Source organism: Cavia porcellus, unplaced genomic scaffold, assembly GCF_034190915.1.
Source record: "Cavia porcellus strain 051 isolate PalLab524CR breed Dunkin Hartley unplaced genomic scaffold, mCavPor4.1 scaffold_5, whole genome shotgun sequence".
NCBI classification, from domain to species: Eukaryota; Metazoa; Chordata; class Mammalia; order Rodentia; family Caviidae; genus Cavia; species Cavia porcellus.
The window spans coordinates 30,052,387-30,173,685 of record NW_026947488.1 but is presented as its reverse complement, the minus strand read 5'-3'; the positions used below and the strand labels follow the sequence as shown (position 1 = coordinate 30,173,685).

At 47.7% G+C, this 121,299-nt stretch overlaps 5 protein-coding genes, 1 long non-coding RNA gene and 1 pseudogene across 20 annotated transcripts; 2 read left to right on the top strand and 5 right to left on the bottom strand.

Moving 5' to 3' along the window:
- Positions 1–4,837: 4,837 nt before the first annotated feature.
- On the top strand, positions 4,838–30,370 carry Tbc1d20 (TBC1 domain family member 20). 3 transcript variants are annotated; one of them, XM_003476755.5, is made up of 8 exons: positions 4,840–5,070; positions 13,140–13,325; positions 20,434–20,514; positions 25,162–25,348; positions 25,488–25,589; positions 26,612–26,753; positions 27,898–28,085; positions 28,314–30,370. In XM_003476755.5, exons 1-8 carry the CDS (start codon positions 5,001–5,003, stop codon positions 28,567–28,569), a joined length of 1,212 nt encoding a protein of 403 aa, XP_003476803.1. In that variant the 5' UTR covers positions 4,840–5,000; the 3' UTR covers positions 28,570–30,370. The 3 variants fall into 3 exon arrangements, with proteins under 3 accessions (XP_005006620.1, XP_005006621.1, XP_003476803.1); XM_005006563.4 differs by lacking the exon at positions 20,434–20,514 and having other exon boundaries at positions 4,838–5,070; XM_005006564.4 differs by lacking the exon at positions 13,140–13,325 and having other exon boundaries at positions 4,839–5,070.
- Positions 22,007–24,745, bottom strand: LOC111753422 (activator of basal transcription 1-like; annotated as a pseudogene).
- A 2,067-nt stretch (positions 30,371–32,437) lies between the features above and the next one.
- Positions 32,438–49,958, bottom strand: Rbck1 (RANBP2-type and C3HC4-type zinc finger containing 1). 2 transcript variants are annotated; one of them, XM_003476752.5, is made up of 12 exons: positions 49,385–49,958; positions 48,331–48,475; positions 41,326–41,419; positions 41,032–41,230; positions 39,564–39,685; positions 39,314–39,487; positions 38,358–38,518; positions 37,413–37,524; positions 35,310–35,489; positions 34,377–34,475; positions 33,986–34,129; positions 32,438–33,026 (listed from the first exon to the last, which is right to left on the bottom strand). In XM_003476752.5, exons 1-12 carry the CDS (start codon positions 49,404–49,406, stop codon positions 32,946–32,948), a joined length of 1,533 nt encoding a protein of 510 aa, XP_003476800.1. In that variant the 5' UTR covers positions 49,407–49,958; the 3' UTR covers positions 32,438–32,945. The 2 variants fall into 2 exon arrangements, with proteins under 2 accessions (XP_003476800.1, XP_063104641.1); XM_063248571.1 differs by lacking the exon at positions 49,385–49,958 and adding an exon at positions 44,721–44,826 and having other exon boundaries at positions 48,331–48,476.
- A 209-nt stretch (positions 49,959–50,167) lies between these two features.
- On the top strand, positions 50,168–54,921 carry LOC134476024 (uncharacterized). The gene is made up of 2 exons (XR_010047436.1): positions 50,168–50,738; positions 51,738–54,921. It is a non-coding gene; the product is annotated as an uncharacterized LOC134476024 (long non-coding RNA).
- A 2,197-nt stretch (positions 54,922–57,118) lies between these two features.
- Trib3 (tribbles pseudokinase 3) lies at positions 57,119–64,830 on the bottom strand. 2 transcript variants are annotated; one of them, XM_003476342.5, is made up of 4 exons: positions 64,599–64,830; positions 62,483–62,776; positions 61,533–61,825; positions 57,119–58,530 (listed from the first exon to the last, which is right to left on the bottom strand). In XM_003476342.5, the coding sequence occupies exons 2-4, from the start codon at positions 62,774–62,776 to the stop codon at positions 58,038–58,040; spliced, it is 1,080 nt and encodes a 359-aa protein (XP_003476390.2). In that variant the 5' UTR covers positions 64,599–64,830; the 3' UTR covers positions 57,119–58,037. The 2 variants fall into 2 exon arrangements, with proteins under 2 accessions (XP_003476390.2, XP_063104643.1); XM_063248573.1 differs by lacking the exon at positions 64,599–64,830 and adding an exon at positions 64,226–64,517.
- Positions 64,831–86,616: 21,786 nt separating this feature from the next.
- Positions 86,617–93,257, bottom strand: Nrsn2 (neurensin 2). Of its 11 annotated transcripts, none has more exons than XM_063248563.1 (5): positions 92,959–92,977; positions 92,422–92,590; positions 91,400–91,490; positions 89,888–90,109; positions 86,617–88,070 (listed from the first exon to the last, which is right to left on the bottom strand). In XM_063248563.1, exons 3-5 carry the CDS (start codon positions 91,487–91,489, stop codon positions 87,645–87,647), a joined length of 738 nt encoding a protein of 245 aa, XP_063104633.1. In that variant the 5' UTR covers position 91,490; positions 92,422–92,590; positions 92,959–92,977; the 3' UTR covers positions 86,617–87,644. The 11 variants fall into 11 exon arrangements, with proteins under 11 accessions (XP_063104633.1, XP_063104635.1, XP_063104634.1 ...); XM_063248565.1 differs by having other exon boundaries at positions 89,888–90,088; XM_063248564.1 differs by lacking the exon at positions 92,959–92,977 and having other exon boundaries at positions 92,551–92,596.
- A 7,612-nt stretch (positions 93,258–100,869) lies between these two features.
- Positions 100,870–104,630, bottom strand: Sox12 (SRY-box transcription factor 12). Its single transcript, XM_005006555.3, has one exon. It carries the CDS (start codon positions 103,668–103,670, stop codon positions 102,738–102,740), a length of 933 nt encoding a protein of 310 aa, XP_005006612.1. The 5' UTR covers positions 103,671–104,630; the 3' UTR covers positions 100,870–102,737.
- Positions 104,631–121,299: the final 16,669 nt, after the last annotated feature.

Below are 121,299 nucleotides of genomic sequence, written 5' to 3'. Positions count from 1 at the left end.
AGCTCAGTGTAAAGGCCTTGGGTTCAATTTCCAGTAATGAGAAAGTAAATAAAAACCTCTACTGATCTACACAAGACATCCAGCTTTTACCAACACTTAGAAATCAAGAAACAGGAGAGGGAAAACAGTGTTTTGAATAGTCAGGACACATGTTGCAGCTATCTGATAAGGAATTTTAAATTGCTGTAACAAATATGGTATGGGGCCTAACAAAAAGTAAACTACAGTTGGCCATGATAGTTGAAGTACAAAGGGAGACCCTATCTCTCAAACCATATACAAAACCAAAACTGTTGTCAAGGCTGGGTGAGAGGTAACTTGAGTCCAAAATTCGGTCCCAGCAGCAAGGGATGAACTAATGGCATCAGAGATGGGAACTGAAAATTAACAAAAGTGCTGAAAGTGAGACTAGCAGATATGGAACATCACTTCAGTGAGCTCGTCGGTAGACTTCACAGAACCAGGAAAGGAGTGAACATGAAGATAGGTCAGTGGAAACAACCCAAACTGAAACACAAGAAGAGGTTTAAAAGGGAGGGAAACAGCATCCAAGAATTCCACAATAGGGAAGGTTCTACATGTGTAGTTATTTCCCAGAAAAAGAATGGGCAAAGAAAGTTGAAATAAAAGGTTGGGAATTTCCTCAAAGTCAGTAAAATTCATATCCAAGCAGGACAAATTTATGCATAGACAACAAGGTATATCATTCAAAATGGTAAGAAAAATCAGCCAGAGAGGGGAAAGATGTTATGAAATAAGCTAAGAATTACTACTGAGAACTGTGGAAGCTAGAACACAACAGTATGATTGTGTTGTGTTTTCTGAGGCAATGGCACTATGTAGTCTAAACTTAATATGTAGCCCAGGCTGGCCTCAAAGTCCTGGCAATCCGCCTGCCTCAACCTTCTGAGTGCTGGGATTATAGGCTTGTATTGCCATGCTCATCAACAACAGAGTAACTTTAGTGCTGAAAGGGAAAACTTGTCAACCCAGTCTTGGAATCCTATAATCAATAAAAGTACCTTTCAAAGTAAGAGAGAAAAAGCGTTTCTCAAAGAAAAGCTGAGAATTCGTTACTGGAAGACCTATGCTACAAAAAATACTAAAGGAAATTCATTAGATAACTGAGTACACAGAAACTTACAGCTACAAAACTTCTATCTTGGGACAGGTGTTAGTTTGTAGCCCAGGTTGACCTCAAACTTGAGATCCTGCTTCCTGAGTGCTGAGTTTACAGGTGTGCACACTATGCCTTTCTGTACAAATCAAAACTAAAAGCACTAGAAATGGAATAAATGAATGCAGTAAGATTTTTCGCTAAATTACCTTAAAAATCGTTAAAGTCTGTATTCTTTGTTGTGGCATTGGGAATTGAACCCAGGGCTTTTTCCCTTTTCATTGAGTGATATCACCTTGTGTTATGATTGTTACTTATGAGACGGGGTGTCACTAAACTGCCCAGGCAGGATTTGAACTTGTGATGCTCCTGCCTTGATCTCCCAGAGTCTTGGATTACAGGCATATGCCACTGTGCCCATCCCTCCTTTTGTTAATTTGGGTATTTGTTCTGTACCACAGAGTTACATCCCCAGTTTTCAATACTGAAGTCTAAAGTAGGGATTCAGCAAACCCTGCAAAGGGGCAGCTAATGTTTTAGGTTTTGACAATCTCTTATAATTACTGAGCTCCACCACTGCAGCCCAAAAGCAGCTGTAGATAGGTAATTAAATGAGCATGACTGAATAAAACTATGGACCCTAGAGTTAGAACTTTATTTTTTTTGAGACAGGGTTCACTGCAGTTCAAGTTAACCTTGAACTCACTATATAGCCGAGGCTCACCTCAAATTTGTGGTGATCCTGCCTCAGCCTCCTGAGTGCTGGGATTATAGTTGTGTACCACCATGCCTGGCCTATTTAATTTTTATATACCACAATGCATTTTACCTCTTTTTCCAGCCATTTGAAAATGTAAAGACCGGGGCTGGGGATTTAGCTCAGCGGCATAAGCGCCTGCCTTGTAAGCAGGCAGTCGTGAGTTTGATCCCTGGTACCGATAAAAATGAAAAAGACAAAAAAAAAAAAAGGAAAAAGAAAATGTAAAGACCTTTCAGTTGGAACAGGTTAGTCTTTCCTAACAACTAGAATAAAGCAGAAACATTAGCAGTTGTGTTCCTTTTTTTTTTTTTTTAGCAATTGTATTTCTTAACCCACATGTAAAATTTTTAAATATTGATAAATGATTTGTGTTACAGCCATATGATAAAATACTACTCAGCAATAAAAGAGTAAATGAGTCATACAACAACATGGGTTGCTTTTGAAGTAATTATGCTAAGTGAAACAACCCAGGCAAGAAACAATTAGCTACTGTATGATTTTAAAATCCTGGAAATGTAAATCAACTACTGAGAAAATCAGTGATTCTCTGCAGGTGATTGGTTGGTTGAGGGATTAGAGAGAGAAGGGAAACAAATTTTAAAAGTAAAATATATCATCACATGGGGCACAGGAGGGAAGAAATGCTACTGTCATAAGGTCTTTATACCACATATGAAGCAAAAGAGATGATACCTGAAGGTAAAGTATAACACCCGGAGCTACCTGCAGTTATGCTGTGATCCTTGAGGACTGTTAAGAGAGAGTATTCAATTTGAAGTAGTGACTGAGAATTGGAGAGAGGAGACGATGAAGCATGTGTGCTTGTTTTGTGTGAGATTTTCAGTCACTTGCTGTGTAAATTACACACTTTTATTATCTTTTTCCATAGACTAGCAGTCCAAGTGTGGGCTAGCCTTTTGCTTAGGGTTTCATTAGGCTGAAGTCAGGATGTCAGTAAAACTTTGGCTCAAAATAGAATTTTTTTTTTTATCAGTACTGGGGATCAAACTCACGACTGCACCCTTGCAAGGCACTTAGGCTGCTGAGCTAAATCCCCAGCCCTCAAAATAGAATTTTAAGAAGGGCTGGGGAAATTGGGTATGATGTTACACACCTGTAATCCCAGGCTGAGGCAGAAGGATCGTTGCAAGTTTGAGACCAGCCTGCATTACAAAGTGAGTTCTAGGCCAACCTGAACTGCATAGGAAGAACCTGTCTCAAAAAGACACGACAAAAAAAAAAATCAGCAGGGGCTAGGGGCCTAGCTCAGTGGTGAGCACTTGCCTAGTATTTGTAAGGCTTTAGGTTCAATTTTCAGTGCTTTAGAAAAATACTTTTAAACAATTTTAAATGTTCAAAGGATTTTAATTAGCTTTATTAATGAGCTGTAAGTCATAATTTGCTAGACATGAATAGATTTGTAAAGTCAGTTGAAATTTATTTTTGTATCTCTTTTGAGAGTTTCACTACACAGTTAAGGCAGGCTTTGAACACTGTGTAGTCTGGCCTCGAACTCCAGCAATCTCCTGCCTAACCTCCCAAGTGCTAGGGTTATAGGTGTGAGCCACCATACCCAGCAAGTCAGTTGAAATTAAGAATTAGATTTGGGAATTTCTTAATTGTATTTGGCTTTGGGATTTTTGAGGGGTTCTGATTCTTTGACATAGTTTCCACTGTGTAGTCTAGGTGGGCCTCATTCATCATGCTCTTGCCTCAACCTCACAAGTACTGGGATTATAGGGGTGGGCCATCATGCTTGGCTGATGTTTTAATTTTAATAAAGTATTAATTTAAAAAAATCAATGTAGGCCAGGCATGGTGACATACCTGTAATTCCAAGCCCTTTGGAGCCTGAGGCAGGAGGAGCACCTGGAGTTGAAGGCCAGCCTGAACTACAAAGGGAGACCCTCAAAAAAAATGAGACATTAATTTTTCTGCTCATGAAAGTTACTTGGAAGACCTTTAAGGGGGGAAAAAAAGACTAATATTAAACTGGTAATAGTGACGCATGCCTGTAATCAGAGGCTGATGCAAGAGTATCTCCCAAAAGTTCGAGGCCAGCCTAAGCTATATAAGTCAATTGACTATTAAGGTCAATTGAGACCCTGTCTCAAAAAGGGAGGTAGAGGCTTTTAAAAAACTAAGCATGGTGATCCACATCTGAAATCCTAACTACTCAGAGGCTAAGGCAGAAAGATTGAAAGTTTTAGGTCAGCCTAGGCAATTTAGTAAAATCCTGCCTCGTTATAAAATTTTTAAAACCCTGTGGGTATAGCTCAGTGATGGTGTTTAGTTAGCATGCGTAAAACCTACAGTGGACAGGATGGACATGAAGCCAGAAAACGCAGGAAGTCTCAAGAAAGGAAAACATTGTGGGGTGGGAGCATAAGCCACAGAAATCGTGAGACTTTAAGTGGGGCCTTGCCTTGAACACGGGAAATGGGGCAGTTTCTGGCCACGACCAAGAGGTGTGGCACAGTGGATGAGCACCTGACTGGAAAGAAATATCAAGACCTGAAAAGCCTGGGTGCACAACTCAAGGGAAGCAAAGCTCCAATAATCGGCTACGTTAAGTGGCGACCCCTGGCGTTAAAAGGTGCATGACCTGCGTGCGAAAGCCTTGTAAGATACTTATGTTAAACCCTCAAATAGCAAAGTATGGCAGGTTTGGGAAACTGCGATAGGCGGTAAAATGCAAGGAAAATTAATAGCTCATAGAGGACACTGCCATACGCTTCGTAATCTATGCACAAACTCAATAACCTTGTGAGTGCAGTACGTTTATTATAATCACTGCCGTTTTACAGATAATAAAAGCAAAAGATGATCAAATGTTCCGATCACACGGGCGAGAAAGCAACGCCAGACAGTCCGGACGCCACCAACTCCAAAGACACCCCTGCGCTTTGGCCCCTCCTCTCAGGCCGAAGGCGTGCGTGCCCCGCCCCCGCGCAGCGGAGGGTCACGTGTCGGCGTGGGGGCGGGCCGGCCTGCGCGCCGCGGCCCCACGGAACCTAGGCTTCCTCTACGGAGCGGGCTCCGCATCCCGCGGCCGGATTCGCGTCTCCTTCCGGCTCGGCCGCCAACCGGGGCTCGGGCAGGGGCCCGGGCCCCCGGGACATGGCCCTTCATCGTGAGCAGCGGGACGGCCCTACTTCCAGCCGCTGGAACGGTGGCACCCAGAAGACAGGTACGGAAGCCGACCGGCACTCCGGGGAGCCGCCTGCGAGGGCTGCCGGGGCCGGGCGGCGAGGGGCAGGGGACTGCCGTCGGAGGTACGGGCCACGGGCGAGGCCTGGGGCCGGGGCAGCGGGCGAGGAAAGGATGAAGGCCCCGGCTCGCGTCTGGAGCGGGAGAGGGCCTGGTGTTGGGTCCTGTGCGGACCGTGGAAGGGAGCCGGCGGAATCGCGTCCCGGGAAGGAATGTGGTGGCGGGGGCCCTGCGCGGCGTCCTCCTGCCCGGAGCGGAGACTTGGTCTCTCCGAGAGCTGAGGCCAGGCCTAGCCTCCAGGCCTGACACTTGCCGGCCACGTCCGCATACTCTTGGTGCCGCCTTCCTCGATGTTAGGCAGGGTTCCCAAACTTCACTCCTGCCGCCCTCTTGACTTACGCAGTCTTCTTGTAACATCTGTTCCTTTGAATCGCCATGAGGCCCACCCTTTTTAAACCTGCGTCTTAGTACATTCACAGAGTTGTACGAAATCTCCACTGTCCAATTCCAGAACACGTGTGATTTCTAAAACAGGGCTTTACTCTTAAGCAGTCACACCCTATTCTCCAGTCTCTAAAGCTCCTGTTCTACTTTCTGTCCCTATTCTGTGCAGCCTATTTTTATGTTGTGTATAAAGCGATTGTTTTTAATGCTGTTTCAGCCTAATCGGTATCTATGAAATCATGATTCTGTTTCTCGTGTTCTGAGATACGTTATTCTTATAGTAAATGCATGTCAATTAAAATTATGAATGTTTACCCCATACCAAGTGAAATATTTTTCTTTGGAGAAGACTAAGGTAACTGTTCCCCCTCTAAGAGCCATCCCTATGATGGATGCCCATCATAGAACTAGTCATGTTATTTCAACCCACATGTTTTGATGAAGCTTCTGGTATCTTGTTTGTTGGGGCTCATTTTCTGTTATTCCTCTTTTCTCCTAACATACGATCTTTCTGTGCTCTGTGGCATTATAACCTGTGGCTGGTGTTTGTGTGACATTTGTCCTCATGGCATAATAGTCACTGCCCCAAGTGACATGGGTCTTGTGACCTGTTGTAGTGCAACTATATCTAGGTTATAAGACTATCCATCTAGTTCCCCTGATTTTTTTTTCCAGATAGGAAAAAGGAATTTAGATATGGGGAGGATTGTTGGAATTTTAATCACACTTGAAAATTGCTGGCAGAATTGTTAATACCAGCAGCGCTTCTTCCTGAAATTTATAGTCAGATTGGTTTCTCTCTAGATGATTTTCCTCCAGAATTAGAGTAAAGCAGCTCACCCCGCCCCTCACTAAATTGCTCAAACTGGGCTCTAACTTGGAATCATCCTGCGCCATCTTCCTTGAGTGCTAGTATTACTGGGTGTGCCACCACACTCAGCTTTAAAGCACCTTTTCTTTCTTTCTTTTTTTTATTTAAAGAAAGAAAGAAAACAAAATAGAATACAGAATTCAAAAAAAGAAAAAATTAACACTAAGAAATCGCTAGCTGATACATTACATATAGTCATCTTAGAGATAGTTGTTCAAGTTACAAAATCAAAGCATAAAAAGTGGATAGACACTCAAACATTGACAGTGCAAACCATTCTGTTAAATGATCCAACAAAAATTTAGTAATATGGTCATCTGTCTTATACACTTATACATACAGTTTTCTATGTATAAGTTTTATTTTGTTGTTAATAAGAATTCTTACTCAGAATAAAGTTGTTTTCCTCTTCTGCTGTCCATGTCTGGTACAGACTTGATGTTTAAGCATAAATTTTCCAGTTAATTTCTAAGGTTACTATTAAGAGTTCAGGAGGGATATCTCTGTCTAGGAAAGTCTCTCTCATCTTTCTCTTTTTGTCTCCCCTCCTTCCCTCTCTCCGTAGCTCTTTTATTGTTTTGATTAAGACAAATGTTTTTAAATTTGAGTTTAAATTTTGTTTAGAGACTATAAAGTTAGGACCAGGGATTATAGCTCATCAGCACAACACCTGCCTGGCAAGCTCAAGGTCCTGAATTTGATTCCTGATAGCAAAAAAAAAAAAAGGCTAAAGTTAGCCAGGTAAGATGGTACACACTTTTAAACCCACTCTGGAAGGCTAAGACAGGAGGATCACTGTGAGTTCAAGGCCAGCCTGGGGTACATAAGTGAGTTCAGGTTTGCCCTGTTTAGTGAGACCTTGTCTCAAAAAAAGAAAAGCAAAAGACTGTTTCTGGGTGTGGGGCTGGGGATTTAGCTCATCGGCATAAGCGTCTGCCTTGCAAGTAGGCAGTCGTGAGTTCGATTCCCAGTACCGATAAAAAGGAAAAAGACAAAAAAAAAAACCTGTGAAGACTGTTTCTGGGTGTGGTGGTGCATGCCTGCCTGTAATCCCAGCATTTGGGAGGCTGAGGTAGGATGATCACTGAGTTTGAGGCCAGCCTGGGCTATATAGTGAGACCCTGTCTTGATTGATTGAGAAAGAGAGAAAGAATTTCCTTCACCTAAGTTTCCATTATATAGTATGTAAATCACTGACCCAATCCAGTTCACTAAGTATTTTGATGCCTTAGAAACTGAGAGAGAGCTTTTCTTTAGTTGTGGTCCTTCCACTATATTAGGTTCCCCAAGCCAAGGACATTTGGAGATACTCATTACTTGGGGGAGGCAGAAATCTATACTTGAGTTCCCTAGCCAGAGTTGGGAGACATTTAAGACAGCAATAGATGAGCGCGCGCGCTCTCTCTCTCTGTCTCTCTGTCTCTCTGTCTCTCTCTCGTCTCTCTGTCTCTCTCTCTCTCTCTCTCGTCTCTCTGTCTCTCTCTCGTGGTGGTGGTAGTGGTGGTGGTACTGCTGCTGACTCTTAAACCCAGGCCCTTGTGCATGCAAGGCAGCAACTCTACCACTGAGCTGCATCCCCAGCCCTGGATTAAGCCATCTTTATCTGAACTGTGAGGAACTACTGTACCTCTTTTATGACATTTTAATGGAGAACAGGCTGCAGTAGTGCATGTGTCATTCTTTTTTCCTTTGTTGAAAGAAATACTTTTCAGGTATCGGGGTTTTATTTATAATTTCATATTTTACAGCCAGCTATAGGACAGTCATTTATTCCGTCATTGTTGTTAGCCAAATCCTCTACTGTAAAGCAATTTGGAATGTATCAGCTTTGGAATGTACAGCATACCTCTCTCAGTGAATACTATGTAAGTTGAAAAGCAAAGGATTCAAAGATTAGAGAGACAGCATGATACCTCCCGGTGAAAGATGGTCTTTTTTTCCCCCCAAGCCTAAACAGCACACTAGAATCCAAAAATGTGCGTCTTTCTTCACTTCAGCAGCACATACACAAAAATGTGTGTCCTACTCTAAAAAAACGAAGAAAGAGGGGCTAGGGATTTCACTCAGAGGCACAAGCCCCCTCCCTGGCTAGCGAGAGGTCAAGAATTTGACCCCTGGTATCCAAAAAAAAAAAAAGGATACAAAAAAAAATACAGGCTCAAACATAGAGTAGGATAGGAGAAAACAAGGGAAAAGATTATACACATGTATACATATATATGTGTGTATGTAAATGTGTATAAGATAGAGAGCTATACTACTAATTTCTGTTGGTTCATCAAAAAGAACAGTTGGTTTTGTCTTGTTGATCATTTCTTCATGCCTAAATGTTGTAATCTGAACACCTACTTTCAAGATAACAATATGCAATATATATATATATATATATATATTTTTTTTTTTTTTTTTTTTTTTTTTTTTGTCTTTTTCGTTTTTATCGGTACCAGGGATCGAACTCACGACTGCCTGCTTGCAAGGCAGGCGCTTATGCCGCTGAGCTAAATCCCCAGCCCGAATATGCAATATATTAACTAGCGTGAATTTCCTGTTTTAAAATTCTGTATCGTTTTTGTCCTGTTTTTAATAAATAGAATAGGAACAGTCATTTAAAAAAAAAAAAAGAGCTGGGTATGGTGGTGCACACCTGTAATCCCAGCACTTGTGAGGCTGAGGCAGGAGGATTGCCTTGAGTTAAGAGGCCAATCTCAGCTACATACTGAGTTCAAGACCAGCCTGAACTACGTAGCAAAACCCTGTCTCTAAAAGTCAAAAGAGAGGGAGAGAAAAGGAAAAAGAAAGAAAGAAAGAAAACAAGAAGAACAATTGGAGCTGTAATTTGTGTTCAGAGTTAGTTAATATTCTGGCACATGCCAGAACCACATTAAGTCCAACCGATTGCAACCAGTGTTCTTCTCCCCAAGATATAAGTAACAGCTTCCTCCTCTCCCCCAGTTTGCTAAATAGCTACTTGGAAAAAGGATGGAATATATCTGAGTAAGTTGAAGAAAACTTCCCGTACTCTTAGAAATAAATCAACAAAATTTCTCAATGTCCGTGTCCCTCAAGCAGTACTCAGTGTTAGCACTTAAGTGCTGTTATTTGGGGGAAGGGGTATGTTAAGACAGGGTCTCGCTATGTAGTACAAACTAGCCTGGAACTTTGAGCGTAGCTCAGGTTGGCTTTAGACTCTCAGCAGTTGTGCCACCATGCCTGGCTAAGTGCTGTTAATTTGTAATATATGGAAAGTGCAAAGAAACTCAAGTTTTAAAAAATCTGAATATATTAGATTTTTTTCTGTTCGTTGGAAATTAATTGAATTCCTGCCCATATTCTGTCTCATCATATATCTGTCATATAAAAAGTGTCTTGGTCAGGGAATGCAGCTCAGTTGTAGAAAGCTTGCCTAGCATGTGCAAAGCCTGGCTTCTATCCCCAGCACCAGGAAGACCAAAAAAGTATTGTTGTTTTCCTGGGTGTTTGTGACCCTCCCCGAAAACATCGAGCCTGGTCTTCCAAAAGATGACGGTCCCACAGGATGAAACCCAGACTCCCACTGGGAATGGTGGTTCATGCCTGTGATCCCAACACTTGGAAAGCTGAGGTAGGAGGACCATCACTTTGAGGCCAGCCTGGGCTGCCTAGTGAGACAGCCCCATTGTCACCACCAAAAAAAAAAAAAAAACGAGTAAAAAGAACCTTGAAAGGGTAGATCCACCCAGACTTTGACTGGCCTCACTCATTGTGGTCTGTCGTGCTTCTGGTGTCTTCCCTGCGCTTGACACTATAACCCACAGGGTTTGTATTCTGTTTCCTGGGTGGACATGGTGCTTTATTAACATGAGAGGTGCCTTGCCCACGCTCTTTCCTCTGTCAGGAACGTTTTTCCTTTGACCCACTCATTATTTTGTGTGGCAGAATGTCCAAGAAAGTACTGGTTATCTTCTTAGGGAAATCTTTCCTCTTTGTGTTGGAAGTAAGTCATTCTTGCCTCTGGGTTTCCATAATGCTTCCCATGCTGTGAAACAGTTGCAGCCCTCCCTGCCGTGAGCTTCTCATGGGCTGGAAAGAAACCATACCCATCGGGTTTTTTTTGGGTTTTTTTGTTTTTTTGTTTTGGTTTTTTTTTGGCTTTTTATTGGTACCGGGGATCGAACTCGCGACTGCCTGCTTGCAAGGCAGGTGCTTATGCTGCTGAGCTAAATCCCCAGCCCCATACCCATCTTTTTACCCTAGTACAGAGCTTAGTGCATCTAGACACTCATTAAATAATGGCCTGTTGGGGAGGTGGCCCAATGGTGGATGGAAGGGAAACCTGAGCCAAGGTCTTGATAAACACTTAACTAGTTAGGTGCTCTGCTGACGGGGAATTTAGGGTTTGGTTTTTCATGGTGTCTAGGTAAAGCGGCCATTTAATTTGGCCTCCAGATTGGCCCATTTTTGAGTATGCAGGAAACAGAGCAGTTTTACCAAGACTAATAGTTATAAAACAGGAAGATTTTAGACAAATGGTCACTCTTCTAGGTTCTAGAGAAACCATCAGCAATCTAGCCAGGAGAACAGGTTTACCTGGGCAGAAAGTCAGTCTTTTCCTATTTGACCTGCAGCTGCATGTGACTGTAGACTTCAGTTTGTGTGGCTTTGTATGTCACAGTTTGCGTAGGTCACCGGGGCGGCCTCTAATGCCAGCACTCATTTGTGTTCATAGTGCACAGCTTTGTCACAGAAAGTTTGTAAACTACTGTTGTGTCCGAATAGAACATTGCTGGGGGAAGCTGACAGAGCCTCTCTACGGTCTAACCTACCTCTGGTGTTATCTTCTACCTTACATGAACCGTAGAACCAGTGTCTAGTTCGCTCTCTCCCTCCGTCTCTCTCTGTTCCTCCCTCTCCTTCTCCCTCCCTCTCCCTCTCTCTCTTTCTGTCTCTCCCTCCCTCCTTGCCTCTCTCCACCCCCCTTCCTGTAGAGGGGATTAAACCCAGGGCCTCATGCATGCTAGGCAAATACTTCCACTGAGGTACATCCCAACCTCATAACAATTTTTTAATGAGTCTGTTTGCTGTCAAAGTAAAGGACTTGCTTCCTGTCTCCAAGCCTTCTATTCTGTATCCCACTGAGTTCCACCCTTTTTAAAATGTACTTTTAAGGTGTCTGACCTGCCATACTCTTTGAGTTCCTCACCTTTATTGTCACCACATGCCTTTATGTGGCAATTAAAATACACTGTCTAGTGATACTTGGTGTTGTCTTGTTTAACTTTTCTTGTGTTTTTGGTTTATCGTCTCAGTGGTGAAGGCAACAGAAAGACTGAATGAAAACAGGCATCAATCATTTAATGTTTAGCAAGCGATTCCTAAAAGCAGACATTGTGTATAAAACTCTGAAAACCTATGGGCCCTGTATTTTATTTTATGTCATTTATGGGGAATTGAACCCAGGACTTAATGCATGATCGTTGAGTTCTGAGCTAAACCCTCAGCCCTTTTTACTTATTATTTTGACACAAGGTCTTACTAAACTACCTGGGCTGACCCCAAACTCACAATCATCTTTATCAGCCTCCCAGATAGCTGGGATTACAGCCACGTGCCAGAGCCCATTATTTTGAATAGAAGAATTACCTGATGATATCAACCACAGACTGCCAACCCATTTCCTTAAAAAGTAATTGAAACTCAGTAAAATATTTGTAAACAGCATAAGAATGGAAGATGCTTAAACATTGCTTCCTGATGATTGGTGATAAATACAGTTGTTGAGAAACATTTACTTTGTGTGCAGTATTATGACCTTTCTACCAACAATACTGGAGAGCCAGGCAGTCTTTCACACTGTGCTTTTGAAAATATTTCCATGCAGTTCTGATGTGCTGTGTAACTGGAGACATTTCCATGTGGTTTTGTAGAATTGTGCTCACTTTGGCAGCTCATACAGTAAAATGTAGTATTGTGCATTTTTGTTTCTTTTGTTTTATAGTTCTGGGAATCAAACTCAGGACCTCACCAAGCACTTCAGCCAGAGCTGGCAGTCAGGAAAAAAAGAATCCTAAGCCGTAGTTGTGAATGTTGAATTACATTTTTCCTATATAAACAACAAAGGAAAGTTCCTGGCTTGAGATTTATAAGCTCTGTGAAGTTTGGGTATTAAGAAAAAAACAGGAAAACATTGTCACTAACTGCTAGATATGCCTGGACCTACTGAACATTTATTGTAATTGTAATTTCTTGCTTATTATTTATACAGTGTATCTGTAGTGGTTTTTCATTTCAGTTTTTGTTTTGTCTTTTTGAGACAGGGTTTCCCTATGCAGTTCAGGCTGGCCTTGAGTTCACCTTATAGCCCAGGCTGGACTCAAACTCCCAGTTATCCTCCTACCTCAGCCTCCCAAGTACTGGTATTATAAGTGTGCACCGCTACACCCAGCTCCAACATATGCTTTTTTTAAACTGCCCTTTCTTTTTCTTTAAAAATGTGATTATTCTGTGCATGTCATTGTTGATCCAAACCTATAGAAAAAGACCATCTTTTTAAAAGTTGGCAACTTGAAATACATTTTGTAATGAGTGTTCCAGTCCTCTGTACGATTCAGCACACCAGGCCAGTTAATCCTGCCTTTGCCTGCAGGTGATCTAAAAGCTAAGAGAAATTCCCACCTTATTTCAGTTAGGAGAGGGAGCCCTAAGCAAAATACTGAATGTGTGGCCTGATGCTCCCCATACTTTGTGGTTTTTTACAGACTTCAGCACCAAAAGGAAAAAGAAAGTGGCAGAGATATACCAAGCTCTGAACAGTGAGCCCCCTGATGTGGCTGCCCTCAGACGCATGGCTATCAGTGAAGGAGGACTCCTGACCGATGAGATCAGAAGAAAAGTGTGGCCCAAGCTGCTCAATGTCAGCACCAGTGACCCACCGCCTATACCAGGTACTGTGGGTGGGGCCCCAGAAGAGAGCTTGTCTAGGAATCAGGGAGAAAGGAATCTGGGATGCCTGGTTTTTGGGCTCATTTTAAAATTTTTTTTCCTTCCTTCCTTCCTTCCTTCCTTCCTTCCTTCCTTCCTTCCTTCCTTCCTTCCTTCCTTCTTCTATTTCTCTCTCTATCTCTGTCTCTCTCTCTTTGTCTCTCTGTCTCTGTCTCTCTCCGTCTCTCTCTCTCCATCTCTCTCTCCCTCCCTCCCTCCTCACATAGTTCTGGCTGACTTTACACTCATTGTGTTGCCTAGGTTGGCTTTGAATGCACAGCGGTCCTCCTGGCTCAGCTGGGATTACAGGTGTGCCACCATGCCTGGCTTTGTGCTTGTTTGAACCAAAAATAGATGAATACATTGAAATGCTGGAGCTCAATCTGAAAATAAGGCCTGATAATAAGTAGAATTTTATTCACATTTGGAGTGAGCTTTTATTAGTGCTTAAAATATTGGCTAGGAAAGAGAGTCTGTTAAAAATGCCTCTTCTGGTTCAGATTCCACTCAGTTGGAGGTGTGTTGTAGGAATCTGTGTTTTAGTAAAAACCTTGGCTGATTCTCATGCCGAGCAACTATATTTTGAAAAAAAAAAAAAAGAAAACTCTTTTTGGGGAAATATTAAGATTCTTTGGAAGGATTACTATTGAGAACATATAAAGAACTCAAAAAAATCAGCCCTCCCAGATTTAAAAGTTCAATCCAAAAATGGCCATCTGAGATGAATATACATTTCTCAGTTAAAAAAATACAAACAGCAAACAAACACATGAAAAATGTTTAATATCACTGTTCATTTGAGAGATGCAAATTAAAACAACACTGAGATTCTACCTCACCCTGGAAAGAATGACTGTTGTCAAGAAATGAAGCAATAGGCTGGTCCGATGGCAGTGGGTTATCAGAACTTATTAACATTAGTGTCACTAAAGTTGGTATACCACCCCCCCCACTGCTAAATTTGACTGCTTAAAAAAAAAAAATTAAAAAAAAAAAGAAATGAAGCAATAACAAACACTGGAGGGGCCGTGGGAATAAAGGAACCCTTCTCCACCGTTGTTGAGAGTGTAGACTGATGCAATCAGTGTAGAGATTCCTCAAAAAAGTAGGATTGGAGGACTCATTTGACCCAGCTAGTCCCCTTCTGGGTATCTCTGCAAAAGAACTAAAAACATCACACCACAGCAATATATGTGTGCCATGTTCATAGCAGCACAATTTGTAATAGTAATCTTTTTTATCCATTCCTCAGTTGATAGGCATTTAGTTTTTTAAACAAACTAAATGCCTATCAACTGAGGAATGGATAAAGATGTGATATTTTTACATAAGGGAGTACTACTCAGCCATAAAGAAGGATAAACTAGAGACTTTTATAGGTAAATGGATGCAACTTGAGACCATACTCATACTCAAGTGAAATGAATAAGACATGCATGTGTAAACATTGTATTGTCTCACCAGTTGTGAGAAACTGAAACAACATGTATATATATGTATGTAAAAGAACTAACTAAAATACTTATACTACTGATTTCTCTGAGTTCACTGAAGAGAAAGATTTGTGCTGCTATTCTTTGGGCAATTGAATGCAGATGTCTTATGCTCTGGGTGAATGGTTTGGAGATGATGTCGTGTAATGTATGTACCATTATTGTCCCCTGACTGATGTGTTTTGAAATTTTTAGTTTTCTTCTTCTTCCTCCTTTTTCTCCCCTTTCTCCTCCTCCTCCTCTTTTCTTCTGTTTTATTTCTCTTGAAATAAAATAGATTTGAAAAGAAAAAAAAGATCCTTTAGAGATCCAAAATTCAATAATTACTTGACACAATGGAGCATGCCTGTAATCCCAACAGTTGAGGAGGCTGAGGCAGGAGGATCATCATCAATTTGAGGCCAATATGGGCAACTCAGCAAGACTGTCTTGAAAATTTTTTAAATTCTGTAATTGTACAAAATTGTACAAAAAAAATTGTACGAAGCTAATTTGCAGAGCCATGTAGAGAAAGGAATTCCTGGAGTGCAGTTCAAAATACAAAAAATGCAATGGTACTTTGCTGTCTACTCAGTTCACTGACTTTACTGTGTTGATGCTGTTTTGGCAAAATACCAGTGCTGGGGGTGTTTCTCTTTTCATTTGGCAAATGTTAGCTGTACTCCTATTGTATGCCAGGCTCTGGAGATGATGACTCTGCCCTAAAAAGTTCACAGTGCCGTGGTGTGCCAAGGAGGGACTGAGTTTCCGCTAGCTGTGATCTCCAGAGTGCTCAGCTTTCCATTGGAAAGCAAAGGTGTTGCCATGTTCATTCTTCTGTCAGGTCCCCCACTTCTCGAGTCTCCTAAAGAGCTAAAGTCTGTGAGAAAGGAAGAATGGTGCAGGCTTCTTGGAGAGCCGTTGACCTGGGTTGTGAGGGAAATGGATACTTCTTGCCTACTCTCTGCTGTAGGTTGAGGAAAATGTACGCCTGCACACACTGAGAGGCAGCCTCCTTACTGAACCACTGTATTGAGCTTGTGCCGTGATAAGTTCTGTCTCCTGTCAGTGGCATCTTAATTTTATGATGTCAGGGCCAAGAGATATTAAAATTATGCTGGTTATGATAGTGCACACCTGTAATCCCAGCACTTGGGAAACTGAGGGAAGGATCCAACTGTGAGTTGGAGGTCAGCCTGGGCTACACAGTGAGTTCAAGGCCAGCCTGAACTGCATATTGAGACACTGTCTTAAAAAGGAAAAACAAATTTGTGGGAGGGTGGTTACTGAGATTGAACCAGGGCTGTTCTGCCTGCCACTGAGCTACACATCCCCACCTCGTTTTTCTTTTCTTTTTTTCCCACTGTTTTTTTCAAACATGGTTTCACTTACTTGCCCAGGTGGGACTCAAACTTGTGATCCTCCTGCTTCAGTGCTGGAATCGTAAGCCCGCGAACAATGCCTGGCTATGTGTTGTTTTTTTTTTTTTTTAATGTCACATTATTCCTTTCAAACAGCTCAGAGCTCCTCTAGTGTGACAGCAGAAGTTAGAGTTATCCCCAGGGCCTATGGTTTCCATGGCTATGTTTCATGCAGTCATCATGGTAACCTAAGAGGTGCATAGGGAAGGGAACAGCCTCACTTCCAGATGTGGACAGGACCCCAGTTGAAGTACAGGGCCCCCCCACAGGTGCAGGACTCCATTTTACTGCCGTCTGGACAGCCTGTGTCTCTCTTCTGTCTTCTAGACTTGCATGAAACAGTAAGTGTTCCTAAAATAGGAGCTCCTTCTCAAATGCATCCTCTTCAAGCTAGAGAGACCAGGAGAAGTGAAGGCTTCCAGGAAGAAACTGAAAAACTGAGCAGGCTCCTGTGAGTGACAGGGTGCAAAGAAAAGTTGCGATCTGAGAATTAAGACTTGCGCAGATATCATTGGGTCAGCACGATCATTCACCCTCAGGTAGTCACCTTAGGCCTCCTCCTACTTCAGACAGGTGCTATAGTTTCTATCAAAGTGAATGCAATAGTGGGTGAACCAGTCATGATATCGGCCACCTACTCAGTGTCCAGATTATTACTGTCATTCATACACTGGGGCCAAGGAAATGCCCCCTTTATCAGTGCCAATACACTTACCAAACCGAATGGATACTGGGTCACATATCAGAAGAAAAGGCATCATCAGCTAAATAAGAGAGTTAGTCAAGGAGATGTGTCCTTGACCATTGAGAATGTAAGTATGGGTGACAGTGACCACTACTGTTGCAGTGTTAGAGTTCTGGGATTGTTCAGTCCATTTACAACATTATGGCAGCCAGGACCACAGGAGTTCCAACATCACCCTGTGCTTCTGCTTCTGCTCTGCCAACACCAGCACACTCACAGAGCCACAAAACAGCCAGGGCCACAAGAGTTCCAACACACCTTATGTCCAGGGAGCAGGAGAGGAGTTGAATCTTTGTTTCCTACAGTGCTGCAGGCTGGGTTTCTACTGCTTGACTTGGAACAGCTGGAGTATTTTCTGTTCTCCTGCTCCCTGGACTCTTGCCCAACAGATGGAAATGACATGATGACACAGTTTTCACATGGCCATTGGCGTAACAGTCAAAGTGTATTTCCAGCGCAAAATCTGTTGTTGATCACTTAACAGAGTCTATACTGGAATCCCTGGTTGCAGCTTGCTTTTGCTCATTATTTTGGTTGTCATCAGTATCAAAAAGTATTTCATCAACAGAAAAAAGATGTGGACACTAGGCAAGGTTTTGGTGACTCATACTTAAATTGAAGTTTTGAACTGCATAGCCCAGCAGAAAGCAAAGCGTGCATCATCGAAGTTAAACTTTGAATCATAGATTAAGGCCCAGCAGTAGTCCCTACCCCTGGCCACAGAAAACAGTGACTAGGCATCACCATGTTAAACACCTTTTCAATCCCAGTACCATTTTTCTGTATCTTTTTATCTGTTCTAACAGATTAGTGTTATGTAGAGTAACTTTTGGTGTCAAAGCCTTAGGTGGTCAAATCCATTTAATATAGTCCTGATTTTTTTATACTAAGACTAGCCAGGCACTGTAGAACTCTGTCAAACATGAATACCTCAAAGTTTCGTCTTTTTTTTTAGATTCCATTATTCTTCTATCTTTCAAAGAAAGTAATCAGTGGCAATACAGCAAGTAAACCCACCACAACCATCAAGAGCAACAGGATTTAAAAATCAAAAGGTCCAATTTGAGACTTCATTTGGGAGTGTTTCTGATTACCTCTTGCTTTTATATTGTAACTCCAAATGGGACATTTTGGATGTTCCCTAAGTTTGAATCACATGAATGTGCTGGTTTTATGGCCCTTAGGAGGAAGTTGAAGTGAGTCCACTTTTACCATTGTAGATATTTTTCCATGGCTCTGGTGTGATCCCGGGTTCCAGATGGTTATTTTCGCTGTCAGATAAAGTTAGGAACCAAGTAGGTTCCGGGGAAGACAGTCACTTGCCACATGGCTCGTCATGTTTACACTGTGTGTAATCCTGGCCCTGTGCCATGGTGTGGTGTCTGGACAACTGCCAGCCCAGGTGTTAGATTTAGGGCAGAAATTAGAAAAAAAAGGAAAAAATTAGGAAAGTTTTTCTACCTTACAAGCGTTCTCCTGCATGTATAGTAGTACATAAAATTGTAGCAGTTTTGACTAATATTCAAAGTTTCTAAGTTGTCCCTAGAAGACTTTTAGATTTAAAATGATTTCTAAAGGGTCCTTTTCATATCTCATCAATACCAATGCTAGTTTTTGCTATTTGATTAAATTTTTGATTTTGCCAAGAGAGACAAAGGCTATTGTAAAGATGGCTTCAGTCACAGGAATGATTCTTAAAAATGCTAATTTACAAGAAGCTAACATCAGAAGAGAAGCATTTGTAGAAATACACGATTAACAGAGGTATTCATTGCAATTTCAATTTGAGCAAACCTTGACCTAATTCATGTTTGGGGTTCACAGCTACATTCTCCACAGTGGTCTAAAGGGACAGGGTGCCTGCTTTCCAAGGTCCCATTTTTGCCACTGCTCTACAGAGTTCTAGACATGAGTAGGACTTCAGAAGGAGGGTCTGTGGGCAAATAACACAGCTGCATACTTTATTCTGGGTTTGCCAAGTGAGGTTAACATGATTTGATCTAAAGTTTTATCGTGTTCAAACTACAGTGTTTACTTTTTCTGAAATTCAAGGCACAAGATGCATAAATGTGACACTTTACAATGAAAACCCAGGTTGGAACTTTTTTGGAAAGACTTTCAAGATTGGGGTGCATTCTAACATGGTCAGGCCCCTGGGAGATGGAGCCCCTGTAGCACTATACTCCTTACCTTCCTTCCCATTCATTTTTACTCCTGTCTGGGCCTACAGTGCTTTATATTTTTGATATCCTCCTAGAGGATACCCTAAAGAGAGGTACCCTAAAGAATCTGGGAATCTGGTCAGAAATTTAGGATTTCCAAAATTTGTTTGAACACAAGCGTACCAGTAACTAGCATCTTGTGAAACAAAGTATGAACACAAGAGTACCAGTAAGTAGCATCTTGTGAAAGTATGTGGGGTCTTGGGAGAAAACACACGTACAGGATTGACAATAGGACCTCATTTCTGATCTTAACTCTTAATTGTAACACTGGTAACATGAAAGCAACTTGTTCTTTATTCCTTTTATGTGTGATCATTTCATATCTACCTTGTTATATAGTAGTAATTCCAGCAAAATGTTACTTGTTTTTTTTAACAAGTCAAAAAAACAAACAAACAAACTACAGAATGCTAGTTTCTCCTCCCCACCCCCAGCAGATTTTGTAATGATAGCAGATTTAACATCAGTTCCCAATGAGTAATTTCACTGAGGTTAACATTCATAAATCTCTTGAGGGGTGTGTGTGTGTGTATGTGTGTGTGTGTGTGTGTAATTTTAAAAATAAGCCTTTTTGAAACAATTGATGTTGGGTGATTTCATTAATATACTATAGAAGAAAATTAGTAGTAACAGGAAGGATGGATAAGAAAAAAGGAGAAATTTAGTTAATATGAATTATTCTGTAAATTTATAAATCTAAGACATCGTATTGAATTTTGTTTTGATTTTGATTTGGACCCTAAGTCCATTGCCTACAGTCTGTCCTGGAATATTAGAACACTACATTGTTTAAAATTGTTTACTTAAATTTATGAAATGCTGTACATCTGTAAGCAGTGGGGAAAACCAGTCATTCCTAATAGCTGCAAATATGTAATAATTTTGTGAGTACATTAAAATTTTTAAAAATGAGGGATTCTTAATGGTTGTGTAATAAAAAATTGTTTTATTTTGGAAAAAAAATAAAAGAATAAGCTAGAGCCAGATTTGGTGGTATACACCTATAACCCGGTACTTGGGAGGCTGAAGTAGGAGCATCACCACCCTCAGCTACATAGCAAGGCCAGCCTGGACTACATAGCAAGACCATCTCAGAAAAAAGCATAAGTTAGTATATACCCCCCAGGCCTTTGATGTCCTTAGAATGTTTTGCTTCTCCCTTGCCTTGCAGACGTTCCTGTCATAACATGTTCCTCTTCCTCCAATAGGAGAGGACCTAAGGGAGGTGAGCAAGGACTACCAACAAGTGCTGCTGGACGTCCGGCGGTCCCTGCGGCGCTTCCCTCCTGGTGAGCAGCTCTCCACTCTTGCCACATTGGGAACGAGCCTTTCTGTCCCCTTGTACTTACCTGACGTGGGTGCTTGCCAGTCAGCTGGGAAACAGACCTCGTGCTTTTTGTTTTGGGGATTTTGTTTGTTTTGTGTTTTGTGTTTTGAGATAGGGTCTGGCTATGCAGATCAGGCTGGCCTTGAGCTTGTTTTGTAGCCCAGGCCCAGACCTCATATTTATGGTCTGTTTTGCTTCCACTGAGAATTCCTCCTGAGGTCTGTGAAGTGGAGAATGGCTAAGGAGAGCCTCTGACCCTCTTAAGTTCACTCGTCTGAAAGCAGGCCCAGCTTGAATTTGTTATCAGCCTTCTTTCCTGTTTGTGTCCTTGCTTCCAGGAAAGGTGCTTGTGCCTCCCCTGTAGCCTGCCAACTTCATTTATAAATTTTTTTAAATTTTTGCATTAAGCATTTGATACAGGCCTTGAACTTACTATATTATCTAGGCTGGCCTCTAACTCAGAATCCTTCTGCCTCAGCCTTCTAAGTGCTGTAATTACAAATGTGTGCCACTATTTCTGATTTCATTTTAGTTTGGATAAGACATATGCCCATGGCCAAGTCTCTTTTCCAGTCCTGTTTTTTTGGATAAGACCACACAGGACAGAGGCCTCCTTTTCCCCCTAAGTAGTCTGTTTTCCCTCTCACCCTTCGTTCCACTCCCACTTGTGTTGCATCAGCCTGGGATATTCTTCCTGCAGAGTGAACGCTGCTTGTGGTTTCTATTTTTTCCATACATTTTCTTCAGTTTCCCTGACCACTGTTACATTGTAAGTTCAAACAGGATTTAATTTTTACTCCTACTGCTTTTATACTTTACCTACCCATAGTTATTTGTTTACTTCATTTTATCTTCTCCAGTATGCATTGTTTGAGAAAGGTAGGGTAAATATGGGCAAGAGGGGCCCTGTTCCAACCCTCAGGCCTTTTTGTCAATGTGATGTGGGCCCTTTCTTCAGTTTGTTCTCTGTACCTGCAGAAGCTCACCCCACACTGTGGGAAAACTAGGCTCCGTGCCGCTTTTTTTTTTTTTTGAAACAGGGTCTCATTGAAACAGTTCAGGCTGACCGTGAGCTCACTGTGTAGCCCAGGATGGCCTTGAACTCAGCAGTCCTCCTGCCTCAGCCTCCCAAGTGATGAGAGTATAGTTACGTACCAGCTCACCTGGCTCCATACCATTCTAAAGCAGTGCACAAGGCAAGGTGTGGCATTGTTTTTTTGTTTCGTTTTGTTTTGTTTTTTCTCTTTAGCTATGAATGACACTTTAGTCGTTTTTGTTTACAGCTCAAGCTTTGGGGACTCAGAATTAATACCTTTCATGTGAGCTTAGTGACAGCAAAGAGTTTCACCTGTTCTGCTGTGCTGTACCCTGGGTGCGTCGCTTCTCTGGCTACAAAAGTGCTGGGAGAGACAGGACTCAGACTTGACAGCCATGCGCCACCGTTCACAGTTGTGGTGCTCAGGCTGAGCACAGCGTTTGCCTTGTTACCTCCATGGGAACCTCTTGAGCAAGCTTTTGTCTCACATGGAGTCTGTTGCCCACAGTGTACTGGGAAGATCAGGTCCTCAAAGATCGTGTAATGATGCACAGCTGTCAGCATGTGGTTCCCAGGGCACTTTGCTTATTTCTCATAGGGCTTTTTTGAGGTTGACTTAGGCAGAACTCTTCTGAGCAGTAAGGACACCGTGCCTACCACTGAACTTTACTTCCAGTTTGCATTAACTAGCCAGAATGGGATTTTCTGAGAAGATTTCAGCAGAGGAATTGGAATGAAGATTATTACAGTGTTCTACCGCTAGCTTGTTTCCTTGGCTGCAGCAATGTTGGGCTACCTTGGGCGAGCCCTGTGTCCAGTACTTCTCTGGCTGCAGAAGTACCAGGAGAGACAGGACTCAAACTGGACAGCCGTGTGCCACTGTCCATAGTCTTGCTGTTCAGCCTGAGTACAGCCTTTGCATTGTTGAGAGCCGGCTTGGGAGGCTCAGGTTCTCACTCTGAAAAGCAGGCAAACCGTGCTGACCAGGGCTGGACTGGTCCATCCTTCAGAAGAGCCCAAGAAAGGTGCCATTTCCACTGCACTGCTGGGTTGAGGAGAATGGTGCTTCCTGGGCTTGGGTTTGGTTTAGAGGAAAGGTACAACTTTTTAATTTTTGTTTTCAACTTTTTAATTTTTAAATTAGAATCTTATTCCAAAAAGTTGCAAAAATAGGACAGAAAATTCCCCATCTTAGATACCTTTTACCTAGATTTCCTTGTTCATATTTATCACGTGTTCTATTAGATGGCTCTTCCTTCTCCATACAGATACATAAATCTTTTTGTGAAACACTTAAAAATTGCAAACATGTTGTCCCTTCCCCAAAATATTTCAACATATAATTCTAAAAATACGGCTCTTAAATAATTATACCAAAATCAGTGACAGCTTTGAAAAGTATCCTTATCTTTTGTTTTGTTTTCTTTTTTTCTTTTGGTGTTTTTGAGACACGGTTTCACTTTGCAGTTCATGCTGGCCTTGAACTCAAGGTTATCTACCTGCCTCAGCCTCCTGAGTGCTAGGCTTACAGGTGTGCAGCACCACAACTAGGTATTTTTTAAGCATACTAAAAATATTTTATTTTCTGTAAATGTATTTGGAGAGAGATTCTCAACCCAGTCCCAACCCATTATCTGCTATACCAGTTAACTTAAAAAATAAATAAATAAAAGATATTGTTGCTCTTCCCTGTGTCAGTAAACAGGACAAGCATGCTGGACCATTATCACTCTAGTTGGAAATAAAGACTACTGAGGCCAGGTCATGAGATTTTTAGAGGACCCCACTGGGCAAAAGGCAGGCAACCGAAAGTCAAACAAATGAAACAGGCACTTGCAGTGGACATAACACACCAATATGAATAAGGCATCTCATCCAGGCGCTTACAGAAACTAGGGGAGAGGGACAGGGGAGGCCCACCCAACTGCACGTCTCAGTCCTCATCCAAAAAACTTCACATCTCTGTGGTCTGAGAGACAGAAAATGTCTGAGTAGTCAGTCACTCTCTAGCATAAGGTAGACAAGCAGAGGAAGGCCAAGAGCTGGAAGGGGCCTTCCTGCCCCTCAGTAGTCCTCAACTAGTAAAAGTCCCTCTGTGTTCTCTGATGGTGATGGGCTCCCAAGATCCTGGCAGAGAGCCTTCAGTTCGAGCGGGCCTGGTGAGTCCCATTATGCCCTTTTGGCTATGCTGTTTTTCTGGCCTTTAGCTCCTGTTCGGTGGGCTGCTGGACAAACATCCAGGAGCTGTCTGGGTTCAGCCACAAGGAAGCATTGTCCTCAGTCTACACTCTGAGTGAAGAAGTCAGTCTCTGCTCTTAGGTGCTGCATGTGTGTAACTGGCACTCAAAGGCAAGGTGTTCCCTGAGGTGGGACCAAGTAAGGCAGTGCAAATACTTGAGTTCCACAAGTCATAGCAGAAGGGGTTGCACCTGCAGACACCCATGGGCGTGTTGTACAGACTCGGCCATGAGCTTGACTCTGTGCGAATCCTAGAACTCCATCCAGCCCTCGATATAGTCCTTGCTGTACTTGGATCCCTTTTTTTCTCTCAAGGCCACTGCTGCCTCCTTCACAAACCCGTCCTCAGCCTGAAAGAACATGCATCTGACCTCCCCGTAGGCCCTGCAGAGCTTGTGTGTAGGGGTCGGAAGCACGTGGGATGTGACCCATGTATGCGATACCTGGCACGACCTGCTTCTTGCTGCCTTGAGCCTCTTCTTTGGCTTCTTCCTGCTTCTCCACCTCTGATTTTTCTGTCCCTTCCAGAAACTCCTGCTCTGTCACTAGCTCAGATCCCCCAGCCAACATGCTAGCCAATACATAGAGCATGATAGGCCATTAAGCAGCTGGTGCAGTGGTACCATGTGCTAAAAGCACCATTATTTAACACACAGATTTTATTGAGATTTCACCATTTGTCCTAGTAATGCCCATTATAGCAAAAGAAGATAGGCTAGGCATGGTAGCATAAGCCTATAATCCCAGCATTCGGGAGGATGAAGCAGGAGGATTGCCACGTGGCAGGAGGCCAGTCTGAGCTGCTTGGTGAAAGCCTGTCTCAAAAACACAAAAAGGAAGGAAGGGGAAGTAGAAATTCACGCATTTCCCATTCTTCATATATCTTTGGCCTCTTGATCTGGAACAGTTCCTTTATATTTCCTGATAGGCCAGCCATCTTGTTAAATTTCCATACTTAGAGTTGGTCTGGTGTTTACCCACAGGGATTCAGGGTTATGCGCTGTGGTAGGCATTCCACGGATGTGCTGCAGAGCTCTGTCAGCATTTCACGTCAGGAGGTCCGTCTGTCCCATAGTCCTGTGGTCAGTGACACTGGCTGTCATGACTTAGTTGAAGTGGTCTCTGTAGGTTCCCCTAAGGCTGTAAGGCTGATGACTTGTGGCTCTTGCTGAATGCCAGGTGGTTTTAGCAGTGTGTGGATCTTGACAGGTGTTGTCAGTTTATTCTTAATTCATTTCACTGGACACCTCTGAAAATCTTGCGGACCTTCCTCCTAACCTCGTCGTGAGGCCACGTGCGTGCTGTGTTCCAGTGCAGCTCCCTTCCCGCCCCCAGGCATGCCGGATGAACAGCGGGAAGGGCTCCAGGAAGAGCTCATCGACATCATCCTCCTCATCTTGGAGCGGAACCCTCAGTTGCACTACTACCAGGGCTACCATGACATCGTGGTCACCTTTCTGCTGGTGGTAGGCAAGAAGCTGGCAACGTCCCTGGTAGAAAAGTTATCTACCCACCACCTCAGGTACCTGTGCAGAGGGACTCAGCGGGTGGACTTCTTCTCAGCCCCCTCAGGGTGACTGCTTGACCCTTCTTCTAGTCCGTTGCTCCAGCCTTGATCTAGCATTTGATCTGACCAAACTCACCCAATTGTCTCCCCCCAGGGATTTCATGGATTCCACAATGGACAACACCAAGCACATATTAAACTACCTGATGCCCATCATTGACCAAGTAAATCCAGAACTCCATGACTTCATGCAGAGGTATGGAGGCATTTATGTTTACACACACACACACACAGGGACATGCTGTCCCTTCTCGCTCCTTTCTTCCTCACAGATTCAGTCAGTTTCATCCCCATCTTGGGCTGTTAAATTTGAGTGTTAAGTTTCTCCAAGTTATCCTTTCCAGTCACTTGTGGTCTGTGTAATCGAGATTTCTGCATGATCTTGGAGCACTTTTTAGGTATTGTGCCCCTTTGGGAATGCAATGATGATATAGCTCATGCCTTGAAGATGTCACATCTGATGGGGAGAGGCGGATAAAATAAGATTGCCAGCATAGACTTTGAGGCTCTTGCTTAAGAGAAATACAGAGTGCTAGGGATTGAGAGGAGAGGAGGACAGGGCCATTGAGGACAAAGCCATCAAGGATGAGGACATCTGTGGGTGGTTTTATTTCCCAAGTATTAAGGAGAAGTGTTTCTTGCATATCCCTGGATTTTTTTAAATTTAAATAATGACTGTGTTTTAAGACAGTTTAGGCTATTGTGTTAACTGAAAAATTAACACAGTTGTATATTTTTTGCCTGAGAATATATGCCTGTGCCCTCACAAGGGTAAGTGTCTCAGAAAGAAAGCCACCCTGGTGTACTTCTCTGAGAACAGTTGTTTCTTATCCCACAGTTGACATCTGTTGAGCCAGTACACTGTTCTGCTATTAAAGTCATAACACATTTTAAAGACTTGGGAGGTGGGGGCAGCGATTGAGACAGAGTCCCACATTGTAGTTCAGGCTGGACTTGAACTCACTGTGTAGCCCAGGCTAACCTCAAACTCATGATCCTCCTGCCTCAGCCTCCCGAGTGCTGGAATTACAAGTGTTGCTACCACACCTGGCTTAAAGATTATATTTTGTGAGAAGATGCTAACTGTAGGTGGCCACATTTTCCAGAAAGTCTATCTCCCAAATGCTTCTCTCTCACCAGTGCTATGGCTAAAAGCCCAGAGAAGGGAAAGGGATAAGTGGGCAGGAAACCTAACATCTGGGTTTCTTTTACTGCTAGTGCGGAGGTGGGGACCATCTTCGCCCTCAGCTGGCTCATCACCTGGTTTGGGCACGTCCTGTCTGACTTCAGGCACGTGGTGCGGTTGTATGACTTCTTCCTGGCCTGTCACCCACTGATGCCCATTTACTTCGCAGCTGTGGTAGGTATAGTCCGTGAGCCAGCAACTAGATTCACCATCACCCTTCCAGCTTGATCTTTTCTTAAAGGGGACCTGGTGGTTATGAAAACAAGCAGAAGATGGCATTTCTAAGGTTAGTGTCCCTTGGCACGAAAATATTAATGAGGATGTCAGGGAGAAATGTTGGGAAATGCTGATAAAACAGATTTTTTTCTTTTCGTGTTTTTGAGACAGGGTTTCCTTATGCAGTTCAGGTTAACCTCAGACTCACAGTGATCCTTCTGCCTCAGCCTTCTAAGTGCTGGGATTATAGGCATACACCGCCATACCTGGTGTTGTTTTCTTTCTTCCTTTCCTTCTTTCTTTTTTTGAAGACAAGGTCTCACTATGTAGTTCAGGCTGACCTTAAGGTCACTATGTAGCCCAGGCTGGCTTCAAACTCACAAAACATGGCAATCTTTCTGCCTTGGCCTCTCTAGTGCTGGGATTGCAAGTACATGCCACCATCCCGGCTTAAACAGATTTCTTTACTGTGAGGCTTCTAAGTCTTAAAGTGCCCATGCGCTTTGTGAATAAATAGCCAGTGTTTCTGCTGATGTCCCCTGGAACTGTGCTCTGCAGCGCACATCATTAGGGAGTCATGGCACGGTGCTCGACGCACTCCCTCACCAGGTTTAGGAAGGAAGATGGGTGCTAGGCCAGGGCAGTACAGTGGCTTTCAGTGCTGAGGGTTCCATTATCAGAGGGCCGAGTGGCATAGAGGTGGGGACCTTGGAAAGTCCTCGTAGGTTCCTGCTAGAGCTCTGGCTTTGTGACCAGTAGTCAGAAGGAAGTCAAAGAGAACAGGAGAGCACTTGTCTCCTGTTTTGAACCGTGCTGTAGTAGAGCTCTGGGAATCTATCAGGGATCGCTCTCCTTTTCTTCCTAAAAGAATCTCCTGGGTTTCTCTGAAGACTGGGAGGACAGTTGAGTAGACACATGTGCCTTTCAATCAGGAAGTCTGCCCATATCCAGGGAGGCCAGCCCAGGGGGAACAGCTCTGAAAGTATGAGCCTTGCTTTTCCCTGGAGGGATAGGAATTTGTGGACATTCGGGCACCTCCCATCTCCCCCACCAGGAACCGAGTCTGTGTCTCCCCTCTGATGCAAGGCCTTATTCCTCACAGATCGTGTTGTACCGTGAGCAGGAAGTCCTGGACTGTGACTGTGACATGGCCTCAGTCCACCACCTGTTGTCCCAGATCCCTCAGGACTTGCCCTATGAGACACTGATCAGCAGGGCAGGGGACCTCTTTGTTCAGTTTCCCCCTTCCGAGCTCACACGAGAGGCAGCTGCCCAGCAGCAGGCCGAGAGGTGAGTGGGTGCAAGGTGTGTGAAGGCAGGGGCGGGGGGGGCTGACGTCTGGTGTCTGAGGGGCACAGGGCTTGGCCTTGGTTCCGGAGACCTCAGAGCCCTGGGTCTTCCTGAGGAAACAGCATGAGAGTGGCAGCCCTGGCCCATCCTTGCCGCGGCTTCCTGAGCATAGGCACGCACTCCTGTCTTCTCTCTTATAATGTACTGCTCCTGCCTCCCTCCTTACAGAACGGCAGCCTCTACCTTCAAAGACTTTGAGCTGGTGTCAGCCCAGCAGAAGCCAGACATGGTGCTTCGGCAGCGATTTCGGGGACTTCTGCGGCCGGAGGCTCATACAAAGGATGTCCTGACCAAACCAAGGACCAACCGCTTTGTGAAACTGGCAGTGATGGGGCTGACAGTGGCGCTTGGAGCAGCTGCATTGGCGGTAGTGAAGAGTGCCCTGGAATGGGCCCCTAAGTTCCAGCTACAGCTGTTCCCCTGAATTCAGCCACAGGGCCACTTCTCACAGTGCATCCAAGCCTTGCTCTTTCATGGAAAGACTGAGAGGGAGGAATCTCCTTCATTAAAAGGGTTTCAACTGAGGGTGTTCTGTTTCTGCCACCCTTCCCACCTGTCTGTGTTGGCCTTGGCTTAGGGGCAGCAGCAGAGTCCTGGGGCCTGGGCGCATCAATCAGCACACCTGAGCTCTGCTCTGCTGCCTCCTACCTGTTGGAGGATGTGGGTTTTTAGGTCCCAGCTGCTTGGGAACCTCTGGGCCCAGACTTAGGGGTGCCCACAAGAAGGAAGAAGTCAGGCCTCAGAATGAGAGGACAGGACTCCAGCCTGGAAGCCAGATTGGCCTTTGGTATTAGCTGGTCAGAAATCAGACACAAGAAGCGGGGCGTGGTGGTATGTGCCTATAATTCCAGCACATGGGAGGCCAAGGCAGGAGGATTGTAACAAGTTCCACGAGACCAGCCTGAGCTACAAAGTGAGCTGAGGATCAGTTTGGATTGCATAGTGAGACTTTGTCTCAAAAAAGACCAAAAAAACCCAGAAACAAACATTACTGGGTAAATCATACCTAGCTTCAGCTTAGAAATCACATTTCTGTACTGGCCATTTCCAGTACAGCAAGAAGGAATATTCCTAAACTGGTTTCCCTGTCTTCCACGCCCTACCCCATTCTCTTGTACAAGAGATATTATTTGTAGAAGATCCTTTTATTTCTATTTTTAGAATCATGTACACCTAACATGTAAAGTACTCACTTTAATAAGTTCCTTCATGGAAAAAATAGTCCTCTTCAGAAAGATGCTTCTGAGCTCCTGAGTTTGTTTTCTACTCAGCTCTAACATTTCACACTTGCCAGAGTTGCTGATATAAACAGACCCACACTTCCAAAATGCCCACCTCTTCACTGCCTTTCCTTCTTCCTGTTTTCTCCTCCCAGCCAGGCCTCACTCTCCTTGGCATTGTCTCGGTTTGATTTGTTTACTCTGTGGCTGGCCCTAGAAAGGGACAAAGCACAGCCTGAAGAGTGTGGCAGGGGTCAGCATTGCCCCGGGTTTCTCCAAGGACCTGCAGGCCTTGGGAGCAAGGGTGAGTCTCAGACCTGAAACAGCTTTCCTGGAAGTGAAGCCAGGTTGTTTTTATGTTAACTTTGGCTTGAAAATAGAAAGTGCCTTTTGCTCCTTTAAAGAATTGAGAGTGTGTGGAATGAAGCAGCCATGTACGTTCATCCTAGAAGGGTCTGTCTGCCACTCTTTTCTCTTGGCGGGAAAATTCTTCAAGTGGACATGCAGGAAGCGCTCCTCCCTGCATCCAGGCTGCTCAGCAGAGAAGTTTGCATGTCCCACTAAGCACTTTAAACCCAGAGGGGCTTGCAGTGACCATCACCCCTGGCAGGAGCCCCACCTGAGGGGAGTGCAGCCCAGGTGGATTAACTCAGTGGCATATGCATCAGGACAACAGAACTTGCTGCCAGGATCCAGAGGAGATGAGGTGGCAGATGTACCCAGTCTTGTCCTCCAGCAAGTTTGTCCTGGTCATCTCTACAAAGAACGCAGCATCTGCTCCCCGGCCATGAGCACTGGTGCCTGCTTGTGAATCTGAAGGAATCATGGGGAGGGGCGAAGTGGCCAAGGAGAAAATTCACATGGCAGCTTTGTTCACACCAGGAGTCTCCTCTGCTACTGAGAAGCATTGATTTACCTTCAGGTAATTTACTTATTCTGTAAAGAATATGTGTACATATTTTGTACAGAGACTTGTATGAAATAAACAACCATATGTGGTTACGAGTCACATCTTACTCTCTGTGCCCAGCCACTGACAGTGGACTCAGGCTGAGACCTCCAGTCCTGATGCTGCCCACAGGCCCTCACACCAGGAGACCTGGGTGTCTTTTGTCTCCTGCAGAAAGTGTAGCCTGCACACTAGCTGCTGTCAGCACTACCACAGCTGTGGCCACACGTGTGCAGGACCGCAGTCTGTCCTTAGCTCCGTGGGCTATTGTCTCAGCAGAGCCTGCTCTGAATGCAGCGCTGCCGCCTCAGGGTTTCCCTGCACAGAGCAGCGCTGAGAGCTGTGCTTGCCCTGCTTACCAGTATCCTTGTGACAGCCCTGCTGTGGGGCAGAAAGAAGCACACCACAGTGCTGTGTGCCTGTCACCTGTACCTGTGAGTCCGGTGGAGTCAGGAAGCATGATGTGTGGGGTGATATTAATGTTCCCTGGCCCACAGGAGATGGAAGGCCCAAGGCAGAGTCCCTACAACGTGGCTCCTTGTGTCCCATCATCAGAAGCCACCAGCCCACAGTTGGTAGGACATCTGTGGAGTACAAAGCTGTACTTCGCAGCCTTCTACAGCGCACACAGGATGCACAGAAGAACAGTTTGGCAAGTTCAGGGGCAGAGTCATTGACGTTGACAGTTGACTATAAAGAATGAATATTAGTTTGGTAACTGGAGAACTGAAAGATGATATGTGGCACAGAAGACATCTTGGTCTTGTTCAGGATGCAACTGAATGGTCACCAGAAAGACCAGCTAATTTAACTCTCCCAGGGTGGGACCTGGAGGTGGAGGGAGCAGTGTGAAAATGTGGATGAGATCCTGTGAGCTATTGGGAGGGTGGACACACAGGGCAGCACCTCTTCCAGGCTGCTCCTACTTAGCCCATACCTTAGTAAACTGAACTCCTGTTTCCCCAGGTCCTCTGCCATCCCAGCACGTGACAGCCTGAGTGGTGGACTCCTGGGAGCCACTGGATTTGCACTTGCCTGGGCAGAAGTATGAGCACCCCGAGTCCTTTTCTGCAGCTAGGATCTGCAGGACAGTGACTTTTGGAACCGAGCCCTGCTTTGCCCTGTAGGACTGCTGCTAACTTTTGTCTTTTTCCTTTTTATCAGTACCGGGAATCGAACTCATGACTGCCTGCTTGTAAGGCAGGCGCTTATGCCACAGAGCTAAATCCCCAGCCCCTAGGGACTGCTGCTCACTTTGAGTAGTTTTGGCATTGAATCACTAGATTTCCAGTTTGTGTCAAAACTCCACATGGTGTGCAAGGCTGAGGGGAACACAAGCAGTGTAAAAACAGCAGCTGACCAAACAGTGAGGGCTGTGGAGACAGTAAAGCCCAAGTGGCCTGGGGTCACAACTATGGAGATGCTTGGGCAGCAGTGGCAAGGTATTTGTGTGGATGCTGGCAGCAAAGGCACTTGCTTCACTCACATTCTCTGCTGTCTGTCCACAGTGCCTGGGGTCAGCTTTTACGTTTTGGCATCCAAAGATAATCAGTGACAGTGCTGTTCCAGATGCTGGAACACACCTGCCTATCCCTGACACCACACACCCTGGCATCTAGAGCAGACCCTGAACAGCAAAGGTGCCTCTGCTGTGATCACATCACAGTGCAGACCGTCTGTAGGCATCAGATGCCAGGTCTCATCAGGGCGCCAGGTACAGGTGGGCCACACTACACGGACAGGCATTCCAGGTCTGTGCATCTGTGCAGACCAGCAGAGTGGGTACAGGCACTTTGCCATCTTGCAAACTAGGATGGAGTTCCCTCCCTCACAGCAGCTTCATCTGTTCCAGAATTATCCCTATCCCTGGTGCCCACTGAGAGGTCAAAGGGAACAGCCAGAATTTCTGACAGTCTCACTGCATTCCTAGCTCCCTACCAATCCCAGATGTGACTTGCCCAAGAGCAATTTGCCCAACCTGAGTGTGTGTGTGCACGCACGCACACTCACTTGGCACAGTGGTCCTAGAGCCAGCAGATCATCTGATGCTGTTCGGAGTTCAGTACCTCTCTGTGTTCCCAGCCCATGATGTTCACACCCTTGCAAGGACCTCACATGCAGCCTTTCCTGGAAAACCATTTTAATCTTACACAGGTGAGATGCAGCACCAGACCCAGTGGGCTGTGCTCTCATACAGCCCGGTCTGCCTCCCCCTGAGCAGGTCCACAGCAGCAAGAGGCTGAGGCCCCCAACGGTGAAGACAGCAGTCACCTCGAAGCCAGCCGGGAAGTGCGGAGGGTGCTGTGCCGTAGGGGGTGGGAGAGTATAGTCTCACGGTGCTGGCAGACACTTGGGCAGCACACCCTCTGGCCAGGGATGTGTTTAGGGATGGTGTCCGGCAGGGGTAAGAGCTGTGCAGAAGAAAGGTCTGGCCAGCAAACCCCAGGGGAAGGGCACAGGCGCTTGGCAGATGTGATGCACAACAGCAGGCACAGGCAGGCCACTGCAGGGTTGGCTAACTGCAGGGATGTCTCACAGCCCAGAAACCAGAGCCCAATGCCCCTCGCCCAGCCCTGCCTATGAACTACTGCCTATGAACGGGGAGTCCGTGGGAACCCAGCTATCTTCAGCTCAGTGGCAGTTCTGACAGCTTGGGTGGCAAGGAATTCCATTCACTCGGCAGCGGCAGCCCCCACTGGTGTCCCCTGGGCCCTAGAAGGAGGAAGAAGGGCATCAGGCTGGTGAGGATGAACTACCCGTCATTCCGTCGCTAAGCTCGTGCTGCCCCTCTGGGCTGTGGCCTCCTGATGTGCAGGGAGGCAGTCGGGAAGGCCTCTTCTGGGCTCTGGAGCAGGCACTATGTTATGCATTGGCACGGCGTTCCTGCTGCCCCCATCTGTCTCCAAGTCTGCCTGACTGTGACATGAGCCCCCAGCTCCAGGAATGCATCCCAGACAAGGACAGCAGCTGATGAACACTTCCGCACCTTTTCATTTGGCACTGCTGTCACACCCATCTCACAGAGGGAAAAAACAGACTTAGAGATGACTTGTAAGTGCCAGAGCCAGGAACTTCCAACTCCAGACTGAGGCTTGTGGCTGTCCTTGCTTGTGGGCAGGCCTCAGAGGCAGCCAGGGCCAGGGGCAAGCGAGCACACACAGCCCTGACGGAATTGGCTTTACAGATGCTCAAGTGTGATCCCACATCACTCTCACTTGCCCTGAAATACTATGGTCCTTTTTTTTCCCCCCAGTGCTACAGATGAACTAGGGCCTCGTGTATACCACATCAGCCCATGTCACTGGGCTATTCTGCGAGCCCTTAGATACTTTTTAATCCATTTAAAGCCATAACGTGTCTAGTATGGTGGCACACAGGTATAATTCCAGCTACTCAAGAGACTGAAGCAGGAGGATCATTCACTGCAGGTCATCCTGCACAACTTAGGCCCAGTCTCAAAATTAAAAAATAAACCAGGCTAGAGATCTAGCTAAATGAGAGTGGCCCTCAGTTTCCCATGCCAGGGGAAAAAGATGTAAACAAATTCCAACCATGTGAGCTACACAACTGCAAGTATGGGGTTAGATGTGGACCCCTGGTGGCAGCTGTTGCAAGGCCCTCTCTGTGGCAAAGCCCACACCAGCCAAGCTCTCTGCTCCTGGAGGACTCACCCCGGGGCCCCAGCGTGGGCCCTTGGTGACCCAGCAGATCTCAGTGTGGCAGACAGTACAGCGGATCCAGTCACAGCCGTCCTTCTTCTGTACCACAATCTGGCACCGCGGGCAGTGCATGGCCTCGCCCTGCTGCAGCATCACCTGGGGTGGGCAGTGCTCAGTGTGGAGCCTACCCTACTCTTGGCTCCCAACACAACATTCCCCCCCGCCCCGTCCTTTGGGTCTCTCCTGCATCCAGACCCTTCCCTGCTCCTCATCTGCCCACCGCCTAAGGCCACCTCCTGATGGGAGTGTGGGAAGAGGGAGGTCCGAGACCCAGGGACACTTGCTCCTTTCTCCAAAGCGCCCAAAGCTTGGTCCCCAGGCACTAGGCCTGAACCTGCCTCACCTGCAGCATTTCTGTGGTCTGCCGGGCAGCCAGGTCGTTCTGAGCCCGTAGTGCCAGGTCATCCTGATACTCCTTACAGTTCATGCGCTCATGGATGGCCTGTGGTGTGAGAGGGTTCCCCAGGGGTCTGAGAAGCTAGGAGGGCTGGGGTGGAGCAGCCATCGGCACAAGGATTCAATGCCTCTGGATGTGTAGGGCAGGAGGCCAGGGAGGGAAGCCAAGTCATGTATGATGATACCTGCTTATCTGATTAAGCCCTAGGCACCTCTCCCCAGGCTATGGCTCCTCTCCCACCTCCAGGCCTGTCTGCCCACCCCACACCTTCACAGAAATAACCAAGGTCCTTCAGGCCTGTGGAAGGATCATATAGGGCTCAATCTGGATGTGGACAAAAGTTGAGGCTATGATGGGCTTGGCTCAGGCCCAGCCTCAGGGCTCTGTACAAAGCCTGGGCTCAGTTCAGGGTGGCCTTGGTATGAAGTCAGCCTAGGAACTTGGATTCGGTCAGGGTCCAGTATGGAACCAGAACTCAGTCTGTGACTAGGCCACACGTGGGCTCAGTTCAGGCTCAGGGCTGAGTCTGGAGCTGAGATTAGTGCTCAGTACTGGGTTAGGCCAGTATAGGGTTGAGCTCCGGCAGGGACCTATTCTATGGGGTCAAGGCCACTTCAGGGCCAAGCCAGGCTCTTACTGGTATGTACCCTTAAACTGGACATTCAGATTGATACCACAGCTCCATTCCTAGGGATCAGGCACTGAGGGCCAAGCCAGGGGTGATGGTACACTCTTGTAACCCCAGCATATGGGAGGCTGTGAATTCAAGGTAGTGAGTTCATGGCCAGCCTGGGCTACATAGTGAGATCCTGTCTCAAAAAAAGGCACTGAGGGCCTTGTAGGATGAGGCACCCAGGCTCTGTAGGCCCTCAGCCCCACCTTGCAGAGCAGGCAGTTGATTCGGAAGCACACGGGGCAGGTGAACTCATTGACGTCATCCTCAAAGAAGCACCAGCCCTTGCAGTCGGGGGTCTTGCAGTGGTAGCTGAAAGCACTTCGGTTTTCTGCAATGGAGACACTCAGGTCCAGGAAGCGCTGGTAATCCTCAGGGGGCAGGAGCTGCCAACAGTCCAGATTCTCGTTGCTCAGGGTTCAGAGACAACAGATACACCCCTCCGGCCCCATCACCACATGTTCCCCAGAAGCCCCCAGCCCTAAACTCCATCCTAGTCCCCAGCTCTTTGCTCTCTGCCACTGTTTTGTTTTGTTTTGGTTTTGTCTTTTTGAGACAGGGTCTCACCATGAGTTCAGGCTGGCCTTGAGCTTACTTTGTAGGCCAGGCTGGTCTGGAACTTGTAACATCCTCCTGCCTCAGCCTCCAAAGCTGGAATTACAGGCATGCAGCACCATGCCTGGCATCCTGCTAGTGTTTAAAAATGGAATTCAAAGGGCAGATGCAAAGAGCTCAGCAGATGGAGGGTGGTTATGGCTACACAACAGTGTGGATGTATTTTGATACCACAGAACTGTGCAATCCCAAATTATTAAAACAGTAACTTTCAGGCTATGTATTTTACAATAAAGAAATTGGGCAAAAAATAAAACACTGCAATGACAGAGATGATATGGGATCTTAATACATCACACTCTGAGAAAAAAACATGGCCATGACACTTCCACCTTTCCAGATTCATCAGAGCCTTTGGTACCCATTCCACCTCTGCAAATTTATCCTGCAAAACTGCACCCATGTAAGAAGCACCAACACAATGTTCCATGAAATGTCCCTTACGAACTAAGACACTGGACTCACTAAGGGAAGAGGCACACACAGGTTATAATGCCACAGATTTAAAATGACTTTTAGATTCTGTGACAAACCATCAAAAGCTGGTATAGCCATGCAGGCTCTCAAGACATAAAAGTTATGAACTCAACAACCCATCACAAGGAACGCCTGCACCCTAGCAGATAGAATGATGCAGATGCAGCATTGGGGCCTGGTTGACCTGCTCAGAAGCCCTAGCTAGATTAAAATCCCCTCAGCCTCCCTGTCCCTTCTCCTAAGCATCACAGAGAGAGGCCAAAAAGAAATGGGTCTGTGTTTGTGGCTGCCAGGTGGGGTCTCCCATCTCCACATTTTAGCCTGGAAACCTGCAATGCCCAATTCCAGGAAAGCCATTTGCCAGCAGCTGAAGTCAATGAATCCACCCCACCAATCCAAGTAATAGACAGGGAAAAGGAGGCTCAAACAAGCCCAAGAACTTGCTCAAGTCACCAGCTGTCAGGGCAACAGACACCTGGTCATTCACCAACAACACACATGGGCACGAGTGGGTAGCCCTAAATTAGACTGCTGTTCCCATCCCCTCCCACACGGACTCTGGCCTACACATGTGAACTGCTTTGGCCAATGATATGGCAGCACATGGGTCAGAGATCTGCAGACGGCTCCCACCCCTAGACTCCCAAAGCCCCTTGAGACCATCACTAGGCAAACAGGGCCTGAAGTGGATCAAAGCAGGAGGCCCAAGCTATGCCAGAGACCACAAGAACCATCACTGGGACCCACTGCTAAGCCCACAGGAGTGTGGCATGAGCCAAAGAGACCAAAAGCACCCAGCCAAGCCCAGACAGAATCACTGACTTCCAGACTCCTGGGCTGAGCTGTTTCAAGCCACAATGTGATTTGTTATAGGACAAAAGCTGACGCAAGGGCTTTCCATATGTCAAGCTACTTTACCATCATCACACCCATCTCCACTGCAATCTTTTGTAGCCCTTGAGACAGAAACTGACTATGTCCCTGAGGGAGATGAAGAAGTGGGGAGGGGGTGTGGTATCTGACCTGCAGCCACACACTGGGTTCTCCCCACTCTCACCCATTCTGTTTTCCATCAGGAAGGAATTAAAGTAACCAGTAAGTTTCAGCTGCTCCCCTAAACCCTGAGCTGCTGGGCCCAGCAACCCTGTATGGGGAGGCTCCTGCCAGGTGCTTTCAGTCCAGTCCCTGCACTCCAGCCAGCATCCTCCTCTCCTTACCGCCCGGATCTCCCTCTCCAGCAGCTTGCCTGGGCACGAGTAGGTGTCATCAATGAAGGGACAGGAGACCTCCGCCTCCTGGCTGTTGCGGATGGTGCCTTGCAGGCACTCCCTGGGGAGGCGAGGACAAGGTCAGCCCATGTCCCCTCCACAGGATCCCAGGCTCCTTGCCAGCCACCCTCCCTTCTCAGTTCTCTACAACCTGTCACCAAAGAACCCACCTCTGCCCACCTGCTAGTCCCTGCTGCCCTGTTCCATGCCCCCTTCAGGAACCCTCTTCCAGGCTCCCTAGCCCTAAAGCACACTCAGCATTCAGCCACTTGTCTCCCTGGAGCCTCCCACCTCATCCAGAACAAACCCAAACCCCTCAATGCCACTCACAAGAGTCTCTTCAGGCCCTCTCATCACCCACCAAAAGGACCTCCTTGGTCTCTCAGGACAGGCCAGACCTGGTGACCTTTGCTCCAGTACAACCTGCTCAGGGACACTGGACACTCCTCACCACAGGGGTCAGAGCCCACTGTTCCTTGGCAGTTCACAGAATTTATAAGATTGGCCAGTGAGTGAGTATGCAGTCAACCAGGACCCCCACAGAAGGCCAGCTGGCCCCATGTATTAGCTTTTGCCATGTAACAAATCACATTGTGGCTTTTTAAAAAAGCACATTTTCCAGCCCCAGGGCAGAGGGGCCACCACCAGAGACTGGGGGTTGTAGGGTGGGCTTAAGGCAGGCTTAAGGGCTAGGGCCCCAGTGCCTTCCCATAGGCCAAACAGCTAGAAAGGTTTAAGCTCTGGAGCGTGAATGTCTAGGTTCACCCCTAAACTTCTGTTGAGCTGGGTGACTCCCTTTCCTCATCAACAGACAGAGATGGCCTGCCTTGAGGCTTCTGTGGGTACTAGTGGGATGTGAGCACAGGCCCACTGTGGGGTTGAGTGGGGCCGCACCTGCAGAAGGTGTGCAGACACTCCCGTAGCACCACGGCCTCGCCAGGCGCCAGCACCGAGTAACACACAGGGCACTCGGCGGGCTCAGCATTCAGCACCAGGCTCCTCTGCTCCAGCTGCACGTGCTGCAGGTAGTTCCCCTCCTGCTGTTGCTGCTTCCTCTGGGCACATGGGTGGGGGCCACTGGGAGGTCAGGGTCTGAGCTCAAGCCAGGAGGGTCCCAGCCCTCAGGGTGGTGGGGCGGCCAGGTGGTCAGGGGCCTAGGAGCCAGGTGATGGGCTATGGTGGTAGGGAGGTCTGAGTGTGGGGGGTCTAGGTAAAGAGGGAGGGAGGTGGGGGGCCCACACGGGAAGGCAGGAATTGCAGGGGTACTAGGCAGGCCTGGTCAAGGGCAGTGGCAAAGCCAGGTGCACAGTGATGTTGTGGAGGAACCAAGATGGGTCAGGCAAGGCCTGCACTGGGTCTCAGAGAAACGAAGTGGCAATGGAGAGGGTATTCTGTGAGAGGTGGTAACACTTGGGGTCAGCCTGGGGTACCGTGATCAGTGCTGTGTCACCAAGGGAGAAGGCAGTTATTGTCCTGGTCACCCTCCCAAGGACCAAAAGAAACCAGGGTCACAAGAAGGTGGGTGTAGGAAGGTGGGGGTTAGATATAGTGGAGCTCGGGATGAGGTCAAAGGCAGGCAGGAGTGATCACAGTGCAGATGTGGTCAAGGTCACAGGAAGGGTGCTCAGCTCACAGCCCATGACACTTGTGGACAAAGAGAGCAGGCATCAAGGCACGGGCACAGTGTGTGGAGAGCTGTATGTCATAACAGGGAGGGATCTCAGCCCATCGGGGCAGGTCACAGGTGGCCATGAGAGCAAGGCAGCACGAGTGGGGTGCGTGGCACAGACGGCTCTCCTCCTGGCCCAGCCTCCTGTCCAGTATCCGCGGTGTCCCAGACTCACACCCACCTGCTGGTACTGACGCAGCGCCTCCTCCTCACCAGCCAGGCGTGCCCGCTCTTCCTCATCAGGCTGGTACGAGGCAGGCACTTGGTAGGCCTCGGGCCGTGCGCAGCAGCACATCTCACAGCCGGGCCGGGTGGGTTTGTTGATGAAGGTGCACCCAGGGCACTGCCAGCCCACCTGCCACAGAGGGGCTGTGAGTGGTGGGGTGGGCAGGCAGGGGCAGGCCAGGCTGGGGAGCACATGCGGTGCTTACTGGTGGGGGCTCAGGCACTCCATTGGGCTTTGCTCCTCCAAGTTCCTGGGGCGCCCCGGGCTTGGGAGGGACCCGCTCCAGGGGGCCCCTTGGCTGCAGTGTGAGGTCCTTGAAGCCCAGATCTGCGGGGAGGGTGGAATCCAGATTGTTCTCTGTGCCCACAGCCTAAGCTGGCCTATCTAAGCTACTGGCAGCCCTGTGTGCAGTAGGATGGGCACCCCAGCTCCCCAGGGCCCTGTCCCTAGCCCAGCCGTGATGTTCCTGAGCCAGGCACCCCAGGCAGAGAGGAACATGTCAGCTCTTAGGCAGGCCAACAGCCCAACAGAATCATTCCTGAGGAAATACTCGCCCAACCAAAGAAACTGGCCACAAGTTTTCCAGTCAATCAAAGGAAATCCAGGAGATGTGGAGAGGCCCGCAGTGCTATGTGCAGCTGAAAGACAGACACTGGTGAGACTGGCAAAACTGAAGTAAGACTCGTTGTGGAGGTCTCCGCCTCTAGCCCTAGCTGCTAGGGAGGCTGAGGCAGGAGGATAGCAATTTAAGGCCAGCAAGACACTGTCTCGTGGGAAATTTCACAAAGAGCTAGGTAGCGCGTAGTAAAGGGCCTGCCTAGCGTGCTAAGGCCTGGGGTCCATCCCCAGTACCACCAAAAATAAACAAAAATGGCAAGCACTGCAGCAACATCAGTTTCCTCAACTGAAGTCACACACAGTAGCATGAGAAAAACAGCTCTCTTTTTAAGGAAGTGCACACCTAAGCTTTAGGACGAAGGGCATTATTTTGCATCTCTCAAACTGTTCTGAAAATAATTTTATACAAGACAAAATGATAAAGCAAAATGAGCATGGTAAATTATTGCTATCCGGGGACTCCACACAAAAGGTGCATGAACTCTTCATACATTCTTAAACAATTCTGCAACTTTTCTAGAGGTCTGAAATATTACAGAACTAAAAAGCACAGAGTAAACATGTGAGAATGACCATCATAACCAATTTACAAATTGCATTTTTTGTTTTCGTTTTTGCTACTGGGGATTGAACTCATGACTTCACACTTGCCAGGCAAGTGCTTGAGCCACGGAGCTAAATCCCAGCCCTACAAATTGTATTTTTGAGACAGGGTCTCATTATATAGTCCAGGATGGCTTTGAACTCAGTGTATAATCCAGGCTGGCCTCCAATTTGGTACTCTCCTATCTTAGTCTCCCAGAATCTGGGATTACAGGTGTGCGCCACCACACCTGGCACAACATACAAATTTGGGAAACTGAGGAGCTGAATTAAACTCGCTCAACACCTACACTGCTGGTAACCATCAGAGCAAGAACTGAATGCGGGGCCACTCCCAAAGCCAGCTGTCCTTGAAATGGATCTGAAACACTCCCTCGCTGACGTCTGATGGCCTCTCTCACCCCAGGACAGCCCTGGGTGGGTCTTAACCAGAAGCCACTGTGAGGCCTCACCTTCCAACATCCGGAGCTGGCGCTGGCGCTGCACCTCCCGCGGGTTCAGTGACGTGTTGCAGGCTGACAGCAGATACAGGTAGGCGCTGTCCCCATTCCGCCGCACCCCATGGGAGTGCAGCGTCTCCTGGTCTCGGGCCAGCCGCTGCCCAATCACCCACTGCTGCAGGCTGGGGGGGAAGCCATAGTCCAGGAATACCTGGAAGTGGACAGAAGAGGGTGCACAGGGAGGGGCCGCGTGGAGAGCAGAAGCAGAGCCCACGGCGCCTCCCCTAGGCCTGGCCCTCAACTCACCATGTCCTTGAGGGAGGCCACTGTCATGTCAGGGCGTACCATGAGCCAGATGGTGACAGTCTGCACGTGGGCATCTTCTACGCGCACACACAGCCTGTGGAGAACAGGCAGGGCAAGGACGCTGGTCCCTTGCTGCGGAGCTTCCCCCATCCTGGGGTCACTGTGCAAGCCCTCCCCGCACTCCCAGGCCGCCTGGGCCCTCCCTACCTCTCCATACTCCTCTGCCTTCTCGCCTGGCTCCTTAACCAACAGCTGTCACAACCCTGTGCCAAGACTATTCGATGCCCATGAACTCATTTGCTTATTAACCCTTGTCATGAGCCCAGGAGATAGGTGCTGGCCGTTCCTTTCCTAGACACAAATATGTTACACAGCCTCTGCAGTGAGCAGTTAGTAACTGGTAGAGGCAGGCTTTAAATCAAGCAGTATTATTCCCAAGTGATTTATTTTATTATTTTATTTTATTTATTTCTGTAGTCCTGGGGAGGGAACCCAGATCCTCATGCATGCTAAGCTAGTTCTACTGGTTAGCTGCACCCCCAGCTAACTTCAGTACCAACTTTCTCAAGGATCCTCAACATTTTATGAAAGATCAAAAGCATAAAAATGAAGGGCTAAAAGGAAACAAGAAGAGCCTAAAGGACACATGTGGAGCACAGAACAGCAGTTGAGTCTAACCCACACCTTCAGGGAGGTACAGGGAGAGACACTGCATTGGCAAAGCTAGGGCAATGAGAAGCCATCACAGACAAGCAGGCGCTTGGGGAGGTCACAAGGGGCCTCTGGCTGCAGTGGCTCAATGAAGCAAACACTTAACAGGTTTAAGGCCCTAGTTTGAATCCTTGTACACATGCAGGCATGCACGCAGGACTGCACGCATGTACGCATGTGCACACACACACACACACACACACACACACACACACACACACACAAATGCTAACTGAACCTTTTGCCCTAACTATGAGTCATAGAAAAAAGATACTGACTATATGAGGTAGCAATTAATAAATCATTAATCTAGAATGGAGGAAAACTTTAGAGAGCAAAAGAGCACAATTAATGGCATAAAAATAAAAAAGAATGAGACTTAAGAAATTCAAAAATGCTGCAGCTGAGTATAGTGGCACATACCTATAATCCCTGGGTTCAATCCCCAGGATTGCCAAGAAGAAAAAAGAGAAAAAAAGAGGGAAGAAAGAAAACTCAAGGAGGGAAAGAGAGAGGAAAAGCCGGCAGGCAGGAAAAAGTGGAGGCGGGGGAAAAAAAATGCTATGTGCTCTGCACAGTAACACACACTTCCCCAGCACTGGGGAAGCTGAAGCAGGAGGATCACAAGCAGAAGCCCAGTCTGGGCAATTTTCAGTCACTTAGTGAGGCCCTGTACCAAAAGAAAATATTCCAGGAAATACTCTCCAAATTATTCATAAAATGATTCTGAAACCCAACCATCAAGAACTTGAGAGAACAAAATACAGAAACATTGAAGCAGGCAGAGATGGCAAAAGTTTACCATCTACTTTACATGTGAAACATTTTTCAAAAACAAGAAACTATAAACAAAAATAAGGCGGAGGGCTGAGGATTTAGCTCAGCAGCTCAAGCATTTGCCTGTTAAGCACAAGGTCATAAATTCAATCTCGAGTACCAAAAAAAAAAAAAAAAAAAAGGCTGGGCAAGGTGGCACCTATCTATAATCCCAGCACTTAAGAGGCTGAGGCAGAAAGATCACTGAGTTCAAGGCCAGTCTGGGCTACAGAATGACACTCTGTCTCAAAAAACCAAAAAAAGTAAGTAAATAGACAAAAAAAAAAAAAAAAAAAAAAAAAAAAACTAATAAATAAATAAAGAGCAAATGATGAACTTAAACTCTCAAAGTGCTGAGTACAGAACCTTTCTGGATTTTTTTTTCAATCGGATTTTATTGGTACATTTTAGACCCTCTGGATTTTTACCACATATTTTTTTTTACAATTGTTCTGCCCTAAAGTGGTCGCAATTTTGTGTGTGTGTGTGTGTGTGTGTGTGTGTGTGTGTGTGTGTGTGTGTGTGTATGTGACTTGTTTTTTTTTTCCTGGGGGAGTACTAGGGATTGAACCCAGAGCCTTCACATTGAGCCACATCCTCAACCCTTTTTTAAATTCTGAGATGGGATCTCACTAAGTCATTAAATTGTTGGGCTCAAATTTATGATCCTCCTGCCTCAGCCTCCCAGAGTGCTGGGATTACAGGCGTGTCTTTTTCCTCATCTTTCTAAAACAGTCAGCTTAGTTTTCACTGACATAGTAGTCTTTAGCTCTGTTTTATTGCCCAAGGTAAAAGCCAATTAAATTATGTTACCATAATAAATTCAACTGGCAAAAACAGGTCAGGGAGCAAACAGGTCAGGTCAGGGAGCACACCAGCTGACTGCTGGACCCCATCAGCTTCATGTCCAGAAGCTAAGAGAGCAAGTCTATATGTGAGGGGCCGGCTGCTAAGGAGTCTCAGAACACAGAGCTGGTGGGGGCGGGGTGCTGCCCTTGCTGCTGGTCCACACGCTACACAGGAGGAGCAGGGTGCTAGCAGATGCTGTCCACCAAGCCAGGAGCAGCAGCATGTATTTCTGAGACTCCAATGCCAGTTAACTGGAGGATCAAATTGAGGTCAGCAGGGAACTCAAGAAGACCGGGTGAGCCCGGCATGGTGGTGCACATCCTGTAATCCCACTGTTTGGGAGGCTAGGGCAAAAGAGATCCCTGTAAGATGAGGCCAGCCCAGGATACACAGCAAGTTCAAGGCTAGCTTGTCTACAAACTGAGAGCATGTTTAACACACAAAAAAAGCAAACTGGAGCTTTGTAGGGACTTCTGAAATCAGGAAGTGTGAGCCTACTTTGATCTTTTCAAGATTAGTTTGGCTATCTGGGATTCCTTGAATTTCCATCAAATTATCTGGTTTTGAAAAATAATAAACTGAGGTTTTAATAGGGATTGTTTTGATTCTGTAGGTCAGTTGGTCACTTTTTTATTTTTTTATTTTTTTAAGATAGGACCTCAATATGTGTCCCAGGCTGACTCTGAACCTCCTACCTCAGCATCCCCAGTGCTGGGATGGCCACCACACCTGGCTTCTGGCAGCCACTTTATTTACTTATTTGGTACTAGGAATTGAACTCAGGACCTCATGCTTGCCAGGTAGGTGCTGTGCCACTGAGCTGTATCCCTAGCACTTGGCAGTCACTTTAAATGAAATATTTAATTCTACTTTTTTTTGAGAACAGGGTCTTGCTATGTAGCCCAGGCTGGCCTGGAACTCGAAATGGTTGTCCTGCCTCATCCTCTTAGTGCTGGGATTAGAAGAATGATCCAGTATGCCCAGCTAAATCTACTTCTACATATGACTGAAGACAATACCTTCGAACTTCTTCGTGGTATTAAAAATTATATGGTGTTGGGGCTGGGGATTTAGCTCATCGGCATAAGCACCTGTCTTGCAAGCAGGCAGTCGTGAGTTCAATCCCTGGTACCGATAAAAAAGAAAAGACAAAAAAAAAAAAAAAATTATATGGTGTTACACACCTATAATTCCAGTACTCATGGTGCTGAGGCAGGAGGATCATCACAAATTCAATGCCAGCCTGGGCTACATAGTGAGTTCAAGGCCAACCTGAACTACATAGCAAGACCCTGTCTCAAAAAAAGGAAAGAGAAATCAAGCTTCACATTTATGATCAGTGTTTCCTGGGAGTGCTAAAGATGAGTAAATGGGAGGAAAAAGTCTTTTCAAATGGTGCAGAACAACTGCAAAGCCACATGCAAAAGAATGAAGTGGACTTCTGGTCACACAACATACAAAAATTAACTCAAAATGGACAAAGAACTAAAACTGTAAATGTCTTAGAAAAAAATACAGCGGTAAATATTTATGACTTTGAACACAGCAATGATTTCTCAACTACGACCAAAAACACAGATCAGGGGCTGGGGGTTTAGCTCAGCGGCATAAGCGCCTGCCTTGCAAGCAGGCAGTCGTGAGTTCGATCCCTGGTACCGATAAAAAGGAAAAAGATGAAACAAAAATACAGACCAATGAGACATCATAAACCCAAAAAGAAAAAAAAAAAAAAAAAATATATATATATATATATATATAGTGCTTCAAAGGACACCATTAATAAAGTAAAAAGAGGGGGCTGGGGATTTAGCTCAGCGGCATAAGCGCCTGCCTTGCAAGCAGGCAGTCGTGAGTTCGATCCCCGGTACCGATAAAAAATGAAAAAGACCAAAAAAATAAATAAATAAATAAAGTAAAAAGAACCCATGGGATGAGAGAACACTTTACAAATTACACATCTGATGAGCACTTCCTCTAGAATATATAGAGTATTCCTGCAAAACTGGGTAGGATGGTACATGCCTATAATTCCACCACCAGGCAAGCTCAGGCAGGAGTATTGTGAGTTCAAGACCAGCCTGGAAAACATAAAGCCTAAAACAAAACAAAACATAAAAACAAACAAAACACTGCACTCCCATAGCTGACCAATAAAAAGATAAACCCGGTTTAACAAATGGGCAAAAAACCTTGAATTGGCAGTTCTCCAAAGAAAAGATGCAAATGACCAATAAACACCTGAGAAGATATCCAACGTCTGTTATCAAATATTTAGGGAAATACAAACCAAACTTGCAATGAGATACTGCTCCCAACTCACTAGGATGGCGCCGAGCAACAAGCGTTAGAGATGAGAAAAGCTGGAGCCCATGTACTGCACCTCTGGGAAGAAGGCAGGGTGGGCCGAAGCAGGGAGTCTGGTGGGTCCTCCAGAGGCAAACTGTCACCTAGCAGCCCTGCTTCTCAAACCCACATGTCCTCAGCTTCATGCCAAAATTATACATCATGACCAAAAAGCACAAAGCCCCAAAATGAGAATCAACTGACAAATGAATAAAGTAAATGCAACTTACCCATACAAGACAATTGCTCCTTGATGATAAAAAGGAAAAAGTTCTGATATGTGCAAAAATGGACAAATCCAGAAAACACAATACTTCGTGAAAGAAGCTGGGTATAAAAACCTAAGTGTTGTAGGATCTAGTTACATGAAGTTTCCAGAAAAGACAGATCCACTTGGGCTGGGAAGGTCAAAGATAGGAAAGACTGCAGATGACTAGGTTTTCTGTCTATGTGAGAGACTGTGGACTGAACCTAGGACTTTTGCACTGAGCTACATCCCCACCTTCTTTTTTGTATTTTACTTAAGACAAGGTCTAAGTCACTAGCAATCGCATAGGTGTGGCTCCTGGTTCAGCTTCCCAGGAAATGCAGGAATTATAAACATTCACCATCATGTCCAGCTGACTCTGAGTTTTCTTTTTTCTTTTTTTGGTACCAGGAATTGAACTCCGGGCCTCACATCAGGCCAGTGCTGTGCCACTGAGCTATATACCCAGACTTGCCTTTTGTTTATGGAATGATAAAAATATCTAAAATTGACCATGGGTAAAGCTGCACAATTCTGACACGTGAAAAATCATTACAATGTGTACTTTGAGAGACTAAGCTATTACATGGAAGTAAATTTTATTTCCATAAAACTGTTATAAAAAATCAAATGCAATTCACCAGGAAAACTAAATGACCATTATCTCACCATACAGCAATTTTAAAATGCGGTTAAAAAAAAAAAAAAAAAGCCACAAACATCAACATTTACTGAGTGATCCACATGTGCCAGGCACTGAAGCCTCGGGGCAGAGGCTGGCAGTGTCCCTCTCCCTTTCTCCTTTGCACGCCCTTCAGTCTAGAATTGCAGACCTGGGTGCTTTCACAGCCTCCTTTTGAGTTGCATATAGCTGTGAGAACAAACTGACATCTGGTTCATAGGAATGAGGGCCAAGTATGCACAACCTCAGGTATGCTCTTGGTTAGGCTTGTTTTTTCAGTGTTGGGTATGAGACCAAAGCCTTGCATGCTGCCTTCCTTTTTTATGAGGAGCTTCCCTTTCCTCCTGATGTGCTGCCAGTAGGAACAGCTATTTTGAGCCATGAAGGAAAGATGAGAAGGAAAGCCATGAACAACAGAACCACAAGGCATAAGCAGGAAGACCATCTGCAGATATGGGGAGCAGAACCTCCAAACCTACACTGTCTGCCTTCAGTGCAGATTTATTTACTACTGTTACATCCTTTTTGTTCTATGAGGCCTAACAACCTAATATACTTCCTTTGAGTTTGAGATGGCTACTGTTATTGTCCCATTTTAAAAATGAGAAAACAGGGCTGGGAATATAGCTCAGTGGCACAGTGCCTGCCCGGCAAGCATGAGGTCTTGAGTTTGATTCCCAGTACCAAAAAGAGAAAACAAAGCTTGAAAGGTGAAAAACCTGCCCTATTCCTCACAGTTGATTAGGGACAACTACAAGATTTGAGGCTCTTAAGGCTCCTGACACCAGAACTTGCTATTAAAAATAACTATTGTTAGGGGCTGGGGATTTAGCTCAGTGGCATAAGCGCCTGCCTTGCAAGCAGGCAGTCATGAGTTCGATCCCTGGTACCGGTAAAAATGAAAAGGCCAAAAAAAAAAAAAAAAAAAAAAACTATTGTCAGCGAGCATGGTGGCAAAAGACTGTAATCCCAGCGCTTGTGAAGCTGAGGTAGGAGGATGGCAAATTTGAGCCCATACTGGGCAAATTTAGCCAGTCCCTGTCTCAAAATAAAAACTAAAACAAGAGCCAGGGGTAGTGGCACATGCCTGTAATCCCAGCACTGCAGAGGCTGAGGCAGAAGATTACCCAAGATTGAGGCTAGTCTGCTCTATGTAGTGAGTTCAAGACCAACCTGAACGCCACAGCAGGACTTTGTCTCAAATAAACAAATAAATAAATAAATAACAAAAAAGGGATGGGCCCTGGGTTTAATCCCCTAGATTGGAGGAAAAATAAAACTATTCTAGGGGCTAAAGTCAAAATAAACAAACAAAAAGCTGGGGTACACAAAGCCTTAAGCCTCAAGCACTCCTCACCTGATGTCCCGTGTCGGGGGGACCTCCGGCTTCAAATGCACACTCAGGGACACCTGCTGCTGTGCCAGCCACGTGGCACACTTCACAGCCGCCTGCTCATCCCCTCCGGTCACCGCCCGGGCAAGACTCAGGGCCATCTCCTCCGCTGAAATAGGGTAGGATGCGCTGGTTAACACTGCACTGACTCAGGGCACTAAGGGTGAGGGGGTGTTGAAGGAGGTGATCTCCAATCTTTCCTTGTACACCCACAAATCCTCCCATGACCCACTGAAAAGTCTCTTTCCCTGCAAAGGAGGCCTTCTCTGATCCTACCCCTCCTCACCCTAGTCCCTTCAGCTTACATTTTCCCTTACTCTCTGTCTTCCATACATCCATTCATTTACCTGGCAAGCATTTACTGAGCTCCTACTTGTACCACTCACTGCTCCAGGAACTGGGATCCAACAAGGATTAAGACAAACAAGAGTCCCTCTCCGCCCAGTCATCCCAATCCCGCTACAAGGCAGAAGGGAACATGTCTGACAAGAAATGGGCAAGTTGGACTGCGGTCCATGCTGGCAAGAGAATAAACAGGATGAGGAGATGAGAGAGGACCCCACCCCTCCACCTGGAGGCAGCACTGAAGCTGAGACCTGAAGGTGGCACAGCTGGACCTGCCAAGCTCAGCAGGAAGAGTGTGCCAGGTGGTAACAGTGAAGGCCAAGCAAGGCCGGGGCAAGAAATAAGTTCAGAACCAAAGCTAGGGGGCTCCAGGACAGTGAGGAAGGGGTGAATGAAAATAAAGGGGAGGTCCCACAGGTCTCTGCGATTGGTTCTAAGAACAGAGCGGGGAAGGGCTGGAGGAGAGGCAAGGCCCGGGACACTTAGGCCCACCGAGATCTGTCTTCCCACCAGCCCGGGAGTCTCGTCCTTCAAGGGGTTCCCAACCTCAACTCGGAGCTGACCCAAGACCTCAGGGCCCCAAGGGAGGAAACTGGGCGGCGGGAAACCCGGCAAGGCGGGGTAGTGCAGTGTCATCCCCGCCCGAAGGCCGCCCCCTCCAGTCAGCGCCCACCTTTCTTGGTCTTCTCGTCCATCTGGCCTGGCCGCGCCCATCCCCCTAGGGGCAGCAGCTCTGGAAAGCGCTATCTCCGGTCACCTGGGAGAGGCAGCGGATCAGTCCCGCGCTGCGGAGTTCCCGGCGGCAGTCTGGCGGCACCACATCCCGGGCCCCGCCCGGGCTAGGGAAGGCGCCGGGAGCCCGGCGGAGACAGTGGAGGGCGGGGGACGCGAGGCCCACCCCGCAGTAGGCCAAAGAGGAAACGGAGCGGGCGAGCCCGCGGAGCCCTGGAGCCCCGGGGAAGGTCCTCCACTCTTGCCCAGGCGCCCGCTGGGCACGGGAAGTCAGCTTCACGCCACGCGCACCCGGGATGATCCTGTCATTTGGAGGCCTGAGGAAGGCAGCTTGGGCGGAAGAGAAAGTGAAAGTGGCGGCTCCGGAAATGGGACGCCTGGGAGCCGGAAAACTATACTCTCATCCGGGACTCCCGCGCGGCCCACCTGGCGGCGGGCCGCAAGCGCCCAGACTGCCCCAGAGCCTTCACCCCGCTGCGGGGTCTCGGTGGTCCCAGGCGCTCGGTCCTCTGTCCTGTGCGACCCGACCCGGTCTCCCGGACTGAGCACAGATTCCCCGACCCGGGCTCACCAGGCGACCCACGCCACAGGCGGAGAGGCTAGGGCCCAGGGAACTGGCCTGGCTGGGCAGGCCCTGGAGGGGCGTGGCCGGGGCTAGGAGGGCGGGGCCTTTCAGAAGGGGCGGTGCCCCAGGGGGCGGTGCCTGGAGGCCGCGTGGGCGGGGCGGATCCGCGGGGTAACAAACTGCCGGATTCCCTGCAGGGGACCGGCTACTGCCTGGACTCTGTGGAGCTCCCCTATGAACCAGGTCTACACTCGTTCACCCAGACCCCGGCGCATCGGTGATCAGCCTGATCCTCGGGTTCGTTTGCAAAGGAGAAGACGAAGGCTCCGTTTAGGAAATGCCCAAGGCCACCCAGGTGGCTCTGAATCCAGGCGTGACAGGCCCAGGAGTTGGCCCTCAAGCAAGCCACAGCTCTGTTTCTTTATCCGTTGATGGGAATTTGCTTTCCCGTGGCAAAGGCTGGGAGCCCTTTCCATCTTCCTGCCCCGTTTTTCTTCCACTGATCCCGCAGATCAGTAGATCCTGTGGGCCCTGGCTATAGAGCAGATGCCCAGCTGTCACCTCCTCCGAGATATCCACTGCGCCTCCATCAGTTCTCCAACGTTTGGGACGGGAACCAGCCTCCTCTTCCAGCTCTTTGCTTCTCTTTTGCATCGTTCTTTCCCGCAGCATTTTCGCGGAGCCGCCAGAATGTCATATTACAAAGTAAATCAAAGCAAGTCGTGGTGTGGTGAGTGTATACCTTAAATCGCAGCACTAAGGGAAGCTGAGGTATGAGGTCTAAAACTCAAACACAGCCTGCGCTACAGTGAGACTGTGTCTCAAAGCCTGAAGTTGTAGCTCAGTTTGAAGCCCCTGAGTTACAATACATAAACAAACAAATAATAAAATCAAACCCATGTCACCCCAACTGAAATAGTCCCATCTCAGGCTGGGTATAAATTTTCCATTTTCTTGTCTCGGCCTCCCAGAGTACTGGGATTACAGGCATGCTTCACTTCTGAATGACCGCAGAGATTTCATTCCATTTTTTATTTTTATTTTTTTGTTTGTTTGTTTGTTTGGTTGGTTGGTTTGGTTTGGTTTGGAAGTTTTTTGGTTTTTTGAGACAAGGTCTCACTATATAGTTGAGGTTGGCCTGGACTCATTATGTAGCCCAGGTTGGCCACGAACTTTCAGCAATCCTCCTGCTTCAGCTTCCCCAGTGCTGGGATTGCAGGTATATGTCACTATGCCCAGCTTCTATCAGAACCTTTAAAACAAATAAATATAATAATCAAAAATCAAACTCAGGACTGGGGATATAGCTCAGTGGCACAAGCATCTTCCTGGCAAGCATGAGGTCATGAGTTAGATGCCCAGTACCCCGCCCCCCCAAATTCAAAAGCTCTGGCTATGGACCAGGGGTTTAGCGCAGAGGTGTAAGTGCCTGCTTTTAAACATGAGATCATGAGTTTGATCCCCAGTACCAAAAAAAAAAAAAAAAAAAAAAAAAAAAAAAAAAACTCTAGCCAGGCATAGTGACACATGCCTATGATCCAGACACTCTGGGAGGCTGAGGCAGGAGGAGTATAAGCTTGAGCCCACCTTGTACAATTTAGCAACTTATTTTAAAGTAGAAAATAAAAAAGCTCTGAGGTTACAGTTCAATGTGAAGTCCCTGGGTTCAGTCCCAGTTCAGCAAAAACAAGCAGACAAAAAAACAAACTGATGGCTTATGTTTCAACAGCCATCATGAAAACTAGAAGACAATGAAATGAATGCCTTTTTCAAAGTGCTGAAAAACCAACAGATTTTCAGTAAAAATGTCTATTAAGAATGAAATCAATCTCCAAGTCATGCATGAAGGCTGAAGCAAGAGGATTGCTGAGAGTTCAAGGCCTACAGTGTCCCACTTGTGGTTCTAAGCGCTGTGAAGAAACAGAAAGCCAGATAAGAGAGCTGGGCTTGGTGGCACATACCTATAATCCTAGCACTCAGGAGACTGAAGCAGGAGACTCACTGTGAGTTTGAGGACAGCCTGGCCTACATAGTGAGTTCAAGGCCAGCCTGGACTACAGAACAAGGACTTGTCTCAAAAAATGGCTGGGCTTGGTGGCTCATGCCTGTAATCCCAGCACTTGGGAGGCTGAGGCAGGAGGATCATTGCAAATTCAAGACCAGCCTGGGCTACAAAGTGAGCTCAAGGCCAGCCTGAACTACATAGTGAGACCCTGTCTCAAAAAAGATCGAAAAAAAAGAAGCGAGAGGATGAGAGATCGAGGCTGTTCTCCTTTCTCTAGGAAGCTGGCTGCTGCTGTGGACCTCTGAGGATGAATTCCCACCCTCAGGAACCCATCCAGGCTTCCCTGCCACATAGCTTATGTACCCCTTTCACACTAGCCTGGGATCAAATTCCACAGTCAGAAACAAGCTTTGAGTTCCCAACAAGTCAAGTCTCCCCAGCACAAGGATTCTCTCTTGTATGAAGACACTGGGCCCCAAATGTTCTGACTCAGGTCTGGGGAGGGTCAGGGACCTGCTCTTGAAACAAGCACGCAGGGATGGGGGAGTCACCCAACCAACTGCATTTGGGAACCTTCTACAGGGACTTCAAGCAGCAGCACAAGACAGAGCAGGCCACTCTGCCAAGAAATCGTGGGATTCAGGACCAAACCAACCAGTCAGAAGACACAGCACTGAGGAACTTAGGAAGGCATACAGCTTTATTATGCTAGCAGACTGATGGAAATCTCAGTTCCAAATCGTCAGCCCCATTGTCATGGTTTATGTCTGTGTCCCCCAGGCCTCATGAGTTTGCATTGTGCATTTGTGATTGGTTCATTGTCTAGTGCTTGGATTGATGGTGTCAGTGCTACACCCACATAGGGGTGGAGCTAGGATGTGATGTAATGGCAGGAAGAAGGTGTGTCTTGCTCTTTGCCTGTTCCTGCTTGCTGTTTGCAACTGCCATGAACTGTGGCCCAGCCATGCCCACCTGCCTTGGAGCCAACTGAGTATAGACTGAAACCTCCAAAAACTGTAAGAAATAAACCTTTCCTTTCCCAACTTGGGCTTCAGGTATTTTGTCTCAGCAATGAGTAAAAAGTAACTAAGACAGAATTTGGTACCAGGAGTGGGGTCTTTTGCTGTGACTATACCTGACCATGTTTCTTGAGAGGCTTTGGAAATGGCTTGTGGGCAGAATTTGGAAAGGTTCTGACATGTCACCTGGATGCATAGAACTAGAGAAGCTAAGGCTGTTCTGTATAGGAAATTCTGGTCAGAGATCAGGAGACCAGAAGGCTGATAGAAAGCCGGATGGTAAAGACCAGGCTTGGGAGGTTTCTGCTGGGAAGAAGGACTGCATTGGTTGTTAGACTCCACATGATGTGTGTTATGGCTTAGCAGAAAGTTTGTCTGCATTTTGCTCCTGCCCAGAGACTTTGCCTGAGACTGAGACAAAAGGCAATGGACTGATTAATCTTGAAAAGGAAATTTAAAAGCAATCAAATATTGAGTTGTGGCGTGGCTATTGTTGGGGGCTTTTAGCCAGCTTTATGCAAATCAAGAGATAAGAGCCCAGCAGGATAATTTGCAATACTGTGAATTTGGCCAGAAGGAAAATTCCAGGAAGGCTGTGGATTGTAAAGACAGAGTTGAGATTTTGAGTCCAGAGGAGAAACAGAGAGATAAGAAAGATGGCCCCAGGGCATCCCAGGAAGCAAATCCCCACCCTGTGCAGCCTCACTACAAAGGTGAAAGAATTTGCTCAGAGGGAAAAGCTGCAGAGAGCCATGTTCCAGAATGGCAACAGCGGCCACATGAGATTCCAGAATGGCGACAACATAGAGAAGCTTTTTCTCACAATCAGGTAAACAGAGCCCTGCGATCCAGGCAACTGACCCCTACAACCAAGAGAGAGAAAAGCCTGGCTACTGCTCCAGCTAGCAGCAAACCTTGGTGGCATCCACAAGGTGCTGATTTTAGGTGCAAGGAAAATACACGAATTCTGAGGGTAAGACGGCTTCCACCTTGATTGTAAAGGGTCTGGGAGGCCAAGCAGTGTGCCCCTGAGAGGGCAATTTGTGAAGATGTAAAGGTGAAGCCAAAGGTGCAGTGGAGACCCCAGAAGTTTGGAAAAGCCGGGAATGTGCCAGGAAAGCTGCAAAAAGCGAGCAGAGAGGATTTAAGAGAGAAGCTGTGGGAGCTGAAATCTCTGGAAGTGCCCTGAGGGTGGAATCACCCAAGCCTTTTGGAGCTTGCAATCAGTTTGCTTCAGATGCTGAGCATGGAACTCTAGGACCTAATGTTTGTACTATTGGATGTTGGACTTACTTTGTTTCCAATGCTTTATATTCCTGTTTGTAACTTTTGAAATGGTAATGTTTATCTTGTGCCTTTGCATTTCAGAAATGTTTAACCTTGTTTCATTTGTACAGGCACTTACAGTTAACAGCTTGCCATAGATCTTGGAGGAGACTTGGGACTTGGACTGTCCAGCAATGCTGAAACTTAGGACTTTGGCAACTCTTGGAGGTGGACTAAATGTCTTTTGTATAAAGGATTTACATGAGTCCTGGGGGCCAGGGGTGGAATGTCTTTTGTATAAAGGATTTACATGAGTCCTGGGGGCCAGGGCTTTATGTTTGTGTCCCCCAGGCCTCATAAGTTTGCACTGTGCATTTGTGATTGGTTCATTGTCTAGTGTTTGGATTGATGGTGTCAGTGCTACACCCACATAGGGGTGGAGCCAGGATGTGATGTAATGGCAGGAAGGTGTGTCTTGCTCTTTGCCTGTTCCTGCTTGCTGTTTGCAGCCGCCATGAACTGTGGCCCAGCCTGTGGCCCAGCCATGCCCACTTGCCTTGGAGCCAACTGAGTGTAGACTGAAACCTCCAAAAACTGTAAGAAATAAACCTTTCCTTTCCCAACTTGGGCTTCAGGTATTTTGTCTCAGCAACAAGTAAAAAGTAACTAAAACACCTATCTTGGGGAAAAACAGACATTTATGCATATTTTAGGCAGGAAGTGCAATAGGCTATAAGGAAGTATGAAGAAGGCTGGTAACAGGACCTTTTATAGTTGGTTACGCATGCCTCGTTACATTTTGCTAGGCAGAATTTATGTTATGTAAGCTAATTGGGGTTACTATCATATAACAAGGTCCTGGTTATGGAAAGCAGGAAGAATCCATCATTGTCTAAGACTGAGCCATGCTGTTCTTAAGGTAAAAATTTGAAAGCAAGCAAAACATAGTAAGATGCACTGTCTGGCTGGGTTATACTTATCTTACAAGCTGCAGCTGGCATGGGGGATGTCAAGGCGAGCTGTTTTGTAATTCTGTCCTTGTGGGAACAGGCTACACTTCCCAGTCCCATCCTCCCCACTACCATCCTTGAATAGAGTTAGAAATACAAGCTTTAAAAGTTTCTTTTTACATTTAAAATTGACCTTACAAAGGGTCAGAAGAGTCTCCAGCTCAGCCTTAAAGACTGGGCGGGGCAGAGCTACCTAGAGAGAGGGGAGACAGCTGGAGGCCCCAAGCACCAAGCACTTTTGCCAGGAGCCTGTGATCTGCAGGGCCAGTTTTAGATATGCAGTAGTAATTTTATAGGATCAAATATATTTCATATAAACATATATGTACTTTGTGACAGTGAGGATGGAACCCAAGATCTCCCGAATGCCAGGCAAATGCTGCACCACTGCCCCATATCCACGTATGTGTAGTTTTAAAAGGTCAACATGGTAGAAGTCTATAATCCTGGCACTCAAGAGGCTGAGGCAGAAGGATCACTGTGCGTTCCAGGCCAGCCTGGACTACATAATGAATGAGCTCAAGGCCAGCCTGGGCTATACAGCAAGACCTCATCTCAAAAATAAAAACAAAACGAAATCATTTTTCTGCCTGCTAGATGAGGCCACGTGACATGCTTTGGCCAACAGGATGTTCGCTATGTGACACAAGCACAGCTCACACGCAGGGTCTTACCCTCTCCTGCTGCCTTTTGGAACCACATGGAGTGATAGCTCTGCCCGCTGTGCTAGGAGACAGCTGGATTACCCGCCCTGGCCTGCGATTGCACGGGAAGGGGCACATGGCCCATTGCGCTTATGGATGTGTTGGAAAGTCTGTTAGGGAAACTTCCTGGAAAACTTCCCTGCCAAGAAAGAGTTATGGGGACAACAACTGACTCTCTTGTAGGCTTATGATGCCAGGCACTACTTGTCTTGAATGCTTTACTTCATTCAAGTCTCATGAATACTATTGCCTACTCCCCTTGATAGAAGCACAATCTGAAGGCACAGAGTAAGAATCTTGCAGAGCATCAGATAGCAAGTGAATGCTAGAACTAGGATTATGCTGGAGTCAGAACTGTGTGTGGGTGTGGGTGTGGGTGTGGGTGTGGGTATGTGTGTGCAGTACTAAGGACTGAACATCATCAGCCTTTACGTTGTTATTTTGAGACAAGATCTAAGTCACTAAATTGCCCAGTCTAGCCTCAAACTTTTGATCCTCCTGCCTCAGCCTCATAATAGTCCTAGGACCAATTACACGCATGGACCACCACACCTGACTTGGAGCCAGGATTTTGCTTAAGGCAGTCTGACTTCAGAGTGTTTCTGAGTACTGCAATGCCACCTTCCTTCCTGTGACACAAGTGACTGCTGAGGCCATTGTGCCAGCTGTCTCCAGGAACAACTGAGCATGGGACAGGAGGCAGGAGAGCTGGTCTCCTTGTCAACAGCTTGGAAGCCACCAGCGCTGATGGCCACACCATTCACTGCTTCCTGTAAAACACATTTTCTTCTGCTTCTGTCACTTGTTTTTCTGCTGGCAACTGAATCCAGGGCTTTGTACACACGAGACACTTCATCACTGAGCTGCGCCTCCAGCCCTTGCCTCGGTCACTTTGACTCAGGAAGCCCCTCAACTGGGATGCCACTGCCTACAGAAGAAACAGTGTTCAGGGAGATCCTGGGGTTGTGGGGGAGTCTGTTCTCACGGACTACTCAGCTGTGGTTGGGGTAAATGGCCTTTACTGTGGAGCCAGGTTTGAAAGCAGGGAAAAGATGCAGGGTAAGACATGGTAGAAAAGGGTGGAAGAAATCTTACAGAGAAATAAAAACTGTTTATAACTCTGCTTTATTAGGCACAAGAGGAAATGATATGGTCTGAAACACATAGTGTTAACAACTACAGTCCTAGACCCTGAATGTTCACTGAACAGGGAGACAGGCTTTGCACTGATTCCAGACCAGCAGATCCTGCTAGTCCTGCCTGTGAATCTTGGTGCTATCCTTATACTAAGCCATGAGGAGAAGCAGCCTCAGGTAGTATTCTTGTTCTTCCGGCCCAAACTCTTGCCTCAGGCTACAAGGAGAATCTCTCAGTCAAGCCAGGCATAGTGGCACATGCCTGTAATCCCAGCTCTTACGAGGCTGGGGCAAGAAGATTGCTGTGAGTTCAAGCCCAGCCTGGGCTACAAAGGAGTTCAATTCCAAACTGAACTACATACCAAGACATTGTCCCAAAACAGAGAAAGATAAAGAATTTCTCCATCAATCTGGAGGTTAGAACTGGTGGTGTACAATGCCCAGCCTGGCTGGGCTCTGCAGGCTTAGCTGCCGGGAAAGGCCAGGCACTTTTGGTAGAGATGCTTGCTTTCCTTTCTTTGCCAGCCTCTAGGTACCAAGGCAGCTGGGTTGCTAGACACAGGAACTGTCCTGTGGATACAGGGACTTGGCACCAGCACAAGTGGAGGGCGATACTAGTACTGAGTGTGCCCAGGTGGACTGGCCCATTGGTGTGTGCATGTATCCATCAGCTCTGGAGTAGCAAGCATGTCTCCTCTACCCACTGCTATGTAACAGTGAGGACAGGGTGGCACACAGTGTGCACAAAAGCAAGATGTGTAAGAACACAAGTGTGCAGGCGGCCCATGCTTCCTCCTGCCTACAAGGCCATTGAGGTTGGGCTCAGGACAAACCTTAGAGATCCTCAAACTCAGCCCACTTTTTGCAGCTGGGCATCTATCAGGGTGGCCTAGCTGTACAGACCCACCTCCCCACCACTCTCTTCCTCCTCGGCCACCTCCAGACCTCGCCCATCAGGGACCACCTGGTCAGCGTCCCTAAGGTGAGATCGAGACAGGACTAAAGGGACTGGGTCCCCCTGTAGCCAGGGGTGCAGCAGGATGCCTGTGGCCGTGAGCCTCTCGGATGGCTCTCGCCGAAGGAGGCAGCGGACCAGGCAGCGGGCTGGGGCTGAGAGGCCAGCAGGCAAGGTAAAGGCACCACGGCGGATCTTGCCAAAGAGCAAAGTGGGCTCTGAGTCCTGGAAGGGGTAGTGGCCAGCCAGCATGGTGAAGAGAGCCACGCCCAGGCTCCAGATGTCCGCTGCCTTGCCAGAGTAGGAGGCCCTGGAGCTGAGGATCTCTGGTCCCACGTAGGCTGGGCAGGCCTGTTTGTCCCACAGGAGGTCATCAGGTCCTGTCAGGACACAGGCATCTTCCAGGTTCTCCAGCACCAGCTTTGTTCTGGGTAGGGGAAGAGAGGCCAGGTCCTGTTGATGCCACCAGCCCACACTATTATCCTCAGTGGCACCACACACCTCCCCAGTGGGCACTGGCATTGGGCAATCTGAGCTTGCCCTAGGAGCCATCTCTCCACCACAAAGTGCAAGCTCACAGAGGTGAAAAGCCTTTCTCTAGCTCACAGAGCAAGGAGACTTATACAACACTAAAATTTCAAGAACACATAACACAAGTCCCTCAAGGGGGCACTGAGTGGCTGAATTTTTCTTAGACTAGAGGCAAATATGGGGACAGGGGTTTGCAAAGGAGAGCAACAGGAAAAGAGTCAGGTGTCCTAGCACAAGTCCTGACCTAAAAGGGTGCAAGGAACAGCACTGCAGGCCAGGATGTCCCGAGTGTCCCGTGCTCCTGGCTCTGAGCTGAGCGCCTTCCTGGCTTACCTCATCACTTGTCCACTAGACCCTGGAAGGAAAAACCATTCCAATGCCCTTCTCACGCTTCCCAAGGGGGCCTCATTTTATGTCTTTTTTAGACAGGGTCTTGTTATGCAGTTCAGGCTGGTCTTGAAGTCTCTTTGTAGCCCAGACTGGTCTCAAACTCGAAACAGTCCTTCCTGCCTCAGCCTCCTGAGTGCTGAGATGACAGGCGTGTGCCACCATGCCCAGCTATTTATGTTTTGTTGTTGTTGTTTTTTGTCTTTTTGAGACAGGGTCTCGCCCGTGCAGTTCAGGCTGGCCTTGAGCTCACTTTGTAGTCTAGGCTGGTCTCGAACTCACAATGATCCTCCTGCTTCAGCCTCCTGAGTGCTGGGATTACAGGCATGAGCCACCACGCTCAACGTTATTTATTTTTATTATTTTAAACATATTCTGTGTGGGTCTGCAGATATAGTTCAGTGGCATAAGTGTTTCCTGACAAGCATGAGATCGTAAGTTTGATCCCCAATACCCAAAAAATAAATTCTGTGGGGGGCTGGGGAATTTAGCTCAGCAGCATAAGCGCCTGCCTCGCAAGCAGGCAGTCGTGAGTTCGATCCCTGGTACCGATAAAAACGAAAACGAAAAAGACCAAAAAAAAAAAAAAAAAAAAATTCTGTGATACCAGGGATCAAACCCAGAGTAAGCATTCTATTACCAAGTCACACTCCCAGCCCTAGAAAGTATATTATTTATTTACTTATTTGACAGGTCTTGATGTGTAGTTCAGGTGTCTCTGAGTTCACTGCATAGCCCAGGCTGGCCTCAAACTTGTGATCTTCCTGCCTTAGCCTCCTGAGCGCTGGGATTATAGGCATGCATGTGCCACCACACCCAGCCCTCATTTTAATTTTTTTTATCGGTACCGGGGATTGAACTCATGATTGTACACTTGCACGGCAGGTGCTTATGCCACTGAGCTAAATCCCCAGGCCTCACATTTTAGTTTTTTAAAAAGATCCCAGTTTTTTTTTTTTTTTTTTGATCCCAGTTTTTAAAATACTGCCAACAAAAATAAAGAAACAAAGAAAGAAATTTAAAAAATAAAATACTGGAAACAAAAGAAGAGTCCATCATTTGTAACTTCTATGTGCTTTGCGGTCCTGGGGATTGAACCCGGGGCTCATGTCCCCAGGCACTTGCTCTACCCCTGAGCCACAGTTCCAGCCTTACAACTTCTACTTTGAACATCGCACAGAGAACACTCTAGGTTATGTTAATAGTAATTGTTTTTTAACCACCAATTCTGTCTTCCTTAGAGCAATGCTACACTCACAGCCTGGGATAGAGGTGGGAAAGGGGAGTCAGAAGTCAGCATACTGGCCCATTTTACAGATGGAGAAAAGCAGACTTGGGCACCGGAAGCCAATGCTCAAGGGCAAAAAGTAGGCATGAAGCAGAGTCAGGATTTATATCCAGGTCTGTTTGGCTCAGCAGACCCCATTCCTCTGACTGTTCTTACAGAAGAGACGTGCATTTTCCTTCAGAAGGTCTGGGGCAGCTATGCTTGCTCTTAAGTATGAAATCCATTTGAGCCCATCATGATGGTATAGGCCTGTAACCCCAAGTTCAGCAGCCTGAGGCAGGAGCACTGCTGGAATTCAAGGCCAGCCTGAACTTTACAGTGAGACCATCTCAAAAACAAAACAAATAGGGGCTGGGGATTTAGCTCAGCAGCACAAGTGCCTGCCTTCATGGTTGTGAGTTCGATCCCTGGTACCAGTAAAAAAGAAAAAAAAAAAGAAGAAGAAATTTGTTTGAGGTTCTATACCTAGTGACTTATCTACTTCTTTTTTTTTTTTTTTTTTTTTTTTTTTTTGTCTTTTTCGTTTTTATCAACAGCAGGGATGGAACTCATGACCGCACACTCGCAAGGCAGGCGCTTATGCCACTGAGCTAAATCCCCAGCCCCTTACTAATTCTAACTCAAAGGCATATTTGTTTTGACAAAATATGTAGAAAGAAAGAAGGAAACAGAAAATCAGCCTCAGGCAAACATCAGTGTGCCAACTGCTCCAGGCGAATGGATAACTGAAAATTAGTGGCTGAAAGTTTGATTATATGAGTAGTTCCTAAATTACTTATTAATTACAAAAGGCACAGGAAGAACTTTTCCCACTGCAGAAACTTAGCAGATTCCCCTTTCACCAGTGATCAAGGTTAAAGTCACACTAAGGATTTCGTCAGCTCCTGCCTCTCCTGCTGCAATGGGCTGAGGACCTTTCCCTGCTGCAGGCTCCAACCTGTCCCCAGCACTGGGATGGAGCCCCAGGTTTGTAGCAGGCAGGGCAAGTACTCGTCTTCTGACTTTCCCAGGGAACTAAGGAGTGGGGTTGGGGCTAGAAGTCTCACTTTTTAAAAGATTGCTGGTGCTGCACACTGCTCCCAAGGGCTCCTATATGCTCTACCACTGAACAGCATCCCCTAACACAGGTGTCTCTAATTTTTGCCTAAGTTACTCTGCATTCCTGGACCTCAGTTTCCCCATGGTGTCCCAATCCTTGGGTGTATCTCTGCAGGCACTCTCACCTCTCACGGTTGGCAAAAACGAAGCGACGCAGCTTGAGATCACGCAGGACCAGACCGTGCTGGTGGCAGTGCACCAAGGCGGAGGCCATCTGACGGAAGAGCGAGGCAGCTTCAGGCTCAGGGATGCGACGGCGGCTGCGCACCAGGCTGTGCAAGTCCCCGTGAGTCCGGGAGAAGAAGGCATAGAGGAGCTCAGGGCCCAGCAGGAACTCCTCAGGCCGAGCCACATTCTGGTGAGGGGGCAGCCTTGAGTAAGGCTCCAGCACCGCCCGGTCTTCGCAGGCTGGGTATACCTGCAGGAGGTAGCCATGTAAGAGCAGTGGGACAGGGACCCAGGTACCCTTGCAGACAGGTGCAGCCACTTTTTTGTAGTTTCTTTTGTTTGTTTGTTTTTGCTACTGAAGACTGCTAAATTGCCCAGGCTGCGCTTGAATTTGTAATTCTTCTGCATCAGCCTCTGCAACTGCTGAGATTACAGGCCTTTGCCACCACTCCCCTCTCCTCCTAGTGCTTACTCTCCTCTTGGGCTGATTCCTCATACCCTCTCCACTCTGGCCACAGCAGGTCCTTTTCACCCTTTGATGGGCACGTGTTCACTCCCCATTCTCTACCCAGCTGTCCCCTCCCTGGACCTCCCTTCCCACAGCTGCTCAGCTCCTACCCAGCTCTAGCTGATGCCCCAAACACTGATGAGGGAGGTGGCTCCTCTGTGTCCCTGGGGACCCTAAGCTCCACCATGCAGCATTTATCCACTGTGGGGCCCACACTGTGAGGCCCACACTGTGAATGCCCAATGCTGCACCAGCTCTGCAGTATCTCTGGCCTCAGTTCCACCAAGGGCACACTGGATGCTTCCCCAGTAAACAGGAATAAATGAACCTAGGGACCCTCCAAATCCTGGCAAAAACTCTCCGGAGCTGGGACTCCCCACTCCAGGCCCTGGGACATACCTTGCAGGTGTACTGGGTGCCTGTAGGGTGGTGCAGGGCCCGGTAGGCCCGCCCACCCTCTTCAGGCTGCAGGAGGAGGTAAGGCCCAACACGGTGGGAGGTGCAGGTAACAGCAGGTGCACAGGGTGGAGCAGCAGGTGGGTTCAAGCGCTGCAGGTAAGGCACTGGCTGAGGCTGGGGCCCACTTCGAGCCCGTTTCTCAAGGGGCCACTCAGTGTCCAAGTCAGCCACCGACTCCACCAGCTTCTTCCTGGAGGGGGCACCGGAAGGAGCAGGCAGGAGGGTGGCTTGCATCTAGAAAGAAGGGGAGAGAGGCCCTATGGTAGGCTGTTTATTGGCCCCCCTGTTCCCCAGCTGGGTAGGTACCTTAGCACAGTTTTCATAAAAGTGATCCAGCAGTTTGTGCTAAAATAAGCACACCCCCTTGACCAGTGTGTCACTTCTAAAAAGTAAGCCTCCAGCTAAACTGCTCACAAAAAGTTAAAATACGTGGGGTTGGGGATTTAGCTCAGCCGCATAAGCACCTGCCTTGTAAGCAGGCGGTTGTGAGTTCAATCCCCGGTACCGATAAAAAGTTAAAAAAAAGAAAAAAGAAATCAAGAAGAGTTAAATAGGAGAAAGGCTGTTCATCAGAGCTTTGTGTCAAAAGCAAAATTCAGGAAATACTTCAAGTGTCGGGCAATAGAAGGCTGGCTAAGACAAGGTGGAATATTACATGGCAATAAAGAAGCACCAGTGGGCTCTTTCCAGGTGCTGATGTCACTTGATCTCTAAGGAGTATTCAGAGCAAAAGGAAAATTGTTAAAATTAATTTTACACATGTCCTCTGATTGGTGTACTTTAAAATTTTGTTGTTTTTTTCTATCTATAAATAAAATGGATTTGAAAAATACAGTAAAATTCGCCAGGACCTCCTGGCGGTGCCCCAGGGCAACAAAGAAGCCAGAAGAAAAAAGAAAAAGTAAAAAAAAATTCACACACACTGCGTCCTGGTGGTAGTAGCATGAAAAGTGGGTTACTGTTTGAGGTACTACACAGCACTGCAGTCACTAACAGTATTGCTAGTGATAAATGGAACAACCTGCACGGAGAGGTTTTATTTTATTTTATTTGGTACAGGAGAGTGAAAGCAGGAAGCACTGAGCTACACTCCAGGCAGGACTGGGGTAAGCAAGAGCCTTTGCAACCATGCTGCAAGTCCAGGGTCCCTGCTGCAGAAAAGAGGCATTCCCTACCAGATACATGTTGCTGTTCTCCCTGCCTCGCTGGGAAGAGGTGATGAGAACAGGTGATACCAAACATGCTTCACCATCAAGGGCAGACAGGTGTACACACGAGCCTCAAAACACACACGTCATCCAAGCCCCATACACAGACGTCCAGGGCAGAGGGAGCTTGCACCTCAAAGGTCACACACCTGGCCATCCAGGGGCAAGAGCACGAGCACTCGCGTGCGCACAGCCACTTCCCGGCACCCTGCCCCGCCCCCGCAGCCAGGCCCCGAGTCTGGGGTCAGAAGGTTCCGCTGAGTGACAGAGGGCGGGGCAGAGGCCCAGATCGAAAGGGGCCGAGCTGGGCTCCGAACCTCCCGCGAGGGGTTTCCGCGGCCCGCTCCCTCCGCACTCCTGCCCTGTCGCGGCGGGCGGCAACCCCCGCATTACTAACCCAATTCGCCCCCAGGTGCCCATCAGTGCTTTCAGCTGTCACTGTTCGCGAGAAACCAGATCCCCAAAAACCCCTTACCCGGCCTCTGCCGCAGAGCCCCCGACAGCCCCACAACTCCACACACTTGACGCGACTCTGCGGTGCCCCCCGCGGGTCCCCCACACAGCCTCGCCCCGCCGCACACTCCCGGGGGGAGGGTCGCAAACTCCGCGCCGGGCGGGCGTGCCCCGCTACCAGACTTGGCTTTCGCGCCCTGCAGGTGCGCACCCGCGGGGGGCCAAGGCGCCTGGAACCAGGGAGCTCGCGGCCGGCGCCCGCAGCTGCGGAGTTCGTTCAAAAGTTGCGCGCGTGCGTGTGTGCGCGTGCTGCACAATGCGCAGGCGCGCTGCGCCCTTGCCCGGACGCCCCCTGTAGCCTGTTGCCTGCTCGCCGCCCCAGCCCGGCCGGGTACCTTGTCCTGGTGCCCGTCCGTCCCTCCAGGGGACCCGCTGCCCGCTGCACTGCGGCCGATCTCGCTGTGCTGGCCCTGGCAGGGGACGTGTGCAGAGCCGCCGGCGCCTCGGCCACTAGTGACTCGGGTACGCCGTGTGCCCCGGCTCCGGGTTCGGTAGGGTGATGTAAACCTGAGCTAATAGTCGCTGTCTGACGCCCGCCGGCCCGGGATTGCGCCATCCACGCGCCCCGCCCCCTGTCTGCGCCGGCCCGCCCCGCCCCGTCGCCCCCTGTCGCCCGCCCTCTGCAAGAGCGCTCGGGGCACCGGTGCTGGAGCGGTCTCAACGCGGGAGCCCGGGACCGAGCATGAGAGTAGACGCTAACCGTCTCCGTCACCTTGGAAAAACATTTTGCTTTCTGAGCCCCAGTTTCTCTATCCAAGACAAGGCAGGAACGTCCATCTTTCAGGCTGATGTTGAAAAAGAAAAAGAAAACTCCGAATTTCCTGGGTAGCTTCCAGTTAGAGCGTGTTCCTCAGTTCGAACCCCGGTACAGAGAAAAAAATAATACCTGACTGCCTGTGGGCCCAGAAAATTCAGTACAGCGCTGGGGGAGAGGGGCTGAGATTGGGGCTGTGTCCTGGTGCTCACTGGAGAGACGGTATGGTCTGCAGATTAGGAGCAGGCACCCTGCAACCACCCTACCTCAATTTGCATCCCTCCTCACCTCAAGAAAGCCACTTACAACCCTCCCTCAGTTTCCTTCCATATAAGATGGACTCATGGCAGTATTTATCTCACAGGCTGGTTGAGAGAATTAAATAACTGCACACATAAAATACCTCGTGCTCAATAAACAATAGACACAGCAAAGACTCTGAGTCAGCTGGGCCTGGAGCAGGATGTACAAGCTGCAGGAGGTCCTGGTGCCCTTTGACCTGAGTCCCCACGCCTTTCTTGGAAATCCGTTTTAGGTCTTAATGACTGTACTCAAAAAATAACTCCTCAGGCAGAGCCAGAGGGAGGCAGTACTACTTTTAAGCCACTTTGGTTTCCCTGTGCTGAACACTTGGGACCAGAGCCCTAGGGTCTGGCTGTCTTAAGTATCAGAACTCCTGGGATGCCTGTGCCTCCCTCGCTGGGAAGGGATCAATGAACTTATTTTCCACCCCAGGACACCAAAACAGGTAGAAGATTCTCACTATGGCAAGAGGCAAAAGGGCGGGGATGGTGGCATCCTGAGCCCCTGTCTGAAGCCAGCCCTGCAGCCAGGTTTACAGGAGATTGCTAACTTTGTTGTGTGCTGAGCTCATGTCCTGATTGTTGTACACTAGCAAAAAGAGCTTTGTTATATTTGTATTATACCAAAATACCTGTAATGTGGCCTACTGTTCTATATGCATGTTTCTTTTCCTCTGGGTGACCTAACTGATATGTTAACCATTGTTGCCCTCTACAAATAACAGATGTGGTGCTAAAATAAGTTAACAAGGGTTGTTAATTACTGCTAGACTGCTGTCCTCTCCTAAGGAAAACAAAGGTCTTCCTCATTAACAGTTTTCCCGATCCACAACCACGACCCCCTTACTTTGTAAATTGTGATGTGTACTTAAAGGTGGCAAGTATAGAGGAGCAATACACAGCTTTTGCAGTCTCCAGCTGCACTGTGTCCAGGGTAAAATAAATCAGCGCTGCTTTTTAAAATATGTTTTTTTCCTCATTTTTTGAACTCGAGTTCGAGGGCTCCTTTGTGGATTACAAGACTGATCTCTGTGCTGAGGACTCTGCTGACCAGACTCATCCATCCTTACCCTGACAGATCTTATCAGCCAATAGGGAAGAAGACTGTTACAGGAGACAGTCTGTATCATTTAAAATAGATTAGAGTTGGGGATATAGCTCTGAGAGAATCGACTCCCCGTTTGTAATGTAACCCCCCCCCCCCGAGCTATAGAACAGAGCTATAAGGAATGTTTCACTCCCTAAACCTTTCCCAGGAGATAATCAGAGCAGGGCAGAAAGGAATGTCTCTGCTAGTCATTAACCACTAGATGTTCTGTTCTCTGTAAAGATAGAGATAAGCAAAAGAATGTACTGCATAAACAGGACCAGGGGGCACCTGGCACTCTAAGGTCAACCCAAGACCCTCGGTCTCCATGGTTACTCAGCCCCAGACCCTCAAATCAGCGTTAGCCAAGTCCTGCACCGTTCAAAATTAACCAATGCGATTTGCTTCTGTAAACTTGCTTGCCTCCTGCTTGTACCTTTAAAAACCCTGCACAGATTCCCCTCGGGGCCCCTCCGCACACGTTTGCCTGAGGGACCCCATGCGCATGGAAATAAACTTTTTTCCCTCACCAAGAGTTGAGTCCTTGGGGTCTCTTTCCCTGCGGCGTCGGCCCTAACATCTTGGAGGCCCCAGCGAGATAGCACGTCTCACGGAAGGTGACCTCAACGGCTCTGCGGTGGGTGAGTACGACCGGTCGCTTCTTATTTTTACTCTGAGGATCAATCTACCGGTATTTTACGCCCCGAGCCAAACGGCTCCGGTCTAGGGGCAATTTTTGTTACCTGTTTTTGTTATCTGTTCTCTGTTCTCTGGTGACCGGGGGACGCCCCACACGGTTTTCCGTGGCTCACCGTCTGCGATAGGATTTTCCTATCGGTTTGGGGCCCAATCTGTGGTCCGTCAGGGCCAATTCGGAGACACCCTCTGAGGTGACTCGTTCGGGGAATTTCATTCCCAATCTGTGGTCCGTCTGGGCCAATCTGGGGAATTTCATTCCCAATCTGTGGTCCGTCCGGGCCAATCTGGAGGCACCCCCTAAGGTGACTCGTTTGATGTGAAACTAATGCGTGAGAGTGAGGTGGCCGGCCTGTTTGTCCTGTGTGTTGTGACTGTTGTAAACGGTTATTTGTTGTGTCGCGCGTACGCTAACCACTCTTTGTCTTCAGAACACCATGGGACAAATGACATCGTCCCCATTGTCCCTTACCCTCGACCATTGGTCGGAGGTTCGAGAGAGGGCTCACAATCTCTCCTTTCAGGTTAAAAAAAGTAAATGGCAGACTTTCTGCTCGTCTGAGTGGCCCACATTCTCCGTGGATTGGCCACCGGAGGGGACTTTCCACCTTCCCCTCATCTTAGCAGTTAAAAACATCATCTTCCGCCCTGGACGAGAGAGCCACCCCGACTGGGTCACCTACATCTTGGTATGGCAGGACCTCAAAGAGAAGCCCCCACCGTGGGTAAAACCCTTCCTTCCTCCGCCCTCTCCTTGGTTGCCTGTTTAAACTTGTTACTAACTTAGGGCCTTGTTGCCCATTTCTGTTGCAGGATCCATATGGCTTATTAGATTCAATTACTTCCTTTAGCTCACCAAACTGTGCAAGAAGCTCCCTTTGTTTGTGTCTTTAATGTTGTGGCACCTTGTTTAATATGTAAGACTTCAATTGATTGCTTTCAACCTCGGCATGCCTTTTAAAAGGAGTATTTTTTCTCTCTGATGAAAATGTAAACATGTGCACATATATATGTATATCTATGGTTGTTAAGAGTCATGTCAACTTTGCCAAGTAAAAACCCTGGCGGTACTCTATTTGAGCCAGTTAAAAGGCTATAGTTTTGTTTTTAAAATACAACATTTTTATGTGGTAAATAAGTATGTTTTGGACTACTAAAAGGTGACTTCAAGGGTTTTGTTGAGAGTTTTAATGTTGTCTAAAAAGTGAGAGAAAAGGTAATTGACTGGTAATAGTAAAAAGAGGGACAAAGAGAGTGGTCTTCAAGTAAAGGTATCTGGCTATGCCAGAATGTGGAAAAAGATTAAAGCTTAGTTTGAGAGGTATTATTGTAAGTTGTAGAAGGCTCAAGAGGATGTAAATTTTATTTGTCTTGGTTTATAGTACTACAAATAACAGGTTTGACAAGAAGTAAATGTGTTCAGAATTTGACAGTATTAGATCAGTTTTGGTAGAAGTATACATAAGATTGTACTTTGCTGCAAAATGTTTTCATTAAAATGAGATTATAGGTGATACTAAAAATAAGATACAAGTTCTTACATGTGCTGTGAACATCTGGGAGATTATGCAGCACAATTTTGTTACCTATAAAAAAGCCCTTTTTGTTAAGAATATAATTTTAGTAAAATGATGGCTTGTCACGTGACACCCTTGGACAAGAAGCAGTGTGCCATCCAGATGAAGCCGGCTCTCTGATCCGGAATGCCAAAACCATGTTCTCCTTTTGTGCCACCCTGACTGGACATCCAGAGGTAAGAAGGTTTCCCAATATTGCCAGTTGTTCTCTTTGTAACTCAGTGGGCCCCACATGTTAGACAAAAATTACAAAGGTTTAAGAGGTTTAAAAAAATGCCCCTCAGCCAGTTAATAGAGATAGCACAAAAAGGTCTTTGAGAACTAAAAAATTTACAAAAAGATAGCCAAGATGTTAAAATTGCTCTACGAGAAAAGACTTTTAAAAAACAGACAAGACTTTCTGGAGACAGTTGGATACTGTAGGCTAAATTTTACTGAAAAGCTTGCCTCTATATGACTCCCATAAGGGAAAAACTCAAAATTCGCTGAACTGGACTGATAAATGTAAACAGGCCTTCCAGCAGCTCAAGCGGGCCTTGACAGAGGCCACAGCCCTGGGACTCCCTGACGTTACCAAGCCTTTCACCTTGTTCATAGATAAACTCAGAGACATTGCCAAAGGAGTCCTAACTCAGGACATTGGCCCTTAAAAGAGGCCTATAGCCTACCTCTCCAAAAGACTTGATTCAGTAACAGGAGTATGGCCTCCCTGCCTTAAAATACTAGCTACTGTGACAATGTTACTTAAGGAAGCGAAGAAACATGCTTTGGGCAAGTGATTTCTGTGGTAACCTCTCACAGTTTAGAGACTCTTATCAAAACCCCTCCTAAAAAAAGGCTCTCAAATGCCAGAATTCTACTGTCAAGCCCTGCTTCTAGACCCACAGTCAATGATATTCAAGACTTCTTCAGCTTTAAACCCAGCCACCCTTATGCCTGATGATGATCCGGAGGAACAAAGGACACCTCTCTCCACGAGTGCGCTGACATCCTCGAACTGCAGCAGAACCTACAGGCTGATCTTACTGACCAGCTTTTGGGAAATGCCGACAACTGTTCGATGAAAGCAGCCTCATCCAAAACGGCAAACAAATGGCCGAGGCAGCAGTGACCACCAAAAAGGAAGTACTCTGGGTTAAGCGGGTAGAGCCTGGCACTTCTGCCCAAAAGGCGTAGCTTGTTGCTTTGACTGAGAGGCTAAAACTAGCCACGAAAAAGAGGGTAAACATTTTTTACTAAAGATATCCCTTTGCTACTGTACATATACGTGGAAGCCATCTAAAAATGCTCCACAGATTCTAGATTTGCTGGCAGCTGTCTGGCTGCCTCAATGGATTGCTATTCCTTACAAGGCTCACCCAACCAGAGATAAAAAATAACAACCACATCAGAGGGGTCAACCAAAAAAGTAACTGCTCTAATACTAGTCCTCTGACCTTGTCAGAACCAGTCTGCACAAAAAAAGACCTACAGTTGGCATCTCAACTTGGAATAAAGTCTCCCACCCCAAGGAGCTGATACCAGTTACCTGATAAACAAGTACTGTTACTAAAGACACTAGGGCGGGAGCTGTTTCACCTTGCAGAATTGTTCAAAACTCAATATTTTATTCCAAAACTCTACAAACTGACCACCTCTTCGAGCTCCAGATGCCCACAGTGCTTGTTAGTCAACTCAGCCGAGAGCTCTGCGTTGGAGACCACCCAACATCAAAAAATTGTTCCAGGAGAACATTGGAAAATAGACTTCATGGACATGGTAAAACTTAATTTACAGGGACACTGCTATCTCTTGGTATTAATAAACATTTTTACTGGCTGGGTAGAGGCTTTCCCTACTAAGTCTGTCAGCCTTAGTGGTAATTAAAAGGCTATCGCATGAGATCATACCTTAATTTGGCCTCCCACTATCAATGGGGTCCGATAATGGCCTGGCTTTCATAGCCCGAGTCACCCAAAAGTTAGCCCAGGCATTAAAGATTAATTAAAACTCCACTGTGCCTATCAGCCACAAAGCTCAAGACAAGTAAAACGTATAAACCAAAGTCTCAAGGACATTTTAGCTAAGCTGTTTTCAAAAACTGGCGATAATTGGATGAGCCTTCTTCCCTTTACACTGTTAAGAGCTAAATATACCCCATATGTTTCCAAAATTTCCCCCTTTAAAGCCATGTTTGGGAGGCCCCCGCCATTGGTTCCAAGATTGTCAGAAGACAAATTAGCTAAAATTACTAATCGAGATCTTAAGTCCCTACAGACACTCCAACCTGTGTTGGCCTGGATCCACCAGCTGTTTAGACAAAAACACCTGGACCTGCCTTTAGAGACGCCTCTCAAGGCCCCAGGGACTCCAGTCTTGGTTCGATGTCACCACCGTGACTCCCTTAAACCCCGCTAAGAAGGACCTTTCACCGTGGTGCTCAGTACCCTCACTGCCATCAAGGTAGCAAGAAAAACTGCTCGGATTCACTACACTCATGTAAAGCCACTGGAAACAGCAAACAACGAGGGACATACTCAGTGGACTACACAACAGACTGGTAACCCTTAAAGTTAAAAATTGACTAAAACATAGATTATGCTGGTTATAAACTGTTTTAGCTTGCTTGTTTTGATAACATTGATGCCGACCTTACACGGCGGCTTTGGTCCCCCTGTAAACAAAAAAAACCTATTGTTAAAGATCTTTGTATGAAAGCCCCCTTCAAGTAAAACCAAAATGTTCTCTTTCCGGGAATCAATTCTGCCCTATATCCTCCCTTTATTGAGACCCCTGGCCGGATTCATTATAGTCATGGCTATAGCCCCTTGCCTCATTAACCGAGTAACCCGGTTTGTGAGGGCCCAGATTTCTCAAGTAAAAGTTATGGTGCTACGTCAACAATATGATCCCTTACCCATACAGGACCTTTAAGATTAAAAGTCATCCACAAGAAAAAGGGGGGAATGAGAGAATCGACTCCCCGTTTGTAATGTAACCCCCCCCCCCGAGCTATAGAACAGAGCTATAAGGAATGTTTCACTCCCTAAACCTTTCCCAGGAGATAATCAGAGCAGGGCAGAAAGGAATGTCTCTGCTAGTCATTAACCACTAGATGTTCTGTTCTCTGTAAAGATAGAGATAAGCAAAAGAATGTACTGCATAAACAGGACCAGGGGGCACCTGGCACTCTAAGGTCAACCCAAGACCCTCGGTCTCCATGGTTACTCAGCCCCAGACCCTCAAATCAGCGTTAGCCAAGTCCTGCGCCGTTCAAAATTAACCAATGCGATTTGCTTCTGTAAACTTGCTTGCCTCCTGCTTGTACCTTTAAAAACCCTGCACAGATTCCCCTTGGGGCCCCTCCGCACACGTTTGCCTGAGGGACCCCATGCGCATGGAAATAAACTTTTTTCCCTCACCAAGAGTTGAGTCCTTGGGGTCTCTTTCCCTGCGGCGTCGGCCCTAACAGCTCAATGGCATAAAGGCCTGCCTGGCAAGTGCAAGGTCCTGAGTTTGATCCCTGGTACAAAAAATAAAATAAAATAAATAACATAAAGTTGCTGGACATGGTGGCACATTGCTGTAATCCCAGTATTTAGGAGACTGAGGCAGGATCGTTGCAAATTCCAGGCCAGTCTGGGATACATAATGAGTTCAAGGCCAGCCTGAACTGCATAGTGAGACTCTGACTCAAAAAACAAAAGCAACTGTTGTAACTTGGCATAACTGACACCATCTTAAGCCCTGCATTTAACTACTGCCCTGCATTCAGGAAAATGGAAAATTATTCAGGGTATAAGTCCCATGAGAAAAGCAGAATGAGCTGTACCTACAGGAGAAAAATTAACAAAAGAAGCAGGATACAGGTGTCAACTGAAAATTAATGAAAAATTCGAGCTAAATTTTTTCCAACAGGGTGTCTTTTGTGATTCTCTCTTTTAAAAACTCTGTAGCTTTGTAGTTCGGGGCCATTTGTTTGGACCCTGAAGTGGGAGGAGTGGGGATCTGTATATGAGTGGTCCTGAGCTCAGTTAATTAAATTACAAATTTATCAATTTGGCTGCTTGGATTCCTATACTGTTGTTCACAAACCCACCTCACAACAACAAAAGATTATAAAAATAGTAGTGGTTTTATGAACAAAACCCTGTTACAGAGGAACTGCCACAACAAGTCAACAGTTGGGATTACATCTTATTGAAAAGTTTTTGCACAGTAAGAGAAACCACCAACAGAGTGAAGAGATAACATGGAAGAATATATTTGCCAGCTATTTCTAAGACAAAGAATTACTATTGAGAACATACAAAGAACTAAAAAAAAAAAAAAAAAAATCAGTCCTCCCAGTTTTAAAAGCCCAATCCAAAAATGGGCATATGAGATGAATACATACTTCTCAGATAAAAAATACAAACAGGGGCTGGGGATTTAGCGCAGCAGCATAAGCGCCTGCCTTGCAAGCAGGCAGTCGTGAGTTCGATCCCTGGTACTGATAAAAAGGAAAAGACAAAAAAAAAATACAAACAGCAAATAAACATATACAAATGTTTAATATCATTGGTCATTTGAGAGATGCAAATTAAAACAACACTGAGATTCCACTTCACCCCAGAAAGAATTATCAAGAAATCAAGCAATAACAGAGGGGCTGAAGGGGAAAAGGAAATCTTGTCCACTGTTGGTAGGAGTGTAGGCGGGTGTAACTACTGTGGAGATCAGTGAAGAGATTCCTCAAAAAACAAGGATTGGAGGTCTCAATTGACCCAGCTATTCCCCTTCTGGGTATCTTCCCAGGAGAATTAAAAACATTGCACTATAGCAATATATGTGCACCCACATTCATAGCAGCACAATTTGTAATAACTAGATCTTAGAAACAACCTAAATGCCCACTGACTGAGGAATGGATAAAAAAGATGTAGTACTTTTATCCAATGGAGTACTACTCAGCTATAAAGGAGGAAAAGCTTGAATCTTGTGTAGGTAAATGAGGCTTGAGACCATACTCATAAGTGAAATAAATCAGACATGCAGTATCCAGTGCCAAATAAATAAATAATAAAAACCAGACATGCATGTGTAAATATTGTATTATCTCACTAGTGTGAGAAGCTGAAAAAACCAATATGTGTATTTATCTGTATATATAAAATATAGTTAAGATAGTTATATTACTGATTTCACTGAGTGCATTGAAGAGAAAGATTTGTGCTGGTACTGTTCAGACAATTGAATGCAGATATCTTGTGCTCTGAGTGACTGATTTGGGGATGGCAACGCATAATGTATGAACCATTATTGTCCCCTGATTGTTGTGTTTTGAATTTTTTTTCCAAAATAAAATGGGATTTTTAAAAAATGATAGTGGTAATATGTAATTTTTTTTGACATGAAAGAGAAGATACTAGGGGATAGATTTGTTTTCTGTCATGACTGAGGGTGGCTGTTTTCACTAGGACTTATCAGAAACGTAGTATTAAAGATTTTGAGGAAAAAAAGGAATGAACAAAAAAGAAGGGGTGAGCAGTACAACAATGTGAGAGGGAGGCAGAAAAATGGTTAAGTGCAAAGGCCCTGAGGCAGGAACTTCAGAGTGTGAACTGGGCACTGTCACCTCCATTCTATAGACCTGAGGATTAAGGTGAGGGCTGCCGCCTAGAACCATCCAGCATGGTAGATATAACATTTGCACCTGGGACAGCTGATGCCAGAACCCGCAGGCTCCCAGATACCTGACAATCTTGACAGCCTGGTAGCTTCCACATGGACCTAGCTGAATTCCTACTTCACCCTAATCTTACCTTTCTGTGTGTGGGAGGATGGTGGTGGCTGAGGATCAAACCCAAGGACACTACTACTGAGCTACAGTCCCAGCCCTGTTTATTTATTTACAGAGTGTCCATATGTAGCAGGTTGACCTTGAATTTGCAATACATAGCCGTCTCCTGAGTGCAGGAGTTACAGGGGTGCACCACCACACCTGGCTCCTTTTTATTCTTTATTTTGAAACAGGGTCTCTTTACATTGTCCAGGCTGACCTGGAACTTGCAATTCTCCTGTTTCAGCCTCCTACATAGCTGGATTACATGTATATACCACAGTGGCCAGCTTGTTTATCTTTGAGCTCAATCTCCAAAACAGGAGGGAAAAAAAAAAAGAGCGAGAAAGAGGTGGATTCCATCAGTGTTTTCCAAACCGTATGGTGTGCAGCATTGGTGGGCTTCCAGGGGCCTGAGGGTCCTGAGACTCTGTATGGCAGAACACTGAACCCCATCCTGGTATATGAATCCCCTTTGATTTTCTTCCTGTCCCTCCAGTGACTTGGGGAAAAAGTCTCATTTACCTAAATGGCTTCTGGTCTTTTAGTCCCTCCCTGCTGAAGAGGTGGGATTAGACACCTCACAGCACCCCCACCCCACTCTGAGTCTTCACCTGGAGGCAGGCTGAGCTAGGGTAGTACAATTTTGTTTTGTTTCCTTGTGTTTAATTTTATGGTCTTCTTTGTGACAAATGGTAGTTTTCCATTTGAGATTAGCGGTTTGATATTTTCATCTTAAATGCATGTATCTAAGTTTTCTTTTTAAAAGTTTCTTTCTTTTTTTTTTTTTTTTTTCTTTTCTATCCTGAGACAGGGTCTCCCTGTGCAGTTCAGGCCGATCTTGAACTCACAACTACCTTTCTGTCTCAGCCTCTTGAGTGCTGGGATTACAGGCATGAGCTACCACCAAACTCTGCTATTTTTTAAAGTTTTTTCATAGTGAGCTGGTTTGAAGGAAAACATGGGGCTAAGAATACAAATAGAGCACAGGATGATGGACTGGGATGCAGGGAAGGAGACAGTGGTTCATGAGCTGCAGCAGGGCCTGTGCTTCTCCCCAGAGCCCTGCTCTGGAGTCCCCCAGGGGCTTCACAGGAGCCCTTGGTGCTCCAGACTGGAGGTACGGGCTGGGCCTGGTGTGCCTGGGAGGCTGAGGCAGCCTGGCATTCTTCCTGGGGATAGAGTGCTGGTGCCTGTGCGAGCCTGGGGCTTCCCTTACATCACCTCGTGTAATGCTCCCACCTCCCTGTAGTTGCCATGTTCATCTCCAGAGACAGATGAAGAAATCAGGGCCCACAGAAGCGCCATCAGTGGCCAAGGGCAATAGGGACCAACAGGGCTCAGAGCCAGGCCTGATGACTCAAATCCCTGTGGCCTTCTGTGCATTGTTTGTGCCACTTGCTTTTCTAGGCCACAGGAAGACAGGTCACGTGGCAGCCAATTTGAGCACACACAAGCCTGAGTGCCACAGCTGACATTTGGCCCCTGATTAGCCTGACCCCTCCACCTTCTCACCTGATCCCCAGCAAAGCCCTCTGAACTGGGGTCGGATTTCCACCCAGGGTGCAGGAAAGCAAATCGATGTAACCGGGTCACACAGCAAGCCAGGTCTGTGTGGCTCCTAGGCCCATGTTGACCTACAACGGGGCTTCACAGAGACTGAGGGGAGGCTCCAGGGGAAGCCTCGAACAGGGTAAGGGGTCCCATACTCCACGTGGTGGGAGGGGCTCAAAGGCGGCTGGGAGACAACTAGTTCCGGGTCCAACTTTGCCTGTTGAGTATTTGTCCCTCCAGGGCTCAACCACATGTAATTTGCTTTGTATGTGTGATTGCCTGGGGGCAGGGAGCTTGGGGAATCTCCAAACCTCCAGCGAATGGGCTTTTCCTTCCCTTCCAGGTGGGAGGGGGAGAGAGTCTCAAATCCTGCTGCTTGCCATTGAAGTCTTGGCTGAGTCATTTGACCCCTGCTCCACCTTCCTTCCTTCTGCCCGTCCTCCTGCCTCCTGCTGGTGCTGAGGCCACAGGCCAGGAAAGAAAGCATTGTGAAAGTTCAGTCCAAGCCTCTGTCCAGCCCTCCTGTATCCGAGAAAAACTGCCACAGTGTCCATCAAGTTGCATCAGAAAGCCTTGTGCAAGGCGCCTCTGGGACTAGACATAGCTCTGCCCCACAACTTCTGCTCCCTTAGGCTTGGAGACACTGAACCCAAGGGGTGACCTCAGGGAATGACCCAGTGATAGAAAAGGATAGGAAGGGAGGCTGAAGGCAGGTGCTAAGAGGGCTTAGGCTCCCTGAGGACTGGCAGGTGCTCCTCAGAAACTCAGAGCCAACTCCACCTATAGCCCTTCCTTGGAGATCCTAGATACTGATTGAGTCCTGATCTTCGATTCTGGTCATAAACAGAATTATAGCTAACTAAGTTATTTAGAGATATTATAGGGGGCTGGGGACTTAGCTCAGCGGCATAAGCGCCTGCCTTGCAAGCAGGCAGTCGTGAGTTTGATTCCCGGTACCGATAAAAAGGAAAAAGACAAAAAAAAAGAAATGAAAAGAAATTATTATAGGCAGTCAGACATGGCTGGGCCTTCCAGAGCTCAGTGCAGAAGACAATTGTGGGAGGTAAATTCGCTAAAGCTCAGGCCTCAGGACAAAGAGGAATGACTTCCCAGCACTCGGGAGGCTGAGGCAGAAGGATCTTTGGGAGTTCAAGGCCGGCCTGGGCTACACAGTGACTTCCAGGACAGCCTAAACTACACAGCAAGACCCTGTCTCAACAAAACAAAATAAGAACAGGAATGACTACACCCATGTATTTTCTCTAGGGATTAACAACAGTAACCGTACCCTAAACAGGCATCAGCCACCTTTGATGGGGGACTGAGACCTCCCTCGCCTTTTCCTTCCTGGGAAATTCTAGTTTTGTTCCCTGTATGCTTGCTATGCAACTTGCTTCCCCGTTGGATTCCCACTTAATCAACATTACCAAAGTGACCACACTTGTAACCTTATTAGTTGACTGTAGCCTTGTTCCACCTTCAACCCTCCTCACCTTGTGGCTTTGTGCAATAAGACACCCTTGAGAAGCGGGGCTGGTGGCCCTCCACTCTCCAGGTCCCCTTATGTCCCTCTTAGACAGAAGCTTTCCTTCTCTCAGTAAAGTCTACCTACCCTTAACCTCCGTGTTCCTAGGATTCATTCCTTGATTTTAGAAAGCACAAACTTGGCCCTGCTTTGAACATCTAGCAGGTTGGGAGTTATAATATACCCTTATATTATCTGGATTATTTGGTGGTCATTTATCGTATGCCCTATGTCAGGCTGAGCCCTGTTGCCTGGGCTCAGGGGCACTCTGACTTGAAACCTTGGACATAATCTGCAGCCGGCCACTACTCAGGTCCCACTAGCCGTCCACTCAGGCCACGCCTTATACTGCTTTGCTCACCAGCTGGACACTCACTTTCTCCTGTCCCGATCCATGGCCTGAATTTGAATTCTAATCTCCAGCTAAAGCACAAACCTGGAGCAGGTGAGGTCTGCCTGCTTCTTTACTCATGGCCTCTGTCCCCAGAGAAATCCCAGCTACAGCCAGACATCCTGGTCACGGTCTCGCTAGAATCGAGAGGGCTGGGCTGGGGATTTAGCTCAGCAGCATAAGCGCCTGTCTGGCAAGTATGAGGTCACAAGTTCAATCCCCAGTACCAAAACAATAAAAATAAATAAATTAAAAAATAGAACCAAGAGGGCTGGTGCTCAGGAACAGGCCCCTGCTGCCTACCCCTGTTCTTCTCCTCCCTTGCTCCAGGGTAAGGATGGCTAAGGTGACAGCGAGGACCAGGCTGCAGAAGGTGCAGGAGAGAGGACAGGGACTCTGAGGTCAGTCCTAGCCACTGCCACCTACCGATTCACTCTGTCCATGTTCCCATCACTAATGCACAGTCTTCCCTCCCAGAGCACCCTATTCCTTTCCTCAGAAGACTTGTTACCACTGGGCTACGGACTGTCACACTCAGCTCAGGCATGACTGTCCCAGTGCTCAAATCTGTTTTTCAGCAGCCACATTGTTCTCAGCAAAAAAAAAAAAAAAAAAAAAAAAAAAAAATTTTTTTTGTTTTTTTCCTTTTTATCGGTACCAGGAATTGAACTCACGACTGCCTGTTTTCAAGGCAGGCGCTTATGCCACTGAGCTAAACCCCCAGCCCTCTCAGCAAAAATTTCATTCCACAGCACCAGTGCTGCCCTTGGCAAACACAGGACAGCCTGTAGTAAAGAAGGATAAAGCAGAACAAGATTTCCCATCATCAGGACATCAGATAACATCCATACATTTGCACTGGATGTTCCGAGAGCTTTGACCACTGACATTTGCTTAGACCTCCTCACCTGAGCCCTGAGCTCATTTCTGCAGAATGGTGAAGTCAGAGGTTTGTGGTTTGTATTTTTCTAGTAAACTCTCTAGTCTCTCCATGAAGCTGACACAGGAATAATGTCAGGACTTCACATGAGATAAGGGAAACACCATGACTTCCCAGCCTGCTGGAAGGCTGACATGCTGTGTTCATGTTCCTAAAATTAAAGAAAGAATTCTGATGAACAATGGAGGTTAAGAGTAGGAAATTTATTGAAGGAAAGACAGCCCTTGCCTAAGAGAGATAGGAGGGGACCGGAAAGTGGGTTGTCCATGAACCCCTTCTCAAAGGAAGTTTTATAGAGCAAAATCGTGAGTTGGGTATAAATTGGGACAAAACTATGGGCAACCAATAAGATTGCAAGTAGAGTCACTTAGGTATATGGACTGAATGGGAAAGCAAGTCACTGTACAACCACACATGGAAAGAACAAAGACCTTTCCTGGACAGGAGGGGTCAGGAGGTGTTGGGAGCCGCAGCCCCGAGCCCGGTCGCCTCACTTGGCGGACGTGAGGCCTGTAGTAAAGAGTAAAGCCTGAGGTAGATTACCCCTCCCATCGAGCACGTTAGTTTCCTGCTTACCGCGTAAGCAACCCGCTCAACAATATAGTCTGCCTGGCAACTGATGATGTTAGCCAATCAGCTTGCCTTGCTTACTTTAACATGATTGGACACTGTATCCGTATATATACTGGTGCCACCCCTGGGGGGGAAGAAGAAGCCCGGAAGTAGAAGCCCAGAAGGAGCCGCGGGGAGTGGACCAAAGGAGGCTTCGGCTGGGAGCGATCCCAGGGCAGGCTGTACGGAGAAGAAAAATAAAAGAAAAGGTTGTCCACTGCCAGACTTTGTCGTGTGTCCTTCCTGCCGGCCGGGAGCGGACATCGACAAGGAGGCCTTGGTCCCCACCGTGCCTGATGTGTGTTTAGCCTATCAATCATTATTGGTTTTTGTTTGTTTGTTCGTTTTTTGTCTTTTTCGTTTTTATCGGTACCAGGGATTGAACTCACGACTGCCTGCTTGCAAGGCAGGCGCTTATGCCGCTGAGCTAAGTCCCCAGCCCCCAACCATTATTGTTGATCCTTCAGAGGAGCATGCAGATGGCCTCCGAGGCCTGGCCTTTAACAAATGCACCTCCATCCACAGTTGTAATACATTCTCATCTTCTGCACTGCCTTCTTCCAGGGCCCGGCGCTGTCTGCCTGCCAATCATATTTCCACCCAACTTAGCTGTGTATAATAAAGCCTGTGCCTATCTACCAGGCATCTGTCCCCACACACACACTTCCAATAGCACTGAACCTTGTTTCTGATCTTGGTCAATTTGGAAACAAAAATGTCTTTGTGCAGCTTTGACAGGGGTTCCTTTTGAACTGATGGGAGAATCTTCCACTTTGCAGTCCCGAAGGTGGGTGAGGAAGAGGGACGCCTACACTCAGCAATCCCAGCTGCGTTGGTGGCCCGAGATGGCGGGGTGGTGATGAGAGGAGGGAGAAGTGCTGGCTCAGCGGGGTGTGGCCAGCTAGACACCATGCCCCACTGCAGCAGTCCCAGCTCTCTCTGCTTCGGTCCTCTCCCACCTCCACGGTCTCTCTACGTGTGCACACCACAGCCCCCAGGAAACCCCCACCCTTCCTTAGTAAGTCATCGTCTACTGCCTGCTGTTTAAGCTTTGCCCAGAGTTTTCATGAGGCTGGAACTGGGTGACACTGGGTCCCCCTAGCAGCCCACAAGGCACCAACATCTGGCCCAGGACACATGGTCAGGACAGGAGGAGGGAGAGAAACAGGAGGTCCTCTGGGCTGCAGCAGGTCCAGGTCCACAAGGCCAGGCTGGCAGAGGAAGAGCCCCTCCTGCCAGCGCTCAGATCCAACTCAGCAGATGTGTGATGGGGTGAGGTGGGCCAGATTATGTTAGAATCTAAAGGTGCAGTGGTGCACTCCTTGTAAACCCAGCACACAGGAAGCTAAGGCAGGAGGATCACTAAAAGTTCTATGCCAACCTGGGCTGCAAAGCAAGTTTAAGGCCAGCCTGAACTGCATAGTGGGACCCTGTCTCAAAAGAAAAACAGAGAATCCAAAGCTGTCTCAGCTGGTTCTGCCCGTAATACTCAGGTGAGGGTCTGTGCAGGCTGTGTGCCTATGTATGTCCCTGGGGTATGTGTGTGTGTGTGTGTGTGTGTGTGTGTGTGTGTGTGTGTGTGAAGTGTGTCTCTTTGTGGCAACCTGGAGTCAGACAAAATGCTTGAGTTCTGGGGTCAGGACAGACTTTGGCTTGAGATCCCGAACAGCTTCTGATTATCGGTGTGATATCAGCTATCAGTCAGTCACCTGTCCTCTCTGAGCATCAGATCTCGGGTCCCTGATGTTGGAACAGTGACAAGTTGGGGCAGATCCCTGCTCACCTGGCTGGGTCATCTTTCATCTTTTCCTGTTCTCCCACCTCCCCTGAAGTTCTTCCTGCCTCAGGACCTTCGGTTCCATTTTATAGACTTTCCAGTCTCCTGTCAAAGGTCACCTTCTCGGTGAGGTCCTCCCCAGACACTCATAAAGCACTGTGCCAGCCCGGCCCCTGTCATCTGCCCCTCCTCTCTAATTCTGTCTGCTTTTATTTATAACACTTGTTATGGTTTGGCATAATGTCATTTACGTATTCAACTGCATATTCTCTGTCCTCTTGCCCCATTAAAATGTAAGAACCCCCATGTCTCACCCAGGCTCCAGCACCTACCAGATGGGCAACAAAAAGTGCTGAATGAAGTAATGTGAGGTGCTCAGTACAATGCCTGATACAGCATACAGATTCAGCCTTAACGGGGTGCAGTGGTACCTGCCTGTAAACCCAGCTATTCAGCTATTCAGCGTGCTTTAGCAAGAAGGTCAACAGTCCAAGGCCAGCCTAGACAATTTAGCAAGACCTTAGCTGAAAATGTGTGTGTGTGTGTGTGTGTGTGTGTGTGTGTGTTAAGTCTGGCACAGCACTTGGGAAGCTGAGGCTGGAGACTTGCTGCAAGTTCAAGGCCAGCTTTGGCTACATAGTGAGTCCAAGGCCAGCCTGAACTACACAGCAAGACTCTGTCTCAAAAACACCAAAATATATACATTTACTTATTATTTACATATTATACATTATGTATAATATATAAATATATTATTTGTGTATCATATAGAAATATATTTATTATTTATTAATTTATATACCACATAGAAATATAATATATATATTGTTTAAAAGGCTGGGTGAGGCCGGGGATTTAGCTCAGTGGCTTAAACACCTGCCTGGCAAGCACATGGTCATGAGTTTCATTCCTGGTACCCAAAAATAAATAAATAAACAGAAGGCTGAGTGACACAGTTCAGTGACCGCACTTGCCCAGCATGTGGGTGCCCGGGTACACACAGGGGCACACATGCCTCTCTCTCACACATTCTTGTTCCCCTGGACACCGAGGCCCTGTTTGCACTATCTGGGTCACCCTACGGTGTCAGTGGTCCTCTTAGCTCCCCAGCCTGTTGGTGTCAGGCCAGCTGTCACTTTGCACCTGTCCCGTGTCCACGTCAGTCACTAAGAAGCCACAGCACCAGGCCATGGCAGACACTCAAAAGTTGTGAAATAATTTGCTCCTTCCCTCATTTCAGGGCTATGAATTTATTTACTCCTTCCTTCCTTCCTTCCTTCCTTCCTTCCTTCCTTCCCTTCCTCAATCCCTTTGGTCACTTGTCCTCTCATTCAGGGCCCCCAGAGCTGGCTAGGCTCCTGGTCCTCACCTCACCCCATCACACATCTGCTGAGTTGGATCTGAGCGCTGGCAGCAGTGGCTCTTCCTCGGCCAGCCTGGCCTGGACCTGCTGCAGCACAGATGACCTCCTGTTTCTCTCCCTCCTCCTGTCCTGACCATGTGTCCTGGGCCAGATGCTTGTGAAATCCTGTGAGTCCTTCCTTCTCCAGCTCTCCAACAGCCTGGCACACAGAGCTTGGCTTTGGCAAGGCAGGGCTAGGAAGTGACAGCCCTGCTGACAGCAGCCCAGGCTGGGACTTGGAGGGTGACCAAGGTCACTGGGCACATCACCATACACAGATACACATTCATGAGCACACCTGTGACAGGCTCACACGAGAATGTGGCCTGGAAAAGGACAGGACAAGTCCAAGGCTACAGGGCAAGTCAACATGGGAATCCAGACATGGCATTCATTCATGGATCTGTCTACACAGCAGGTGGAGGAAGACACTACAGACATTTCCTGGCTTCTCTGAGCTTAGCTTTGACTGCATATAGTAAGTGCTTGATAAACGTGGCTGCTAAAAAGAAAAAAGGATCAGTGGAAGAGCAAGGGCGAATAAACATGTAGTGTGTTGTGTGTCTACAGATTTCATTATAATCACCTGAAGGCATGTTGGTGCGTATCCAGGCCGGAACATGTTTGTATGAGCACTTGGCTGTGAACTCATGCGGCCGGCTGTTCCTTTCCAGCCACACACATCATCTCTGGGGTGCTGCCCCAGGGGCTCTTCCCAGTACCCATCACAGGCAGGGATGCTTGCTGCCGAGACTACCAGGACCCTGTGAGGGGCTGCGCCTGTGCCCCTTCCATATCAGGCTGGCCAGTCTTGCACTCTGGGCTCATTTCTGCATCTGTGCATGCAGGAAAGACTGGGCGTTCGGGAACTGCACAGCTTGGACTCAGATTTCCACTCTGCTAGCTGTCCCATCTCAGACAGCCAACTTGGACGCTCTGCATTCTGCTTCTTTGTCTCTGAATGGAGAGCTGGAGACAGTGCCACGCCCCTTAGGATGGTGTAAGGGCTCAAATCCACATCCAGTATTGAGGACACAGCCCAGACCAGACACCCAGAGAGAACCACTATCACATGATTTAGTGACTTAGCAAGCTCTAGTCTCTAAACAAAAAATAAAATAAAAAGAGATGGGAATGTACCTCAGTGCTAAGGCCTTGGGTTAAAAATTGCCAGTAAGAAAAAAAAATAAAACAAACTGTGTGTGATGGTGCACAGCTATAATCCCAGCACTTGGGAGGCTGAAGCAGGAGGATCACCACAAATTCAAGAGCAACCTGGTTTGCATAGTGAGTTCAAGGCCATGACAAGACCCTGTCTCAAGCAAACAAACAAGCAAAAGAAAAGAGAGAGAGAGAGAGAGAGAGAGAGAGAGAGAGAGAGAGAGACTTAATCTCTGAGACTCAGAGATTAAGAGACTTCTGAAGTTCACAGTGCCTCCAAACAGGGGGAGGGGTGTGTACTGACTTTCTCTCAGCTGGGAGGGGTAGGAGACAAGATTGAGATTCTGGAGCAGGGGTGTTGCCGACTGTCTCTCTGATCCCCCAGCCAGCTTGCACCCCACCTGACACCTGCTGGAGTCTAGGAATGTCACTTGGTTTCTCTTCCCGACTCAGGGATCACAGCTCCCTGCCCGTAAAGGCCAGGCGGCGGCCCCAGATCACTCTTTCTTTGGTGGAAAGAACCTCATCCCCCAGGGAAGAAGGCCTCCCGGATGGCGTGGCACTCAGCTCTTGCGTGAAAGAGGGGGAGCAGGAGGTCCACCCGCTGGTCAGCCTCCTTCCTGTTCCCCTAGATATACCCCTCAGAAGAAAATGGGTGGGGGTGGAAACAGCTTTCCTCCAGGTCAGGACGCTGTCGAAGGCCCAGCTGCCACCGCCAGAGGGCACCCTGAGAGCACCTCGGGCTCTCAGCCTTCTGTCTGCACCTCAGGTCTCCTGTGCACCCTGCAGCTGTCTGTAGCACTCTTTTCATGTCACCTAGGCGGTGGCAGCTGGTAGTGTTCAAATCCCCCATCTGTGTGTGTGTGTGTGTGTGTGTGTGTGTGTGTGTGTGTGTGTGTATTTTACTGGGGATTGAACCGAGGTTTTTGTACTGCGCTACAAACCCTGCCCTTTTTATTTTTTAAAAATATCTCATTATGTTGCTAAATTACTGTGGGTCTGTTTAAACTTAAAATCCTTCTGCCTCAGCCTTCCAGAGGGCAAGATTACAGTCATGCACCACCACACCCGTTTTGAAACTTTTTAGTTTGAAATACTGTTAGACTGAGAGAAGGGCTGTTGCATAGTCTTTTGCTATGTCTCCCCAGTCTCCTCCAACCTCAGGGAGTGTCTTATTCTTCTCAAGAACCTGGATTTGTGACCTGGATCTCAGTTCTAGGGTGGAACCCCATCCCGGGCACGTACTCTGCCTGAGCCACACCTAGCCTCTGATCTGGGTGGGTTTTTTTGTTTTTTTGGTATTTTTGGGACAGAGTCTCACTCTGCAGTTCAGACTGGCCTTGAGCTCACTTTTTAGTCCAGGTTGGTCTCAAACTTGCAATGATCCTCCTGCCTCAGCCTCTCAAGTGCTGGGATTACATGTGTGCACCACCACGTCAAGCTCGACCTGGGAGATTTTGGAGAACGCTAGGCAGACTTTCAGCAGGGCAGATTTCCTGCCTAGGCTGAAGTTATGGTTAGGGAAAGGACAGCACCCAGTTGACATGCCCTTCTTGCCCTTGTTTTGGAGGGCTTGATATCAACCCTTGTCCTGCTGATGTTACCCTGATCCTTTGGTTAAGGTGTTGTCTGCCAGACTTTTCCACCTGACATCACTATATTTGCTTTTAAGTTCTACGTGTCGGAAGCAAATGGCTCAGTCCAGCCCCAATTCAAGGAGAGTAGAATGAAGCTCCCAACCAGCAGAGCATCGAAGAACTGGCAACTGGATGGTGACACCACCACAGCAATGACTGCACGTCTGTGGGAGATTCCTTGACACGACACGGATAGCCTGTGTCACCTGAAGTTTCTATTCATTTTTGTCATTCATCGGACAGATTTTCCTATGACGGTTATTACTGTGGTTTGGTTTGATTTTGAGAGACAAGGTCTCTATGTAGCCCAGACAGGCCTGCTTCAGCCTCCCAAGTACTGAAACACAGATGTCCATTACCGGATCCTGATCCTAACTTAGGATTCTGGGCAGAGGAGGAACTTGACCTAACATGTGTATTTGTTGGATCGGTCTGACTGGTCTGGCTGCTGCTTCAGGATGAGGCTTGGGGAGGGTGTGCGGCTGTGTGTGTGTAAGGTGGAATTCAGGGAGATGCTCATGCCATAGCCTACATGACAGGTGCCAGTGGCTTCGCTCAGGAACTGGCCTGGCCCAGGTGTGGGAGGGAACAGGATATGTGTCCAAGATCGAGTCGATGGTCCCTGGCTGACTCATGGCTGAGGAAAGGAAGCAGTCAAGAAGCCACTCCCTAAGATGCAGGCGGTGGCGGGCGGCTTGGTGGGGGCAAGGGTGGGAGGCCAGCTTGGAGTGGTTGAGTCGAAATTCAGCCTCCAGAAAAAGCAGTTGTAAATGCACGCGTGGCGCTCAGGAAGCAGGTCCGGGGGAAACAGTCCTTCCCAGGACCAGCCGGCGCCGAGGTGAGGTGTGTTCAGGTCTGCAAAGCTCCCAGGACAGCGCAGGGGCAGCAGCAACAGCGGTCAGGTCCGGTCCGGTCCGGTCCTGTCCGGGATCGCTCCTTCGGCCCCAGCCTCTCCTCCCCCTCCCCGGGGATGCGGTGTCTCCCTTAGTCCCTCTCAGGCCGGACCAGCGGGGCCAGCATCCAACCCACTCCCGGGGGCCTCTCCCATCGCTAGGTACCGAACCTGTAAACTGAAGGCGCGCGGCTCCCCTCTCCCTCCTTCCCCAGTCCCAGGATGCGAGAAAGGCAGCGAAGCGGCGGCGGAGGCCCCAACTGTTTATTGAAGGGGTCGTAGGACGGGTCGGGGAGTCGGGGAGGCTGCACGCGGCGGGAGGCTGTGGTCGGGCTGGCTGAGCAGCACAGCGATTGCGATGGTTCCCTCGGGGCAGGAGAGGGGGCGGGGAGCGCGTCTCTCCAGCGGGCTCGGGGCGCCCCCTGGTGGCAGAGGAGGAGATGACGGTCCCGGCTGAGGAGGGAGCAGCGGTGTTTCCAGGGTGGCCTCTTTGTCATCACGAGGGCACTGATGCTCAGGGGGTGAGCTTGGAGGGAGCAAAGACTTCGCTTCTCCTGTTTCCTGGCTCTTAGGGACCATTTAAATCTGTGTCCAAAGTAGGCACCTGACAACCACCAGGCCTCCAGCTAGTCTCCTGGGCCAAACCTGTCCTCACCCCGAAACCCTCCCTGGAAACAGTAAGTTGGGGAGCTCTGCTCTTGCTGCACAATCAGAGCTGGCCCAGGTGGGTTCCAGTTCCTGCACACAGCCTTGCTCTGTGAGTGACCCTGACACACCCCTCTCAGCGTGCCTCAGCCTCCTGCACTTCCAACGGGATGATCAGTGCCTGAGATGGCTGGACTGGGCAGCTCCAGTGCCTCAGTGCAGGTAGGAAGCAAGGTGTGGGGTAAATGTTTTCACACCATCTTGAGCTTCGTGGGAGATGAGAGCAGCTGGACCTGGTCTGATGTCAAAGAGACAGGAACTGATGGTCTAAAGGGCAAGGGGCCCAAGGTCAGAAGAGAGTGGCGACTGTTTGAGGGAAATGTCCTCTGCCCCTGAAGGGCCCTGGAGAGGAGGGGCAGGAAGCCTTGAGCAGAAGTGCCACAGGGGAGGAGTTGGCACCTTAGGGCAGGGGTATGGGGAGGCGAGCTCCAAGTTTGACCTGGAGCTGGGCCTTCTGGGGCCTTGGGTAGAAAAGGTCCTGCTGAGAGAGAAGTTGAGGGACAGTAGGAGGGTGATGTGTGATGGGAGGAAGAAGGGGTTCATCTCTCCTTGAGCTACCTCACGGGCACTCAGGAGTCCCTCTTGGGTTGGCCGGTCTGCACGCAAGATTGCCCTAAGGGGCCCCTGCTGGTCGAAAACCATGACTGATCACTGGCATTATGAAAGATGGGGGACAGCTGCTGCTCCGGCTCATCCCTGAAGACCTCCACATGGTTGTCGGCTTCAGTGTCCAAGGGCTCCGCCTTGGCTTCGGGGTTTAGCCAGCCTGACACAGCCCACAAGAGGCAGATGGCCAGCAGGATCCCGGCTGCCCCACAGAGAGCCGTGCCTGCCAAGCGGCAGGCGCTCAGAGCCTTGTTGTAGTCAGCTGCCCGCGAATCTAGCATCGGCAGTTGTTCATTACTGACGGTCTCCAGCTTGGGGGGCACCGCGTAGCCGGTGGTCAGAGCTGCTATCCCCAGCAGCAGAAGCAGGCTTCCTGAAGACAGGCTGATCTGGGGAGAGACAGTCAGGATCACCTGGGATTCTAACTGGATCCCAACCATGAGAGAATGGCATCCCAAGACACAACAGTGGGATCTGGTGACATCAGCCATCCTGGTCTATTTGGAATCCTGAGGCCTCCTCATGGATTTCCTCTCCAACTCCCATAGGGCCCCTCCATCATTACTCAGCTCCCATCTTAGCCCCCTGGCCTTTCTACCCTCTATCTCTCGGCCAGGTCTGTACCTATGCATGCTTAGTCTCATCTCAAACCTCTCCTCTCCTTAGAAACCAACTGGGACACCCAGGCTTGGGGCAGGACACTGCTGAGGATGCTGCACCAACTCTGCCCACAGTTGTTCTGTAATGTGCCCACCTCAGTGTACCCTCAGACCTGGGTTTGGGCTCCTGCCTGTGATGTTGGCCTGTTTCACTGTGGGGGGGAGCCTGTAGGAGCAGAGACTGTCCACTGGGGCTCAGTCAGTGCCTTTATGCCCGACACAGTGCTGGCACAGGGCAGAGGCTAATGCTGATGACTAGATGACCATACCTAGGAGTTCTTGTAGAGCAAGGGTCATGTCTTCTTAAATTCTTTGTCCTCACCTGGGTCTCCTTGACCACCCATGGCTGAGTCTACTTCCTTTCCTGGCATCCTCTGCACACCCGACCTGAGCTTGTGCGGGCTGGCATCTCTGCACCTAGCCTCCTCACTAGAACAAAGCCCTTCGAAAGCAGAAGCCTAAGTTTCCTACAATATTTAGCAAGAAACTATGCCCAGTGTAGGAACTGCAGGCTGACAACTCCCCCTTCCTGTTATGGATAAAACAGTTTGCTTCTCTCAGGTCTTTCCGCTCACTGCAATGGCACCCGAGTGCCACAGCACTGGGAAACCACGGCAAGACTGAAGAGGGCTGGACTTGGGCCTGCCAGTCTGTGTTCTTCCCTCCGGCATGATTTGTTCAGCCAGTGCTGCTGCCAGTGAAGCACACTGTTGCTTGTAAACAGCAACTTTTTGCTAGCTCTTCTGAAGTTTTTGCCTCTCTCTATAATCAGTTTGTTGACATTTATAAAATTTGCTGGACGTTTTTTGAGGATTGAGTCTGTAGATCTGTTTGGATAGAATTATGTCTTGACAATATTGAGACTTCCTATCTGTACATATTTTGCTAAATTTATACCCATTTCTACCTTCGGGAACGCATGTGCTGATGCAAATGGTGATGTATTTTGATTTGTGGCTATTCTGCTACTTTGCTTTTCTGTGGTAATGGGGGAACCAACTACCCTTTCTGGTCTGAGGGTTGGCACAGTAGCAGTCATTTGAGGAATGTGTAGGGAGAGCTTGAAGCTGCTGTGCTAAAAAGAATAGGGGCATCAACTGGGTGTGGTAATACACGCCTGTAACCCCAGCACTCCGGAGCCTGAGGCAGGAGAATCAATGCAAGTTTGAGAGCAGCCTGGGGTACAAAGTGAGCTCAAGGCCAGCCTGAACTGCATAGGGAGACTCTGTTTCAAAAAGAGGAAGAAAGAAATTAGGGGCATCGTGGAGCCCCTAAGTCTAAGAGAAAAGCTGAGTAATTTTCAGTGTACTGGTTTGAACTGCTGGGTCAAATTTTCCTGAAGGTACTGAATGTCTGATCTCTTACAGAAGACGAATGGCATTTTCTCTTTATTGTTTAAACCTGTTTGAATTCAGCTTTCCTTTGCTTGAACGTGCAAGACTCCTAGCTGCTATAACATGCCTTTACTTTCAAGTCTCTCAACATTCGGTTCAGTTTTGTCTCCTGCCTGCACCACAGGAACCCAGGAATTGCTCCTCTGACCTTACCTTCCAGCACAGTGAGGGCTGGCAGGGTTTGCAGGGACACAGGACCCGCGATCCTTCAGGATCATCGCTGAGCGCCGTGCCGGTGCAGTCCTCATAGAAGATGTGCAGGTAGGACCAGACCCCCTGCCACTTGCCTTCCTCCACCATGGTGGCACCACGGTTACAGACGCTGATGGGGTTGCAACCCAGCATGTTGGATCCCTGTGGGCAGGCAAGGTGCACCTGTTGGGGAAGGGACCCCAGAACTGCTTCTGGTGACTCTCCCATTTGGGCCCCACCCACTTGCCCCCTGAGGATTCAGAAGGAGCCAGTGGTCCAGGTGCTTAATCTGGTGCCTGCCACTGTGTAGACTCATGCTAGAGACTGTTAGCAGCTGTGACTGTGGGATTTGCAACCTGACTGTTGGGTTGACCCCCAGGCCACCACTGCCTTGCTGTGTGGCCTCAGACACATACTTTCACCTCACTAAGCCTTAGTTTCCGCTTCTGTAAAATGGGGTTATGAATAATGTCTGTTTCACTTGGCTATTGTGTCTGGTACTTAGGAAAGGCAGCTGTTAGGATTATGACTGTGACTTTTTTGTTATTATTCCTATCCTGAACTTGTGGAGGCCCGTGCCTAAAATGAGAGGTTCTTGTTTTATCTCTCTTCCCTCAGAGCCTCGCTCCCCTTTAGCCTCCTCCTCAGAGTAACTATCCTGGCTGACACCAGGCTGACATGAGCTGTGAAGCCCTGAATCTCCCTCCACAGGGATACATTCTGCAGCTGCCAGGCCCCACGGAGTTTGACTCCACCGAGGCAAAGCTCAGGATTAGCTCTTAGGCTTAAGGTCTGTCCCTATTAGCTAGGCATAGTGGTGGATGCCTGCAATCCTAGCTCTCTCTTGGAGCCTGAAGCAGGAGGATGGTAAGTTCAAACACTGCCTGGACAGATTAGTAACTTAGTGAGACCTCATCTCATTTAAAAAATAATAAAAAGGCTGCTCAATAACCAGGTCTCTTTTTTTGTTTCCTTCTTTTTGGTACTGGGGATCGAACTGATGACCTCGTGCTTGCCAGGCAGGCGCTTATGCCACTAAGCTAAATCTCCTGCCCAACCAGCCCTCTTTTCACCAAGGGGACACTGAGGCCATGAGAACAGTAGGTACAGGAGTGTCCACACACAAGGAGGGCCACAATCCAAGTAGGCAGGGTGCTCCAGGAGACCGGGTTTCTGTCTCTTCCCTACCCCAGATGGCCCTCAGCCCCTGCGAACAGCTTCAAACAAAACTAAAGTGTTTGTTCTAAAGGGTAAGACAGCTCTCTGGCCTCCCTCACTGCCAGTCTGGTGTGATCCTCAAATATCTGCGTAGAAATATACCAGCGCGCGTGCATGTGTGCACGTGCACACACACACCAAGCATCGTACAGAAACACGTGTGGACAGGCACATGGATACACCACACAAACACACACGTAAACGGACAGGTAAACACACTGATAATACGCGTGCTACACACACACACACACACACACAGTTGGAGTGCTTCTTGGAGACCCCGCAGAGCCAAAAGCGCACAGGATCGCTGTCAATCAAGCCTGTCCACAGGTCGCATATGTTCATCCTCATACAATTCAAGGAAAGAAAGAAAAAAGGGAAAAAAATTAAAGTGACAGAATGGGAAAAGGCAGAGGCTAAAAGCTCAAGAGTGACGCAGGCAGGCGAGGCGGGAGGTGTGGACAAGCGGAGCCCGCGGGGCGGGGCGTGGCCCGCGCATTTCCCGCCCACCCCGGAGAGGCGGGGTGGGGAGAATGAATGAGGGATAGTTTGTGGAGCCTCAGGGCAAAGACAGTCAATCAGAACCCCACGTAAGAGTCCTGGGAGGGGACTCAGGTCAGCCCCTCCCTTTTAATTTACTGCGTCCTCCGTCCCCCAAATGGGTGTAATCACTCAATCGCAAAGGTACCCGAGCAGCAAGGTGACCTTGACAGGATCGCCCCCCTCCGGCAGCCCCTCCCCTAGTCTGCGTCTGAGGAAGAAGTCACTCCCGCGAGGGGAGGCGGGCAGGGAGATGACGCCAACTGCGGGGTTGCCATAGGAACCTCAGGAAGTGGTCCCAGGCGGCAGAGCGAGGACCGCTGGGGGGAGCGGGAAAAGGAGACTGCGTGTTGGGGGCAAGGGGCTGCGGCTGAGGGGGCAGGGGAGATGCACGCGCCGTGGGACGAGCCCGAGGGTGAAGACGTGTGCACCCGGTCGCCCTGCACGGCCTCTACTGTTTCCCGCCCAGACCCCCGGGCCCACCTCCTCCAGCGCCCCGCGCTGCCCCGCCCCTCTCCACTAGGGAAATCAGGTCCCCCAGAGCAGCCCTCTTTCTGACTCGACTATCCTTTCCCCCGGTGAGATTAAACCTCTCCCAAGTGGTTCTAGAGGGAAACTGAGGCTGACTGGAACAGGAATCTGGGAGGCGTGGAGGACCGCGTCCTCTGAAGCCTCCACCCGGCCCAGGGGTGACGGGCCTGAGGCTCTTTGCCCGGCTGCCTCCAGGGGACCCTCACCTCGCAGAATCCGGGGCCGTCCTAGCGGGACGAGACAGTACTGGGGATCCGACTAGAGGGTGGGCTCCTCGAAATCCCGGGGACGCCGGGCAGGGGTCCTGGCGCGCGTGGGGCGGGGGCCGAGCTCACCGATCTGCCTGTCGTCTCCACCGAGCGAACAGCAGCTAGGCTGGAGCAGAGCAAAAGTGGGCTCGGTTCGCGCCTGCGCCGCAGCTGGGGCGGGGGTGACAAGGGGGAGGGGAGGAGGGGGCGCCTGCGCCTGGCGGGCTCCGGAGACTGCGGCCGGTTCCCAGGCTGCGCAGGACCCTTTCCTGAGTTCCTTCTCCTTCGGAGACCCCAGACCCACTGCTCACTGAGACGCCACGCCTCCTGGGCCTCACTCACTCTGCAAGCTCTCCGAATTCTGGCCCGCAGGTGTCCCCCCCCCTCCCCAGCCTTCATCACTTCACTGCACCTTTGCCTCATCTCCCACACCCCACACCCCCGCCTCGAGCAAATGTTGGTGTGGGGGCCAGATATTGGCAAGAAGTAACTCACCTTTGCTCTCTGGAGGGAGGCAGAGACAGCCTCCCCCAGTTCTGCCCTGGCCATCCAGCACCAGCAGCCACTTCCTGGAGTATCAACCTTTGGCGGGCATCAGCGCCAGCTTCCTGACTGTACACATTTGCTCGGTGGTCTTGGGGAAGTCACTGTGTCTTCTGAACTTCAGGCACCGCTGAACAAACTTCCTTTCACATCGTAATCATCTGTGCTGTCTCTCCCTGTGCCAGCAAAAGGCTGGAACAACCTGGGTAATTTTAACCAGTGCTACGAGTTCCTTAGCCCTGGGTGGATGTGGGTCTATGTGTCCTCTCTGAATCACAATGAGTCGATAACCAACCGGACCTCCAAGGCTGGGACAGGAAAGAACTTACAATCAGCCAGCATCCAGAGTGGGAGGAGGCCGTGGCCCACCCTGTGGGGAGGCCTAGCTCAGGAAGGCACCACACCCCCGTCGTTGGGGCTTACCCTTTGAGCTGCCTGAGCGCTGCAAAGCAGCTGATGACTGCAGTCCCCAAGGAGCTTTCACCTTCAAGTCATGCCAGGGAGACCTCACACAGTGTGGAGCAGAGAGGACACAGAATCCACAGCGTCATCCAGTAGCTATTGGTTTACACTAGTAGGGTTCTGGTGACTTTTTAGGTGCTGATAGTAATTGGAACACAATTGAAATACCCAGTTGATAGGAGATACGTTGTGTAAATGGTTATATATCTATTCATGGAATACTATGCAGCCATCAAAGAAGGAATTGTTCCTACACTTCAAGATCAGTGAAGGAAAAAGCAGTAGTATGTAAATGCTTGGTAGTAAAAAAAAAAAGGCAATAATATGCTTCATATTTGCAATTCTCCAAAAGTAAGTTGGAACATAAAGAGAAGTTGTGGGAGGGTAGACATAAAAGAGGTGACTGTGGATTTGTAGTGGGAGGCTGGCTATGGGCATGGGCAAGGAAGTTCACTGTTTACTACTTCTGGTCAGTTATTTGTTGTTTTTGTAGTCTGGGTGAGAAATCCTGAAGAGATTGGGTTAAAGAGTTGAAGTGGGCAGGGGAGAGGGAGACGATGCAGATTTAAGCTGCATCCCTGAAATGCAGCCAGCAGAACTTGGTGACTAAGCATTGAGGGCAGGGAGGGTATGATTGTCATAGTGTCAGGTCAAGTGGGCAATGCTGTCATCGAGAGAATGGGAACTATAGCATGGAGCCAAGCTGGGAGAAGTTGGGGTTTAGCTTTTGGCTCAGCTTAATGGTCGTGGGACCCACAGATGCATGTGTCTAGAGTTGGGACCTTGGTACAGTATAGGAAATGGTACTGGCGTCAAGTGACAAAACTGGACTTGAACTGGCTTAAGAAACAAAAAGGAAATGTAGGTCTCAGATAACTGAGCAGTCAAGGGATAACGGCTCCAGGTATGGCTGAATCCAGGTACTCGGGAGTCTTTCTTCTTTTTCTCCATGCTGACCTTATGTCAGGAGAGATTCTTCCAAAATCGCAGCAAAATGATTACATCTTTAAGTATAATATTGGGAATGAATTCCTCTTTTTCTAAGCTTCCAGGAAAGATCCTGACATGGACTAGGTTGTTCCCAACTGGGGAGTTTGTTACTTACTAAGCCCTAAGAATGCTTCTGGTTGGCTTGGCTCCTTGCTGCCCTCGGGCTCCGGGTGGTACCCACAGGGGGCCCTGGGTTTACAGCATTGCTGGGAGAGTTTAAAGGAAAACAGAAGCACAGTTGTTGTGGGAAAGGGTAGGGATGCAAAGCAAATGCATGAAGATAGGGACCCTCTCCTGTAGATGGAATGCTGTGTCCCCCTACATGCTGTAGTGAACTTAAAAATGGGGCCTTGGGAGGCACTGGAGCCTGTGGAGGAGCTGTTTCCCTGTCTGCTCTCCAGCCAGTCACCAGTCTGGAAGCAGCCTTTACCTTGCTCTTGGACCTCCGGGCCTGCAGAAATAAACGTGGACGTCCTCTGGTCAATGTCACCTTACTACAGCTGCTGGGCAGCCTCAGATAGCTATGTCCCAGGGGTCTGTGATGCATACACCATTCCAAGGCAATTGTTTTGTCATCTTTCACACTTCTGGGGAGCAGGAATTTGGGGAGGCTCACAAGGTGGTGCTTTGAGGTTCTGCTTTGAGGTCTCCCTTGTAGCTGAGCCAAAGTGCCTGGGGCTGGCCCGGCATCTTTGTGTCTCTTTCTGTCAGGGAAGAAGGCAGGAGTTCTCTGGGGGTCTTTCTGCACAAACCAGATTGGGCTCCCATCACCACAGCAGGCTTTTTTTTTTTTTTTTACTAGGAATGGAAGCCAGGGGCTTTACACTGAGCTACATCATCAGACTTTTCTGTGTTTTTTATTTTGAGGCAGGATCGTGCTTCATCACCAAGTCCCCAAGCTGGGACTGAACTTGTGAACTTCCTACCACAGCCACCCAGAGTGCTGGGATTCTATTCCTGTGCCACTGTGCCCGGCTCAGATGAAACTTTTTTTTTTTTTTTTTTTTTTTCAGATGACACTTCTTAAACCAATGAGCTAGGCAGCAATTACCTTTGTGACCCACATCAGAAATCATCACAGAATGATTCTACCATGGTCTGTCAGCCACCGGTCACTGGGGTTGGGCCAGATTCTTAGACTATCCCCTAGAGGGATGCTCCTAGACATGTAGGCAAGTCTCCATATGCCGTGCACTTGGTCAGATCACCAAAGAACATTTGAGAAGACAGTGAGGTGGGAAAGTGAGAGGAGCTATTAGGGCTGGCCGGCATGTTGCAGAAACCACAGGGAAACTTTCCCAGCAGGGACACCTGCTCAACGCTGCCACATGTGCTAGACACACAGCAAACTCACAGGCCTTAGAGGAGGCTACAAGGAGACAGCGGGGATCTTGGGCAGGGGTAGGGGGGACAGTGCTCTGTTGGTGAGGGTGAGTTGATTGGGAAAGAGTCAGTGGGCAGAGGCCGCACTGTGGAGAGCAGGCAAGGGGATCTGAGGGCTGATAGTAGGGGACAGGTGATGAATGAGGCTCTGGAGGAGGTGGGAAGGGATGAGGTCCTAAAGAGAAGGGAATGCGCTGACCTTGAGCCTGTGAAGGGGGAACCTGCGTCCTCTGAAGCCCTGGAGGGGAAGGGCAGCCACTGGGAGGAGATACGCAGAATGGTTGTAGCTGAACTCAAGAGTCAAAACAGATCCAGAGCTGGGCATGCCAGAGCACACCCGTAATCCCAGCACACTGAGAGGCTGAAGCAGGAAGGCTACAAGTCTGAATTGAGTCTGGGCAATTTGGTGACTCACCAAGACCCTGTCTTCAAGCAAAAAATGAAAAGGACTGGGCTGTAGCCCAATCTGAAGATTTTGGGCCAAGTCTCCAGTACTACAAAGACAAAAAAACAAACAACAGATCCAGGTATGAATCTTAGTTCTGTCACTTGATGGTTTTCCCACTGTGAGCCTCAGTTTCTCTGAAACAGAGATAATATAAGTGTGTGCTTCTCAAAAAAATTGTGGGGCTGGGGATTTAGCTCAGTGGTCTAAGCGCCTGCCTTGCAAGCACAGGGCCGTGAGTTTGATCCCCGGTACTGCCAAAAAAAAATTTGTGAAATGAGTGTTGTGCATATAATGCAATCTTCAAAGCACTAGGAGCAGAGAGAGAAGTCAGTGAATTACTGTTGTCACTATTTTTGTTCTTTTGTTTCGTGGGTGAATGGCATGGAAAGCCAGGTGACATGGTACTCAATAAATTGCTCCTTATAAGAAAATCAAGAGGCATTATCTAGTACGAAAGGAGATTTAAAGGGTGAAGTGATACATATGTCCAGGCTGGGTGTGGCGATGTGGGCCTATAATCTGGCTACTCAGGAAGTTCAGGGAATACATTTAGCAGTCAAACCAAACACATAAGAGGAAGGAAGCCCTAAGGAGCACATGACAGGGAGCCACCATCTCAAATAAAGCCAGAGTAGTCAGGCAGCTTTTCCAAGTGGCACAGCAAATCCTCTCCTATCCTCTAACACAGGCTTCTTTCCATTCTAGGTTTGTATTCACAGAGACCTGGGGCTTCAGATTTTTTGGAGCAGAAAGAGTAGAACTTGACATTTAGTTGAAAGGAACCCCGATGAACAACTGAGAGAAGCTGGGTTGCTAAGAAACCCCCTAGGGTGGGGGAGAGAGTTGGCATCTATCACTAGGCAACCTAGAAGCCAGACAGACAGGTTTGCCTGCAGATGCCACTCCCTCCTTCTCAGAGACTCCTGGAATGCCAGGCCAGGATGCTCTGGGAGACTTCTAGCCCAACCCTACCTGGACAGCTGGGGACACTGAGGCTTCAATAGGCACCATGAGTACCCCAAGGTCCTTCAATTCCTCAATAAAAACAGAGACCAGTTGCCTGGGAGGGTACTGTCACTGGGGTATGACCAGGGATGGCCGAGGTACAGTTTGAGTAGTGGAAAATGAGTCTGTAAGAGTAAAGGAACCAGGCTTGGTGGTGCAGGGCTGTAATCCCAGTTACTCAGCAGGCTGAGGCAAGAGGATCACAAGATTCAGCTCAGCCTGGGCAACTCGATAAGACCCCACCTCAAAACAAAAACTAAAAAGGGCTAGAGAGGCTGGGTGTGGTGGTGCGTGCCTGCAATCCCAGCACTTGGGAGGCTAAGGCAGGAGGGTTGACACAAGTTCAAGGCCAACCTGGTCTCCATAGTGAGTTCAAGGCCAGTCTGAACTACATAGTCTCAAAGCACCTCCCCCCTCACACACACAAAAAGGCTACAGATATAATTCAGTGGCAGAGCATCCCTGGATTTGATCCCTTGTCAAAGAAAGAAGGAAGGAAGGAAGGAAGGAAGGAAAAAAGAAAAAGGAAGAAAGAGAAAGAAAGAAAGAAAAAAAGAAAGAGAAAGAGAGAGAAAAAGAAAAGAAAAGGTGAGCATGGGAAGACCATGAGAAGGGCAGGGGAAAGTGTGGAGAGGCTGGGGCGGGAAGCCAGGGAGAGCCAGAAAGGCTGAGCTGCAAGGTGGCTACCAGAGGTGAAAGGACAGGGCATTTTTGAAGGAAGTGCCAACAGGACACAGAGCATATGAAGCATGAAGAAACAGGAGTCAAGGAGCCAAAGACAGTGGCCTTGTACTTTGGATTGGACATGAAGACACCAGGGTAAGCAGGTTGAGAAGCATCCTGGAACAAAAGTCATTTTTAGATCTGTCAAGCTCAAAGCAGTGATTAGACATCTAGCAGCGTGACAAAAATGCAGCCAGTCTGACAGTGTGGGCTGGAGACTTGAGGATGCTCAGCTATGATGAATGGAAGGGCCCAGATTCCAGCTGTGGGTGCACAGGCCCAGCCCCTGTCCCACTGTGTGGATGTCACTTAGACTACAATACATGGCAAAGGTGAAGAGACTTCTGTGATGGAATTAAGGTCACAAATCATTTGACTTTTAGGTAATTAAATAGATGTTTTGGGGTAGGCAGTTCCCTCCCCTGCCTTTGAGGTTGAAATCTTCTCCGGTTCTCCCGCTGGCCTTGACAAAGGAAACTGTGCAGTGAGGAGAGACACTAACTGCCAGCCAGCAAGGAGGGGAACTCTGTCGCAGAGCCACATGGAATGGAATCACCTGCAGCCACGTGCATCTGAGAAAGACACTGAGCGTCGAGGGGCAGGGGCACACAGGTCGACACCTCACTTGCTGCCCTGAGGTCCTGAGCAGCTCACAGCACCAGGATGCCTGCCCTGCGTTGGCTGGGAAGCGGTAAACCATACTACATTGGAGGCACTTCACTGCCCAATGATGGATAACCAGTAAATCAGTGCATGGGTGTTCTCACAGCCTTGGAACCAAGAGGCTTCAGCTGCCCAGGCATAAGACACGGCTCAGCAGCGAGTGGGTGACTGTGTGAATGGGGACACTGGAGTGGAAGTCCTTCCTGCCGCCATCCCCTACTCCACCTGCACAGAACTTGCTTTCTACTCCTCTTGGCCACTAGGTGTCCTCAGAGTCCTTACAGGCAGGTGTTTTCCTTGCCTTTTCGGGACATCTGAAGTGGAAGAGGTGAGGCTTCTATGTGCAGCTACTTAGGAGGCTGAGGCAGGCAGACAAGTCTAAACCAAGCCTGTGCAATTTAGAGACCCTGCATCCAAAAACAAAAAGGCCTTTGGACCTCTGGGTTTGATTCTCAGTAAAACACCCACACCCATGCACATGCACCTGTGGCACAAGGAACCACAGCAAGAGAGGCATCTTGCCAATGGCTCTACATCCCGTCTCCCTCCGTCTCAGTCACCTTGTACTGGCACTTGTGATTATGCACCCTTCCCCCACGGGTCAGGGTAGTGAAAGCCCACTCTGGAGTGTCCTTGGGGCTCAGCTGTAGCTCTGGTGGGAGTGTGAAAGGGGCTGGCCCCTGGGTGATGCTGATGGGTGCTGGTAAAATGAAAACTTGAGACTTGGGAATATCTAAGGTATCTGGTCGCCACCACTGAGCCAGTGACCCCACTCCCTCTGATCCTCTGATGTTCACAGTTTTCCAGAAGCAGACACAGAGATTGAGTTGCAGGTGCAAGATGTTTATTAGGGACAACACCTGTGAAAAGAAGAGATAGCAGGACTGGGCACAGGAAGAGGTTAAACCGTGCTGCAGGCCTGACAATGCCCTGGCTGGTCTGAGGTACACAGGCAGCACCGTACAAAAGGCCAGGTGTGCATCCCATGCTTGGCTCAGCCACCAGGGCAGGCTGCTGGGGCAGATGTGACTTCAGTGAGCTGCTCTCCAACCCTGAGGAGCTGATGGCAAGGCCATCAGTGGTCTGAAGCCCTTGCTAGGAGAGCCTCCTGCATGTGCACAGCACTGCCTTCCATGCCTTAACACCACTTCTTCTTACAGGAGTTTCCCAGTTTGCTTTTCACTAGGGGCTGAAAGGAAGCACGTAGCCTTTGCTCTTAGAGAAGGGGCTTTATCTGAGTATAGGGATTTACTCAATCTGGTGAATAAATTTGGGGCAGGAGTGTGGGGAGCAAAGGAGGGAAAGCCCTGATTTGTTTCTGAGACAACACCAGTCACTTCAGGAGGGCGGAGGATCAACCTTACAGAGAGGAACTGTGGCTTCTGCTACTTTTTGGTCATGCAGTCTACACTGCAGGCCAATGTGTGCCCTACCTGTAGGCTGGCAAAGGGAGGTAGGACAGCACCTGAGCAGCACTTCAGCAGCAGACAGGACCAAGATCCTGACCCTCAGCTTCCTTCACAGACAATGGAGGAAGAACGAATCTATGGGACACCATGTCAAATACTTGGTCCAGAACAAAGTTTTCCTTCTTATCCTCATGTGACACATTCAGAAAGAAGAATTGGGATGAAGTTAATTTGCTTAAGGTCACATAGGTGCTCAGAAAAGGAGCTAGGCTTTGGGCAGTGTGGCCCTACCCTGCTTTTTAATATTCATTTAGGGCAGGATCAAACTAACCCTCTTGGGGCTGACCTGCCCACACACCTGCTTCACTTGGCTCAGAGGTTTAAAAATATTTGAGTCAGCTTTCATTTTGAAATTACGATGACTCAGAAACAGCAATGTTTCCAGCTTCTCTTAAAAAAATCTGGCCATCTGGCCACCCTGGACCAAATTCCCACAGGGTCACAACTGGCTGCAGGTAGGTAGTTGCCACCCTTGAACTGGGTCACGAAACCAGTATTCACTCATTCTTGTTACCTGCCTGGCCTCAGCAGGGGAGGAATCTGCTACCCTCAGTGAGAGCAGGGAGTCCTGAGACAAAAGGACACAGGTCCACACAGGCTAGGTACTGGTCCCCAGACAGCTAGCTCTTCCTGCATAGCTTAAGTCCTGTGGACTTAAATCTGGCAATCTGTTGGGGGAGGGTTGAAGAAAAGCACAGACATGCAGAACCACAGGGCAAGGTCGGGGCAAATACACTTTATTCAGTCCTGGCATCAGACTGGCAGAAGTCCTGCTGTGGGTGCCAGTGCCCCAGACAGAGGGACCCCTCCCCTCAGCTACTAGACTAGTTCTCCAAGACCACAGACAGTGACATCTCTTCACTCACATGACATTTTCTGGGTTTTTCATTGTCTTTTTGTTTTGTTACGTTTTCTTTAAAAAAAAGAGAGAGAGAGAGAGAGAAAGAGCGCAAGAAAGGCCTAGAGCCGGAGCACCAAGCTTAAAAGAGGCAGCTGGTGGCTTTGTCAGCGAAGGGAACGCGTGGGGCAGAGACCTGTAGAGACCCAGGCAGGGGTCCGGGAGGACTCTGGGACCGTTTGTTCCTGAGATTTGTGTGTGTGAATGAGAGTGTGTGAGCCACCCGGAGGTGAACACACGCCGGTGATACAGGTAGTGAGGGCAGGGGGGATGTGGGGAGGCCGGAGGGGCGGGGCTCCAGCAGAGAGCTGGGCTGAGGGGGCAGCAGGAGGACAGAGTTTCAAGCACCCTGAACCGGACACATTTTCCTTCTAACAGCATTCCTTCCATTTCTCCCGTGGAAAAACTGAGGTGCAAACAGCAGCTCACCTCCACTCTACAACACATTGTCTCCCCTGCCCGTATGTGGTCTCTCTCAAACCACTGTTACACTTGGGCTCCTTCCTACCACCCATCTACTATCCTGTCTCACTCCCGACTCCCTAGCACCAACGTGCCTCAGTTTCTTCCACTGAATACTGCAACGGTGGTTGAGGGTGGACTGGGTGATAAGAAAGAAAGGGATGGTGGGCTTAGGGAGGAGCCCAAGCTGGAAGGGTGCCCTGAGATGATAGGGCGCTTCCCCTGGTGGGGGTGGGAGCAGCAGGGATCCTGTCCCTAATCAGATTGTAGGTATCTTCTAAATTTTCTTGGTCAATCCCTTCCTCTTTGGTGGATTTCCAGAGAAAGCGGTTCCTCGAAATTCCCAGTTGAGGAAAGAAAGGGTCGTTCCGTTTCTGCGGACCAAGATAAACTGTAACGGCAGTCACACAGTTGGGAAGGTAGTGGACATGGGCAATCTCACCAGAGAAGAAAATCTATGCCACTTGGCGAGTCCAAGCCCCTGCCACCTCTTGTGGACTACCTAATTTCTTTCTCTCCCTTGTAAGTGCTCCTCCCATTAAGGCAGTGACGCCCCGTCGGGTAGAGAGAAAGCCAAAGGCTCTGGGATCAAAGGGTTTCTCAGGAACGCTCCACACTTGCCCCTGTCCTCCTCTGCACAGGCCTCAGAAACGGGCAGCAGGCCAGGGATCAGCCCCCTCCTCCCAAGCAGCACTAAGCATGCGCAAGGAGGGGGTGGGCCCAAGAGAAGGGGCGGGCCCTAGTGCTCCAGGGGTGAAGGAGCGCGCCCCACCCCCGGGAGGAGGTGGGGCCTACGAGGAGTGCGTGGGGCCGCATTGCCCCCAATCCAAGTAGGCAAGCTAGGCAAGGGCGTAGAGATTCGAGAGCAAGGGAGGGGGTGTGCCCTCCGGCCATGAGGAGGGGTGTGTGCAAGGTGGGGGAGGGGTGCAGGTCGGTAAGGGAGAAGGGAGGTGTACCGGAGGGGGGCTGGCTGCTGGTGGCTGTGCGGGAGGGGTCAAAATGGGGAGGGGCTTGGCTGTCAGGGAAAGGCTGGGGGTTGGGTTGCCTTGGGGTGTGTCCGCGGGGGAGGGGCATGTCTGGATCCAAGGGGGGGAGGATGGGCACGACTAGGAGGGGAGAGGCTGCGCGGGAGATGGGGTGCCAGCCTCGGCCTCCGAGGGGCCCCAATACCTGATTCCTGTATGTAAACAGCTGGTTTGGGGGCGTGTGCGCCCCGCTGACGGTGGGCTCAGTAGGTGAAAACCAGGTCGGCGATGCTAGACGGGCGCCAGTCCCCCGCGATCATCTCAGTGACCTCGGGAGTGCAGTAGTCCGGGAACTCGAAGTGTGACGTGCCCGAGGCGGGGGGCAGGTCTGGGTCGCGGTCTAGGGCGCTGCAGTCCAGGCCTGTGGGGCCTGGGGGCTGCCTGGATAGAAAGCCCAGCGGTTCCTCCCCCGACGCCACCGTCTCCTCGCCTTCCTCCGCCGCTGCCGCCTCCTCGTCCTCCTCCAGCTCCTCGTCCTCCGACGGGGTCGGGGAGGCCGCGGGGGCGGTCGCCCCCTCACCCGACGGCCCCTGGGTGCGCTCCACCGTTCCCCGGGCGGCCCGCCCCGCTGGGACCATCCGCCACAGCTCCCGTCCGGGGGTCTCCACCAGGCGCACTTCCAGCAGCTCCTCGTCGTCATCATCATCGTCGTCCTCGGGCGGCGCCGCGCCGCCCCCCAAAGGCCCTCCTGTCGCCCGGCGGGCCCCGCGGCCGGGCAGCTGCGGCCCGGACTTGAGCCGGCTGCCACCGCCGCCGGGGGGGCGGGGCCGCGCCTTGGCGGGCGCCCCCTTGCTCTTTTTGCGCGGCCGGTACTTGTAGTCCGGGTAATCCGCCATGTGCTTGAGGCGCAGCCGCTCCGCCTCCCGCACGAACGGGATCTTCTCCGAGTCCTGCAGCAGCTGCCAGCGGCGGCCCAGGCGCTTGGAGATCTCGGCGTTGTGCATGTCGGGCCACTGGTCCATGATCTTCCGCCGTTCGTGCTGGGACCACACCATGAATGCGTTCATCGGCCTCTTGATGTGGCCGCTCGGCGTCTTGCACCAGCCGGGTTCGCGCGCCCCCTCCTCTGTTGGCCCGGGCCCCGGGGGCGGCGGCCCGCTGTCCCGCTTGGCCCGCGCGCCCCGCTGCTGCACCATCGCGCCTGGGCCCCGGGCCGCTAGACGCCGCCGGGGGCCGTCCGCATCCTCCGCGGCTGGGGGTGGGGGAGGAGGCAGCGGCGACGGAGGGGCGGCCCCGCCCCGCGGCTCAGCCCGGCCCCCGTGAGCTAGGGAGCGAGGAGCTGGGCGCTCGGGCCCAACGGACGGCTGGGGGAGGTTAGCGGCGCGGTCTCAGGCGGGCTCTGTGCGGTCCCGTCGGCCCGGACAAGTTGCGCCCTGCCGCACGCCACACATTGTTGTACGCGGGCGGAGGAGTCGCGCCTCCCGTGCGCTTCTTGCAGCCTCGAGCTTCGCCACGGCCCGCGCGCGCCTCTCCCCGCCCCACCGCCGCCGCCGCCGCCGTCTTCTAGTCTCTTTCTCCCCGCGCGGCCCCGCCGGTGCGCGCGCCACACCTCCCCCTCACCGTCTGCGGGCCGCTGCAGCGCGCGCGGGGCCGCCCCGTGTAAACACCGAGGTGCCCGCCTGGGCTGCGGCCGGGCCACGCCTCGCGTTCGGGCGACGCGTCATCCGTTGCTGGGCAGAGAACCCCGTATTTGCATCTCCCAATCGCTAGCCGCCGGAGCGGGGCGGGACTCGGGCTGCGGGTTTAGCGGTCTCGCGCCTGGGATTGGGGGAGATGGATGAGATCGGTTTCTTTTCTTAGGTTGGGGGCTGGAGGGAAGTGGGGTGGGGGTAGGGAGGTCGCCGAGCTTGCTTCCCATCTGGCTGTCAAAACTTGTACTAGTTCTGCGTGGCCTTTGTCTATTAGCTTATTCAGTGACACCTGTCTCCAGGTAAGGATTCTCGCCCCTTTTCTCTTCTGAGGACATCTTTTGGAACATCCTAGAAGACAACTTGGGACAATCAAGATTGAAGATTCTCAGAAGGACAGGCTCATTGTGTCATAACCTCTGCCTTTTACAGGGTCTGGCCACGTAAGGACTTAATACTTCTGAACCTTCATAGAGAGGAAAGGGGGGCACAGGAGCCTAGAAAGGAAAGACACCCACTGTCAGAAGATGAAACCTTGAGGCCATGTACACTACGACTCGAGTCGCAGGCTTTCGCGCCCTATGCCCTTCCAAGAGTACGTAAGAGGCCGAGCCGCCACGCCTCCGGCCGGCGCGCTTAGAGAAAGCTTGGGCGCGCGAGTCCGGGATCTGTGCGGGCCAGGCGCGTCGCCCCTCCCCGGCCGAGAGCGGCGTGCAGGTCTGGGGGCGGGATGGGGCGGGCCCCGGGGCGGGGTCAGCTGCTGGCTTGCGGCGCGCGGCTGGGAAGAGCTGTACGCTCCGCGCTCACCACGTGTGAGCCGATTCTGACACCACCCGTCGTGTGCCACCCCTGGGGGAGGTCACCTTCACGGACGTCGTGGGCCTGGGCGGTGGGAGGGGGAGCAGAGGCTTCTGGATAAAGGTTTCAAAGATGCCATTTCCCTGGGGCATAGCGGGTTTACCGTGAGGGGTGGGGGGCGCGCCTCCAGTTGTAGGGCTCACCCCACCCCAGGCCAGTGAGGACCGATCCCGAGTGCGAAGCTGGAAGCGGGGAGGATGGGCCGAGGCGCGGCTCTGCGGCTTGGTGCCCTGGGTGCCTGGGACGGTAATTGGAGCATCCCTGATGGAAAGGGGGAAGGGCGGGTCTTAAAGGCACAGTGAGACCAGCGGAAGAGGTTCTGCTCCCGCCCACATGGTCCCTCAGCCTTATTGAAAGCTGAGAGCTGGAAATCTCTGCGTTTGAATTTCTCCTACTGCAGCCTGAGCAGTTCATTGTTCGGTGAAGTCAGACTTCCTGTGTTCATATCCCAGTGCCTCCTTTTATGCTTAAAATGGCGAGAATGCATCTTTTTCATTCGGTAGGTGGCTTCACAGGTTAAGTGGGATAATGGATGGAAACACATCCCTGATAGCTAGTAAATGTTCAGTTGACGTTATTTGTGACTAAATCTTCCAGTAGTTGAGGTCACAACCAACGCAGATGGCAGCGCCATGAGGAAAAAGTTGGTGGGGGTGGGAATGGATTTAACGTTCTGGGAAAGGTATCAAAATTCGTGCTTGTGAGGAAACTAAATACTTTCCTGACATTTCTAGCACCTTTTCAAGTTTTTTCATCTAATGCTCATTTTATTTTTACATGATGTATGATGCGCAGAACCATCCTTTCAGTACTTAGAACCTCTCCAAGGTCATTTTTGCCTCTAGCTACTGCCTTTCTTATTTCACTGTATTTGAATTGTTTCTATTCTGGTCCACATCCAGATTGATTTGAGGGGTTCACTATTGTCAGCAAGGAAAAAGAAAATGATACATCCATTATTCCACCCCCACTCCGTCCATGTATCCATCCATTCAACAAGCGCTTATTAATACTTAACCATTCTACAGGCCCTAGGATGAACATTGCGGAGCTTAAGTTAAAGTTCAGCAGAGTGTGAACCCCGTAAGAAAAATCTCTGTCTGCCTTGTCCTGTGCAGCTGTCAGGACACTTCATAACAGATAAGACATGTACCAGAGTTCACTATTTTTCTTTTTTCCTCAACAGACATTTTTGCAATGCATTGTCCTTTCTAAAACAGCTCCCTAGAAGAGCAATCCCTTAATTGTAGCAGGCACTGAACTGGCAAGTAGGGCCTGCTGGGTTATAGCAGTGACCAAGACAAAAGTGTGTCTTCTTGCTAAGCAATCGGGGATATCAGAAAAGAGCAGGTAAACAAGCTATCTTTAAACACTTTTTAGTGCTATGAAGAAAATAAGACAGTGGAGTAAGTGACTGGGACAGAGGGAGTGATGAGGATCAGAGGTGAGCTTAGATCTCAAAGTGATGAGAAGCCTACCCTACTAAGATCTGGAGGACGAACCTTCCAGGCAAAGGATGAACAATTGGAAGGGCTGGAAATGAGAAACAAATTGCGTTAGGTAGTGAGGAACAGGGGGACGCAGAAGGTCTCCAGATCAGAGACTGCAAGGGACATACACAAGACAGGATGGTTCTGTCTGGGGCTGGAACTGGAATTGGAGGGAAATGTCTGATGAAGGCCTTGTCCAGAGAGTAGAGAGCCAGGGAAAGGTTCTTAGTGGCAGAGTGTTAGAATCCTGCTTTAGGGAGATTAAGGCGTTTCATGTATTGTGGGTGCATTAGAGAAAAGAGATTTGGAGGGGAAAAGATCAGTCAGAAATTTTGTTGTGTTTTAAAAATATGTCCACAGATTTTTTGCTTTTCCTGTTTCTCTTTGCCCAGTTAAGTGTGAGCTGAGTGTGCTGACTTGGCTTTTAATAGAATGTGGCAGAAATGATGGTATATAACATACAAGATTAGGGTTTTCTCTTTGTTCTGTGTCCTGTGTCACTTTTTCTGGGAGATGCTAACTGCCATACTGTAAGGGCACTGAAGCACCCTTGGGGGAAGGCCCATGTGGCAGGGGACTACAGACTGCGGCCAGCAGCTCTGTGGATGTACCATCTTGGAATGAGCTCTTCCAGCCCTTCAGAATAGTGCATCCCTGGCTGATATATCTCTATGTCTATATTTATATCTATCTATATTTTAAGACAGAGTCTCACTATATAGTCCAGACTGACCTCAACGCAGAGCAGTCTGATCCTCCTGCCTCAGTCACCCCAGTGCTGAGATTACAGGCATGGGCCTCCATACCTAGCCTTGATTATTCTGTCTCTCTCTCCTCTATCTCTGTCTCTATCTCTCTGTTTCTCTTTTCAGTACTGGGAACTGAACTCATGATCTTTGCACTAAGATACCTCTCTGGTCCCCAAGCCTTTTATTTATTTATTTATTTTTTAAAACAAAGTCCCACTCTAGTTAAGGCTGGCCTTGAGGCCTTGAACTCACTAGGTAAGCTAGGTTGGCCTGGAACTCCTGGTAGTCCTCCTGCCTCAACCTCCCAAGTGCTAAGATTACAGGCATTGTGCCACCATGCCTGGCTTTTTGTTCTTATTCCTTTCCCCTCCTACTCCCTTGTTGTCCTCCTCATTTGAGCATTTTCTTCCATTTCCTAGTATCTATGTATATTTTGGTCCTTATTGTTTACATGTGGTTTCTCATACTGGAGAGACAATGTCATATTTAAACATGTATGTTCAATTTATTTCACTTAAGAATATGGTGTCGGGCTGGAGATTTAGCTCAGCAGCATAAATGCCTGCCTGGCAAGCGCAAGGTCATGAGTTTAATCCCCGGTACGAAAAGAAAGAATATGGTATCAAGGTGCATTTGCTTACCTAGAAATGTACGAAAAAAAAGAATATGGTATCAAGGTGCATTTGCTTACCTAGAAATGTTTCAAGCCTATCTTTCTTTATGGCACAGTAATACTCCATTGCATTTTTTAAAAACCACATCTTCATGCATTCATTGGTTGATGGACATTTGGGCTGTTTCCAAAATTTAGCTATTATAAACTGTGCCACTGTAAACATAGGTGTGCACATATTATTGTGGTGTGATGCTTTTAGTTCTTTTGGGAAGATACCAAGAAGGGGAATACCTGGGTGAAATGGAGCCTCTAGTTTTAGTTTTTTGAGGAATCTCCACAGATTTCCACAGTGGGTGCGCCAGTATGTACTCTCACCAAGAGTGGAGGATTCTTTTCCCCTGGCAGTCCCACCAGCATTTGTTATTGGTTGATTTCTTGATGGTAGTTATTTTTTATGGAGTGAGATGGAATCTCTGTGTTATTTTAATATGCATCTCTTGAATGATCACTGATGTTGAACACTTTTTCATATATTTATTTGTCATATCTTCTTTATATAAGAAATGTCAGTTCATTTCAGATACCTATTTTTGTTTTTGTTTTTTTTAATTTTTCAGATACCTATTTTTGGACTGGGTCTTTAAGTTTGGGGAATCTGATTTTTTTTTCTAGATTTTAGTTATTTGAGGAACAGCTGGCAAAAATTTTTTCCTATATTATGGGAAAAATAAAAATTTCCTATTCACTCTGTTGATGGTTTCTTTTGCTGTACAAAAGGTTTTTAGTGAGATGAGATCCCAGTTGTTGATTTTTTGTGTTACTTCCTGTGCGATCAGAGTGTTATTCCTGAAGTCTTGCTTATAAAGACGCTTTATATCAGTGTCTTCAAGAGTTCTGCCTATTCTGTCTTCAGCAGCTTTAGTGTCTCTGTTTTAATATTTAGATCTTTGATCATTTGATTTTAGTGCATGGTGAAAAATAGCGGTCTAGTTTTAATGTTTGGCATATAAAATTGGCTAACACCTTAACTGCAGCCTCATGGGAGATCTTGTGCCAGAACCTCCTAACTAAATTCTTGCCAGATTCATGATCCATAGAAACTGAGATTGTGTTTGCTTTGTTACCATGTTCCCACTGGCTTAAGCCAACATTGGTACATGTGTGACTTTTCCATCAGGTGGCTCAAGCCGCCGGTGGTTAGCAATGTAACATCGGATGATGGAATTCAAATTTGAGCCGCCTGGCAGTGAGACAGACGAATGGTATCCCCATTGTGAATGTGTTTTAGCCTTTTGGGAATAATAGATTATGCAGCAAGAGAGACCGTAGTCTCCCATTATCCAAGCGTAGTACATCCCAAGATCCCTAGTAGATGCCTGAGACTAAATAGTTTAATATCCGTTTCATCTTACTAAACATTCAGCATAAAGTGCTGACTTTTGTAGTTACAGGTGTAGCAGTAAAACCAGCATGAATTTCTTTTCCTTCTTCATGATTTCAGGGTTGAAAGATTTGTTCCTACTATAGATCTTAGCAACCTCAGCAAAATGTTTTCTTTGCCTTTTGAGAATGTTCACCTTTTCATTTAAAGGGAGCGTTGTATGGCTTCCCATTGGTGTATCTGAATTGTACCTGAATTACCATCGTTTTCCCTCTTATGCTTTAGGGTCTTAATTAAATAAAATAAGACTTATTTAGACACAAGGACTGTGATCCCACTATAGTTGATCTGATTACTGAGATTGCTGCTAAGTAATTGTCTTAGTCACTTTACTTCACGCTGGGACACAATACTTGACACCCACAATGTATTTAAAAAAATTTTTTTTCTTTTCAAATCCATTTTATTTCAAAGAGAAAAAAAGAGGAAACAATTTCAAAACACATTAGTCAGGGGGCAACAATGGTTCATACATTGCTCATTATCGTTCACAAACCATTCACCCAGATACAAGGCATCTGCATTCAATTGTCCGAAGGATACCAGCACAAATCTTTCTTTTCAGTGAACACACAGAAATCAGTAGTATAACTATCTTAACTAGTTTTTATATACATATATTCATATATATATATGTTGTTTCTTTCAGCTTTTCACACTAGTGAGACAATATGATGTTTATACATGTGACACCCACAATGTAAAGGACAGGTTTGTTTATTAAAAGAAGAAGAAGAAAGAAAGAAAGCAAAAAGAAAGAAAGAAAAGCATTAGGGCTAGGGATTTAGCTCAGTGGCATAACTTCCTTCCTGGCAAGCATGAGGTTCTAAGTTCAATTCCTGGCATTTAAAAAAAAAAAAAGGGCAGGTTTGTTTTAAGTAATGTTTTTGGAAATTGGGTCCATGTTTGGCAAGCTCAAACTTAGAAACTGCAGGATGTGGTGGCACACTCCTGTAATGACAGCATTTGGGAAGCTGAGGCAGGAGGATATCATCAAGAGTTTGAGACCAGGGGCCTGGGGATTTAGCTCAGCGGCATAAGCGCCTGCCTTGTAAGCAGGCAGTCGTGAGTTCAGTCCCCTCCCCGGTACTGATAAAAAGGAAAAAGACAAAAAAAAAAAGTTTGAGACCAGCTTGGGCTACATGGTAAGTTCAAGACCAGCCTGAACTACATGCTGAGACCCTCTCAAAAGAAACAAAAATCTATGGATGCTTTATTTCTGCAACTTTTGGTTTGATATTTTCAGGGTGTAGTTAATTTTGGATAAGTAAAACTCCAGAGTGGAACTGTAGATAAGAGTAGCTACTGCAGCTAATGTAAGATTATTATCTAGCCTTTGAGTCAGGAAAAGGGGACTTTCCAGATGACAAATTATTCATTGTGTCAAACTTCAAAAGTACTGAATTTAAGGGAAAAATTATTTGTTAGGATTCATTGTCTAGATGCCAAGAAACACCCACTCTCAACATTTTGGTATTTTTTCTGCGTATGTGTGTGTGTATGTGTTTTCCTCTTTGCACATCTTTTGTCTACATGACTTGGTTTAGTCTCCCTCAGTTTTCACTTAAAATTATACCTTATGCATTTTTCCATGTGGCTGCAAGTCCTCACAGTCCTCACAGGCTGCAGCCTCACAGGCTGCAAGTCTTCCCACAATTAACATTTACTAATTTATTTTCCAAGCTGTTTTGAAGTGCTTTGACCATGAAAATCTTCATATTAAGCTGTACCGACATTCTCTGTATCTGCAGAACTGTTTTTGTTTTTCTTCTTATTGCAAAACTATTGTGGTTGGGGTCTGGAATCCTCCCTGCAAACCCTCAGATGCTCAGTCAGGGTCTTTAGAAGGTAACTGGATCATGGAACACTGTCTTCAGCTGTGTACTAACCCACAATGAGTTCAAAGCTAAATGTCTTCTTGGCAGTTGGGGCTTGGTGGGAAGGGGGGTTCCTGGGGTCAAGGTCTGGAAAGGGGCATCTCCCTCCCCATCTCCTCCTCTCTGCTTCCTGGCCCCAAGATGTGAGCTGCTTTCCTCGCCTGAGTCCTCCCGCATAAACCATTTCTGTCTCGTGACCTGCCCACCTTGCAATGACTGAAACTGTTCACCAAAATAAACGTCTTCTTTAATCTGTGTCTGGTGTGGTGCTTTGGAGACAAGGAATGTGACCAAGACAAAAAGTCATATATTTTTAGTGATTAAAGAGTCTTAGCCTACAAGATAAAATATGCACATCTCCTGTATGCGCCATAAAGGGTAGTATTTCAAATAAATTTAAAATTCTAATGTTACTAGAAATTTTAATGTTTATAAACGCATGCATGTGTATATAGTTTCTCACACCAGTGAAACTGTACTATGTGTGATTTCCAGTAATGTAAACTGCTTTTCTTGTATCTCTTTACTTTTTCCATTTTGTACATAGGTTTCTTTCCAGGACTGCCTTGAACTTATTTATGGATGCCCTGTAACCCTTTCTGAAAGATATTTACTTTGTTTTCTACTTTTTTTTTTTTTTTTTGCCTGTTACAAACAATAGTGGAGAGAGTATCCTGGTACACGTATTTTTGCACATTTTTCTGTTATTTCCACAGAGATGCAGCAGTCTAAACACACATGGATTTAAACTGCATGTTCCTGAAACACAACAGACTTGGCTGTACCTCAGGGCCTTTGTGCATGCTGTTTCCTTTGCCTGAACACTTTTCACCCTTGTCCCAGTGTGGCTGGTACATCCCTTTATTCTGGACTCAGCTCAGATAACCTCCTCAGAGGAATCATCCCCCACCCCCACTCCAACAGTTGCACACCCAGCCACTTCAGTCCCACAGAACTGCTTGGTGGTGACATATTTCACCCTTGTTCATGATTGGCTTTTTTCATGTTTGTACACATTTATTTATATGTACTGTAAGTATAAATCAACAACCTCAGAACTAAAACATTGATAGTAACTTACCTTACCCTATGAACCTCTATCCCAGCCCATCTCCTGCCTTCCCTCACTTTCCCAAATCTTCCTGAACATTTTTAAAAAAACATAACAGCTTCACTGGTGTATAATTCACACAAACCACTAGTCATTCATTTACAGTGTATAATTCAGTGGCTGTTAGCATATGCACAGTTGTGCAACCACCACCACAACAGAGATTACAGTATTTTCATCATTCTGAAAAGAAACCCTGTACTCTTTAGCAGCTGCATGCCCTTCTGCTCTGCAGCCAACTTTAATCCCCAGCTCTAGAAAGCCACTAATCTACTTTCTGTCTCGGTGCATTTGCCTATCCTGGATGTTGCATATAAATGAAATTGTATAATACATGACCTTTGGGGACTGACCTCTTATTTACTATCGATTCTAGATTCATCAATCGGTGCATTTGCCTATCCTGGATGTTGCATATAAATGAAATTGTATAATACATGACCTTTGGGGACTGACCTCTTATTTACTATCGATTCTACATTCATCAATATTTTAACACTCTTCAGAACTTAATTCCTTTTTATCATCAAATAATATTCCACTGTGTGAATCTATCACATCTTCTTTATTAATTAGTTGATGAGCATTTAGGCTGTTATGAGTAAATGCTGCTGTGAATATTCATATGCAAGTTTCTGTGTGACACATTTTCATTTCTTTGCAGCAGATACCCAGGGGTGTAATTCCTGGGTCATATGGTAGCTCATGTGTGTGTTTAAACTTTCAGGGGGCTGCCTGTCTTCCAAAGTGACTGCACCAGACTGGGGGGGGGGGGCAGTGCACACCTGTAATCCCAATGCTCTGGAGGCTAAGGCAGAAGGATTGCTATGAGTTCTAGGCTAGCCTAGAGTACATAGCATGTTCAGAGCCAGCTTAAACTGCATACTGAGACCCTGTCTCAAAAGTCAAACCAAAAGGGGCTGGGGATTTAGCTCAGTGGCATAAGCGCCTGCCTTGCAAGCAGGCAGTTGTGAGTTCGATCCCTGGCACTGATAAAAACGAAAAAGACCAAAAAAAAACAAAGTCAAACCAAAAAAAACCCCAACAAAACAAAAAAGTTAAACCAAAGAAAACTCACAAAACCAGTAACTGTACCATCTTACATTTCTTTTTTTTTTTTTTAATCAGTACCAGGGATCGAACTCACGACCGCCGGCTTGCAAGGCAGGTGCTTATACCGCTGAGCTAAATCTCCAGCCCCCCCATCTTATATTTTAATTTCCAGTGTATGAGGTTCTGATTTCTTCCCTCCCTTGCTCTTTGTTTTTTTAACAGCAGAATATATTTATTGAGAGAAAGAAAGCTTCTGTCAGAGAGAAAGAGAGATAAAAGGGGTCCCAAGTGAATTGCCCAGGATCCTGCCTTTTCCAGGGATTTTTTATAGAGCAAAAAAATCCCTTTTCCAGGGATTTTTTATAGAGGTGAGGCAGGTCCAGAGTGGGGAAAGATGGAAACTCATAAGGTGGGCATGAGGTGGGACAGAACTATGGTTAACCAGGAAGAGTAATTTGTTCAGGTGAGATTGATTAAAGCAAGGAAAAATAGGCAAACGAGTCACATAGCAAGCAAGCAAATGGGCATGCTTAAAAAGCAGTGACTCTTCCTGTAGGGGGTTGGGAGGGTGACTCCTGGCTTCCTCAAGGTGATCCATACCTCTATCAATCCCTGTTGTTTATACTTAGGATGTGGTTGCATTTACTTTGTGTTTTATGTTGAGATCTGGTCCACAGCGGGAGGTATCTGTCTCCTCCAAAGTTGCAAGATATCTGGTCTTCTTCACTGGCTCCTTCTAGGGCCCAGCCCTGTCCGACTGCCTATAATATTTCTAACTAGCTCAGCTGCCTGTAACAGTACCCCCTCTGAAGAAGTAACTCGAACTGCCATGAGGGAGTAATGGGCAATGACCGATCTGGCGTCTTCAGGCTGAAGGAGGTCGTAGTTGTTGATCAGCAGTCAAGGATACTCTGCAGAGGCTCTATCTAAAGGCTCTCGATAGACCCCTGGCATTTTATCTTGGGTAGGTGGACAACTTTAAGGCTCTGCATTCCATTTTGGCTCTAGGGGCTAGGTAGGCCACACACAAAGTGCAGAGAAATATCAACTGGCTCTTTTTCATGATGGAGGGACCAAACATCTTCCAGTGCTTAAGAATGCATTTCAGAGGAGTGAGGGGCCTTGGCACCGAGTTGACCATATCTCTATTGAATGATCTCAGTGGAAGACCTCCAACTGATACAGGGAAACGAAGCTTCCCACCTACTAGATACATGCTACAAATTTGTGTTCTCTAAAACTGAAGAATGAATTTTAGGAACAATGGAGGTTAAGAGCAGAATATGTTTATTGAGAGAAAGAAAGCTTCTGTCTGAGAGTGAGAGAGAAACAGAAAGAGTCCTAAGTGGGCTACCCTCCTTTGCTCTTTAAAATATACATATTCTTAGCTGGGCATGGTGATGTATGCCTGTAAACCCAGCACTCAGGAGGCTGAGCACTTTGAGGTTGAAGCCTTCCTGGGCTGCGTAGTGAGTTCAAGGCCAGCCTGAACTGTGTAGCAAGACCCTGTCTCCAAAAATGAAAACAATATTTATACGTATTCTTAAAAATGCACTATACTGTGTTTAGTATTCTTTTCTTGCACTACTGGGTATCTAATCCAGGGGCATTCTACTACTGAGCTATACCCTTTTATTATATTTTATTTTGAGTAAGAGTCTTCATAAGTCACTAAGGTGCTCAGGCTGGACTGCAATCTTCCTGCCTCGTTTTCCCAGAGTGCTGGGATTACAGGGACTTGCCAGCACACCCAGCTCACATGTGTGTACATGTATACATGCGCGTGCGTGTGTGTATGGTATGGGTTGAATGCCAAGTATCACACATGTGCTAGGCAAGTGCTTTCCCTCTGAGCTACGTTCCAGCTTTGTCTTAGATTTATTGCAGGATACCATGTTTTCTGCAATATCTACTTCTCTCAGTGCTAAGATTCATCCATATTATTGCACCTCTGTGGAACTGGTTTATTTTCCACTACAGGAATACAGTTTTTTGATTTGTTTATGGACTATTGGAGATCACCAGTTTTTCTGCTATGAACTGTACTGCAGTTAGCAGGCTGGGCCGGTCCTGTATGCCTGTTCAGGAAGGTGGTTCCCTGGAAGAGGGAGGGCAGCACCTGCAAGGGCAGCAGATGGCCTGGTACCAGGGCACATTCCTGCCAGCAGTGTGGCAGCAAGCCTGCTTCTCCGCCTCTGCCCAGCACTTGGCATGGTCAGATGTCTTCATTTTTGCTTGCATTATTCCCTTAGCATCCTATTTTCTTCATAGCACTAACCCTGTTCTGAATTTTTTTTTTCTACTCCACTACAATGTCAGCTCTAAGAGGGCAAAGGGTTTTGCCTGTTTTGTTTACTGTTCTAATCCTGGGACAGTGTCTGGTACTCAGTGGGTGCTCAAATAGTTATTGGGTGAATCAAAATTAGTGCTTTATCATGTTTGCACTCAAATTTCCATGGAAGCCTAGAGAAGAATGTGAATTTTGAAAAACAAAGCCCTAAACTCTAATTTGCCATATTGAAGTGGTTGTTAGTGCAGACAGACTACCTGGTCCTTTCCAGTTAGTGCCCAAGGGTCAGAGAGCAAGTTTTTGGAGGCAGATGCCGAACCCTTGGTGACTGATGCTGCTGTCTTTCTGGGTGGGCTCCCACCTGGCCCCCCTGTGAGCCCCTCTGCTTCACTAGCCTCCTTTGTTTTCATTCTGCATCACCACTGTCACAATCACAGACCTGAGTCTCTTCCCTGGTCTGAGCTCTTTAGTGGCTTCCCCATTCGCCTCAGGAGTTTAGATGTTTACTTTACCACCGGTCTGACTGCCTCTCCCACTTCTCCTGTGTGGTGCCTTGGGCCTTGCTGCAGGCTGTGGAATGAGCCTCCTGCCTGTCCTGCGGGCTCTCACTGCTGCCCATCCAGTCCCTTTTTCCAGCACTGTAACTCTTCGCCTCCCCTTTATTCGGGTGCTGGGGATCAAACCCAGGGCCTTGTGCTGGCTGTGCTACTACACTACTCGGGGCAGATAAGTTTTTAATACCTACCTCCTCTTAAGTGACGTTATTTTCAGCAACAGTCATGATATACAGTGAATGATACTAATGAAGGCCAGAAAAGAAATGCATGCAGTGGAAATATCTTTTGTTGAACTTTTATATGCAGTCATGTCAATAAAGATAAATATTACAGTATGAAAAACAGAAAAGGCTGGACATAGTGGTGCACATCTGTAATCCCAGCACTTGGGCAGTCTAGACAGGAGGATCACTGTGAGTTTGAGGCCAGCCTGGGCTACAAAATGAGTTCAAAGCCAACATGAACTGCATAGTGAGATCCTGTCTCAAAATCAATCAATCCATCAATCAAACAAAAAGAACTGGGCGTGGTGTTGCATACCTGTCATCCCAGCTACTCTAGAGGCAAGAGGATCACAAGTTTGAGGACAGCCTCAAGAGTTTAGCACCATCCTGTCTCAAAGTTTTTAAAAAAGTGGGGAGGGAGGGCTGAGAATTTAGCTCTGCACTCCCTGGGTTTGACCTCCAACTCCAGTAGCACTGTAAAACAATACAAAACAAAATAAAAAGCCAGAAAACAGTGGCATATGCCAGATCAAAAGCCCAGCATAGTGGCATATACCTGTAATTCCAGCACTTTGGGAGATTGAAACAGGAAGATAGAAAGTTCAAAAAGTTAACAATTCAGGGAGACTCTATCTCAAAAAAGGCGGTGGAGGGGGATCCTGGGGGTAGTTCAGTGCAAAGGCCCTGGATTCAATTCCTGCTATTGCAATTTCAATTACCCGATCTTTTTTGTTTTGAAAAACATTTTTAAAAAACATGCTCAGATAGTAGTTTGTTGCAATAATAATTATGTTACCATTCAAAAACAAGTAAAACTTTAAGCAAACCAATTTCAATGAATATGGTATTTGAATTCAGTAGAACATAACTTTACTAAATAGTAATAATATATAATTTTACAAAATTATAAATCTTGCAGTTGTAACACTTTGCAGTTTACTCATTCGCTATGTTAAAAATTTTAAATATGAAACTTCCAAGTGGTCACATGGAACGACAGGATTGAAGCAACTCAGAGTCTCATTCTTCAGCTTCTAAATCACAATGCTATTATTGCTCATTTGGATCTATTGTTTCAACATCAACATGTGTGTTACCAAAGGGACTGCAGATGCAGCTACGCAGCAGCAAGCTTGAACAATCCCAAACTGCTCAGAGCCTACTGTCAAAACCAGGGCCTGCAGCTGATTCTGCTTCCTTGAGTGTTAGGACTAGCATGTGACTGGGAGTGCTTAGAATTACTTCATTGTCGAATGTTTACTAGTGAATAAGTAATTAAAGTGTGCTGATTTAAAGCTTACAAACATATTATTAAAGCTCCAGCTAGATCAACAACTTGGTCTTCTCTGGGGAGGAGAATTTTATCACTGACATGGTTTGAATTTGTGGTACATGTTGATAATAGAAAGCAGACTGACTTTCAGTGAGTTTTATTCTCTGATGCTCTGCAGACGGTGCACCCCTCCTCCTCCCATCCTGCACAACACTCACTGCCCTGCAAGGAGCACTCAGCCACTTCAGCGATTAACCCTGCTCTTGTACAGACTGACAGCTCCATAAGGTTAGAGGCTCTCCCCATGGTCCTCTTAGCACCTAGAAGAGCTTGGCTTAGTACCCGGGTACTAAGAGTGTAGGTTCTTAGTACCTGTGCAGTGAAGGAAAGACACACGTGACTGTCCTAGACAACCCTAACTGTGTCTAGTTCCAAAACACCCATCTTCAAACTTGCAGTGTTCCCAGAGACATTGAGAATGAAAAGACAAGCCAGGTGTGGTGCTGCAAGTGTATAATCCCAGCACTCTGGGAGACGGAGGCAAGAGGATCACAAGTTCAAGGCCAGCCCCGGCTAAGCAAAGGTTTCTTTTTAAATAAATGAAAGACAAATGTATGTGTGTTTTTAATATACAGATTGATGTGTCGAAGTACGTATACACTATTGAAGTTAATCCTAATTAAAATTTTTTAGAGATTATGCTAGTGTGTTTACAAAGCCCTTTTGAGTTTGGGGTGCAAAGGGTTGAACCGAGGACCTTGTGTATGGTAGGCAAACACTGCACTCCTTAACTACACCCCCAGCCCTTATCTGTGGCTACTGAGCACTTGAAATGTGGCTCGAGCAAAGTGAAATTAGTTGTAGTGCTAATGACACATTGAATATATTTCACAGTTAGTATACAAAATATAAATTATCCCATTCATATTTTTCTACTGATAAAGTGTTGAAATTATATTTTGAATATTAATAAATAACATTTATATTTGGATCAAATAAAATATATGAAAATTAATTCACTTGTTTCTTTTTTCCATTTTTTATTGTGACTGCTAGATTGCGTGTGTGTTTTTGTGTGTAGTATTGGGGGTTGCATATCAAAAAATTTTAAATTACACCTGTAGCTTGTGTTATACTTTTATTAGAGAACATTGTTATGGAAGTTGAAGGTTTTGGTTTTTACTTTGAAAAATAAAAAAGCAACAACCTTTTGCCTGTTTCAAAGTTTTAAAAAGTTATAGGGCTGGGGATGTAATTTGGTGATATACCACTTGCCTACTATGACTGAGATTCTGGGATCCAGCCTCAGCATTGCCAGCAAAGAAAGGGCGGGGGGTGGGGAGGAGAAAAAAGGAAGGAAGAAAGAAAAGGAGAAAAAAGTTTATACATATATGTACTTTTAAATTTTTTTGTTTTTGTTTTTGTTTTTTGCACTGGGGATCGAACTCAGGACCTGGCACTTACACAGCAGGTGTTTATGCAGCTGAGCTAAATCCACAGCCCAAAAGTTTATATTTTTAAGGGAAGGGAGTGAGTAACCTTTCTGTAAAATCTCAGTCTCAAAACCCTTGACCAAATGTTGGGCTACCACCCATGAAATGTAGCTAGAGACCTGGAGAAACGTAAGTCTATATACTATGGACTCCTAGGAATGACTCACATTAGTCATGGACATACTGGGATTTTAAAACAATGAAAGGGTCCAGGACTTGAAATCAGACTCTACTCAGTCTTAAGAGTCTCTAGGGGTTCACCTCTTTTGTTCATCTTCTGAATAAGAAAGTGTAAGGCCTGAGGACACAGTGAGCATGTGGTGAGTGGCTAATGCGTAAAGAACAAGTAAAAATATAGTCTACTGTGTTTGCTCTCTTTCTTTTTTTAAAGACATACAAAAAAGTATAAAGACAGTAAAAAGATGTGGTCGTCAGGGTTGGGGCGTTTGAGTAAGTGAGGCACAGGGGATTTTTTTTTTTTAGGGTAGTGAAACTATATTATGATAGTGGATACGAGAGACTGCATTAGGCAAAATTTATCGAACTTTACAGCACAAAGAGTGAACCGTAACATTTTAAAAGTTCAGAATTTGAAAAATCATTTAGGACATTTAGAGAATTCAAAAACAGAATACAGAGTTTGACAAAATAGGTGAAAGGTGTAGCTGAGTGGTGGAGTGTGTATTTAGATGCTTAAGGCCCTGGGTTCGACCCCCAGGATGCCCCCCCCAAAAAAACCACACAAAAAATGGACTTGAATATAAATGAATGGAACAATCTTACCGAGGAAGGTGGATGAGATGGTATTGACCCAAATAACTTCAGAAATGGGTGGAGTCTGCAGCCTGAAAGGCTAAGAAAGTATATACAAGACTGTACTCTACCTGATGAGCGTTTCCACAAGGGTATAGGTTATAGCTATGCATGTATCAAAATGGAATGGAACAAGTAATGAGTAGCAAATGATGGGAGCCAGGTTTCCCCTGATCATGTGGGAATTTACAGATAGGCAAGGGAAAAAGGCTAGAATGATCCATGCGGTAATAGACTAGAGTTCTAAATATAAATATGAGCTCATCTTTAGCTTAATGTATATGCAGATGGTTGCAAATGGAAATCTAGATACGTGGATTCTTATGAGATGCTACATACAGATATAGGTCTTTGTTTTGTCAGCTGAGAAATCTTCAAAGAAATGACCTCCGCCTGCTGTGAACTCACCTAGTGAGTGACCTCATTTTAGTTTCTCATACCATTCTCCAAAACAAGGAATCAGAGTTCTTGAGACATGGCTAATTTTAGGATTGAGGTAGGAAATATACAAGAAGAGACTGGGTAGTGCCAGAAAATAAGAAAATTCTTGATGGCAGCAATAACAAGAAAAAACCCACAACCTGGCATGGTAGTGCACACTTGTAATCCCAGGTCTTTGGAGGCTGAGGTTGGAGGATCACAAGATTGAGGCCAGCCTGGGCAATTTAGTGAAAATTTGTCTTAAAATAAAAAAAAATAAAGATTTAGCTCAGTGGCACAGCGCCTGCCGGGCAAGCATGAGGTTCTGAGTTCAATTCCTGGTACCAAAAAACAAAAACAAAAAAAGGATTGTAGGCCTTAAAATTAAAAAAAAAAAAAAATAGGGCTTCAGATGTGGCTCACTAGTAGAGCTGTGCTTTATACACCTTGGGATTAATTCCCAGCACACACACAAAAATAGTATTAATAATGGTAGTAATGGGTGGGCAGGTAAGAAGACAAAGGTAAATCAGTGGTAAAATGTTTGCCTAGCTTGTTCAAGGTTCTGAGTTCAATCTCCAGCACAGAATTATGCTGAATAAATTATGAACTTCAATGTATTATTATTGGTTCATTAATTGAAATATATGCACTATATTAATGCATGGTACTGACAATAGGAAAAACAGGTAATATATTGGTATTTTGAATTTGCCTGTAAATCTAAAGCTGTGTTTTGTTTTTGCTGTTTTTTTTTTTTTTAAATAAATTGTTTCAAATTGATTTCTGGGGGCCAGGGATACCGAAAATCACACTCTGGACCTTGTGCTTTCCAGGCAGGTACTGCACCAGAGCTGTATCCCAGCCCTCAA

Coding starts and splice junctions, on each gene's coding strand:
- Tbc1d20 (XM_003476755.5), top strand. CDS start 5,001: ATGGCCCTTCATCGTGAGCAGCGGGACGGCCCTACTTCCAGCCGCTGG. Junction 26,754..27,897: donor CCATTTACTTCGCAGCTGTG/GTAGGTATAGTC, acceptor TATTCCTCACAG/ATCGTGTTGTACCGTGAGCA. Junction 28,086..28,313: donor GCCCAGCAGCAGGCCGAGAG/GTGAGTGGGTGC, acceptor CCCTCCTTACAG/AACGGCAGCCTCTACCTTCA.
- Rbck1 (XM_003476752.5), bottom strand. CDS start 49,406: ATGGACGAGAAGACCAAGAAAG. Junction 34,476..35,309: donor TCAACTGCCTGCTCTGCAAG/GTGGGGCTGAGG, acceptor CTCACACCACAG/GCCATCCATGAGCGCATGAA. Junction 34,130..34,376: donor AGACCACAGAAATGCTGCAG/GTGAGGCAGGTT, acceptor TGCCCACCCCAG/GTGATGCTGCAGCAGGGCGA.
- Trib3 (XM_003476342.5), bottom strand. CDS start 62,776: ATGCAAGCCACCCTCCTGCCTGCTCCTTCCGGTGCCCCCTCCAGGAAG. Junction 61,826..62,482: donor GCACCCAGTACACCTGCAAG/GTATGTCCCAGG, acceptor TACCTCCTGCAG/GTATACCCAGCCTGCGAAGA. Junction 58,531..61,532: donor GTTTTTGCCAACCGTGAGAG/GTGAGAGTGCCT, acceptor TCCCCTACCCAG/AACAAAGCTGGTGCTGGAGA.
- Nrsn2 (XM_063248563.1), bottom strand. CDS start 91,489: ATGAACATATGCGACCTGTGGACAGGCTTGATTGACAGCGATCCTGTG. Junction 90,110..91,399: donor CCAAGAAGCACTCCAACTGT/GTGTGTGTGTGT, acceptor CTTCCCCAACAG/GTGCACCTTGCCTGCCCACA. Junction 88,071..89,887: donor AGCCCTCACTGTGCTGGAAG/GTAAGGTCAGAG, acceptor GTCTCTCCCCAG/ATCAGCCTGTCTTCAGGAAG.
- Sox12 (XM_005006555.3), bottom strand. CDS start 103,670: ATGGTGCAGCAGCGGGGCGCGCGGGCCAAGCGGGACAGCGGGCCGCCG.